The sequence below is a fragment of the Mustela lutreola genome, chromosome 6 (assembly GCF_030435805.1).
Source record: "Mustela lutreola isolate mMusLut2 chromosome 6, mMusLut2.pri, whole genome shotgun sequence".
Lineage (NCBI taxonomy): Eukaryota > Metazoa > Chordata > Mammalia > Carnivora > Mustelidae > Mustela > Mustela lutreola.
In genome coordinates, this window is record NC_081295.1 from 35266400 (window position 1) to 35410578 (window position 144179).

Sequence of the window (144179 nt, forward strand, 5' to 3'; positions counted from 1 at the left end):
ATTTCTTAATATTATTGTAGTTCTGTGAAAAATGCTGTTGTCATTTTGATAGAGATTTCATTGATCTGTAGATTGCTTTGGGTAGTATGGACATTTTAGCAATATTATTCCAATCCAGGAGTATGGGATATATTTCCATTTGTTTGTGTTATCTTCAATTTCTCTCATCAGTGTTTTAGTTTTCAGAATACAGATCTTTCATCTCTTTAGTTTATTCCAAGGTATTTTTTTAATATGGTTTAAATGGATTATTTTAATTTCTCTCTTGTCATTAACATATAGAAAGATGACAGATTTCTATATAAGTTTGTATCCTGCACCTTTACTGAATTCACATATTTCTAGTAGTTTTTTAGGGGAGCCTGTAGGCTTTCTGTGTTTTGTATCATGTCACCTGTAAATAGTTTTTCTTTCTTAATCAATTTAGATGCCTTTTATTTCTTGTTGATTGTTGTGGCTAGACTCATTTGAATAAATGTGGGAAGAGTGGACATCCTTAAGACAGCCATACTTTTCTTGAGAAATTTGTATCTTTCTCTGAGTATGGCACAATATGTAGATGATTAGATTTTATTTTTCATATTGCCTACTCAAAAGCTTAAATTTGTGGTCACCAGTATAGCAGTGTATTTACCATAATATTGTTTTCCTGTTAATGCTGGGTTCAATGTGTATTCCTATTCTTGTTCCACTTCAACTGAGACTTTTTTGTCACGTTATATATTCTAACAGATCACTAATATCCTCTTTGAAACAAAACAGAATCGAAAGGCAGGCAAGTTGAGAGTAAGAAAGAAAGGTTGAATAACAGGCATCAAAAAGGCAGAAAATAGGTTACAAAAATGGGGACTATAATTAAAGGCAATTATGGTGTTTTCTACTTACTTTCCAGGCTCCAAACATGGATCTATATCGAATAGCAAAAGAATGAAAGCATTGGTCCTTCTCGGTAAATAAAATTAATTCAAATCAGCCATTCAAAAAGCCAAATTAGAATAAATAATAAATGAAGTTTGGTCTTGGCATATTGGTCCTGGCTAAGAGACATGCACCTCATTGTTGGGGTGCTTTATTTCTGATCTCCTGTAAGATCAGGGAAAAGTTATCATACAATCAAAACCTTCATGGATTCACTTTCATTGAGTTTCATTATATACTTAGAACTTGTCCAATAATCATCACAATAACTAGTCATATGAAATCCTCTTGAGTGTAATGTTATGAAAAATGTTTTCAATAATTTTATATTCTATCAGAGGTCACAAATTAGTGATCCCACCAAGCAAATATTTTAAAAGTCTTTTCTAGTATTTGCCAACATGTTATAATTAGAAAAAATTTACACTCATATGGGCATACATACTTCCTCATTTTAGTTTCCCATACTTACAAAATGAATTGAGAGCTGATTAGCAACTACTCCTTTTAGTTGAGAGTGGTCCACAGTTCCTAGGACTCTCTATGGTCTTAAACCTGATGCATTTATTTATAGTACATTACCTGACAGGTTCCTATAGGTTTTCACATTATTTATTTATTTATTTTTAAATTTTATTTTATTATTTTTTTAAGATTTTATTTATTTGACAGAGAGAGATCACAAATAGGTGGAGAGGCAAGGAGAGAGAGAGAGAGAGAGAGGAGGAAGCAGGCTCCCTGCCGAGCAGAAAGCCTGATGTGGGACTCGATCCCAGGACCCTGAGATCATGACCTGAGCTGAAGGCAGAGGCTTAACCCACTGAGCCACCCAGGTGCCCCTACATTATTTTTTTTAAACCATAGGTATAATGCCAATTGGGAAAATTTTTTAGTTTTTTTTATATAGTTGATACATGTTACATTATTTTGAGGTGTACAATATAGTGACTCAACAACTCTATATGTTATGTTGTGCTCACCATAAGTATAGCTACCATCTGTTCAGCATACAGCATTATACACAGTACCACTGACTATATTCCCTATGCTTTACCTTTTATTTTAAATTGTGATGACAACATAGAGTTTACCTTGTAAAGGAGATGCTCCTTTCCTGGTCAAAAAACCAAAACCATATAACATCTTGTATTAACTACTCAGAAGCTCAATATCAAATATGCAGTCAGCTATAAATGCTAGCATGTATATAGATGTATATTCTTCCTAAATTCCCATCTTTCATTGTTCATATACTTTAAAATTCTTTTTATGGAAAAAATACTTTAAATCCTGTTTTCAAAATGAGTACACATTTTAAAAAGAGAAAGCACTACCTACACTCTATGTAAGAATGATTAAAATAAAAAGAAAACAATGAAATATTATACATTAAAAGAATATTTTATTGGGGGATTATATTAAGTCTTTAGCTAAGAATACATAATACTCATGAGGAAAAACAGAATTTAAGCTCAGCTACTATTCATAAAATGAATGTCAACATTTTTTTTTTACAAGACAGCTAAAAAGTCAAGAGCATAATTTCCAGTAATGTACTTTAATATAACACCAAATTTTCAAGTAAGAATTTAGCAGCCTTGCAGTTAGCTTTTTACATGAAACCAGAGATTAGACTGAGCTATTTTAATATGAATGGCTTAATAGACTGCCACATGGCTAAAGAATCTAAGTAATTAAAAACAATACATAGAATGGCAGCATTAGTAAATACAAACTTACTACATCCAAAAAACTTTCTGACATACTACCCTTAGGTGACTGTGTTTAAATATATAAATTTCTAAATTTTATTGCATTTATTACAAGTGAATTTCTTCTAGTTTTCTCTTTTGTATTTGTTTCAAAATCAGGGTAAAGATCATATTACACTAGACATTACCAAATTAATAGTGTTTTCATAATGGCTTTTGTAAAACTGACTCATACTTTTATGCATAAACATAAATATAATTCATGTATTTTAAATGTAATTAGCTAAAGTGTCACTTTATTTCATGTTTACAACAATCTTTGCTCAGATTAACCAATTCTTTCAAAAAATCAAAAACAAGGCATGATGATACAAATCATATACCATAGTACACCATTTCCTTATGTCATAAAATATTCATTTCATGGGGTCTTTTCTAAAAGGCTCTTTAACTTTGATTGAATTTATGGTTAATTTTATGTAAATTGAGAAACTTAAAATATGTAAGATGCTTTTAAATGAAGTCTAGAACATCCAAAATAGTGCTACTATGTTTTAACTTCACTAAATTTTAGATCTGTGACCATATACTTCTTTCTTTTTATATCATAAATTATGTAACAATAACAACAAAAACTAACCACATTGAAAAAATGTTCCCCTCGTCATTGATGAAATATAATAGGACTACTATTAAGTTCTTTGGACTACAATGAACCTCTAAAGTAATTAAGCAATGTAGCACTTGAATTCTCAAGAATGGTAATCTTAAAGGAAGCGTACAATAACATTTAGACTTTATGTGGATATATAGCAAAGTCAGTAAAGAATTTTACCTGAATGAATAAACTTTTTTGCTTGTGGTTAGGTCCATTTTTCATTTGGAAATTATAGATATTTATAAAAAAATAACTGCAATTTTGTTGATCATAAATAAAGTATTGCTTCTATACTGTGGGGCATGAGGGTGTTCTACCTTGATTCAAAATTTAGATATAGACTTTTAAGAGCTGTTTCTGAAGACACTATAGAATTCAGGAACCCTCATCTTTAACTGGTCAGTATGAAAAAGTGCATGGTTATAAACTTGATAGATTCTCTGGTGGTTTGTTAGGGTAAGATTTCCCAAAAGAGTTAGAGCTAACATAGCATCATGCCCAAAGAATAAAAAATAACACCTCTACCCGCTACCCCCAAAACATTTTGTGTGTGTTATATACATTTTAAAATGTATATACAGTTAAAGATACAGACTTTGTAAGTGCTGCATATCTCAAATAGAGAAAATATATTCTTATGAATGAATACTACTTTTCATCTGCTAATCAGAAATTAAATATTTCATAAATAGAAAGGGATACATTTTTATACCTAAGATACACTAATTCATGTATGCTTTTATTAAATGAAAGTTAATTACTCCATATAACAAAAGTCTTTTACTTTTAAAACAGAAAAAAGTTAACATACAACTTAAACATTAATAACAGCAGTTTTTGACAATATTAGTCCTTAAGGAGAACAATAAAACAAAGATTATGTTCTATACAGTCAAAATAGACTGATTAAACCATAAAAGAATTGTGATTCATGCATATATTACACTGTTTAAAAGTTATTTTAGTTTAATGAAGTCACACCTAGATAGTTTAAATTAGGCAATCAGTTCTTTGCTTTTATTTGTGATCATAATGATTTAAACTGTGTTATAAGTCAAATGATAAAGGCAGCTGTAATGAGTACCTGAGGAAGACTTATGAAATTAGAGATAATTCCTCCCGTTTTTTAAAACAGGCAAAAAGACACAGGGTTTTCATATAATTATAAATTCTTAAACTCTTTTAAGGTCAGATTCCAAACATTCTTCCCTTGAGAAAAAAATCTGTTTTACTTTGAAATCTGATCCTCACTGGCTGGTTGGAGTAATGTGTTAGGAACCACAACAAAGCCCAGAGGTAAAGAGTGCTGCAGTAGATGATCTAGGTCTGCAGTGGAAGCAAGACAGAAAGTGGTAGTATTCACACTGAGTATTTGTTGACCTTGTTTTTATAAGCTTTCTGTTAATCTTGAACTATTTCATAAAATTTTCTGTCACAGCAGGTTCAAATATACAGTATAAGCAATGACAAAATTCCTCTCTAGTAATTTTTCTAAATTTAATAAAATACGGTGTAAGTGATTATTAGGCATGATACATTTAGAGTTTATTCCTGTGATAACACATAGTAGCTACATGGATATAAGAAAAAAAAATCCACAGGTCATATCTGTGTGAATGTTCCTATGAAAGCCTTGGTTATATCATTATAGTGATTTATTCTTGTAATTTCCTCTAGAAAGTAAGCTACTAGTATTGCGCAGATTCCTCATGGCCTGATCATTCTCTGAGAAATGGCAAATTCTTAATTTATAAATAAGTTTAACATTAGTTATGCCTTTTTTCAAAGGAAAGATATTTTCCTTGAAAATCACTGGCTAAAATAAATTTCATCATCTAATGGGCTATGTATGATAAATTCTACAGTTACTTTATTTCCAAATATCTCTAAAACGTGGAGATTTATATATATTATTGTTCAGTATTCTCTTTAGCAAATTAAGTATCTAAGAAATAATATTCTTGTAATAGTATATATATATTTTAGAGTTCTGGTTAACTATAAGAACTGAAGGATAACGTATTAAAGAGATCCATTTTCAGCATATATGTGGATTAATTTGTCACAATAGGACAATCAACTGATCACAAGTATTGAATCTGGTAGATACCATGAAAGCATGTTTTTACATGGGGATATATTGTCTTTCAAATGAAATTACTGCCATCATTAAGTATTAAACTTACAAGTCAAACTTCAGGAATGAATTTAAGATATAAGAGAATTTTCATTTCCGTGTTCCTAAAATGCTAAGTAAATGTTCCCTATTTTGGTAAAAACAGCTTAAATATTAAGAAGGAAACCCAATGATAGTATCAACTTTTTTCTTTCTTACTAAAAGTTGGTCTCTGATTAAAAACATGAATAGAATAACAAGTTAAAGATTGACAGGTTATCCAAAACTGGTATTTTGGGCATTCTATCTTCATAATTGTGAACCAACTATGTTTTCTTAATACAGAAGCATGAAAGAACTTACCATAGCTTCTAAAATCTGGAATTTAGCATTGTAAAGCAGGCGTATTAGGCATGCAAAACACCTAGCATGCTATAAGTAATAAAAAAATCCTCAAAGGATGATGCATATTGTGCTATAGAAAGGAGGCCTTCCAAACACAATGTGATTCACAGTAAGGCTTAAGTTGTGTTTTTATTTTCCTTAAGAATTTTTATTGCAGACCTTATTGTGTTAGTGAACACTCTGGATGACTGAATCATTGGGGAAAAAGTCTAAATGAAACATGTGCACGATCTTTTAGGTCCTATTTTCTTCACTAGACATACCCAATATACACAATCTATTTCTTTGGGCCCAGAATACAAGAAGGATTTAACCGTACACTAATTATTTATGTAATACAGTTTTGTGTGAGATAAAAACTTGTAGCAAATTATGCCACAGGGAATGTTATTTGCACAGTTTTTCTCTCAGATATTTTTTCAGTGCAGCATTGTGAGGGGTGGCAATGATGATATCACAATTTTTTTTTAAAAGTGCAAATTCTTTTTATTATGGGGATAACTGCCAATCAGTACACACTTAAAACAAAAGGTACTTAATGCATTAAGAAAGAGGCAGCTTCTGATCTGATGCATAAGTTGCTCTTTCCTTACTGTATTTTTCAGACCACTTGCGAGTCAGTTCTAGATAAAGACTTGGTTTATGAGGCCGGTAATCCAAGTACACGGTATTACTCGTTCTTTTGGGAATGGCTTTTTCAATCTGAGTTCCTTCATGCCACTCATTGAAAGAGGTGATAGAAATCACACTGGGGTGAGCATGGAGTGCAGCCCCCAGAGCAGTTTCATAGTACTTCCCGCTGATTCGGTTTCGAGTGTTTTGAGCATTCCATGGGCGGATGCTGGTATCTATATATCCTGGGCCCACACTTGGGATAAACAGTAGGTTGAACTGGTCACAGAAAAATTTTAGCCTCGCCCAGTTCTCATACGATGAGCCATAAGTAAAGCCATTTGTAGCAAAATATGTGTAAATTCCATCAAAACCTCCTTGAAGAATATCATATCTATGTTTGCTTTCTACTAGAAGTGCAATAAACAGTCCATCATAAGGAGAATTGCGGATGCTCCGAGACCCTGTGATGGTTAACAAATTGGCCCATTTTTCAGGCTTTGTGATATAGGAATCATAGATATAAAACATAGGAAGAGCACTGCCAGTCTTAGTCTTGTACCTATAAAAGGCCGGATGATTTCCATATCTAGAATACAAAAATATGTAAAAGTGAAGTGAATATCTGTAACTCATTTTCCACAGACAATAACTGTTTCTATATTGAAAATGAAGGTAATCAGCACAGCATATTGTTCACTTTCTTTGGGGAATCAGTCATATTAAGGATAATCATTAAAAATGCATTTTCAATTTTGCAGATAGGTAATGTCTTGATGTATCCAGTATCTCATTTTTTCTAACAAGAAATTATCTTATATTGAGGTTTACAAATGATGACCAACACCATAAAAAGCCCATTTTCTATATGAATATGTCAACTGCTATTCCTGCTGACAAGTTTCCTTTTATGAGTATTGTATCTGTCACAGGTTCTTATCAGTAAAATCCTTGAACAAAATGAAGCTGTATTAATTTTTTCCTTATAATCAGAATAAATAAAAATGAAAATATTGGATGTGGGTCCATAGATATAAAGCAGTTAACATTTCATAATTTGAACCTTCTTTTAAAAAGATAATCTGTATTCGTGATTTATAGAATACCAATTTAAAATGTCAGACAGCAAATCATAAATAGCTTAATAAACATATAAACAGTAAATAATCTATACAGAAAGTGAATTATAAGGAATTTCAGAAATGTTCCTCAAAATGAGTATTTATTTACTACAAAATTTAATTTTAATATATGAGACCATAAGTCATTCAAATCTCAAATATAATTTAAATGTACTCGCTATCATTGGATCATAAAACAGTAATTATAAACACATAAGAAACTCACTTGTCTATAATATATTTGACATTTTTGTACATGTTTTGATCATCTCGATTGCTGTATGGTTCAATGTGAAAAGTGACCTAAAACAAAACAAAAAAAGAGATTAGAAAAAATTATCTATGATGTAAAAATAAAAATGAAAGTGTACTTCATATTTTTAATAAATTAAGATGAATACTTATTGAATATAAACATTATTAACAGGGAATTCTAGCAGAGAAAGCTCACAGTAACATTGTTACTGTGAAAAAAATATGCCTATTAGTTTATATTCTCACAACCCAACATAGTTACTAAGTGAGGCAGACTGCTGGAGGCAAAATAAGCAATCAGAATTCAGAACTCAAAAGTTTGAAGGCCATGCAATACTTCTTCCTGTATGTTTATTTTTTATAAAATAGGGATATATTCTACATCCAGACATGTTTCTGTGAAAAGAACATGGTCCAGAAAAATCTGGATTCTTTTCCCAGGTGTGACCAATCACAATTTTTTTAAAAAGATTTATTTAAGAGAGAATGAGCATGTACCAGTGTGGGGAGGGGCAGAGAAAGAGAATCTCAAGCAGACTCCTTGCCAAACCAGGAGGATGCTTGGGGGCTAGATCCCACCAACCATGATCATGAGATCATGACCTGAGCAGAAACTGAGAGTCGGATAGCAAAGTCCTCTACCATTAAAACACCAGTTCACAAAATAATCTATGTTTAATGTGTACTATTACTCGAAGAATTTATCACAAAATTACTGGAAAAATATCCACTAGTACTATGAATGCTTGTTATTGATATGGTTTATACATCTCTACCATGATTGCAGAAAGCAGTAACCAAAGTATTTACTAACTACTGTGCAAAGAAGATTCATTTTTAGTTTAAAAAAAAGTTATCTATAAATCAAGAAAAACTATTTATGGCTAGTAAAACCATTTTGTATGATACTAACTAATAGTGTAGATTGTCAGATGTGTAAATCAAATAGGAGATTTTTCACTTTTATTACTAACTTTAACTGAATTACCAGTAGTTATTAAACGTCTTTATGACAATCTAATAAACAACTTGATGTTACTCTAATTTTAGGGTTTAGTCTCTCTGAAACATGTACGGAATTAAAAACTTCTATGCTACTGCAATATAAAATGCCTTTGTTTTGGGGCCACTGGGTGGCACAGCTGACTCGACTGAACATCCCACTCGTGGTTTTAGCTCAGTTGTGATCTCAACACGGTGGCATCAGGCTTGGGCTGCTGCTCAGCACAGTCTGCTTGGGATTCTCTCTCGCTCTCCCTGTGCCCCTCCCTCTCATGCTCTCTTTCTAAAACAAATCAATCTTTGAAATGCTTTTGTTGTCAATTACCCAATTAAAGTAAAATGAATAAATAACAAGAATACTATGAATAATGAATAATAAAATGGATTTTACTAGCCACAGAATTTTAAAGTTAGAGAGCATTTAGTGAAAATATTCCCTACTTGGTATATTATTGAAATCTCATTTTATTTTTTTTAAAGATTTTATTTATTTATTTGACAGAGAGGTAAATCACAAGTAGGCAGAGACGCAGACAGAGAGGGGGAAGCAGGCTCCCTGCTGAGCAGAGAGCTGATGCAATGCGGGGCTCAATCCCAAGACTCTGAGATCATGACCTGAGCAGAGGCTTTAACCACCCAGGTGCCCCGAAATCTCATTTTTTTAAAAGGAAGTTTTATCAGTAACAAAATAAGGTCAAATTCAATACTGTATATTTAAGATTGTTAGGACAGTCACAGTTTTCAGTAACTCTAGTATTTGCTTCTTAACATCAAGTGAAAGCAGAATGGCAAGGGTATAGGTATTTTCATGCTCTTATATAATGTTACCTTGGGTAATTCTCCCTTTAGAGGGGATGTTATATTTTCTAAGCTTCCATTTTATATATATAAAGGGTGTTGTATGTCAAAATATAAATGGCATCCTTTCCTTCTTTTGTAAAGTACAGATAAGAAAAAGCCATTTTTTTTTTTTTATTTGTTTATTTGACAGAGAGATCACAAGTAGGCAGAGACGTAGGCAGAGAGAGAGGGAGAAGCAGGCTCTCCGCCAAGGAGAGAGCCCGATGTGGGGCTTGATCCCAGGATCCTGGGATCATGACCTGGGCCGAAGGCAGAGGCTTAACCCACTGAGCCACCCAGGCACCCCAAGAAAAAGCCATTATTGATAAATATACAATATCTTCATTTTCTCTCCTATTTCAAACTTCTTATTTATATATTTTGTAAGTTTAATTATGATATAGTCTAGTTAATGTTTCTCTTAGACCCACATTAAAGTAACTTCATAAGAGTCATAAATGTTCCCCCATTTCATACTTCTACACTTTTGACCTTTCCAGCTCTTCTCCATCCTGAGTATACTTTCTAAAATGAACATCTGATGATCCTGGAGAGTGGGTTCAGCAACATGCTGGCATAAAATGTTCCTTCTTTAATCCACTCCCAAAATCAAAAGATTAGACATTTAAACATGAACAAAACCATCCCCATGGATGTTTTTAGACCTATCACCTTAATCCAGGGAAATTGGCAGGAGTCTCACCCACCAGAGCAGCCACTAAGGGACCTTGAATGGCCTGGGCAACCAGAGGAACCAGCCAAAATGCCTGTACCTCTCTTAAACAAAAAGGGTGAGTAGAGACTGGAATAGCATTAGAGAGAGAAACTTCCTGAGTCTAGCCTTCCCTAAAGCAGACTCCAGCTTACCACTGTAATGGGAAAAAAATAGGAGTTTGGCCGCCTAAGAGATTGTAAGATAAATTTACCTGGCACTACCCATCTGCGAAATGAAACACTGAAGAGCTCGGATTTATCTGGAACCATGACCATGGTTGGCCAATGGCCATGACCTCTCCTAGGAGCACAGGAAAAGGAAAGCAGTGAGTGCCTAGTTATGGCAACTGAAGAAAACCTTTCTCTCCCTCAGCACGTAGAGTACTGTGGTGGGAGATCTATAACTGGAGGTTGGGAGGATACTGGGAAAGCAAGGGGTAAGAATTTCAAACGGTGGAAAAGGAATTGTGCTTAGCAGGGGGTACTACTCCCAGGATCATCCTACTGGGTCTGTGAGCGCACCCACAGTGCTAAACCCATACCTTCCCTCATGCTGTTAGTTCCTTGCGCAGGATGCCATGTGCCACTGTGAGAGCAGTCTCTGGTGGACAGAGAGCATGCTCAGAAACCACGCCATGCTAAAAAACAAAAGAAAGGCTTCTGACTTGGTAAATTATAAGAACCAGAGGAGACACAAAAGCTTTAAAAAACAAAACTACCCCAAAGAAGGGACAAGACTAGAGTAGATGCACCTTCATAAACACAGAGGAAAAGGTAACAATACTATGGGACATAATACCCTATCTGCTGAAGCAATAAGCAGAATAAAGAGGTATGTACTACTTCCAAAGTACTGGTAAATATCTATAAAGGTTATGAAATATCAAGGAAATATGGCTTCACTAAAAAAGAATTTAAAACAGCTATAATGAGGAAACTCAGTAAGTTACAAGAAAATTCAGAAAGTTCAATCAAATCAGGAATTTAAAATACAAACAAAATGAGTTCTTTCCAAATTCTGGGGCTGAAATTCAGTAAATGAGATCAAGAATATAACAGAGAACATATAAAGACCACATAAAAGAAAGAATAATTGACATGGAGGATAAGAACTTTGACATAACATGGTAGAAGAAACTTAGAATTTAAATAATGAAGAAAGCCTACATGAGTGGTGATTATCCATAAAGAAACCCAAATATCAGAATAATCAGGATTTCAGAAGAAGAGAGATAGAAAAGGGGGCAGAGAGTTTATTTTAAAAAGAATAAAACCGGGGCGCCTGGGTGGCTCAGTGGGTTAAAGCCTCTGCTTTCGGCTCTGGTCATGATCCCAGGGTCCTGGGATGGAGTCCCACATCGGGCTCTCTGCTCAGCAGGGAGCCTGCTTCCCCCTCTCTCTCTGCCTGCCTCTCTGCCCTACTTGTGATCTCTCTCTGTCAAATAAATAAATAAAATCTTAAAAAAAAAAAAAAGAATAAAACCAAAAACAAGGCTGAGAATTTCCCTAACCAGAGGAAAGACCTGTCTACTGAACTCATAGAGTACCCGTTGGAAAAAAATAAATAAATAAAATAGGGGTGCCTAATTAAGCATTTGCCTGACTCAGGTCATGATCTCAGGATCCTGGGATCAAGCCCCTGATCAGGATCCCTGCTCAGATAGAAGCCTGCTTCTTCCTCTCCTACTCCCTCTGTATTTCCTCTCTCACTATGTCTCTCTGTGTCAAATAAATAAATACAGAAAGAATCTTTAAAAAAAAAAAAATTATTAAAGAAAGAGGTGGGGGGCTGGGTGGCTCAGTGGGTTAGGCCTCTGCCTTTGGCTCAGGTCATGGTCTCAGGGTCCTGTGATCAAGCCCCAAATCAGGCTCTCTGCTCAGCAGGGAGCCTGCTTCCCCCCTGTCCCTATGCCTACCTCTCTGCCTACTTGTGATCTGTCTCTTTGCATCAAATAAATAATAAATAAAATCTTTAAAAAATTATTTATTAAAGCACAAGTAGAGAGAGAGCAGGAGAGGGAGAAGCAGGCTCCCAGTTGTGCAAGAAGCCCAACATGGGACTATCCTAGGACCCTGGGATCATGACCTGAGCTGAAGGCAGATGCTTAACCAGCTGGGCCACCCAAGCACCCCATAGATTACCCTTTTATCTCAAAACAAAATGACCTTTTTAAGACATAAATTGTCATAAATCCATAATAAAAAGTTTTAAAGGCATCCAGGTTAAAAAAGAAAAAAAAAATGTAACCTCCCCAGAAATTCCCATTACACTATCAGACTACAAGACAAAAACCTACAGCAGATTGACCAAGAAGGGGGAAACAGAGCATACCACCAGGAAGAATAACAATTTACAAAGTCTCCTGCCTAGAAAGTGAGGGGAAAAAGAAATAATGGAAATACAAAACGAGAAAGCAATTAAGATGGCATTATTAAGTCTTTACATTATTAGTAACTACTCTAAATGGAAGTGGAATGAATTCTCCAATCAAAAGGCATACCGCCTGGCTGGGCAAAAAGAAAGACCCAACTACTGGGTGCCAATGGGAGATATACTTCAGTTTTAAAGCTACATATGAGACCTGCAGTGATGGGAAAGATACTCTATGCAAGTGGAAACTGCAATAAGACATCAAATTTCAGAATATAAATTCAAAGAGGGCTGAAAAATTAAGTATTCAAATGAAAATCTTTAATTTTTATGGGAATGTTTTCATATGCTGTGGCAATGATGCAGTATTTCAGTGTTTCTTCTGGTAATAGTTTCCCCCCAAATATCACCAGATGTAATTTTCAATTAATGCTAAACTTCCTCTCTACAAAATTGTGACTCTGTGTAAATATTTTTCTTTGTAGTCTTACTTGATAATTTTGTTGAAATAAATATAACTCTAATATAAAACAAAAGACAAAAATCAAAAACCAACCAACCAAACAAACAAACAAACAAAGAAACAGTTCCAATTCAAAATAGTGACAGAAGAAGATCCTTCAACTTACCTCACATAGCACACTGAATCTATACCTATCTATGGAACGATTTCCTCCAGAAAAAAACCCCTAAAACTTGGCAGAGTGAGCTCTTCACGTCTGGTAAACAAGAGGCAAAGCAGATCAAAGTGGGTAGGAAAGACTGAGACAATCTCACCACAAACCCCCACCAAAGACCCATAATCAGAGGGGGAGTCAGCAGTTGGAGTCTCTCCCTGAGAAACAAATTGTTTGATCCCACACTGGGCACCCTAACATTTAAGACTGGCACCTGAAAGATTAGACCCCAGAACATTTGGCTTTGAAGACCTACAGGGTTTACACCTATTAGATTGACTGGGGATATAGGAAACTGAAAAATGACTCTTAAAAGGCTCATGTGCAGACTCATGTGCATGGAAGCCATCCATTGCAGGTGCCAGGTTTCATGTGAAAGAGACTTACTTGCTAATGTTAGAGCATTGGTCTGAAAGGCAGGGGCCTAGAGGAAGAGTCTCTGGGGAAGAAAGCAGGTGGGTACCATCTTCCTAATCTCTCTTGGTTATGCTCTAGAGCACCAGTATCTCCTAGAGAAGAGATTTTATCTATACCTGGTGTCCCGGTTTTTGTGCCAAGTGACCCAGTTTTTGTAGCTGCCTTTCAGAAAACATCCTTGATTAGCTGGCTCTCTCTAGAGAATGAGAGCTTGTGTTCCTGGGTCTCACAGAACTGGAACAATCAAAGAGGTAGTTTGACAGACTAACACTACTATGGCAGAGTACAGCTTGCAGACCAAAACCCACTCCCAATCTAAGAGAGAGGCCTATTTTCTTGTCCAGGGGCTCCGACCTGAGGCTTCTAGTTTGGCACATTTATAGATATCCACAGAATTGCTCTCACTGAACAGAAGCCAGTGGATGCAATATTTTACATTCTCCATCTCCCTTGCTGGAGCTTGCCATTATCCTAAGAAAGGAACTTATTATATTCTTGGCTGATGCCTTGATTTTTCATAGCTGCTTCTGGAGGATACCTCTATATCACTTGGCTCTGGTGTCCAGTGGAGTTTATGCTCATAAATCCCAAAGGTCTGTAACCAACAGAGAAAGAGTTCTTAAATAGCTACCAAGCTACCACCCCTAGGGCACAACAAGAGGTAAAGTGAACTAGGAGCTCAGTCTTTTGTGAAAGAGGCCTATTGGTTTATATGAGAGCTGCATTCTGAGGCAGGCTTCTAATTAAATACACATTTGAGATGCTTGGGTGGCTCAGTCAGTTATGCATCTGCCTTTGGCTCAGGCATGATTCCAGAGTCCTGGGATTGAGTCCTGTGTCAGGCTCCTTGCTCAGCAGGGAGCGTGCTTCTCCATCTACCTGCCACTCTCCCTGCTTATGCTCTAACAAATAAATAAAATCTAAAACAAAATAAAACAAAAAATAGTAACCAACCAAACTGGTGCCCTAATTTTCATAACTGCCATGCAGACAACACCTCTGGCTCTCATGGCCAGTGAGTCTTATCTACAGTCTGGTGGGACCACAAACATATCTGCATTCTTAAAGTTACTGCCCAAGGGTCTGGCCTCTAATCAGCCTGAATCTAGGTGCTGATTGAGACCCTCTCCCAGTGTGGGTAACTAACTAGTTATTGGAACACACCAACTACAGGGATCTGTTAGAAATAATATAGGATGCTTGGAAAAACACAAAAATCGAGAGATGACCAAAAGCTAGGACAGGGTTGAATGTTAATGTTCTTCTCCTGCACAAAGCTAGCCATTGAAGACTGGTTAGCCACTAAAGACTGGGAGAGGTGGTTGTTGCATCTAATGCGTAGAAACCAATACAGAATCAAGTGACATAGTTAACAGAGATTGTAACTTACCTGATAAGAAGTTGAAAGTAATGATCATGACTATGTCCCTCAAACTCTGAAGAATGGATTTAAAGAGTGAGAACTTCAACAAAGGGGTAGGAAATATAAGAAAGTGCCAAACAGAAGTCAGTAGTAAAGAATAAAATAGCTGAACTGGAAAATACATTAGATGGGTTTGATAGAAAGAAAAGAGAGGCTCAAACACAGGTCATACCAATCAGAGCAGCAAAAACCAAACCAAACAAACAAACAAAAAAATACCCAAACAAAGAAACCAGGAATAAACAGTAAAGCTAGAGTAAGAGACTTATAGAATAACATTAAGCAAACTAACATTTGCATGGTATAGGTCCCAGAAGGAAAAGAGAGAGAGAAGGGGGCAGAAAACTCACCTGAAGAAATAATAACTGAAAATTACCCTAACCTGAGGGAGGAAAACACCTCCAGATCCAGGAAACTCAGAGAATTCCTAAAAAGATGAACCCAGAAAGACTCACAATTAGAGATTATTAAATGTATTAAAATGTAATTAAAGTGTCAAAAGTTAAGGATGGGGAGAGAATCTTAAAAACAGCAAGAGAAAAACACTTGTTTTTCTCCATACAAGGGAACACCATACAAGGGAACCTCCATAAGACTAACAGCAAATTTTTCAGCAAAAACTAAGCTAACCAGAAGAAAGTGTCACTAGCAAGAACACTGATCCTGGGCAAAGTTATTCAGAATTCAGAAGAGATAAAGAGTTTTCCACACAAGCAAAAGCCAAAGGAGTTCATCACCACAAACTGCCTTACAAGAAATGTTAAAGGGGCTGTTTTAATTAGGAAAGAAAGGGTGCTTAATAACAACTTGTAAAAGTAAAAATTTCACTGGTAAATAGGGTAGTGAATTAATCACAAAGCTAGCATGAAGGTTAACAAATAAAAAAGTAAAAATAACTACAATAATTAAAGTATATATACAACAAAAAGATGTAAATTGTGACACCAAAAACATAAAAGAGGTGTAAGGAAAGTAAAATTGTATAGCTTTAGAATGCATTCAAACTTAACGACTTAAAACATACTATTACAAATATAACTTGTTAAATGTAAACGTCATGGTAATCACAAAGCAAAAACCTACAGTGGATAAGTGCACACACAAAATAATGAGAAATGAACCTAGGTACACCACTAGAAAGCCATCAAATCAAAAAGGAAGAGAACAAAAGAAGACCTAAGAAACAGGAACCCCCAAACAGCCAGAAAACAATAAAACAGCAAGAAATATGTAACTATTAAATTACTTTAAATGTAAATGGACTAAATTCTCTAATCAAAAGGCAGACTAAATGGATTAAAATAAACAAAAACAAGACCCATCCATATGGTACCTATACAAGAGTATTCAGATATAAGAACATGGGTATTAAGGAGGGCATGTATTGCATGCAGTACTGGGTGTGATGCATAAACAATGAATCTTGGAACACTAAAAAAGTAAAATAAAGTTAAGGAAAAACTATAGATTCTAAAAAAAAAAAATGCAGTCTGAAAGTTAAGGGATGGAAAAAGTTATTCCATACAAATGCAAATAGAAATCAAGAGAAAGCTGGGGTAGCTATATGTATGTCCCACAAAATAGGCCTTGAAAACAAAGATTATCAAAGATAAAAAAGGGGGTTATATAATGATAAAAGGGTCAATCCAATAAGAAAATATAGCATTTGTAAATATTTATGCACTTAAAACTGGAGCATCTAAATATATAAAGCAAATGTTAAAACACCTAAAGGGAGGAAAAGCAATACAATAATAGTAGAGGATTTAAATACCCACATAAGTCAATGGATAAATCATTCAGAGAGTAAAAGGAATTATAGGCCTTAACATGTCAGAACAGATGAACTTAACAGATATTTACAGGAAATTTCATTCAAAGCAACAAACTGCACTTTTTTTTTTTTTAAGGGTTTTATTTATTCATTTGAGACAGAAACAGAGAGAGAGTATAAGCATGGCGAAAGGCAGAGGCAGAGGGAGAAGCAGACACCCCAGTGAGCAAGAAGCCTGACGTGAGGCTCAATCCCAGGACCTGGAGATTATGACCTGAGCTGAAGGCAGAGGCTCAACCATCTGAGGTACCCAGGCATCCTTCTTAAAGTGCACAGTCATTCTCCACGATAGGTCATAGATTAGGCCACAAAACAAGTCTTAACAAATATAGTTAGATTAAAATCATATACCATGTCAGAAAAGATGCTTGGATGAAACCAGAATATAATTATAAGAAAACTGGGAAATTTATGAACATGAGGAGATTAAACAACATGATACTGAACAACCAATATATCAAAGAAGAAATTAAAAGAGAAATTTAAAAATTTCTCAGCCACAGCAACTTCTTTCAAGTCACATCTCCAAAGGCAAGGGAAACAAAAACAGAAATGAACTTTTGGGACTTCATCAGATAAAAAGCTTCTGTACAACAAAGGGAAGTCAACAAAACTAAGAGGGAACCCATGGCATGGGCAAAGATATTTGCAAATGACATTACAAATAAAGGGCTGATATTTGTAAATCAAGTATCTATAGCAGTCTGAGAAATCCAAAATCTATAAAGAACTTCTCAAAGTCAACACCCAAAAAACAAATAATCAAGGGGTGCCAGGGTGGCTCTGTGGGTTAAACCTCTGCCTTCAGCTCATGTAATGATCTCAGGGTCCTGGGATCGAACCCCCCATCAGGTGCTCTGCTCAGCAGGGAGCTGCTTCCCTCCTGCCCTCTGCCTGCTTCTCTTCCTACTTGTGATCTCTGTCAAATAAATAAATACAATCTTAAAAAAAGAAAATACAGAACAGAACAAAATAATCAACTCAAAAAATGGCCAGAAGACATGAACAGACACTTGTCCAAAGAAGACATACAAATGGCTAACAGACACATAAAAAAATGTTCAACATCACTACCATTAGGAAAATACATATCAAAATCACAATGAAATACCACCTCCCATCAGTCAGAATAGCTAAAATGAACAAAACAGGAACAACAATGTAGGCAACGATGTGGGAACCCTCTTACATGTTGGTGGGAATGCAAGCTGGTATAGCCACTCTGGAAAACAGTATGGAGGTTCCTCAAGATGTTAAAAATAGAGCTACCCTATGACCCAGCAATTGTACTATTAGGTATTTACCCTAACGATACAGATGTAGTGAAAAGAAGAGGTCATTCACCCCAATGTTCATAACAGCAACGTCCACAATAGGCAAACTGTGGAAAGAGTTGAGATGCCTTTCAACAGACAGATGTATAAATAAGATGTGGTCCACATATACAATGGAATATTACACAGACATCAGAAAGGATGAATACCCATTATTTGCACTGATATTGATGGAACTGGATGGGGATTATGTTAAGTGAAGTAAGTCAAGCAGAGAAAAACAATTATCATATGGTTTCACTCATATGTGGAACACAAGCAATAGCATGGAGGACCATAGGGAAGGGAGGGAAATCTGAAGTGGGTGCAATCAGAGAGGGACACGAACCATGACAGACTATGGAGAAACAAACCAAGGGTTTCAGAGGGGAGGGTGGTGGAGGGATGTGGTAACAGGGTGATGGGTATTAAGGAGGGCAAATATTGTAATGAGTACTGGGAGTTACATGAACCTAATGAGTCACTGAACACTATATCAAAAACTAATAATATATATTATACAGTGGCTAACTGAACATAAAAAAAATGAGACAATGAAAATAGAAATAAAAAATACAAAAACTTAAGAGAGGAGTTCATAGTAATAAATGCCTACCTTCAGAAATAAGAACAACCTAACTTTATGTGTAAAGGAACTAGGGGGGAAAAGTTCAGAGCTATAAATGAAAATATATATATAACAAAGTTTGGAGTTTTATATAGGAAATAGAGATTAAAATGACAATAGAAAAAAATAGAAAAAGTGACAATAGAAAAGCAAACAATAGCTGTTTCTTTGAAAATATAAACAAAATTGAGAAACCTTTAAACCTTTAGATTCCCCAAGGGGGGAAAAAAAATCAGAAATGAAAGAGATGTTACAAATAAACCACAGAAATAAAAAGGATCATAAAAACTACAATGAACAATTATATGCTGACAAACTGAACAACCTAGAAAAATGGATAAGTTTCTAGAAACATACAACCTCCTCAGACTGCATCATGATGAAAGAGAGAATCTGAACAAATCAGTAACTGGAATGAGATTGAGTCAGTAATCGAAAACTTCCAATAAACAAAGTCCAGGACAGAATGCGTCATTGGTGAATTCCACCAAGTATCCAAGGAATTTACAGAAATTTCTACTCTTCCAAAATATAGAAGAAGGGAGAACTCTTCCAAACTAATTTTACAAGGTTAGCATTACCCTGATATCCAAACCAGACAAGGATGCCACAAGAAAAGAAAATTACAGGCCAACATCCATGATGAACACAGATGCAAAAATCATCAACAAAAGATTACTAAGCTGCATTATTTACAAAAGTCAAGATAACAGAACAATCTAAATGTCCAGTGAAGGATGAATAAGTAAAGAAGTAGCAGTATGTAAGTGTGTACACACACACACACACACACACACAAAACGGAATATTATTCAGCCATAATAAAAGAATTAAGAAGTAAAACTTTGCTATTTGTGACAACATGGATAAACCTTCAGGTAATTATGCTAAGTAAAATAAGTCAGAAAAAGAAAGGCTGTTTGATCTCAAATGTGGAGCAAACCAAGCTCACAGATACAAAGGCAAAGGGTGGGAGTTGAGGGATATAAGCAAAGGTATTCAAAATGTACAAATTTCCAATTATAAAAAAATGTCAGTCATGGAGATGTAATGTACAACATGGTGACTACAGTTCCTAATACTATACTGTACATCTGAAATTTGCTAAGAGAGTAGTTCTTTAAAGTTTTTAATCACAAGAAAACTTTATTATTACATATGGTGGCAGATGTTAACTAAACTTATTGTGGTAATCATTCCACAATATATATAAATTTAAAATCTTTATATTATGCATCTGAAACTAATGCAATGTCACATGTCAATTACACCCAATTTAAAAAAAAAGGAAATCAAAGAATATCTCAAATGAAAATGGAAACACACCATATAAAAACCAATAGAGGGGGGCACCTGGGTGGCTCAGTGGGTTATGCCTCTGCCTTTGGCTCAGATCATGATCTCAGGGTCCTGGGATCAAGTCCCGCATTGGGCTCTCTGCTCGGCAGGGAGCCTGGCTTCCTCCTCTCTCTCTCTCTGACTACTTGTGATCTCTCTGTCAAAAAAATAAATAAATAAAATCTAAAAAAAAAAAAAAAAAAAAAAAACCAACGGAGGGGTACCTGGGTGCTCAGTAGGTTAAGCCTCTGCCTTCAGCTCAGGTCATGATCTCAAGGTCTTGGGATCGAGCCCTGCATCAGGCTCTCTGTTCAGCGGGGAGCCTGCTTCCCGCCCCCCCTGCCTGCCTCTCTGCCAACTTGTGATCTCTCTCTGTCAAATAAATAAATAAAATATTAAAAAACAACACAAAACAAAACAAACAAAAACCAATGGAATGCTCCAAAACTAGTTCTGAGACAAAAGTTTATAGTGATGAATGCACATATTAAGAAATAAGAAAATCATAAACAGCCATAACTTTATACCTCAAGGAACTAGAAAAAGAACAAACTAAGCCCAGAATTAGCATAAGGAGGGAAAGAATAAAGATCAGAGCAAAGGTAAATGGAAACCAGAAAAGCAATAGAAAAGATCAATGAAATTAAGATCCTGCTTTTTTTTTTAAAGATTAACAAAATTTACAACTCTTAAGTGGGACAGAGTATGAGACAGAAAATTCAAAATGAAATTACAACAGACACTACCAAAATAAATAGGATCATAAGATACTACTATGAATAATTAAATGCTAACAAATTAGATAACCTAAAAGAAATGGATAATTTCCTAGAGATATAGAAATAGGAAGTCTGAACAGTAACAAGTAAGGTGATTTGAATCATTATCAAAAACTTCCTGACAACTGAAACCCCATGACCACAGAGGTTTCATTTAACTGGGCAATTCTGTCAAATATTTAAAGAAGAATTAGTACGAGTACTTTCCAATTTTTCCTAAAAACAACAAGAGGAGGGAACACTTCTAAACTAATTCTATGAGGCCAGAATTATTCTGATGCCAAAGCTAGATAATGATGCTATAGAGATGAATGGAAAACTATAGATCCTATGAAAAGAGAGGCAAAAGAACATATCTAATGATAATAAAGGCAAAATACAACAGAGCCATAGCTAACATTATACTCAGGGAAACAGGAACAAGACAAGTATGCTCATCTTACCACTCTTATTCAAAATAGCCATGCAAGTCTTAGCTAGAGCAGTCAGGCAAAACAAACATATATAAAGTATCCAAATAGGAGAGAAATAAGTAAAATTGTCATTATTTGCAGATGATGGGACCTTATATAATGCTAATCCCAAAGACTCAAAGTATAGGATCTAATCAGTGAATTCAGTAAAGTGCACAAATTAAAACCAATACACAGAAATCAGTTGCATTCTATACACTAACATACATCTGAAAAGGAAAAACAAACAAACAACAAAAAAAACCTGTCTCATTCACAAATGTACCAAAACAATACTAAATACAGAGGAATAAACTTAACCAAGGGAGTAAAAGATCTGTATAATAAAAACTACAAAATTTTGCTAAAAGAAATTGAAGACAACATAACCAAATGGAAAAACATCTTCTGTTCATAGCTGCAAGAAATAATATTGTTAAAATGTTCATGCTACCCAAAGAAGTCTGTAGATTCAATGCAACCCCTCTCCAAATCGAATATAATTTTTCACAGAAACAGAAAAAACAATCCTCAAATTTGTTTGGAACCACGGAAGATCCCTAATAGATAAAACAACATGGGAAAGGACAATAAAACTAGAGGTATCACACTTCCTAATTTCAAACTATACTACAAAGCTATGGTAATTAAACTTCGGTACTGACATAAGATGGACATATGGACCCATGGGACAAATAAAGAGCCCAGAAATAAGCCCCTGTATATAAGGTCAACTAGTATTTGATAAGGGGGTCAGGAACAACCCGTGAGGAAAGGATAGTCTCTTCCAACAAATCATGCTGGGAAAACTGTATAACCACATGTAGAAAAAGAAAATTGGACCACTAACTTATACAGCTTACAAAAATTGCCTTGTGAGAGACGTGAAGACTTAAACCTAAGAGCTGAAATGGCAAAACTCTTAGGAAAAAAACATGGGTAAGAACCTCCTTGACACTGGTCTGACATGATATTTTGTATATGACACCAAAAGTACAAATGACAAAAGAAAAAAAAAATCAGTAAGTGGGACTAAGTAAAACTTAAAATCTCCTACACTGAAAAAGATAAAAAATAAATGAAAAGAAAGCTATGGAATGGTAGGAAATACTTGCAAACCATGTATTGGATAAGGATTTAATATGCAAAATTTATAAAGAATTCATACAAGTCAATTAAAAAATATGATTAAAAAATGTAGAGAGGAAGAATAGACATTTTTTCCAAATAAGATATCCAAATGGCTAACAGGTACATGAAAAGGTGTTCAGTATCATTAATCATCAGGGAAATGCAAATAAATATTACATACTATATATGGTATAGTATATATGTAATATATCCTGGTTCCCTGAATATTGAAAGATATTCTTCAGAATTTAACAGTGGATATCTCTATATAGTGGAAACTCCAATGACTTTTACATTATTTTTCATACTTTTCTAAATTTTTTGAAGTTTTTACAAGCGTGTACTACTATTATAATAAAAGAAGAAAATGAAAAAAAATAAGATAGCCATGATAACAGATGTGAAGTGCTAGCATCAAAAAAAAAAGTGTTGATTAGGCTATGGAGAAAAAGAAACCTTCTTATGTACTGTTAGTGGGAATGTAAACTGATGCAGCTACTGTAGAAAGCAGTATGAAGGTTTTCAAACAATTCAAGATAGCAGTATTATAATACAGAACTCTCACTTCAGAGTATTTATACAAAGGAAATGAACTCATTATCCCCAGAAGATACCTTCACTGTCCTGTTCCTTCTAGCATTATTTACAATAGACTATATATGGAAACAATGTAAGTGTCCAATGGGATGAATGGATAAGGAAAATGTGGTATATATACACAATGGAATTCTATTCAGCTATGAGAATAAAAGAAATCCTGCTGTGTGAAAACATGGGTGGACCTTGAGGTCATTAAGATAAGTGAGATAGGTCAGAAACAGACAATTTAGGATATCTCTTATATGTAGAATCTAAAAGAAAATGAGTGCAAAAACAAGACAAAACAGAACAAAACCTGTGATTTTTAGTTGTAACAACCTGAGAATTCAGAATAAATAGTGTCTAAGTGAAAAGATACTCTGATTCCCATTTTCATTAAGATTTGTTAACACACTACCTTAAAAAACAGGAATAAACGTGAAGAAAAGTGCACAGTATAAGAGTTATTAGACATGAAAATTTTTGCTTAAGGACAAGAACAGTAGAACAGATAATGCAAAAAGCTAAATCAGTATCATAAAGACAAGGTTATTAATAAACATTCCTTTTACACTTCATTCTAAATGATTCCTGAATTATATAATCGAATCTCATATAAAGTGCTTTATTTTGGGGCTATTATGTTTCATTGATCTCTTTCTGTATACTAATGGTAATACCATACTCTTAATACCTGACATTTGACAGTACATTCATTATTTGGAAAAACAAGTTTTCCCTTCATTAATTAACATTTTTAAAGCCTTTTTTTTTTTAAGATTTTGTTTTAAATAAATAAAATCTTTAAAAAAAATTTTTAAAAGGGCGCCTGGGTGGCTCAGTTGGTTAAGATTCTGTCTTCTGCTCAGGTCATGGTCCTGAGGTCCTGGGATCAGGTCCCATATCAAGCCCCTGCTCAGCAAGGAGTCTGTATATCCCTCTCTCTCTGCTACTCTCTCTCTAAGAAAATATTTTTTTAAAAAAAGTGTTTTTTAGAGAGAGAGTGCCTTGTGGTCAAGCACGAGCAGGGGAGGGGCAAAGGGACAGGAAGAGGGAACGGCAGACTCCTGCTGAGCCCAGAGTCCAACTGGGGGCTAATCTCAGGATGACCCTGAGATCATGACCTGAGCTGAAGTCAGATGCTTAATGGACTGAGCGACACAGGCACCCCAAAGTTTTATTTTTTTTTTTCAATTTATTTATAAACTTTAGAATTAGGTGGTTAAATTCTGTATTTAAAATCCCATCAGAATTTTTCATTAGGATTACATTAGATTTATAAATTATATTAAAATATAAAATACAGGGGAAGCCTAGGACTCAGTTGGTTAAACATCTGCTTTCAGTTCAGGTCATGATCTTGCGAGGGAGCCCTAAATCGGGCTTCCTGCTCAGGGGGAGCCTGCTTCTCCCTCTCCCTTTGCCACTCCCCACCACTCATGCGCCTATGCACACTCTCTTTCAAATGAGTGGATAAATAGCAGGAAAAAAAATATATATATATATATATTTTTTAATACAAATGAACAAAAGAATGGCTACTTGGCAATTCTGAATCTTCACGTTAAATTCATGTTTCTCTGTTTATGCAAGTCCTTTATATCCTTTCATAAAATGCCAAATATTTTTTCATAAGTCCTATTTTCAGTGTATATTTTTTCCATTTTTTCCCCCTGTTAATATAGGAATCCTATTGACTCATATATTCTTTGATTTCAACCACCTTACTGGACTCATTACAAACAAGTTTTTAGATACTTTTCATGAGTTTGATAGGTATTTTCCATTTGCAAAGAATAGTAATTTTACTTAGAACATTTTCTCTTTTTGTATTTTTTAGTTAAAATGATTTGTTCAGAAACTCTGAAACAGGAGTACCTGAGTGGCTCAGTCAGTTAAGAGTCTGCCTTTGGCTGGGGTCATGATCCTGGGACCCTTTGGGGATCCAGCCCGGCACTGGGCTCCTTGCTCAGTGGGGAGTCTGCTTCTACCCCTGCCTTTCTCCCTGCTTGTGCTCTCTCTGTCAAATAAATATATAAAATTAAAAAAAAAAAAAAATCTCTGTAACAGTATTAAGTAATACTGATGACAGAAGACATTCTTTACTGATTTTGGTTTAATGAGCATGATACCACTGTTTTTCCATTAAGGATGGTGTTTGAGGGGCACCTGGGTGACTCAGTGGGTTTAGCATCTGCCTTTGGCTCAGGTCATGATCTCAGGGTCCTGGGATCTAGCCAGAGGGCTCCCTGATCAGCTTCTCCCTCTGCAACCACTGCCCTGCTTATACTCTCTCTCTCTCGAATAAATAAATCTAAAAAAAAAAAAAAAAAAAAAAAAAAAAAAAAGATAGTGTTTGATATAGGTTAGTAAAAGACCTCATCTATCAAGTTAAAGAACTCAAAACAGATTTATTAATGAGTTTTTATTTCCTTGAAATTTCAGTACCTGTTATCTCCAGCAAATAATTAAATTTAATTTACTTAACAATATAGTGCTAACTGTGTGCCAGACACTGAGTACTTTTCATGTATTACCTCATATAATGTTTATAAACACTTTGTAAAGTATATTTTCTTACTTCTTCCACTTGAGAAATGAGAAAACTGAGGCACAAGAGTCACAAAGTTCTAATAAGTGGTTAAGCCAGGACTGAATACAGAGATTTGTATTCAGATTTTATATTCTTGAAACCATTCTTAGGTTCTTATGAATGAACATTTATCTAAGTTTACTTTAGAAATTTTGTACATATTTTCATTAGTAAGATCAGTCTATAATTTTTTTTTAAAGGATTATTTACTTATTTGAGAGAGAGGGAGTGTGCACAAGTGGGGGATAAGGGTAGACATACCCCCCGCCCCCGGAACAGGGAGCCTGACTTGGGGCTTGATCCCAGGACTCAGAGATCATGAACCGTGCTGACAGCAGATGCTTAACCGACTGAGCCACCCAGGTGCCCAGTCTATAAATCTTCCTCATGCTATACTTGTTTGATTGGTTTATCCAATAGGTAAAACAAGAGAATATGGCAAAAGTGATAGTCACATCTAAGATTAGGTCAAGAAAACACTGCAGCGTCTCCACTGGACTCTCTCGAATCATTCACTATGGGGAAAGTAGCTGCCATGTCTTAAGGAGACTCAGGTAGCTCTATGCAGAGGCTTAAAAGAACCAAAACTCCCATTCCAATAGCTGAAAGGAACTGAGGGCCTATGAACTGGTACATGAGTAAGCTTGGAAGGATCCTACAGCCTTTAGATAACTGTAGTTCCAGTAAACAGATTTGACTATAACCTCTTGGGAAAGTCTGACCAGACCCACCAGGTTAAGACACTTTCAGACAATGGATGAGATAATACAGGTTTGTTGCTTTAAACTGCAGAATTTTAGGATAATTTGTTATACAACAATAAATAATGCATAAACTTGCCATTGTATTTCAGTACCATAAGAATCTGCTGTTTCTTCAAAGGTTGACTAGAAGTGCCAGGTGAAATTTGATGCTCTGGAAAGACATGTTCAATAAACTTAAAAATTTTTTTTCTAGGATACAAGTCAATTCAGATTATTTAAACTTCTTTCTGTTCATATATTTATTTTTTTGTATTTTTTTGTATTTTCTAAGAAAATGGCCCATTTCTTATAGATTTTAAATATGGTGATATAAAATCTAAACTCTCTTCTGCATGGTATATATCTATTTTTTTTTCTTTTTTAATCTCACCAATGACTTTGCTATTTTGTAAGTGAAAAAATGATAGATTTACACAGGCTATTGATTTGAAGGTTTTGTATTCTATTTAATAGCTTACTTCATCCTTATTAATTTCTCCTTCCCCTTTTAGCTTATTATCACTATCCCACTATAGTATTAATAATGCAGTAATTTTGTCAGTGATTTTTTTTTTAAAGATTTTATTTATTTATTTGACAGAGAGAGATCACAAGTAGGCAGAGAGGCAGACAGAGAGAGAGAGAGGGAAGCAGGCTCCCTGCTGAGCAGAGAGCCCGATGTGGGACTCGATCCCAGGACCCTGAGATCATGACCTGAGCTGAAGGCAGCGGCTTAACCCACTGAGCCACCCAGGCTCCCTATTTTTTATCATCTTAAATTTCACTCTTGATTTTTCTTTTTAAGTGTTATTTTAATTAGAATCCTACAATTTTTAAAAAATTTTTTAAAATTTTATGTCTTTTAGATGTTTCATATGGCCTTAAATATTTAGTTATACTGAATATGGCCAAGGAATGCAGAATCTATGGTTATATTATAGTTCTTGTGAATTTATTATGATTAATGTTGCTACCCTCTACATAACCAGTTTTTGAAAAGTGTGAATAAAAACAATGCTTATTCTCTTGCTATTTAGTATAAAATTTTCCTTGGGAGTGCCACTGCAATCCTTTTAATCATCATTTCTATTTGTTTCCATGATCCATTAATTTCCAAAAGAAATAAAATCTTACTGTGAAAATATTTCCCCCATTTGTAACACATTTTAATATATGGGTAGAATATAGTTGGTCTGGGACACCTGGGTGGCGCAGTCAGTTAAGCATCTGCTCAGGTCATGATGCCAGGGTCCTGGGATTAAGTTCTTATATCAGGCTCCTTCCTCAGCAGGAAGCCTACTTCTCCCTCTGCCTGCTGCTCCCCCTGCTTGCATACTCTCTCCCTTTACCTGACAAATAAAGAAAATTTAAATAAATAAATAAATAAATAAATAAATAAATAAATAAAAGGATATACTTGGTCTTACAGATGTTTTCAGAATTTCACCAGTATCTTTCTTTTATGTACATAAATAGATGTGTATACGTGTATGTGTTGGGGCGGAGGTGTATGTGTTAAATACAGCTTGAGTAAATATCAGATTTTGACAAATTTTTAGAGTGGCAGTTTCTTTTTCAATTACTTTATAGATACTTAAATTCACACGGTTAACAACTCTTGTTTTCAATACATACTTGATATCTAAGATATTTAAAAATCTAATCACTATATATCTTCATAAAAGAACACTTCAATTATTTTCCACTAAGCAAACAATAAGTAAATGAGTGTAATATATGTATATAAAATAGTAAGAGATCTTTAATAAATTATAATGCACACAAGTTTGGAATTCATGACAGAAATTTTTTATGGAAAAATAGAGTATTAGAAAAGATTCTCATTCACATTTGCAAATATTTTAATAAAAGTATCTATTCCAAAAACTAATATCCTCATGTCCAAAAGAATTAACTTATAAGTAGCTTGATAATGAAATTAAATATCTTCAGAGGGTCCAGTTCAAGATGGTGACATAGGAGTATCCTTAACTCACCTCCTCCCATGGATATATCGAATCTACAACTATGTGCAAAACAATTTCCTCTGTAAGAAATCCAAAAAGTAGCTGAATTACTTCTGTACTTTAGGCTAACAAGGAAAAGAAAAAAAAAAAAGTTGAAATGGATAGGACAGGCTGAGACACAATCTAACCATAAACCCCACTATCAATGCAGCAGTCCACAATCATGATGGACACAGAAGCAAAAACCTTCAACAAAATATTAATAAACTGAATTCAATACATTAAAAAGATCATACACCATGATTAAATGGGATTTATTCCAGGAACACAAGAATGGTTTAACATCAGCAAATCAGTCAATGTGAAACACAACATTAAGAATAAAAAGCATATCATCTCAATAGATTAAAAAAAAGCATTCAACAAGATTCAATATCCATTTATGATAAAATTATCAACAAAGTGGGTCTGGAGTAAATGTATCTCAAAATAGTAAAGGCTATATATAACAAGCCTCCAGCTAACATCACAGCCAAAGGAGAAATACTGAATGTATTTTCCTGTAAGATCACAAACAAGACAAGGATGCCTATTCTCACCACTTTTTTTTAGCATACTGTTCAAATTCCCAGCCAGAGCAACAACACAAGGAAAAGAAACAAAAGGAATGCAAATTAGAAAGGAAGAAACAAAACTGTCATTATTTGCAGATGATATAAAAAGTCTAAAACTTCATCAAAAAGCCATTAGAATATAGAATTTACTATTTATACAATACAAATGCAAAATTTAGTAAAGTCGCAGAATACAACAAAACCAGTATATAAAAATGTTGGTATTTCTATTCACTAATAATGAGCTAAAAGAGAAATTAAGAAAACCCCACTTATAACTGCATCAAAAACAATAAAATACCAAAGAATAAATTTTACTAAGAAGGGACAGATCTTGGGGCGCCTGGGTGGTTCAGTGGGTTAAGCCTCTACCTTTGGCTCAGGTCATGATCCCAGAGTTCTGGGATGGAGCCCTGCATTGGGCTCTCTGCTCAGCGGGAAGCCTGCTTCCCCAACCTCTCTCTGCCTGCCTCTCTGCCTACTTGTGATCTCTCTCTCTCTCTACTTGTGATCTCTCTCTCTGTCAAATAAATAAAATTGGAAAAAAAAAAAAAAAAAGGAACAAATCTTGACACTGACAAGTATAAGACATTAATGAAAACAAAGTGAAGAAAACACAAATGGAAAGATACTCCATACTCATAAACTAAAAGAACTAATATTGTTAAAATATCCATACTACACAAAGCAACATACAGATTCAATACAATCCCTATGACTATTCCAGTGACATTTTCAACAGAAATGGAAAAAATGTTCCTAAAACTTGTATGGAACCATGAGAACCAAAGCAATCTTTTTTTTTTTTTTTTTTAAAGATTTTATTTATTTATTTGTCAGAGAGAGAGGGGGGCAGAGAGCAAGCACAGGCAGACAGAGTGGAAGGAAGAGTCAGAGGGAGAAGCAGGCTCCCTGCGGAGCAAGGAGCCCGATGTGGGACTCGATCCCTGGACGCTGGGATCATGACCTGAGCCGAAGGCAGCTGCTTAACCAACTGAGCCACCCAGGCGTCCCGAACCAAAGCAATCTTGAGAAAGAAAAAAGAAACCTGGAAGTATCAAGGTCCCTAACTTCAAATTGTATAACAAAGGTACAGTAATCAAAACAGTATGGTACTTGCAAAAACACAAAAAAACAAAACCAGAACCAGATCAATGGAACATACAGAATAGAAAGCCTCACTGCCCCCAACCAAAAAAACAAAACAAAACAAAACAAAAAACAACTCCTGCAGATATCAATTAATCCTCAACGACAGAGCCAAGAATATACACAATGGGGAAAGGCCAGTCTCTTCAACAAATTGTGTTTCGAAAACTGGACAGCTACATGCAAAAAAATGAAACTGAACCACTAAATTATACCATATAGAAAATTAACTTAAATGGATTAAAATCTTAAACATAAGTCTAGAAATTATAAAACTTTTGGAATACAACATTGGTGATAAACTCCTTGACAAATGTATTAGTGATGATTTTTTGGATTTGACACCAAAAGGCAAAGTCTACAAAAGCAAAAATAAACAAGTGGGACTATGTCAAACTAAAATGCTTCTGCACAACAATGTGAAAGGCAACCTAGGAAATAGGAGAAAATATCTGCATATCATATATCTGATACGGAGTTAATATCCAAAATCAATTTTAAAAAGCATACGATCTAATTTAAAAAGGGGCAGAAGTTCAGAATATTTTTTCTAAGAAGATATCTGGATGGTCAACAGGTACTTGAAGATGTGCTCATCCTCACTGATTATCAGGGAAATGCAAATCAAACCACAATGAGATACACCTCACACCTACTAGTAAAGCTATTATCAAAAAGACAAGAAATAACCAGTATTGGGAGCAACCGGGTTGCTCAATCAGTTGCACATCCAGCTCTTAGTTTCTGTCCAGTCATGATTTCAGGATCAGGGGATCAAGTCCCCCAAAAGGATCTATGCTCCACGTGGAGTTGAGATGCTCCTTCTCGATCTCTGACCCTAGCCCCACCCATGGACACACAGGCCCTCCCTTTCTCCCCCAAATAAAACAATCCTTAAGAAATAACAAGTGTTGGAGAGGATGGGGAGAAAAGAGAACCCTTGTGCACTGTTGGTGGGAATATAAATTGATGCAGCCACTATGGAAAACACTATGGAAGTACTTTAAAGAACTAAAAATAAAACTACATAGGGGGAGACAAACAATGAGACTGTGGACTCTGAGAAACAAACTGAAGGTTTTGGAGGAGACAGGCGTGGGGGTTTGGGTGAGCCTCGTGGTGGGTATTACAGAGGGCATGTATTGCATGGATCACTGGGTGTGGTGCATAAGCAATGATTTTTGGAACACTGAAAAACAAAACAAAACAAAAACAAACAAAAAACTACAAATGATCCAGCAGTTCCCCTTTGGTTATTTAACCAAAGGAAATAAAACAAGTTAAAAAAAATACTGATGTTTACTTCACAATTACAAGCGTACCTCAGACATTACAGGTTCGGTTCCAGACCACACAATAAAGTGAATATTGCAAAAAAGTGAGTCAAATGAATTTTTTGGCTTCCCAGTGCATAACAAAGTTCATCTTACACTATGCTATAGTCTGTTAAGTTTGTAATAGCATTATGTCTAAAACACTATGTATCGTAATTAAAAGACACTTTATTTCTAAAAAATGCTAGCCATCATTGATCTTTCAGCAAGTCATAATCACTCATCACAGATCGCCTTAACATACATAACGAAAATGTTTGAAATATTTTAAGAATTACTAAAATGTGACACAGAACATGAAGCAAATGCTGTTGGAAAAATGCTGGTATATTTGCTATATGAAGGTTTGTCACAAAACTTCAATTTTTTAAAAATGTAGTATCTGCAAAGCACAAAATCTAAATGCAACAAAATGAGGTGTGCCTCATTCACAATAGCCAAGAACTGGAAATAACCTAAAATGTCCATTAATGGATGGAAAAATAAAATGGGGCCTATACACAAGGCAAATATTATTGTGCCACAAAAAGAAGGAAATCTCGCCATTTGCTACAACATAGATGGACCTTGAGGACCATCTATGGTCCTATACTATGTGAAATAAGCCAGGCAAAGACAAATATCCTATGACCTCACTTACATGTGGGATTGAAAAAAAAAAATACAAAACCTCATGGTTGTCTGAGGTAGGAGTGGGGAGGGGGTGAAATGCGTGAAGATGGTTAAAAGGTACAACTTCCAGTCATAAAATTAAAAAATAAAAACCAAAAACTAGGTATATAATGTACAGCATAGTAACTATAGTTAATATTGTATGATGCATTTGAAAGCCACTAAGAGAACAGATCTTAAAAATTCTTAACATAGGAAAAAATTTGTAATTGTATAATGAATATTAACTAGACTTATTGTATGATCACTTCACAAAATAAACACACCAAATCATTATGTTGAACACCTGAAACTAATGTAATATGTCTATGATATCTCAAAAAAATAAAATGAAATACCTTCAAATTATATTTATGAGCTTTATCCAAAATAGTTGGTACCAAGTCATCAGTATTTTCTCCATTCTCATCATTTGTACCAGGTGGGTACCAAGACAGGGCTAGTACACCTAAAAGAAAACACCAAAAAGAAAAATAAATACAGAAGTGGGAGTAATTGGAGATATTCTTTAAAAAAGAAAAAAAAAAAAAAAGAAAAAATTAAGGAGGCAGAATAAAGACCAAATTGTTAACAGCAAAAAAGAAAGACATCCTCATAAGTTGTTGTTTTGTTACTTTACTAGATAGGATCTATGGTTATTTGATTACTTTATATTGTTATATTTATGAATTCTTTATCAAGTATGAATATATTTAAGTCAATAGATTTTACTTTCCAGATTAGGTTTATAGAAAAATTGCACAGAAAGTACAGTTTCCATATATGCTCCTCTTACATACCTGCTCCCCACATACAGTTCTTGTTATTAATATCTTGCATTTATACAAGATACACACACACACACACATAATTTGTTACATGTGATGAACAAATACTGGCACATCAATATTATGTATATACATATATGCATACATATATATATACATTTATACATATATATATATATGTATTTGTTACATGTGATGAACCAATATTGATGCATCATTATTAACCAAAGCCCACAATTTAGATGAGGGCTTACTCTTTCTGATGTACAGCTCTATGGCTTCTGACAAAAGCATATGTGCCCACCATTAAGTATCATGCAGAATAGTTTTACAGACCTCAGAACCCACTGAAATCCACCTATTTATCCCTCCTCTCTTACTCCTCCCTCAACCCCCTGGATAATAATTGATCTTTTCAGTATCTCTATTGTTTTGTCTTTTCCACAATGCTACATAGGTGGAATCCTACCACTAACTTTTTCAGACTGGCTTGTTACACTTAGCAATACATAATAAAGGTTCATTTATATCTTTTTGTATATTTATAGATCATTCTTTTTACGCTGCATGAGAACTCATTGCATAGATGTATGACAATTTATCCATTCACTTACTGGAACATACCATGGATGCTCCTAATTTGGGGCAATTATGAAGATTCAAGAAAAAAAAAATAGTTTCTCCTTGTAGTACTTACTTTTGAAATGATACATCACAAAATAAGTTTTAGAAACATAAGCCCACAGGGGGGGAAAAATTACTTTGAAGGAATATTTGAAATCAACCATCAAAGCCTCACTTATATATGAAGAAATGAGAGACCATTAGAAAAAGCTGCTTATTTCTATATCAACCAACACACTTTTTAAGGCATGGACAAAATACAATGGTACAAAAACAGAAGCATGTGGAAATATAGGAACTGCAAGGTTAGAAACTGGCAGAGAACTAAATTATAATATTTAAACTTTATAGTCAACCTGCCATATACAGAATAGCCCAATCTAGAGAAACAAAGCAGAACTTTCATTAAAGTTTACAGGAAAAAAGATGTCCATGTCCTCTATCCACTCTGAAAATAAGATAGCAATAAGAACATAAGAAGTAGAAAAATCATCTATAATACATAAAGTGCTTTAGAGAAGCTTATGATTAGCCATGAAGGGAGTCTATTATATAGAGAAAAATGCCGGTAAGAAAAGTGGAAACAGTTGATCAAACATCTAAGCTGCCTAAGAGTCTAGCTTGTAAAAAGAACAGTACCAATGGAGAGTCACAGTAAAAAACAAACAAACAAAAAAAACAAAACAAAACAAAAAACCCCTCAATATAACTTATGTAAAAATCCTACAAAAAAATAAATTGAGACAAAATAGTAAAGAAAGGACATATAAAAGAAAGATTATGCCATGAAGCCTAGTAAAATTGTAAGCATAGCATTCTTCCATGAAATTCAAAACAAAAGATTCCTGTTCCTAGCAATAGATTAGGTTACACACACCAACATTTCCATGAAAAAAAAAAATTAAATAAAATATGGGTTACAAAAAACTTCTTAGCCAAAGAGCTGAAAAGTAAGGGATTACCTGTCCAAACTGAGGCAAAAACATGAAATGAGCAAGGAATTCAGTCTTCCCAAAACATAATTGGCAGAAGTAAACCAAATATCAAAACCAGTGGATAAAGCCCCAGGTTAACAGCACTTGGGAAATTCTCTGGCTTTAAAGTGAGTAGTGTTTTCTACTGTATTGAACAACACAGATAAAGAACATTTTCATTATCACACTAAGTTCTACTGGACAGTATTGCTAAACTGCTGATTCTCATAATACCCTAATCATTTCATTTTTATCTACTGATTTTCTTCCTCCTTATTCTCACTGAAGTTATACTCTAAGCCTTGAGGAAAATGCTCTTTGTTCTTCATTATTACTTTCAGCTTTTTATTATATCAAATTATCATTTCCAAATGTCTAATTCTATCTCCATACTGTGCTCCACAATCTAATTTTTCCTTGTACAGTATCTTTTGGACTATATCACTCTTGAGTTCTGAATAAGTAATGGTCTGGGAAATAAGTCAGTGATGGTCCTCCTCAGGAAGAGGACTGGACCACTTACAATGGTTATGAATCATCACAACAACCAGAGGTTTCTCTAACACAAACTAAGTATCATTTATAAATAAGATTACTGCATATTGCTACTATCTCACTTGTGTAGTGAAAAGGGATATTCTTTGAGGTCTTTTCTCAGAATATTAGCATTTCATTTTATTATTTTTAAAAATATTTATTTATTTACTTTAGAGAGCACAAGACAGTGTGCAAAAGTTAGAGGGAAGGGCAGAGGGAGTGAATCTTCAAGCAGACTCCTCACTAAGCTCAGAGCCCAACAAGGGACTCGATCTCATGACTCATGAGAGTACTACCTGAACTGAAACCAAGATCAAGCATGTAAATGACTGAGCCATCTAGGCATCCCTAACATTTTATTAAATGCAGATGTCGCATCAATCATGTTGTTTCTCCACAGCACACATCATAGGGCCTTCAATATAAGTGATACTCACTTTTGTGTGTGTGTGTGTGTGTGTGTGTGTGTGTGTGGTTACATGATAAATCTAAACAGGACAATAGTTAAGAACATAAGATATGAAATCAGACAGACCTAGAGACTCAAGTTTCCATTTTATTATTTGATAGTTGGTTATCTTTAATTTAAATTTCCATTTGTAAATTGGGGATAAGTTCAGTTCATTCCCTAAAAGTGTGTTTTAAAAAGTATAGAGAATGACTTACATAGAATAAGACCCCCAAAAGTAATTACAAAGATGATAATAAAAAGATAATGGCAAATAAATTAGGATACATTTAACTCCACAGAACTTATGATAGCTTCCCCTATATTCAGGTATGTAACTTACTGTTTCCTTTAAACATACCAAACATTACTTCAAACTAAAGATTTAGCAGAAAGGCAAGCCCAGTTCCAGATATAAACAATATTATCACTACACAAGATAACCCATGTTCAACAAAAAATATAAGGCATATAAAAAAGCAAGAAAAAAAGTAAAAAAACTGTCAAGAGGCAAAACAGGCAACAGAAGCAGACTCTGATATGAATCAGATGCTGAAATAATTAGACAAGGAATATAAAATCACTGTGCTTAAAACACTAAAGGATCTAATGGTAAAAGATAGCCATTATATGTCAATCATCAGGTGGGATGTTTCAGCAGAGATGAAAACTCTAAGAATCAAAGAGTTCAGGGAAGATAAAGTAGGGTGACCACAAGCTCACCTCCTCTCATGGACACACCTGTGAGATAATAGCTACATTTATGTAACTAGCTCTGAAAATGATCTGAAGACTGACAGAAAAGACCTTCTGCAGTTAATCATACCCAGGGAGTCACATCAAAAAGGTAGGAGTGGTGGAATCACAGTTGGGAATCAAAACACTGGGTGAGATTAACCACAACCAGTACTCAGACTAGCAAAGAGAAGGAGAGGATTAAACCTCACACCAGGCAAACAGAACACTGGGAAATGCCCTGGGAAGATGAGTCGCCATAACATCTGGCCTTGAAAATCAATGGGGCTTAACTTCAGGAGCTTTTAGTATCAGCAAAAATTAACTCCACTTATTTTGAAAATCAGCTAGGCTTAACTTCAGGAGAGTCAGACAATGATAGGAAACAGTCCTGCCTTTAAAAAGACAGAATAATAAAAAAAACTCAACCAGAACCGAAGCATAATAGTAGCAGTTTGAAAAGTGCCTGGGGTATACATTAAGGAGAGTTACTTAATAATCTCAGAACATATGTTTGAGGGGTAGGCATCATCAAAAGTACTGGTGGGTGCCATTTCTCTTCCCCTCCCCAGTGCTAGATAGCCAGACACTTGCAGGAGCCAGCAAAACACTACCTATCTTGCTATCACTATTTACCTGTAGACCTACTGATCCAACCCTCCTGCATTGGAAAGCATCCCACCAAAGTGGTTCCTACCCCCCCACCAAGAACCTGCAAGTAGCTCCACTAGGAACTAGCACCACTCAAAAATGGTGCCTACCCTGGGGAGGGGGAAGATAATCCCATACACCAGAATGCCCACAGTTCCTGCATCAAAGACTCTTCACTGGCTGAGCAAAAAGTAAGGTTTGCTATTTGGTATACCACAGCTATGGCAGGCTAAGTTCAGAGAGCCTGACTGCTGATTCCACCCACCTATGAGACTGCTGAGGCCTCAAACAGACTTCTCAATTGTACAAATTCTGCCTTGTTTGCCCAAAGTAGGCAAAGCAGGTCACTGCAGTTGGCTGGGCTGAAGGCAAACGCAGTTCAGTCACAACATTAGGGCACACGTAGCATGCAGAGGAGACACCCCAGGAGTACCTGTTTCTGGTGACCAAGGGGGTACTGACAGGGTACCACAGGGCTTCTACAGAAAGCACAATTTTAAAGACCAAGAGACATAGCTGACCTCCCTAATATATGGACACAGAGAGTTAGACAAAACGAGAAGATGGAGAAATATGTTCCAAGTGAAAGAACAAGACAAATCACATCAAAAGAGCTCAATGAAACTAAGATAAGCAAATATGCCTGACAGAGAATTCAATTCAAAGTAATGGGCATAAGGATAATAACTGGATTTTACAATAGAGTAGATGAACTCAGAACTTCCAACAAAGAAATGTGTAAAAAAGAACCAGTAAGGGATGTTAGCTGAGCATCTGCCTTTGGCTCAGGTCAGGATCACAGGGTCCTAGGATTGAGTCCCACATCAGGCTTCTTGCTTCGTGCGGAGCCTGCTTCTTCCTCTCCCACTCTCTCTACTTGTGTGCACTCTTTCTCTGTCAAGTAAGTAAGTAAATAAATAAAATCTTAAAAAAAAAAAAAAAAACAGATAAAGAACTCAACAGCGGAGATTAAAAAAAATACATTAGAGGGAATCAACAGATTAGAGGATGCAGAATAGATCAGTAATCTGGAAGACAGGACAATGGAAAGCAAACTAAGCTGAACAAAAAAGAGAAAAGAGATTAATAAAACAGTAAGAATAGGTTAAGGAAACTCATTACCAAGTGAAATAACATTCCCTTTGTAGAAGTAATAGTAACAGGAAAGAGAGAAGGGAGGAGAATATTTGAGAAAAATAAAGCTGAACACTTCCATAATGTGGGGAAGGAAACAGATACCACATCCAAAAAGTCCACACAGCCCCCAACAAGATAAACCCAAGGTCCACACCAAGACACATAAGTAAAAGGCAAAGAGTAATGACAGATAATTTTAACATCAACAAAAGAAAACAGTTACATACAAAGGAAACTCCATAAGGCTATCAGTTGATTGCTCAGCAGAAACTGTGCTGGCCAGAAACAAGTGGCATGATATATTTAAATGGATGAAAGGGAAAAACATACTCGCAACCAAGAAGATCCAAAAAGGTTATTCAGAATAGAACAAGAGGTAGTTTTCCAAACGAAAGTTAAAGGAGTGCATCACCACTAAACCAGGCTTAAATGATAAATAGAATTATTCAAATCAGAAGAAGAGAAAATAATTTCAGGTAGGATAATTATAAAGAAAAACATTTTACAGGTAAAAGCACACATACAGTAAAGGTATTAGATGGGGACGCCTGGGTGGCTCAGTGGGTTAAGCCTCTATCTTCGGCTCAGGTCATGATCTCAGGGTCCTGGCCATGCATCGGGCTCTCTGCTCAGTGGGGAGCCTGCTTTTCCCTCTCTCTCTGCCTGCCTCTCTGCCTACTTGTAATCTCTGTCAAATAAATAAATAAAATCTTAAAAAAAAAAAAAAAAGGTAATAGATGGATCACTTATAAAGCCAGTATGGAGGTTAAGACACAGAAGCAGGGGCACCTGGGTGGCTCAGTTGGTTAAGCGACTGCCTTCGGCTCAGGTCATGATCCCGGAGTCCCAGGATCGAGTCCCGCATAGGGCTCCCAGCTCCATGGGGAGTCTGCTTGTCCCTCTGACCTTCTCCCCTCTCATGTTCGCTCTCTCTCTCACTCTCTCTCTCAAATAAATAAATAAAAATCTTTAAAAAATATAAAAAAAAAAGACACAGAAGCAGTAAAGTCAATGATATTTATAAAAATCATTCAATACATATACAAAATAAAAATATATATGACAAAATATATATAAAACAAAGGGGGAGTAAAACTTTAGTGCTTTCAGAATGTGTTTGAATTTAACCAACCATTAATATAGACTGATATGCATGTTATATACAAACTAATGGAAACCAAATCAAAAACCTGTAACATACACACACACACAATCCAAGACTAACACTATGAAAGGCCATCAAACTAAATTAAGAAAGGATACAGAGAAAAACTAAAACAACAACAAAATATTAACAAAATGGTAATAAGTATATGCCTATCAATAATTTAAATGTCAACTGGACTAAATAAAAAACAGGGCTACTGAATGGATAACAGAACAAGACCCATCAATATTCTGCCCACAACAGATTCACTTCAGACCTAAATATATGCACACACTGAAAGTGAAGGAGAGCTGGAAAAACATACATCATGAAAAAAAAAAAAAAGAGAGAGAGAGAGAGAGAGAGAAGAATAAAAGAAAGCTGTGGTAGCAATATTACTGTAAGACAAAAAATCCTTAAAACAAAGACTGTAGCAAGAGACAAAGAAGGGAATTACATAATGATAAAGAGATCAACTTAACAAGAAGATATAATGACTATAAATATCTATGCATCCAAAATAGAAGCACCTAAATATATAAGGCAAACATTAATAGACAGAAATGGAGAAACTGACAGCCTTACAATAATAGTAGAGATCTTTAACATTTCACTTATATCAATGGATAGATAATCAAGACAGAAAATCAATGAGGAAAAAGTAGCTCTGGATGACACATTATAGCAGATGGGAATTAACAGATATATAAAGAACATGCATTCTATACAAAACAAGAATATGTTCTTTTCAAATGCACATGAAACATTCTCCAAGACATATCACACAAAACAAGTCTCAATAAATTTAAAACATTAAAATCACATACAGCATCTTTTGATCATAATAGTATGAAACTAGAAATCAATTACCAGAGAAAAATCTGGAAAAAACATAAACACATGGAAGCTAAACAACATGCTACAAAACAGTGAATGAGTCAACAATGAAATCAAAGGGGAAATCAAAAAGTACACAGAGAAAAGTGAAAATGAAAATATACCAGTACAAAATATTTGGGATACAACAAAAGCAGTTCTGAGAAGTTTATGGCAATACAGGCCTATCTCAAGAAACAAACAAAAAAATCTCAAATAAATAACCAAACACACACCTAACAGAGCTAGAAAAAGAACAAACATAGGCAAAAAAACAGCAGAAGGAAGGAAATTATAAGTTTAGAGCAGAAATAGGTAAAATAGAGACTAAAAGAAAAACTGAAAAAAGATCAAAGAAACCAGAAACTTGTTCTTTTAACAGACAAACAAAATTGATAAACTTTTAGCCAGACTCACCAAGAAAGAGAGGACTCAAAGAAATGAAATCAGAAATGAGGGAGAAATAACCACCAACCCCACAGAGCTGTGAAGATTTATAAGAGAATATAATGGAAAATTACATACCAACAAACTGGGACAAGGAGTGCATAGGTGGCTCAGTCAGTTAAGCACCCAACTTGATTTTGGCAGAAGTCATGATCTCAGGATCAAGAGATCAAACCTACATTGGGTTCTTCTCTGGGCATGGAGCCTGCTTAACCTTCTTCCTCTATCTCTGCCCCTCCCACCATTAGCACTCTACTTAAAAAAAAAAAAAAAAAAAAAAAAAAAATGTCCATACCCAATGGATTCACATGTGAATTCTACCAGACATTTAAAGAAGAGTTAATATTTATTTTTCTCAAAGTATTCCCCAAAACAGAAGATGTAAAACTTCCAGATTCATTCTATGAGGCCAGCATTATCTTGATACCAAAACTGGAAAAAGACAATACACAGAAATAAAACTGGAGGCCAATATCTCTAATGACCATAGATGCAAAATCCTCAACAAAATACCAGCAAACAGAATTCAGCAATGTATTAAAAGGATCATTCACCACAATCAAGTAGGATTTATTCTAGGGATGCAAGGGTGTTTCAATATGCACAAAACAATCAATGTGATACATCACACTAAGAGAAAGGATTAAAATCATATGGTCAGCTCAATGCATGCAGAAATAGCAACTGACAATAATATACTCATTCACGATAAACTCTCAACAAAGTGGGTTTAGAGGTAATATAACCTAATAATGGCTACATATTAAAACCCGCAGTTAATATCCCACTCAATGGTGAAAAACTGAAGTCTTTCCTCTATCAAGAATGAAATAGGGGGCGCCTGGGTGGCTCAGTGGGTTAAGCCGCTGCTTTCAGCTCAGGTCATGATCTCAGGGTCCTGGGATCGAGTCCCGCATCGGGCTCTCTGCTCAGCAGAGAGCCTGCTTCCTCCTCTCTCTGCCTGCCTCTCTCCCTACTTGTGATCTCTCTCTGTCAAATAAATAAATAAAATCTTTAAAAAAAAAAGAATGAAATAGGGACGCCTGGGTGGCTCAGTTGGTTAAGCGGCTGCCTTCAGCTCAGGTCATGATCCCAGAGTCCTGGGATCGAGTCCCACATCGGGCTCTTTGCTCGGAAGGGAGTCTGCTTCTCCCTCTGCCTCTAGCCTGCCACTCTGTCTGCCTGTGCTTGCACTCTGTATCTCTCTCTCTCTCTCTAACAAAAAAGAATGAAATAAAGATGTCCACCCTCACAATTTTTATTCAGAATACTACTGAAGTCCTAGGTGCAATAACCAGAGAAGAAATAAAAGGTATTAAAATTGACAAGGAAGAAGTAAAACAGTCACTATTTGCATATGATGCAAAAATATGCATAAATAAAATATGAATTTGCATATGATTATATGATGTGATTACTAAGAATAAATAATTCAGTAAAGTTGCAAGATAGAAGAATAATATATAGAAACCCGTTGCATTATCTATATATTGATGACAATGTAGCAGAAAGAAATTAAGAAAATAATTTTGTTTCCAATAACACCAAAAATAATTTAAAAATCTAAGAATAAACTTAACTAAGGAGGTGAAAAACCTGTACTCTGAAACTATAAAATACGGATGAAAAAAATTAAAGAGGACACAAAAAAATGGACAGGTATTCCATATTCATGGTTTGGAAGAATTAATATTGTTGAAATGTCCAGGATCATCTAGGTGGCTCAGTCAGTTAAGTGTCTGTCTTCAGCTTGGGTCATGATCTCAGGGTCCTGGGATCGAGCCATGCATCAGGCTCCCTATTCAGTGGGGAGCCTGCTTCTCCCTCTCCCCTCCCTTGCTTGTGTTTTCTCTTTTGCTGCATCTCTCTCTGTCAAATAAATAAAATCTTTTAAAAAAAAGAAAAAGAAAGTGAAAAGTCCATATTAACTAAAGCAATCTACAGACTTAATGCAAACTCTATCAAAATACCAACAGCATTTTCACAGAACTGAACCAAGTAATCCTAAAATTTGTATAGAACCATAAGGCCTCAAAAGAGCCAAAGCAATCTTGTGAAAGTAGAATTAAGCTGAAGGTATCACAATCCCAGATTTCAAAGTATACTACACAAAGCTGTGGTAATCGAAACAGTATGGTATTGGCCAAAAATGGACACATAAATCAATGGAATTGAATAGAGAGCCCAGAACTAAACCCCTGTTTATATGGTCAATTAGTCTATAACAAAGGTGGCAAGGACATATAATTGTAAAAATAAAGACTCTTCAATAAATGGTGCTGGTAAAGCTAGACAGCTACATGTAAAGTAATGAAATTGGACACTTTCTCACATTATACAAAATTAAACTCAAAAGGATTAAAGACCTATATGTGAGACCTGCAACTATATCTCTCCCTAAAAGAAAATAGCAATCTCTTTGACATTGTCCCTAGCAAAATTTTTCTAGTAACGTTTCCCTTTGCAAGGGAAACAAAAGCAAAAATAAACTACTGGGACTATATCAAAATAAAAAGCTTTTGCACAGCCTAGGAAACCATAAAAAAAACGAAAAGGCAACCTACTGAACAGAAGGTATCTGTAAATCACAAACACAACACCAGCACCACCAAAAACAAAACAAAACCTGAAAAAATATTTTTTTTTAAAACTGCACAGAAGACTTGAATATTTTTTCCAAAGAAGACACACAGATGACCATTAGACACATGAAAAGATGTTCAACTCACTAAGCATCAGGGAAATGCCAGTCAAGACACCTTACATCTGACAGTATGGCTAGAATCAAAACAACAAGATATAAGTCTTGGCAAGGATGTGGGAAAAAAGGAACCCTTGTGCACACTGATGAGACTGTAAATTGGTACAGACACTGTGGAAAAAAGTATGGAGGTTCCTTAAAAAATTAAAAATAGAGATACGATATGGTCAGGGTGCCTGGGTGGTTCAGTCTGTTAAGCCTCTGCCTTCAGCTCAGGTCACAATCTCAGGGTCCTTGGACTGAGCCCCACATTAGCTCCCTACTCAGTCAGGAGTCTGTTCTTCCTTCTAAATCTTAAAAAATATCCAGAAATGACCCAGAAATCCTACTACTGGGTATTTATGCACAGAAAACAAAAACACTAATTTAAGAAGATATATGCACCCCTATGTTTATTGCAGCATTATTTACAATAGCCAAAATACAGAGGCAGACCAAGTGTCCATGAGCAGATAAACTGCTAAAAAGATATGGTGTGTGTATATATGTATAACACAAAATGGAATATTACCCAGTCATAAAAAGAATGAGATCTCATCATTTGCAACCATATGGATGGACCTAGAGCATATAAAGTAAAATAAGTCAGGCAGTCAAATACCATGGGACTTCAGTTATATGTGGAACCTAAAAAAATAAAAGAACAACAAACAAAGCAGAAACAGACCCATAAATACAGGTCGTTGCCTGATGGGAGGAAGGTGGGGGAATAGGTGAAATGGATGAGAGGTATTAAGAAGTGCAAACTTAAAGGAGTAAGTCATAGAGATAGAAGATATAGCATAGGGAATGTCAATAATATTCTAATAACATTTCATAGTGACAGATGGTGACCACACTTATGCTAGCACTAAGTAATATATAGGATACACTGAACCAATATTTTGTACATCTTAAACAAATACAACACTGTATATTAATTATACTTCAATACAAAGAATCAAGTAGAAATACTGGAAATGAAAAATGTTAAAAGATGAAGAATACCTTCAACAGACTCATGAACAGACTGAACAGAACTGAGGAAAAGCGGTATCTTCAAGCAAGTCACAAAAAATTACAAAAATTAAAATAGAATAAGATTAAAACAAAGTATCCAACATCCAACAGCTCTAGGATAAACATCAATATTCTATCATACATGTAATTAAAAACTCAGAAGAGATAGAAGGAATATGTGTCAAAATAATTGCAGGAGGGAGGAGTCAAGATGGCAGAGAAGTAGCAGGCTGAGACAACATCAGGTAGCAGGAGATCCGCTAGACAGCTTATCAAACCATTCCAAACACCTACAAATCCAACAGGAGATCAAAGAGAAGAAGAGCAACAATTCTAGAAACAGAAAATCAACCACTTTCTGAAAGGTAGGACTGGCAGAGAAGTGAATCCAAAGTGACAGGAAGATAGATGTCAGGGGAGGGGCCGGCTCCCGGCAAGCAGCAGAGAAACGGAGCACAAAATCAGGACTTTTAAAAGTCTGCTCTACTGAGGGACAACGCTCGAGAGGCTAAACCAGGGGGACGCGCAGGCGAGAACAATGTGGCCCCTGGTACTGTGGGTTCACAGGAGGATTGGGGGTATCTGAGTGTCACAGAGCTCGCAGGTATTAGATCAGAGAAGCCAGCTACAGAGACAGAGCCAAGGAGTGAGCTCTCAAGTCGGGGTTACCTTGAACCCTAATCCATGGCACAGGACACTGCTCTGTGAGGGGAGTCCCCACAATGAGGGGAGACCCTCCCTGTAAGAGCTCAGGCATCTGCAGGGTTTGGAGACTCTAGGCATAGCTGTGTGCCAGAGACAGAGATGCTTGGTCACAGGCTGGGTGAGCTCGGAGTACAGCCAGAGGCCAGGGAGATGGAGTGATTGAGCACTTTTCTCTGAGCACGGCCAGGGTCAGGGAGACAAGAGTGACAGAATGCTTTTCTCTGAGGATGAACTGAGGAGTGTGGCCCCGAGCTCTCGGCTCCTCTGGGCCAGAGACTGACTGGGAGGCTGCCATTTTCATTCCCGTCCTCCAGAACTCTACGGAAAGTATTCAGGCAACAAAAGCTCCTGAAAGCAAACCTGAGCAGATTACTTAGCCTGGTGCCTGGTAAGGGCAATGCAATTCCACCTGGGGCAAAGACACTTGAGATTCACTACAACAGGCTCCTTCCCCAGAAGATCAACAAGAAATCCAGCCAAGACCAAGTTCACTTACGAAGGAGAACAGTGAAATTCCAGAGGAGGAGAAAGCAAAGCATGGAATTCATGGCTTTCTCCACATGAATCATTAGTCTTGCAAAGTAAATTAATTTTTTTTTATTTATTTATTTTCTTCTGCTAATTTTTTTAACTTCTACCCTTTCCTCTTTTAGTATTTTTTAACTAGTTTATCTTAATACCTTTCATTAAAAAAATCTTTTTTGAACTTTCATTATTATAGTCACATTTTATCATTCATTGTATCTAGCTTTATTTTTGTATACACATAGGGTGTTTTCCTATAAAAAAATTTGGGGTACAACTTCTTCTAATAGATCAAAATACACCCTAAATCTAGCACCAGGCTTGTTCAAGTCTCCAGCCTGGGCAAATTCTCTCTACTTCCTTTTTCTTTATTCTCCCAACCAACTTACTTTATCAACTCCTTTTTTAGAAATTTAAAACAAAACAAACAAAAAACACTTTTCATCTTTATACTGATATTCCATCCCTCCATTGTGTTTACCCTTATATATGTTTTTCATTCTTTAAAAATTTGGGAGGTAGTTTCTCCTAAGAGACGAAAATACTCCCCAAATTAAGTGGGTGACCCTGTTCTAGTCACCAGTCTGATATATATATTTTTTGTATTTTTTCTTTATTTTGTTTTCTTTTTAAGATTTTTTTTCCTGAAATTTTAACCCCTATCTCCCCACCCCACGATTTGGGATCTCTTCTGATTTGGTTAAACCACATTTCTCTGGGGTCTTTGCCATCCTTTTAGTATTTTATTTGCTCCTTCATATATTCTTAGCTGGACAAAATGACGAGGCAGAAAAATTTGCCACAAAAAAAAGAACAAGAGGAAGTACCGAAGGCTAAAGACCTAATCAATATAGACATTGGTAATATGTCAGATATAGAGTTGAGAATAACGATTCTCAAGGTTCTAGCCAGGCTCGAAAAAGCATGGAAGAAACTAGAGAAACCTTGCTCAGAGAAATAAAAGCCCTTTCTGGAGAAATAAAATAACTAAAATCTAACCAAGTTGAAATAAAAAAAGCTATTAATGAATTGCAATAAAAAATGGAGATTCTTACTGCTGGAATAAATGAGGCAGATGAAAGAATTAGTGATAGGGAATACCAAATGATAGAGAATAAAGAAGGTGAGCAAAAGAGAGACAAACAACTACTGCACCACGAGGGGATAATCTGAGAGATAAGTGATACCATAAGATGAAACAACATTAGAATAATTGGGATTCCAGAAAAAGAAGAAAGAGAGAGGGGAGCAAAAGGTATATTGGAGCAAATTATTGTAGAGAATTTCCCTAATATGGCAAAGGGAACAAGCATCAAAATCCAGGAGGGGCAGAGTACCCCCCCTCATAATCAATAGGAATAGTTCCATACCCCGACATCTAATAGTAAAATTTACAAGTCTTAGCAACAAAGAGAAAATCCTGAAAGCAGCCCAGGACAAAAAGTCTATAACATACAATGGTAAAAATATTAGATGGGCAGCAGACTTATCTACAGAGACCTGGCAGGCCAGAAAGAACGGGCATGATATATTCAGAGCACTGAACGAGAGAACATGCAGCCAAGAATACTATATCCAGCCAGGCTATCACTGAAAATAGAAGGAGAGATTAAAAGCTTCCAGGACAAACAAAACCTGAAAGAATTTGCAAACACCAAACGAGCTCTACAGGACATATTGAAAGGGGTCCTCCAAGCAAAGAGAGAGCCTAAAAGTAGTAGATCAGAACAGAGGCAATATACAGTAACAGTCACCTTACAGGCAATACAATGGCACTAAATTAATATCTCTCAATAGTTACCCTGATGCAAATGGGCTAAATACCCCAATCAAAAGACACAGGGTATCAGAATGGATGAAAAAAACAAAACCCATCAATATACTGCCAGTAAGAAACTCATTTTAGACCCAAAGACACCTCCAGTTTTAAGTGAGGGGGTGGAAAACAATTTACCATACTAATGGACATCAAAAGAAAGCTGGGATGGCAATCCTTATATCAGATCAATTAGATTTTTAGCCAAAGACTATAATAAGAGATGAGAAAGGACACTATATCATACTCAAAGAATCTGCCCAACAAGAAGATCTAACAATTTTAAATGTCTATGCCCCTAACATGGGAGCAGCCAACTATATAAACCAATTAATAACAAAATCAAAGAAACACATCAACAATAATACAATAATAGTAGGGGACTTTAACACTCCCCTCACTGAGATGGACATATCATCCAAGCAAAAGATCAACAAGGAAATAAAGGCCTTAAATGACACACTGGACCAGATGGACATCACAGATATATTCAGAACACTCCATCCCAAAGCAACAGAATAAACATTCTTCTCTAGTGCACATGGAACATTCTCCAGAATAGATCACATCCTGCGTCCTAAATGAGGTCTCAACCGGTATCAAAAGACTAGGTCCATTCCCTGCATATTTTCAGACCACAATGCTCTGAAGCTAGACTCAATCACAAGAGGAAATTTGGAAAGAACCCAAATACATGGAGACTAAACAGCAGCCTTTTCAAGAATGAATGGGTCAACCAGGACATTAGAGAAGAATTAAAAAAATTGATGGAAGCAAATGATAATGAAAACACAATGGTTCAAAATCTGTGGGACAAAGCAAAGGCAGTCCGAAAGGAAAATATATAGCAATACAAGCCTTTCTCAAGAAACAAGAAAGGTCTCAAATACACAACCTAACCCTACACCTAAAGGAGTTGCAGAAAGAACGACAAAGAAAGCCTAAGCCCAGCAGAAGAAGAAAAATCATAAAGATCAGAGCAGAAATCAATGAAATAGAAGCCAAAGAAACAATAGAACAAATCAACGAAATTAGGAGATGGTTCTTTGAAAGAATTAATAAGATTGATAAATCCCTGGCCAGACTTATCAAAAAGAAAAGAGAAAGGACCCAAATAAATAAAGTCATGAATGAAAGAAGAGAGACCACAAGCAACACCAAAGAAATACAAACAATTATAAGAACATTTTATGAGCATCTCTATGACAACAAATTTGACAATCTGAAAGAAATGGATGCATTCCTAGAGACATGTAAACTACCACAACTGAACCAGGAAGAAATAGAAAAGACCCATAGCCAGTAAGGAGATTGAAACAGTCATCAAAAATCTCCAAACAAACAAAAGCCCAGGGCCAGACAGCTTCCCAGGAGAATTCTACCAAACATTTAAAGAAGAACTAATTCCTATTCTCCTGAAACTGTTCCAAAAAATAAAAATAGAAGGAAAACTTCCAAACTCATTTTATGAGGCTAGCATTACTTGATCCCAAAACCAGACAAGGATCCCATCAAAAAAGAGAATTACAGACCAATATCCTTGACGAACACAGATGCAAAATTTCTCACCAAAATACTAGCCAATAGGATCCAAAAGGATTATTCACCATGACCAAGTGGGATTTATTCCAGGGCTGCAAGGTTGGTTCAACATCCACAAATCAATCAATGTGATACAATACATTAATAAAAGAAAAAACAAGAACCATATGATACTCTCAATAGATGCTGAAAAAGCATTTGACAAAGTACAGCATCCTTTCTTGATCAAAACTCTTCAAAGTATAGGGACAGAGCATACATACCTCAATATTATCAAAACCACCTATGAAAAACCCCCTGCAAATATCATTCTCAATGGAGAGAAACTGAAATCTTTCCCGCTAAGGTCGGGAACACGGCATGGATGTCCATTATCACCACTGCTATTCAACATAGTACTAGAAGTCCTAGCCTCAGCAATCAGACAACAAAAAGAAATTAAAGGCATCTAAATTGGCAAAGAAGAAGTCAAACTATCACTCTTGGCAGATGATATAATACTATATGTGGAAAACCCAAAAGACACCACTCCAAATCTGCTAGAACTTGTAGAGAAAACCAGTAAAATGTCAGGATATAAAATCAATGCAAAAAAATCAGTTGCATTTCTTTACACCAACAACAAGACAGAAGAAAGAGAAATTAAGGAGTCAATCCCATTTATAATTGCACCCCAAACCATAAGATACCCAGGAATAAACCTAACCAAAGAGGCAAAGAATCAATACTCAGAAAACTATAAAGTAGTCATGAAAGAAATTGAGGAAGACATAAAGAAATGGAAAAATGGGGGCACCTGGGTAACTCAGTGGGTTAAAGCCTCTGCCTCCTCTCAGGTCAGGATCCCAGAATCCTGGGATCGAGGTCCGCATAGGGCTCTCTGCTAAGCAGGGAGCCTGCTTTCCCTTCTCTCTCTGCCTGCCTCTCTATCTGTCAAAATAAATAAATAACATCTTTAAAAAAAATAAAAAATAAAAGGAAATGGAAAAATGTTCCATGCTCATGGCTTGCAAGAACAAATACTATGAAAATGTCTATGCTACCTAGAGCAATCTACACATTTAATGCAATCCTTATCAAAATTCCATTCATTTTTTTCAAAGAAATGGAACAAATAATCCTAAAATTTATATGGAACCAGAAAAGACCTTGGATAGCCATAGGAATATTGAAAAAGAAAGCCAAAGTTGGTGGTATCATAATTCTGGACTTTAAGCTCTATTACAAAGCTGTCATCATCAAGACAGCAGGTACTGGCACAAAAACAGACACATAGATCAATGGAACAGAATAGAGAGCCCAGAAATAGACCCTCAACTCTATGATCAACTAATCTTCGACCAAGCAGGAAAGAATGTCCAATGGAAAAAAGACAGCCTCTTCAACAAATGGTGTTGGGAAAATTGGACAGCCACATGCAGAAAAATGAAATTGGACCATTTCCTTACACCACACACGAAAATAGACTCAAAATGGATGAAGGACCTCAATGTGAGAAAGGAATCCATCAAAATCCTTGAGGAGAACACCTCTTCGACCTTAGCTGCAGTAACTTCTTCCTAGGAACATGGCCAAAGACAAGGGAAGCAAGGGCAAAATTGATGCACAAACCAAAAGACAACTGACAGAATGGGAGAAGATATTTGCAAATGACACATTAGATAAAGGGCTAGTATCCAAAATCTATAAAGAACTTATCAAACTCAACACCCAAAGGACAAATAATCCAATCAAGAAAAGGGCAGAGGACATGAACAGACATTTCTGCAAAGAAGACATCCAGGTGGCCAACAGACACATGAAAATGTGCTCCACATCACTCGGCATCAGGGAAATACAAATCAAAACCACAATGAGATACCACCCTACACCAGTCAGAATGGCTAAAATTAACAAGTCAGGAAATGACAGATGCTGGCGAGGATGTGGAGAAAGGGGAACCCTCCTACACTGTTGGTGGGAATGCAAGCTTGTGCAACTACTCTGGAAAACAGCATGGAGGTTCCTCAAAAAGTTGAAAATAGAGCTACCCTATGGTGCAGCAATTGCACTACTGGGTGTTTACCCTAAAGATACAAACGTAGTGATCTGAAGGGGCATGTGCACCTGAATTTTTATAGCAGCAATGTCCACAATAGCCAAAAGATGAAAAGAGCCTAGATATCCATCAACAGATGAATGGATAAAGAAGATGTGGTATATATATACCATGGAATACTATTCAGCCTTCAAAAGAAATGAAATCTTGCCATTTGTGATGCCATGGATGGAACTAGAGGGTATTATGCTTAGTGAAATAAGTCAATTGGAGAAAGACAACTATCATATGATCTCCCTGATATGAGGAAGTGGAGATGCAATGTGGGGAGTTTGGGGGGTAGGAAAAGAATAAATGAAACAAGATATGATTGGGAGGGAGACAAACCATAAGAGACTCTCAATCTCACAAAAAACCTGAGGGGGGCCAGAGGGAGGGGAGGAAGGGAGAGGGTGGTGTGGTTATGGTCATTGGGGAGAGTATGCGCTATCGTGAGTGCTGTTAAGTGTGTAAACCTGGCGATTCACAGACCTGTACCCCTGGGGCTAATAATACATTATATGTTAAAAAAATTTTTTTTCTAAGAATTATCTAAAGTTGATGACAGACACAAAACAACAAATTCAAGAAGCTCAGAGCATTCCAAGAAAGATAAATACCAAAATTAACACATACACATGTTTAAACTGATAAAAATCAAAAACAGAGAAAACAGTTTAAAATCAGTGCAAAATGACAGAAACATACAGGAAAGTAAAGTTATGGGGTGCCTGGGTGGCTCAGTGGGTTAAATCCTCTGCCTTCGGCTCAGGTCATGATCCCAGGGTCCTGGGATCAAGTCCCGCATTGGGATCTCTGCTCAGCAGGGAGCCTGCTTCCTCCTCTCTCTCTGCCTGCCTCTTTGCCTACTTGTGATCTCTGTCTGTAAAATAAATAAATAAATAAAATCTTTAAAAAAAAAAAAGTAAAGTTATGAAAAGATTTGTAAAAGTTACCGTACACTTCTCATCATAAACCATGATAGAAGATAATGGGGTAACATTTTTAAATTCCCAAAAGGAAACTAAAACCTCCAAAATCTGCCCACTGAGAATTCTACTATAGCAGAGGAAGCATCTTTTAAAACAAAGAATATAAACTATATTTGAAAGAATTCATTGCAAGCAGACCAGCATTACGGAACATTGAAAATGTAATAAAAAGAAAATTAATTTTTGTCTTTTCAATACTTTATAAGATGAATGATTGTTTAAAGCTGTCATCAACAAACTATGGCCCATAAGTCAAAACTTTCCTTTTATGTCTTCTATACATTTGCTTATATATAGCTACTTTTACACTATAATGGCACATTTGAGTGGTTGCAGAGTCCATGTGGTCCATAAAACCAAAAATATTGCTGGTTCTTTAAAGACAATGTTAGCCAACCTCTGATCTACAAGAAAAAGAATAGTAATAATGTACAGGATCTTTTGCGACAATTATAACAACAGCAAAAGATATAGTAGGGAAAAATTGGGAATATATTGTGGTAAGGTCTTTATATTACATACAAAGTATGTATTATTTGCAAGTGGACTGACGATAAAAAGGAATATTTGGTAAGTCTTATGTAAGCAATTAAAAAAAGAAAAAAAAATAAGTGAATAGTGGAGAGCAAATGAATCACAAAAATTATTCAATTAATCCAAAAGAACACAGGGGGGCGGAAAAAGGAACAAAGAAATGGAATAAATAGCAAGTGGCTAAAAAAGACAGATTTCAATCAATATAAACATATTACTAGTTACACAGAGTACAAACAGTCTAAGCATATCATTTTAAGGACAGAATTTTCAAAATGGATTTTTATAAAAGCAATACCTGACCACAGAATGATTTCCTTGAACACGACTTAAGTATGAAGACAGGTCAAAAAGAATGGGAAAAGATTTACCAAACACTAATAAAAAAAATTCTGGAATTGTTATATTAATGTCAAACAAAGTAGACTTTAGAAAATGAATATTCCCAGCACTAAAAAAGGAGTATTTCATAATAATAAAGGACTCTATACAAATGATATAACAGTCCTAAATGCTTATGTACTTAACAAAAGGCCTTTAAAATACAGAAAAATGGCAGACCTGAAAGGGGAAATAGATAAATCCAAAATTATACATCAACATTGCTTTATCAATAAGTGATAGACAAGATAATTGGCAAGCATACAGAAGACCTGAACAATACTATCAAGAACTTTAACTCACATTTATAAGATAATCCCAGAGCAGCATAAAAAACCACCTTTTTCCAGATTATGAAACCAAGTGTTGATTTCTTGAAAGGGTAAAAAATTTTAATTAAATATATTGACCAAGAAAAAAAAATCTATCATAAAAAGAAACTATCAAAAGCATGGATAAAGAGGTAAAACATACAGAATATACAGACCCAATTTCTTTCAAAGCTTAATAAAGGGATAACACAAACAACTCTTCATACATAAAACTGAAAAATATGATATTGATCAGTTCTTTAAAAAATAGAAAAGGACCAAACTCATTCAAGAAGAAATAGATAACCTAAATAGTCCTATTAATGAGCTTGAATTTATAATTAAACAATGAAAGCACCAGGCCAAGATGGTTTAAATGGTGATTTCTATCAAATGCATGATAGGTAATACTACCATCTCTACCAAACCTTTTCCAGAAAAAAAGTAGTAAGTTTTCTTAGCTAGTTTTATGAGGACAAACAGCCCCACTTTATTTTTATATTTTTATTTTTTAAGATTTTATTTATTTATTAGGAGAAGAGAGAAAAGAGAGCAGTTGTACACATGAGCAAGGAAAAGGGCCTTGATAAATGGAGAATCTCAAGCAGACTCTGCACTAACCATGGACCCTACTGTGGGGCTTGACCTCACAACCCCATGATGAGGACCTGAACTGAAATCAAGAGTTGAATGCCTAACTGACTGAGTTACCTACTGCCCTGCCACACTACTTTAATAACAGAAAAACAAATATATTTCACGGAAAAAAACACTATAGAATGATGCACCAGCTGAACATGAACACAATCTTTTTAAAAAATTAGCAAACAGGATTTTATACTATATAAACAACAAGTCAGCAACAAATGGAGTTTATTCCAAGAATGAATAAAATTCAACACTTGAAAATAAATCCTCCTAAGTCACTATATTAAGGCCAAAAGGATTAAATAACCAATAGATTAAAGAAGAAATCATAAGCTAAGTGTTTTCTAAATGCTTAGAAATGAATAAAACAAAAACATGACATATAAAATCTGGGATATGAACAAGATGGTGCTATAGGGATAAACTGACAGCTATAAATACTTACATTTAAAAGATGAGAATGGGGCTCCTGGGTGGCTCAGTGGTTAAGCCTCTACATCGGCTAGGGTCATGATCTCAGGGTCCTGGGATCGAGTCCCACATCAGACTCTGCTCCGTGAGGAGCCTGCTTCCCCCTTCTCTCTGCCTGCCTCTCTGCCTACTTGTGATCCCTCTCTTTCTGTCAAATAAATAAATAAAATCTTAAAAAATAAATAAATAAAAGATGAGAATGATCTCAAAACCACCACATACCTTTACAACTTAAAGAACTAGAATTATAAACAAAACAAAACAAAAACCAAAAACCAAAACCCAAAAAACTAATCCTAAGACTTGTAGAAGGAAGGAAACAAAGATTAGAGGTGAGATAAATGAAGGAGGAAATTAAAAAACAGAAAAGCAGTGTAAACAAAAGTTGGTTCTTTGATGAAATCATCAAAATAAACAAACCTTTAGCAAGATGAGCTGAGAAAACAGGAGAAAAGATACAAATTACTAAAATCAGAAACAAAAATCTAAAAACAGAAATAACAATTATCAATGAGTACTATGAACAAATATATGGCAAAAAAAATTGGATAGCCACATTACAATGTACAAATTTCTAGAAGCCCAAAAGCTACCAAGACTCAACCATCAAGAAATAAACAGCATACACTTATATCTTATACTTATATATATTAGTAAGGAAAGTGAATCAATAATCAAAAATCTCCCAACAAAGAAAAAAGCCCTGGACCCAGTGGCTTCATAGGTGAATTCTATGAAATACCTAAAGAAGAAGTAAATTCCTCTCAAACTATTCCAAAAAATTAAAGAGGAGGGAGTACTTTCTAATTCATTTTATGAGGTCAGCATTACCTTACTACAAAAGCAAAGACAAAAGAAAACTAGACTACTATCCCAAATGAACACTGATGAAAAATTCCTCAACAAAATACAGATGCCAGATGTAATATGGTTCAACTTGAGATTTTTCAACTTTATGACAGTGTGAAAGTGACAGGCATTCAGTAGAAACCATATTTTGTATTTTTATCTTTTCCTGGCCTAGCAATCCATGGTACAATGCGTCCTCTTGATGATGGGCAGCAGCAGGAAACACAGCTCCTGGTCAACCATGAGATCATGAAGGTGAACAACCAAAACACTTAGAATCATTTTGTACCCATACAACTACTTTGTTTTTCACTTTCAATATAGTATTCAGTAAATTACATGAGGTTTTTAACACTTAAATATAAAAGAGGCTTCATTTTAGATGGTTTTACCCAGCTGCTGGCAGTAGGGTCCTAAACAGGCTAGATAAAGCTATGATATCTGTTAAGTTAGGCACATCAAATGTATTTTTGACTTCTGATATTTTTAACTAACTATGGGTTAGTCAGGACACCAACCCATAACATAAGAAAGAACTGTTATTACTAAAACAAATTCAGCAGTATAATAAAAGGATTACACCAGGAATGCAAGGATTCATTGCATTTCACAATATGTGGAAATCAATAAATGTAATGTAACACATTAAAAGCATGAAGGGGGAAAAATTGTCTCAATTGATGCAGAAAAAGCATATGACAAAATTCAACTCTTCCATGATAAAAATACTCAAACACAAAGAATAGAAGGGCACTACCACAACAAAAGCTATATATTAAAAACACCACCATCACCACCACCAACAAAAAACCACAGTGAATAGCCAACAACAACAACAACAAAACCCACAGTGAATAGCCAACAGTGAGATTCAAAGTTTTTCCTAGAGAATCAAGACCAAGACAGGATGGCTACTTTTACCACTTCCATTTAACATAGCACTGAAACTACTGAGCTATCAAAAAAAGGGGGAGGAGGGGGAACCTTGCCATTTGCAATGATGTAGATGAAGCTAGACTGTATTAAGCTAAGTGAAATAAATGTGTCAGAAAAAGACAAATACCATATAATTTCACTCCCATGTGGAATTTCAAGAAACGAAACAGATGAACATATGGGAAGGGGGGGAAAACTTAATTTTAGAGAATTATAGAGATTCATTTTTTTTTTTTAAGATTTTATTTATTTATCAGAGAGAGAGGGAGAGAGAGCGAGCACAGGCAGACAGAATGGCAGGCAGAGGCAGAGGGAGAAGCAGGCTCCCCGCCGAGCAAGGAGCCCGATGCGGGACTCGATCCCAGGACGCTGGGATCATGACCTGAGCTGAAGGCAGCTGCTTAACCAACTGAGCCACCCAGGCGTCCCTAGAGATTCTTAATTATAGAGAAAAAATAGGGTTGATGGAGGAAGCGAGGCAGGGGATGGACTAAATGGTTGATATGTATTAAGGTCATCACATGTTGTGATGAACATGGGATGTTGTATTTAAGTGATAAATTGCAAAATTCTTCTCCTGAATCCAATATTACAGTATATGTCAAATAACTAGAACTTAAACAAAAATTTGGAGGAAAAGAAAAGCATAACATAAAAACAAAAACAAAAAACAAAACACATAGTGCTGAAGGATCTAGCCAGAACAATAAGGAAGGGAAAAGACACCCAAGGTGTAAAGAAAGTAGTAAAATTATCTGTGTGCAAGTGAAATGATTTTATATATGGAAGACTCTCAAGCCCCCCTCAAAATAAATAAATAAATAAATAGATAAATAAATAAAATGAATAAATAACTTCAGTAAAGTAGCAGGATACAAAGAGAACATGGAAAAATCAGTTGCATTTCTATACTACCAATGAATGTTCTGAAAAGGATATTGCAAAAATAATTCCAATATGATAGCATCAAAAGGAGTAAAATACTTGGGAATTAACCAAGGATTTGACAGGCTTGTACAATGGAAAGTACAAAACACTGCTAAAAGAAATTAAGGTCAACAAGAAAAGACACAGAAAAAAAAAATAATGTAACCTACAATAGAAAAACCATTAGGGTATCAGTGGATTTCTTTGAAGAATTCTACATGCCAGTGGAGTGGAATGACATATTCAAAGAACTGAAGGACAAAAATGGCCAGCTAAGAATACTTTATCCAAGAGTTAACCCTCAGATATGAAGGACAAGTAAAAGCCTTCTCAAACACACAAAATGTGAAAGAGCTCACTATTACTAGATCTGTCTTGCAAGAAATACTGAAAGAAGTTCTTTAAGCTGAAATGAAAACAGGCTTATCAGACTCATAAAAACATATGAAAGTACACAACACAGTGGTAAAAGTGAAAATAATACAGTCACACATAGAAAACTCTAACTCTATATTAGTAATGATGTATTTATTAACTAAACTATAGTACAAAGGTTAACAGAAAGTTGGGAAAATAACTACAGCTATTATAAATTATACAACAAAATGTAGATAAACTCTAATGTCAGTTGTATAAAAAGAGGAAGTAAAATGGTGAAGACTTTATAGGCAATCAAAGATAAGCTGTTCTCAGCCTAAAATGGATGTTTTTATACAGTGTTTTACGTAAGCCCAATAGTAGCCACAAGACCAAAACCTAGAGCAGATCTACAAAAGACCAAAAAAAAAAAAAAAAAAAAAAAAAAGGTGGGGTGGGGGGGGGGTTGCTGACTGACATACCATCATGGAAAATAACAAATTTATAAAGGTTGCAGAAACAGGGTAAAATAAAACCAGAAAGCAATTAATAAGATGACATTAGTAAGTCCTTACATATTAATAATTGCCCTAAATATAAATGAATTGAATTCACCAATCAAAAAACACACAGTGGCAAAGTGAATAAAGAACAAGATCCAGCTATGTGGTACCAATAAAAGATCAATTTCAGGTTTAAGAATGCACAGAACACTCAAAGTGAAGGAATAAAAACAAAATATATGCAAATAGAAACCAAAAGGAAGTAGGGATAGCTATCCTTACATCAAAAAAATAGCTAGAAAATCTACAAATACATAACTCTTTAACAACCAATAAGTGAAACAACAGATTAAAAAGGGAATCAGTATCTTCAAATGAAAACGGAAACACAACATACCAAAACAAATGGGATGCTACACAACATTTCTAGAAGTTTATAGCAATAAATGCATATATTAAGAAATGAGAAAGACTGCAAATAAACATAACTTTAAACATAATTTATACCTCAAAGAAGTAAAAGAACAAAGAAAGCTCAGAGTTAGCAGGAGGGAAATAATAAATATCAGAGTTGGGGGAAAAAAATGTGTAAGAGACCAGAAAAACAATAGAAAAAGTCAACGCAAAGTTGTTTTTTTTGAAAGATAAATTTGATAACACTTTATCAAGAGTACTAAGTAAGAGAGAAAACTCAAACAAATAAAATCAAATGGATGAGAGGAAATTATAATTGGCTATAGAAATAGGCTAAGAGACTACTATAAACAAGTATATGTGAGCAAATTACAGAACATAGAAGAAATGAATAATTTCCTACAATCCTATAATCTTCTGAGACTGAACCAAGAATAAATACAGAATCTGAACAAAATGATAACATGTAAAGAGAATAAGTCAATAATCAAAAACCTCCCATCACTGAAGTATGCAGACCAGATCCCTTCCCTGGTGAAGTATATCAATGTTAAAGGAAGAATTACAGCCAATTATCAAATTTTTCCAAAAAGATGGAGAGAAGGAAACACTTCCAAAGTTTCTATATGAAGTAAGCAATACTCTGCTACCAAAACAAGATAACGACCCTACAAGAATAGAAACCTAGAGACCAATATCCTTGATGGATACAGATGTAATAATTCTAAACAAAACATTAGCAAACCAAATTCAAGAATTCACTGAAAGAGGGCGCCTGGGTGGCTCAGTGGGTTGGGCCGCTGCCTTCGGCTCAGGTCATGATCTCAGGGTCCTGGGATCGAGTCCCGCATCGGGCTCTCTGCTCAGCAGGGAGCCTGCTTCCTCCTCTCTCTGCCTGCCTCTCTGCTTACTTGTAATTTCTCTCTGTCAAATAAATAAATAAAATCTTTAAAAAAAAAAAAAAAAAAAAAAAAAAAAAAGAATTCACTGAAAGAATTATACACCAAGTGGGACTTATTCCTATTCCTAGGGTTCAAGGATGGTTCAACATATATAAATCAATAATTGTGATACGCCAGCTTAGTAGAAGGAAAAATAAAAAATGTATCATCTCAAAAGATGTTAAAAAAAAAGACATTTGATAAAATACATTCTTTCATGATAAAATCCCTCGACAGATTGAGTATAGAAAGAACATACCTCAACATAATGAAAGTAATATACAACAAACCCACAGTAACATCATATTCAATGAAGAGAAACAGAAAGCTCTTCCTCTAAGATCAAATATAATACAAAGGTGCCCACTGTCACCAGTCTTATTCAACATAGTACTGGAAGTCCTAGCTAATACAATCAGGCAGGACAAAGAAAAATCAACCAAATAGGAAAGGAAGAATTAAAACTGTTGTTCTTTACAGATGATATGTTCTTCTATGTTGAAAATCCCAAAGACTGAAATAAAAAACTATTGGGTCTAGTCAATGAATACAATAAAGTTGCAGGGTATAAAATTAAAACACAGAAATCAGTTGTTTTCTATACATTAACCATAAAGCATCTGGAAAAAAAAAAAAAAAAACTAAAGAAAACTACCATTCACAATAGCATCAAAAATAATAAGATACCTAATAATAAATTTAACCAAGTTAAAGACCTATGAAAACTACAAGACTCTGCTAAAAGAAACTGAAGATGACATAAATAAATGGAAAGACATCCCATGTCAAGGATGTGAAGAGTTAATATTGTTAAAATGTCCATGTTATCAGAGTGCTTGGTGGCTCAGTTAGTAAAGCATCTGCCTTCATCTCAGGTCATGATCTCAGGGTCCTGGGGTCGAGCCCTGAGTCAGGCTCCCCACTCAGGAGGGAGTCTGCTTCTCCCTCTCCCCTCTTGTTCTCACTCTCTCTCATATAAAATTTTTAAATGTCCATGTTATCAAAGCCATTTATATATTCAACACAATCAGTATGAAAATTCCTATAGCAGATGGTGGGGAACTAGGGAAGACAGCAAAGGAGTAGGGGACCCTCATTTCATCTGGTCCCTGGAATTCAGCTAGAGAGCTATCAAATCATTCTGAACACTGGCAAATTCAACCGGAGGCCCAAGAAAAGAATTGCTGCAATTCTACAAATAGAAATGTGTTCAATTTTGGCAAGGTAGGAGGTGTGGAGAAGTGACTCTTGAGGCGATATGTTGGAAGATAAACCATGGGAGAGGGACACTCTGAAAGCCGACTACCAGAAAGTGATATAGCAGCAGAGTGTAAAACTGGAACTTTCAGAAGTCTTCTGAAAGTGAGGAACATCCCTGCCTGAAAGGCGGTTAGGTGGCAAAGCAGACAGAATCCTAGCTGGGATAGTATGGTCTCAGAATCTCCAAGGTCACAGAAAGAAGGAGTGTGCATGAATGTATGAATGTAGCAGAGCTCACAGGCATTTGAGCAGGGATGCCAGCTGCAATCAGTGAGCCCAGGAGTGGGCTTTCAGCTAGGTGTTCCCATAAGCCACAGCACAGTTGATAAGGCAACCACTCTCCAATCAAGGCCCAGCAAGTGGCAGAAGCAAGACCCTTTTGCATCCCCTGGGAGAAGCAGCACAGGTGCAAACTGTACTGCAGGGTTTGGAGACTCCACACCAGGAGGCAGGTGTGCCTGAGATCAAAGCACTTGGTTACAGGCTGGGCGAGCAGAGTGCTGAGAGAAAACAGTGAGATCAAAGTGACTAACTGCTTTTTCCAGAGAATGCACTGAGGAGTGGGGGTCCAGGATCTTTCAACTCCAGAGATCAGGACACTGCCACTTCTATTTTTATCCTCTAAAGGCAGAAAGCCTTCAGGGAACAAAAGCTACATAGAGAAATCCAAAGCCACCTACAGTGAGCCCAGCCCCCTGGCAACAGCAATGCAGTTACACCAGGGGCAAAGACACCTGAGAATCAGTGTAAGAGGCCCCTCCCCCAGAAGATCAGCAAGAATATCTGGCTAAGAGCAAGTTTACTGATCACGCAGAAATGCAAAATTCCAACACTAGGAGAAAATAGTATGTAAAATTTGGGGTATTTTTCTCATGATTCTTTAGTCTTTCAATTTTAATTCATTTTCCTTTTCAATAATTTCTTTTATCAAGTCTTTTAAGTCTTTTTTAAATTTTTGTTTTTAGTTCCATTTTATTCTTTCAAGTCTTTTAAGTCTTTTTTAAATTTTTGTTTTTAGTTCCATTTTATTCTTTCATTATATTTTGTTTTTGTATGTATGTTTTTCTTGCTCTACAATTTTGAGATGTAATTTCTTCTAAAAAAGAGACCAAAATACACCCAGAATCAAGTGTATTGCTCTGTTCTGTTCACCTGATTATATTTTTAACTCTCTTTTAATTTTTATTTTTGCAGTTACATTCTATCTTTCCAATAATATTCATTTTTGTATATATACATAGGTTTTTCTTTCTATACAGTTTTGGTACCTAGTTTTCTAAAAGACCAAAATACAATCAGGATTTAGTGTATCTAGAGTATTGCTTGGTTTTGTTCAAGTGTCTGATTACATATATATATATTTTTTTCCTTGTTGGTTTCTGGTCTCTGAGTTTAGTATAATTCTCTGAGGTCATTGTTGCTTTTTTATGATTTTGTTCTCTCACCTATTCTTCTCTGGACAAAATGACAGGATGGAAAAACCCCTGAAAAAAGAGAATAAGAGGCAATACTGACTTCCAAGGACCTAATCAGTTTGGATGTAAATGATGGAATTATCAGAATCATTATTCTGATTATAAAGATACAATATGGACTTTAAAAAGCATAGGAAACACTAGAGAATCCCTTTCTGGAGAAATAAAAGAAATAAAATCTAATGAGGTTGAAATTTAAAAAAAAAGGCTACTAATGAGATATGATTAAAAAAAAAAAAAAATGAGACTGCATGCCTGGGTGGCTCAGTTGGTTAATTATCTGCCTTCAGCTCAGGTCATGATCCCAGTGTCCTAGGATCGAGTGCTGCATGTGGCTCCCTGATCAGTAGGGAGCCTGATTCTCATTCTCCCTCTGCCCCTCCCCATGCTTGTGTTTTCTCTCTCAAATAAATAAAATCTTCAGAAAAAAAATTGAGGCTCTAACTTCTGGGAGAAATGAGGAAGAAGAGAAAATTAGTGATATAGAACACCAAATGATGGAAAATAAAGAAGCTGAGAAAAAGATAAACTACCAGATCATGAAGGGGAGAATTCAAGATAGAAGTGATACCATAAGACAAAACACTTAGAATAATTGGGATTCCAGAAGAAGAGGAAAGAGGGAGGGGTGGAAGAAGGAAATTATAGCTGAGAACATCCCTAATCTGAGGAAGGAAACAGGCATTCAAGTCTAGGAGGCACAGAGGAGTCCCCCATCCCCCCCCCGCCAAAAAAAAATAGGTCAACACCCTGACATATAATAGTGAAACTTGTACAACTCAGAGACAAAGAGAAAATGCTGAAAGCAGCTCAGGACAAGAGGTCAGTAATGTTCGAGGATAGAAACATTAGACAGGCAGCAGACCTACCCACATAAACCTGGAAGGCAAGAAAGGTATGGTGTAATACTATTAAGGGTGCTAAATGAGAAAAAAAAAAAATACAGTCAAGAATACTTTATCCAGAAAGGTTGTCATTCAGAATAGGAGGAGACATAAAGAGCTTCCAGGACAAACAGAAACAGAGTTTGTGATCACTAAACCAGCCCTGCAGGAAATATTAAAGGGGATCCTTAAGCAAACAGAGAACTCAAAGGTAACACAGACCAGAAAGAAACAGAGATTATACACAAAACTGAATTCACAGGTACTACGATGGCATTAAATTCATATCTTTCAATAGTTACTCTGAATTAAAATGACCTAAATACCCCAATCAAAAGACACTGGGCATCAGACTGGATAAAAAAGCAAGACCCATCAATATGCTGTCTGCAAATGACTCATTTTGAACCCAAAGACAATACCAGATTGAAATAAAGGGGGTGAAAAATCATTTATTGTGCTAATGGATATCAAAATAAAGGTGGGGTGGCAATCCTTATAGCACACAAATTAGATTTTAAGCTAAACACTCTAATAAGAGATGAGGAAGAATACTATATCATGATTAAAGGGTCTATTCAACAAGATCTAACAAATGTAAATATTTATGCCCCTAACTGGGGAACAGCCAATTACATAAACAAATAACAACAATAACAACAACAAAAAACCCAACTAATAACAAAATTACATAAATGAATTAGTAACAAAAACAAAAATGACAAGAGATGTCTTTAACACCCCACTCAATGCAATGGACAGATCACCTAAGCAGAAGATCAACAAGGAAACAAGGGTTTTGAATGACACACGGGACAAGATAGACTTCACAGATGTATTCGGAATATTCCACCTTAAAGGAACAGAATACATATTTTTCACAAATGTATATGGAACATTCTCCAGAATAGATCACATACTAGGCCACATATCAGGTCTCAACTGGTACTAAATTACTGGGATCATTAACTGCATATTCTCAGATTACAATGCTTTCAAAGTTGATGTCAAATTACAAGAGGAAATTTGGAAAGAGCTCAAATACATGGAGGGCTAAAGAGCATCCTACTAAAGAATGAATGGGTCAACCAGAAAATTAAAGTAGTTAAAAAAAAAAAAAAATCATGGATACAAATGAGAATAAAAACACAACTGTTCAAAATCTTTGGGATGCAGCAAAACCGGTCCTAAGAGCGAAGTACATAGCAATATAAGCCTTTCAACTACACAACCTAACCTTACACCTGAAGGAACTGGAGAAAGAGCAGCAAATAAAGCCTAAACCCAGTAGAAGTGAATTAAGAGTAGAGCAGAAATCAATGAAATAAAAAACAAAAGAACAGTACAGATCGACAAAACTAGGAGCTGGTTTTTTTTTAAGAATAAGATTGATAAATCCCTGGCCAGACTTATCAAAAAGAAAAGAGAAAAGACCCAAATAAATAAAGGATCCAAATAAAAATCATGAATGAAAGAAAAGAGGATCACAACCAACATCAAAGAAATACTAGGAATTATAAAAACATTCTGGGCAACTATACACAAACGAATTAGGCAATCTGAAAGAAACGGATGCATGCCTAGAGACATACAAACTACCAAAACTGAACCAAGAAGAAACAGAAAACCTGAGCAGACCCATAACCAGCAAGGAAATTGAAGCAGTAATCAAAAATCTCCCAATAAAAAGAGCCCAGGGCCAGATGGCTTTCCTAGGGAATTCTACCAAACATTTAAAGAATAACTATAATTCTGAAAATGTTTCAAAAAACAGAAATGGAAGGCAACTTTCCAATCTCATTCTATGAGGCTAGCATTATCTTGATCCCAAAACCAGACAAAGACCCCATCAAAAAAAGAGAATTACAGACCAATAACCCTAATGAACATGTATGCAAAAATTCTCAAGAAGATACTAGCCAATAGGATCCAACAGTACATTAAAAAGAGTATTCACCACAACCAAGTGGGATTTATTTCTGAGCAGCAAAGGTGGTTCAACATCCTCAAATCAACGAATAAAGTGCATTAATAAAAGGCCAAGAACCACATGATCCCCTCAATAGATGCAGAAGAAGCATTGGACAAAGTACAGCTTTTTTTTTTTTTTTTTTTTTTTTTAAGATTTTATTTGAAAGAGAGAAGAGGGAGAACAAGCAGGGGCAGAGGGAAAGGGAGAAGCATACTCCCTGCTAGGCAGAGAGTGACACCAGGCTTAATTCTAGGAATGTGAGATCATGAACTGAGCCCCAGGCAGATGCTTAACTGACTGAACCACATAGGTGCCCCAGCATCCTTTTTTGATTAAAACTCTTTGTAGTGTATAGATAGGGGTAATATACCTCAATATCATAAAAGCAGTATACAAAAAGCCCACTGTAAATATTCTCAATGGGGAAAAACTGTGAGGTTCTCCCCAAAGTCAGGAACACAACAGGTATGCACTCTCACCACTGTTGCCCAACATAGTACCAGACAGACAACAATCAGACAACAAAAAGAAATAAAAGGCATCCACACTAGCAAAGAAGTCAAACTCTCACTCTTCTCAGATGACATGATACTCTATGTGGCAAGCCCAAGAGACTGTGTCCCAAAATTGTTAGAACACATACAAGAATTCCGTAAAGTGGCAGACATAAAATCAATGCACCGAAATCAGTTGCGTTTTTATACACCAAAAGCAAGACAGAAGAAACAGAAATTAAAGAACTGATCCCATTTACAATTGCACCCAAAACCATAAGATACCTAGAAATGAGCCGAACCAAAGAGGCAAAGGATCTGTACTCAGAACACTATAGAACAGAACACTATATATAAACAAAACCGAGGAAGACATAAATGGAAAAACGTTCATGCTCCTGGATTGGAAGAACAAATATTGTTAAAAAAGTCTACGCTACCTAGAGCAATCTGCACATTTAATGCAATCCCTATCAAAATACCATCAACTTTTTTTCAGAGAGCTGGAACAAATAATCCTAAAATTTGTATGGAAACAGAAAAGCCAAAGGAATGTTCAAAAAGGAAACCAAAGCTGGTGGCATCACAATTCCAGGCTTCAAGTTCTATTACAAAACTGTAATCATCAAGTTGATAGGGTACTGGCACAAAAACAGACACATAGATCCATGGAACAACAGAACACGGAAACCAGAAATGGACCATCAACTTTATGATCAACTAATCTTCAACAAAGCAGGAAATAATTTCCAAAGGAAAAAAGACAGTCTTTTCAACAAATGGTGTTGGGAAAATTGGACAGCTACATGGAAGAATGAAATTGGACCATTTCCTTATCTCGTTCACAAAAACAGACTCAAAATAGATGAAAGACCTCAATGTGAGAGGAATCCATCAACATCCTAGAAGAGAACACAGGAACCAACCACTCTGACCTTGGCCACAGCAACTTCTTGCCAGATGCATCTCCAAAGTCAAGGGAAACAGGCAAAAATGAACTATTGGGACTTCACCTAAATAAAAAGCTTTTGCACAGCAAAGGAAACAGTCAACAAAGCCAAAAGACAACTGACAGAAAAGATATTTGCAAATGCCTTATGAAAGGGTTAGTATCCAAAATCTATAAAGAACTTCTCAATCTCAACACCCAAAGAATAATTAATCCAATCAAGAAATGGGCAGAAGACATGAACAGACATTTCTGCAAAGAAGACATCCAAATGGCCACAGACACGTGGAAAAATGCTCAACATCACTTGGCAACAGGGAAATACAAATCAAGACCACAATGGTGTGAAGTGAGATACCACCTCACACCACTCAGAATGACTAAAATTAACATGTCAGGAAATGACAGGCATTGGCAAGGATATGGAGAAAGGGGATCCCTTGCATACTTTTGGTGAAAATACAAGCTGCTATAGTCATTCTGGAAAACAGTATGGAGGTTCCTCAAAAAGTTGAAAATAGAGCTACCGTATGGACCCATCAATTGCACTACTAGGTATTTACCCCAACAATACAAATGTATTGATCCAAAGGGACACCCACACCCCACAGTTTATAGCAGCAATATCCACAACAGGCAAACTGTAGAACGAGGTGAGATGTCCATAGACAGATGAATGGATAAAGATAGTGAGTGTGTGTGTGTGTATTTTAAGGTTTTGTTTATTTGACAGAGAGAAACACAGCGGTAGAGGGAACATAGCAGGAGGGAGTGGGAGAAAAAGAAGGAGGCCTCCCACCAAGCAGGGTGCCTGATGCGGGGCTCGATCCCAGGACCCTGGGATCATGATCTGAGCCGAAGGCAGATGCTTAACGACTAAGCCACCCAGGTGTCCCAGGAAGATTGGTATATATTTTTATACAATGGAATATTAGTCATCAGAAAGGATGAATACTTATCATTTACATCGACATGGATGGAACTGGAGGGTATTATGCTGAGTGAAATAAGTGAATCAGAGAAAGACAATTACTATATGATTTCACTCATATGTGGTATTTAAAAAAGCAAAATAGAGGAACATAAGTGAAGGAAGGGTAAAATAAAACAAGATGATATCACAGAGCGTGGGATACCTGGGTGGCTCAGTTGGTTCAGTGTCTTCCTTTGGCTTAGGTCATGATTCTAGAGTCCTGGGATCAAAGCCCATGTCAGGCTGCATGCTCAGTGAGAAGCCTGCTTCTCCGCCTGCTGCTCCCCCTGCTTGTGCGTGTGCTCGCTGACAAATAAATAAAATGAAAGAGAGAAAGAGAGAAAGAAAGAAAGAAAGAAAGAAAGGAAGAAAGAACTCCACAGAGCAAGGTAATCTATAAGAGACTCTTAATCATAGGAGAAAAACTGAAGATTGCTGGAGGGGAGAGGGCTGGGGGGATGGGGTAACTCAGTGATGGACATTAAGGAGGTGACAGGATGTAATGAACACCAGGTGCTATATAAGATTCATGAATCACTGAACTCCACCTCTGAAACTAATAATACCCTATGTTAATTAATTGAATGAAAATAAAAATATATTTTTAAAACCCTCCATTATTTAAGCCAAAAAAAAAAAAAAAGAAAGAAATTCCTATAGCATTTTTCATAGTAATATAAAGAAAAAAATCCTCAAATTTGTATGGAGCCACAAAAAAACCCTGTATAGACAAAGCAATGATAACAAAGAAAAACAAAACTGGAGCCATATTTACTGATTTCAAATTATACTATGATGCCATACTAATTATACAGTAGTATGAAAATAGGTATAAAATAGGCATTTAGATCAACAGAATAAAATAGAGTACTTAGAATTAAACCCCCACATATATAGTCAACTAATAAAGAATAAGGAAGCAAAGAATATTAATATTCAATGGAGAAAGAATATCTCTTCAACAAATGATGCCAGAAACACAGGATAACCAAATGCAGGAAAAGAAAATTGGACTATCTTACACCACACACAAAAATCACCTAGAAATGGATCAGACTTAAACATTTAGATAGGACAGCCAAAGCCCAAGTAAGAAAAAATTAACAAGTGGGACTACATCAAACTTGAAAGCTTATACAATGAGAAAGGAACAATTAAGAAACTAAAAGGCAAATAAATTATTTGTAAATCATTTAACAGATAATGGGTTAATACCCAAAATATACATAGAATTCCTGTAACTCAATAATGAACAAATCCCCACAAATTATCCACTTAAAAAATGAGCAGAAGAACTTAAGAGGCACTTTTCCAAAGACTTGCCACTGTTGGCATGAAAGGTGTTCAACATCATTAGCCACCAAGGAAATACAAATCAAAACTATAGTGAAATAGCCCTTCATACATGTTATAACAGATATTATCAAGAAAACAAGATAGTAAGTGTTGGCAAGGATGTATAGAAAAGGTAACTCTTGTGCACTGTTGGTGGGAATGTAAATTGGTTCAGCCACTATGGAGAAGAGTATAGAGGTCCCCCCCGCAAATTAAAAATAGAACTACTTTATAATCTGGCAGTTGCAACTCTGGGTATAAATCCAAAAGAAATTAACACTTTATCAAAGAGATATGTGGATGCCTGTGTAACTGCAGCATTACACGACAGCCAAAATGTGTCCATCAATGAGTAAATGGATGAAGACATGGTGATAAAAACAGATAGATGGACAAAGATAGATGCATACGTGCACATGTGTGCACACACACGCACATATATATATAAATGTGTATAAAGTGTGAACATATACATATATAAAATGGAATACTCTTCGACCAGAAAAAGTAGTGAAATCCTGCCAGTTGCAACAACATGGATGTATCTTGAGAACATTATGCTAATTTAGACATAGACAAATACTGTCCGATAGCTTGTATGAAATGCAAACAAAACAAAGAGTGAAATGGTGGTTACCACAGGCTCAGTAGTGGGGATATGGGAGAGAGGTTGTTTAAGGTACACATATGATACTAATACATAAATAAGATGTGGAAATCTCATACATAGTACAGTGATTATAGACAACAAAACTGTATTAAAAACATTCACTTGCTAGGAGACTAGATCTTCATTTTTTCCACCACTATTAGAAAATAATAATTAGGAGATGTGATAGAAGGACTCACTAATGGCTACAATGGTAATCAAATGGAACAATATATATCAAATTACTACACTATATACCTTTAACTTACAGAATGTTAAATGTCAATATTTCAATAAAAATTAGTATAATTCAATACTTCACTGATAAGGAAATAACATACAGATTGATTAAAATGTCACTTTTATTTCTATCAAAGGGTTTATTTTTCCCATGACACCTACCAAAAGAAATATTTGATCAATAGTGAAACAGTCAACATTTAAAATTAAAATAATTATGTTGTTGACAATGTTTTCAAATAATTCATGTTCACACATATTATGTCATAGTAAAATAATATAAGGGGAAAAGGTCTTCATAAACATAAGATAGGCATAAAACTACATATGAACTGGAAGTTTTCTTCCTAATCACAAATAATAACATACCAAAGATGTCATTTTCATATTATTTCTTCAGATAAACCATACCTGGGGGCCAGGGGGTTGGGGTGGGGTGAATACTCATTGCATAAAGCTCAGTTTGCTTTAAAAAAAAAAAATCTGAAACTACCATGGATATCCATTTTTTGTCAAGCACAGCAGTCACAAACAAGCCAACCTTGTAATAAAAAAGCCTTAAATGTGATAGAAATTCTTTGTACAAAATAGTAAAGTCATTTGAAAGGTCCTCTACCCAAAAGTAAATTGTAAACTGAGACTGTAGTCAATGCTCTCTGAATTTAGCAATCCTATTTCATGTCATATTTTATATCATAGAACATAGAAACTGGAGCTATAAGTATATACTATAAATTAAATTTTCTTAAATAATTGGAAAAAATAATTACAGAAGAAAAACAAGTCATCTTGCATACCTGATGTAGATTCACAGAATTCTACATTGTTTTGTTCATGAAATGCCTTGCATACCTCTATATACCTATCAGCTCAATAATGAGTTTGGCCCTTTTTACAGCTATAAAAATATGGGAACACCCAATTTATTTTTGTGGCCCTAGTATTAGGGACACTAATAAGAGAGGAAACACAGCAGAGACATTTTTTATTTTAAAGCGTAGGTTAATTTGAAGAATTCTCAGGCACCCAATTATATATTTTTTTATTAATTACCTGTGGGATAATGTATGTAAATCTATGTTAATGTGTGCAGCTGGAGTGCCAGAAGTTAGAGAGAAGACAAAGTTGAGAGAAAAAGGGAACAAAAATAACCAGAGATTTGTGACCAGTTAAGTTAAAGTGCATACTGTAAAGTTTAGAGCAATCATAAAATAAAATAAAATAAAAGTCAGAAGAAAAAAAATGGGATAAACATATCCTATAAAAAAAGGCAGAAAAGAAGAAAAGAGAATAGGATAGTATAAATAGAAAACAGCAAACAAAACATTTAAAATAAACCATATCATTATTCTATTACATATAAATAAGCATAGATTTAAAAAGCAGAGATTAGACAAGTTTTAAAAAACAGAAAAACAAGACCAAATGATATACTACATGCCAAAAATTTGAAACAGTCCAAATATTCATCAGATGAATGCGGAAACAAATGGCTATAATCATACAATGGGGGATTACTACCCAGCAATAATTATAACTCAATTACTGACATAGTTAACAACATGGGTAAACTTAAGAATGATGTGCCGAGCAAAAGCCCCCCCCTGCCCACCTACACACACACTAGATGATTCTACTTTCACACAGTATTAGAACATTAACAGCTATTCTACTACAGTGAGAGAAATTAGATTCACAGTTTCCTGGGGAAGAATATGAAGGTGCAAGAGGGAAGCACGACGAAAGTTTCTGGGCTATAGAATATTTTACTTCATGTTGGGCTAATGATTAAACAGGTGTATACTTTACAGAAACATCACTGAGCTGTATACTTGAAGTGGGAGAATCCAATGTATCTTATGTAGGTGACAATTCAATTCTAAGTCTATTTCTATTTCAATTCTACTCTAATTGAATTTCTAATTCCATTCTATTTCTAATTTCTAATTCAATTCTTAAATTTCTAATATTAAATTAGAAATCAATAAAAATATATCTAGAAATGTTCCAAAAATTATAAATTATACAATGCATTTTAAAGTACTATTAAAAAGTGATTTCCTGGATGTTTAAGAACATACATGCAGCTTAATTTAGAGTTTATAAATTTAAGATTATAATTAATAACAATGTGAAGAGTAATTAGTAACTTAAATGTTCTACATTTACACACAGACACACACACACAGATCACATATCTAAACACACACACATAAAAATAATTACCAATTGAAGCTGAGTACATTTGTTTCATGTGAGTTTCAATGACAGAAGGATCCCGAGAGCTGTAAATTCCCAACTCAGGGTAAAAGCTGGAGCCAATGTCATCCGGGGGACTGTGCTTCCCTTGTGGATAATTCTTGGTTAATCTAGGGTCCCAATGCTTCAGGACTGGATGGTTCCAATGTATATATTTACCATCAAATTGTGGATTTCCATACCAACTGTAATAAAATACATGTAAATAATAATTCAGAGGTTGCAGCTCTTCCAGGTAAGGTTCAGAGGCTTTGGAAGGTTTCATAGTGATTTCAACACTTTTTAAATTCTTGTTACTTGTTTCACGGTTGATTTTGTCATTGTTTTGGGAATCGAAGCTTTTCCCTAAGCGAGTTTGTTGATGAAGTAGTGGAAGAAGTTCAAGTCCAAAAGGATCTCCAAAAGTAGCTTTATTTGGTCTCAGCATTTTTAAACCCATCATCAGGGAGAAAATAAATAGAATAAAAAGTGACAAAATGATGCAAGTCCTTCTTCGAAACTTTGCCATGATGACATACTTTAAACTCCAAAATGGTAAATATTTAGCTGTAATTTATTGAAAAATGGTAATTAGTAAATGGTATTGACAATGTTTCCCAATGTATTTGAATGAAAACTAAAATCCCTAAAGTTCATTACATTGAAAAGTTTTAAAAGCGCAATACATTAGTTGTATCATCAAATACTGATGTCTACAAATCTATACACGGCTAGACTAAATGGTGGTATTTATTTGGAAGTATCACAATTATATTTTGTCAGATAAACATCTTAGAAATTTTATTTAAGAAAGTATTTTGCATCACTTGAACAGATTTTGTGTATGTTGAATATAGGGAAGAATATTCTATGCAAGTGGACTAAAATTTTCCAAATATAAAATTAAAGGCTCATAGTTTAAAAAAGGAAATACTTATGAATAGATTAAAAGCCTAGTCATTAAATGGATTTTCAACAAACTTTTAACTAAAATAATGACTGCACAAGAAGAGAGTAATCACATTTTATGACATTTCTGAAATGAAAAGAAAGATAAAGACTGATCACAAGTAAGGGATTCCTAATTTAAAAATACACTGCTTTGGGCACCTGAGTGGCTCAGTGGGTTAAGCTGCTGCCTTCGGCTCAGGTCATGATCTCCTGGGATCCAGTCCCGCATCAGGCTAGCTGCTCAGCAGGGGGCCTGCTTCCCTTCCCCTCTCTCTGCCTGCCTCTCTCTGCCTACTTGTGACCTCTGTCAAATAAATAAATAAAATCTTTTCAAAATAAATAAATAAATAAATAATAAAAATGCACTGCTTTATAACTATGAACACCTTACTGATCAAAAGTATAAACATGGACTTAAAACTTTTAAAATGGTATGGTGTTTGTATTTCTATGTTTCAATAACTATATATACACATGTGTGTGTAATGTGTGTATATGTACATAGGTATATACATATAAAAATGTCTTTATGTACAAATTTCTTACTAGAAAAGTATTTGGGGAAAAACTGACATTAACTTTATTTATAAAATATGACTTTTTATAATAAACCATGCTGTTGTTATTCTAGAGAATTGTTACAATAAACTAGTCCTAATAGAAAAGACAGAAAAATACTTAATCTAACCCGTAAGTAATTCTGTCTCACACTCACACACACACACACACACACACACACACAGACTTTCTACAAATTGCTACATCATTATGCATACAAGCAAGAAATACTAAGATGAGCAAGCATATTTCTTTTTAAGACTAAAATTATAGATTCCTCTCAAAGTTAACCGTGTTTAATTGCAAAAGACATTACACCTAAAGATTAATATGAAAGACATGTCTAGGTTGAAACACATAAATATTCAAAAAGGAAATTGCCAGAGTAAATGCCCATTTCCATCTCTTGTGCCCCTTGCCAATCACCAGCCCTGTCCCTTTACCTTAAGGAGAACTTGACTTTTGTATTTACCATCCTCTTACCTTTCTTCATAGTTTTCCAAAACATAAACAATCTAACCAATTTTAATTTTGTTTTACCAGCTTCAACATTTTATTTAAATAGATATGGTACATCCATATAAACATACATATATATATATGCATAGGTACACACACATTATTAAAATGCATATTAGCCTTCTACATGATTATATAAGTTTTACATATAGATATGCTATAAATATGTATAATTAGATATAATTAGATATACATAAAATATATAAAAATATTGTGGAACAACATTAAACCTTCTCTGACACTTACTTGATGTCTCACCTCTTTCCCAAACCTGCATTCCAAAACATCAGTTCTTTCACTCTCATTAAAAAAACCATGAAAATGGAAAGGGATAGGTATATAGGTCTGGAGAATTTTGTCTTAAAACTGTATTAATCCACTGATTTGATGAAAATGTTTTCATGCCAAGTATTCTCCTTACGCTTTGGAAATACAAAGTGACCCTTTCTCTATTGCTCCTAAGACTCTAGTTTAGGGAGTCCCTCCAAAAGTTATTATATTTTATTATTAAATGGATACATTGTGACCACACCAACAAACTAAATTCATTTAAGTATCTCATGCAACCAATCAATACCATTACACATAAACTAAAGCAAGCATTATGAAAATAGACATAGCTGACTCTAAGATGAGAAACAGTTAAGTCCTTACTGTTGTTTTTGAACAAAAATTTCATTTGGTTGAAATATCAACAAAAGTCTAGAAAACTAAAAAGATGTATAACTCAACTTAACTGAGAAACTCAACTGTGGAAAAACTAGTATGCTAAGCGCCACATGAAACAGACTGATTAGATAGATTTAGTTAGACATAGTTCTTATGTTCAAGGTGCTTAGAGTCCATAAGGAAAGCAAAAGACACATGCAAGTAACTGTAATTCAAAGAAAGGTGCCAGCAGAGAAGTGAAAGGCATATATAAAGCAATAAAATGCCTTACATAAGTTGAAGAAGATGCTTTAGGAAAAAAATAGTAAGATCTTAAAAGAATGAGTATAATATGCAAAAGGCTGATGGAAAAGGAAAGGAAAAAGATGGCCATAGTGTTAGAGAAAGTGTGCCCAAAGATATATTTACTGGACGTGAAAGACACATCATGAAACAAAAAAAAAACCTCTCTAGGCTGCAGCTAAGAAAACAAGATGAGGAGGAAAAATAAAGCTATCATGCCGTGCTAGAATCATCCTATACCAGAGAAAGAGGAGTTTTCTGCTAAATAGGAGACCACTGAAGACTTGTTACAAAATACTGCCATAAGAGCACTTATAAAAAATATTCAAGACATCAAACTTTACCATTTTCTCAATCTAATAATCTTCTATTCATAATATTTTTAACATACTCTCTTCCTACATCACTATTTCTAATGACTCTACAAACATGGATGATCCATACAGCAGTTTAGCCTCCCAATTCTTTGCCTCATTTCTAGAGATTGTTCTTCCACCCCCACTTCACCAACTCAGGTATCATACTCCTCTCTGGATCCAGTGTTTTATACCACTCCAAAATCTTTACTTCTCCCCCCCCCATTTTCCAAACATAACCTTTTGTGCTTTGAACCCCTCTAGTTTAATAGAATCCATTCTGGCAACTTCTTGACCTTATTGAGATGTCTTATCCACTGAGTCCACTGTTTCTGCTATTTCTCCTGTTCTTCATGTTTTGTCTCTAGTGACACAGTTTATCATCCAACATTTTAATTCCTCACTTCTCTCCTTTCTTGATACATACCTGGTAAAACTTCAAATAAATACGTGTGTCTTGACTTTGATTCAGAACTACAGAACTATATATTGGACAAAAACATGCAACCATGCTAACTTTTCACACTGAATTCATGACCACAAATTTCAAGTAAACACTCAAGACCACTTAACTTCCTGTTACCATACTCTAATATGTTCACTTTTCTAACCTCAGAATTTCATTTTCATTTTTCATCATACCCACTGAATTTCCTTTATTATCTTCAAATAGCTGGGTCTTACACAGTTGACCCTTCAACAATGTGGGTTTGAACCATGCAGATTCATTTATATGTGGATTTTTTTTTCCTGATAAACATGATACAGTACTAAAAATGTATTTTCTCTTTCTTATTATTTTAATACCATTTCTTTTCTTTATGTATGTAGGACATACAAAGCATATGTTAATGAACTATTTGTTACCAGTAAGGCTTCCAGTCAACAGTGGGTAATTGATTGTTAAATTTTTCCAGAGTCAAAAGTTATATGCAGATTTCTAACTGCACAGGAGTCAGCACCCCTAACCTCCAGCACTCAAGAGTCAATAGTACTTCATAGAGAAAAAAGAAACAATCATACAGGAACTCCCTTATGTTCCCAATAAGAAATTAACTAACCTACTGGCATCAACTTTAGTTAGCAAATGTTTGCAATTATAATATTTGTTCTGTTTCACTCCTTTTTCTTCTATAGAAAATCTTAATTTTTTGAATTTTGCTCAATTTTTTAAACTGCATTTTCTAAGTTTCTTTACCCTCTTATAAGGCCTGATCTGTTGTGTTTATCTTGTAGTCATTTATGAAATAATTAGCTCATTTCTGATCTTTCTTAGTTGTAATGTGCTTATTCATATCTTATAACTATTTTATTTCTATCTAAATACTAGTTTACAGTTGTCATATTTTATAAACATGCCTCTCTGGCACGCCTTCAGTGTTTACAAGTATGTTCAAACTTTTTGCCTATAAGGACTTTGTATGAGATTTGACTGATCTTTTTCTGTTACTGAATATTACATGAAATAATTTTCTCTCAATTTTTAGGAGTGTTTTATCATGGTAGTTTTCCCAACCCAACGCTCTAGAGAACTTATACTGTTTTTGTGAAATTTTTCTATGGCCTTGAGTTTTATCTGAGATCAGCTGGGTTTTCTTCCATTCCCACATTTTTCTGGATTTTTTTTTTCTTGGCTTCTATTTTGTTATTCTGCTCAATTTGAAAGTTATTTCAGGAAGTTACTCTTGCATGTGGGGGTTTTGTCCTGAATACCAAGATGCTCTAGCCTCTTTAGATAGAAGATTTCAAAGTTCCCCTCCCCCACTTGCAGCTATTATTCAGACTGGGCTATTGTCCTTTCAAATTAATATCTATATTATATTTAATATCCCCCTTGCAGCTTTTATTCTCAGACTGGGCTATCCTCCTTTCAAATTAATATCTATATATTTAATATATTCCATAAATAGAACATCTGTATCCGTGTTATCAATTGAAGCAGATGCACTATTGCTTTCTTCTCCTTCTTCCAGCACAAACCGAGTTAGAAGTCTTATAGCTGTGAGTGAGCTGTCCCCTTCTACTCTTACCTTGGGGTCTATGGGGATAATCTGTTATTTCAGTTTTGTTACAGGTATTTGTTTTGGTTTTACTATTTAATGGTCTGTTTAAGGATCTCAGAATGATTCAAACACTATACCACTGCTGTTGCCATCGCATCTTTAGCAGTATCTTTTGAGTTTTGTACCCTGTATTTTTATGACCACTTAGCTCAAAATATATTGAAATTTCCATTATTGTTCATCTCATGACTATAAGTGTGTTATATCTGTGAGACTTTCTAGATTTTTTTCTTGCTGATTTATAGTGTGAATCCACTGAAAACATCCCCTATATGATTTCAGTCCTTTGAAATGTGTTGAGACTTGCTTTAAGGCTTAATCAATGACTACTTCTATTAAGTGTCCCATATACACTTCAAAAGGATACATATTCCATAGATAGTGGTTACAGGCATCTACTTGTGTCTACCAAACCAAATATGCTAACCATTTTTTTTTAAGATTTAAGAGAGATAGAGAGAGATCACAAGTAGGCAGAGAGGCAGGCAGAGAGGCAGGCAGAGAGAGAGAAGGGGAAGCAGGCTCCCTGCTGAGCAGAGAGCCTGATGTGGGTCTCCATCCTAGAACCCTGAGATCATGACCTGAGCTGAAGGCAGAGGCTTAACCCACTGAGCCACCCAGGCACCCCAAATATGCTAACTGTTTTGTTTGTATTTTTTATATCCTCACTCATCTTCTGTGTTAAAAATCCCCCATGACTGTATTTATATCTATAGTTTACATAATTTTAATGTCATGTAGATACAAATTTGCAGACTGTTTTCCTAAAGTACTGAATCTTATTTTACAATGAAATGTCCTTTCCTTCTCCACTGATGGGTTTTGTCTTACATTCGACTCCAATATTAATTTAGCTACAATGGATTTCATTTGGTTCATGCTGGACCAGAGTATCATTTTCATCATTTTTTGTCACCTTAGTTAGCTTTTTTTCAAATAGGACATCACTTTATTATTGTTGCTGTTTTTAATCTAACCTGACAGACTCTGTCCAGTAATTGTAGTATGCAGTACATTTACAATTCTGCAAATACAGATATTTAAATCTACTTCTTACACCCTTGCTTTTCCTTTTGGCCTCCTTTCAAGTTCCATTTTTTCTCTTACCTTTTTATTTCTCCCTATTTGCTAATTTTACATTTACATTCTTTGCTTTTATTTTTATCTTTGATTACAGCATACATTCTCGTCAAAATCCAGGATGAATTAGAACTCTACTATGCCTCAACAATAAAAGCGCACTTAGAAGACTTTATTTCCTTTATCCCTCCCCCAATTTTGTGCTCCTGTTTGGTGTACTTTACTTTTCACACACATCTTAAACCCCACCAGATGGAATATTGTTTTACACAGTCAACGTTCATTACATTTACTCTTCCCTTTGCTCTTCACTTCCTCCTGCATCCCCCTACTTCCATTCAAAACAATCTTATCATGAAGAAATTACTCACTTTAATAAGGCTTTTAGTATCAGCCCGCTGCTAATAAATTCCATGTTAATTTGTTTAAAAATATATTTTGCCTTCACTGTAATATGGATCTATAGACTTCTATATTGGCAATTTTCTTTCAGCACAACCCATTATCTTCTGCCTTTGTTTCTGTTGAAAACAACTATTGTTTTCTGGTTCTTTCCCTTAATTTTTTAAAGACTTTAAGGATAATTTCTTTTTCACTGGCTCCTTTTATTATTTTTCTCATTTTTGGCTTTTAGCAGGTTCGCTATGGAATATGGTTTTCTTAGTATTTATCCTGCTTATGGGCCCAACATGCTTCTTCAATCTGTGGGTTGATATCTTTCCTTAGCTTTGTAAAATTCTTGACCACAATCTCTTCAAATACTGCTTTTGCCCATTATTGCTTTCTAATTCATTTCTCATGTTGGAATACATTACTCCTGTTAGAATGTTACAGTTTTTTAAACATTTTAAAATTTCCCTCATCTCTCCATGTCTCAGTCTGAGTACTTCTGAACTCTTCCAGTTTCCTAATTCTCTTTAGCTGTGATCTAATGTTATTTTACTCTTAGAATTTTCATTTAACTCTTTTAAAGCCATCGGTTATCTGCTAAAATTTTCCAATTTCTAATTCTCTGAACATGTTAATTCCACTTATTTAAAGTCCACCTCTATTAACCTGAACTGGATTCTGCTTCTATTGCCTGTTTTTGTTCTCTCTCAACATCTGGTCACTTTTTTTGCAAGCTGGGCATTTTTTTTAATTGAATGTCAGCCATTGTAATGAAAATTTTTAGAGACAATTTTTCTCCAGAGAAAACCTGTGTTTGCTTCTTGAGGACTGTTAGGGTAGAGGAAGATTATCTTAATCCAATCAGTAAAATCTTCAAACCTGGTTTTAGGTCCTTGTAAATATCTGAACTATTTCTGATTAATCTTAACTCACTTACATGCATGGATACTGAATTTAAAGTCATGAGTTTTAACAAGATCCTGCCACTTTCTATTTTCTACTTATGTTCTTAGCTTCTCTGCTCCTTTTAAATCAGGAGTTTGTTTTTTTTTTTTCTTTTAAAAAGATTTTATTTATTTATTTGTCAGAGAGAGAGAGAGAGAGCGAGCACACAAGCAGGCATTGTGGTAGGCAGAGGCAGAGAGAGAAGCAGGCTCCCCCCTGAGCAAGGAGCCCGATGTGGGACTCGATCCCAGGACCCTGGGATCATGACCTGAGCTGAGGCAGTGGCTTAACCAACTGAGCCACCCAGGCGTCCCTAAATCAGGAGTTTTAAACAATCCTCCCCTATTTCCTCCACAGTCTCCCAAAAAATAATGCATGTTGTAGGGCTCAAAGCCATTGAAATGACTAAGAAATTCCATCTGAATTCCCTTATAACCTGAGTTTAATGGAAGACTATAACAATGACTCAAAATTCATATGCAATAAAGGAAAAGGCAAATTAATTACATAAATTTAAAGATAGGCATATCTGAAAACACTATTAACAAAACATTATTAACAGTGAAAATACTGGCAAGTTCTTCTACCTCACTCAGAATTTTTAAAAACGCAAATTAAAGCTGTTCCTGGGTGGCTCAGTCAGCTAAGTATTCAACTCTTGATTTTGGCTCCAGTGGACAGCCTCAGGGTTGTGAGATGGAGCTTATTTGAGATTCTCTCTGCCCCTTCCCCCTCTAAAATAAATCTTTAAAATAATGCAGAATAAAACTACATAAAGATATCATTCCTTATCCAGGAGACTAAGAAAACAAAAACAAAAATACATCTTGTTGGTAAGAAGACGAGAAAAAAAGCACTTCCAAACTAGCTGAATGTAAATTGGTGTAGTCTTTTTGTGAATCTGGCAATAGCTAACAAAATTACACATCCATTTATCTTTGGACTCAGAAGTCCTACTTCATGGAAATTACCTTAAAAATAAAAAGCACATAAATAGCACATAAATCCATATATAGCACTTTAATTATAAAATACTGGGATGTTAAGCTAAATAAAAGGAGGAACAGCTCTTTGAAATGACATAAATTGATTTTCTGGATATACTGATATGTGATGTGAAAGAAGGCAAGTGCAAATAAAATATACATTGTCTCAAAAAAATATTTTCTCAAGTGCACAAAAGAAACACAGGAAGAATAAACAAGAATCTTAAGGAGGTTGATTATGTATGGGGGTAAAAACAAAGAGGACAGAGAATGTAGGAGGAGAAGTATGGGTAGAAGGGTTGGAGAATAGAAGGGAGTCTACTTTTTTGTACAGCTTTGGCTTTTTGAGCCATGTCATATTTCACATACTCAAAAAACAAGCATTAAATGCTAAATTCCAGTCAGTAAACTGTTTTTGCAATGGTACATGTTAGCAGATTTTTTTAAGATTTTATTTGTCAGAGAGAGAGAGCACAAGCAGGGAGAGTGGCTGGCTGAAGGAGAAGCAGACTCGCCGCTGAGCAAGGAGACCAATGTGGGACTAGATCACAGGACCCTAGGATCATGACCTGGGCCAAAGGCAAATGACGCTTAACTGACTGAGCCACCCAGGAGTCCTGTAATTCTTTAATGTGTATTCTACACGTAAGCAAATGTATGCTGGAAACTGGGGCTCATGATTTTCACAGACAAAAAGCTATGTAAAAAGTGGGAGGTTAGAATGAAACTCGTGTTGTCAGATTGTTAATTAGTATCTGCATGAATGTGTGGCTTTTATTAGTAAAAAGGGGTGTGTTTGTGTGTATACACATTAATATATTCATATTATTTCCTAGTTCTGTACACTAAGAGTATAGAATCAAAGAAACTAAGAGTATAGAATCAAAGGAACACATCTGGTCCAAGATGCTGTTTTTTAAATATCCTTTGCTGCTTAGAAGAACCAAGTTCCTTGGAGAAATGTTGATTCCCAGACTGTGACTGGGAAAGTACAAAATGAGCCTTGATTATCTTATCAGAAAGTAAGAAGTTTTCAGAAAGTGTCAGGGACATGTCTACTGGATATAAGAGCCAGGCTGAAGGGGCAACCACTGGCTAAATCCTGAACAATTTCAGCAATAACATAAGGAGTCATAAATAACAGGTATTAAAATAAGAATTAATGAATCCATACAGTTATTTTTTCATACTTTTTTTTAATGCAAAAATAAAAGGAATAAAGAAGACTCATATTAGAATGCCAACTAATAAATTTAGATGGACTAATGGAATATCACTATTCGGAAACTACCATAACAACCATAGTAGGCAAAAATCATCTACGGATATTAAATGAGGAAGTAAAAGTTTGATGAGAAACAGGATACCCATATATTACCAAACAATCTCCCCAAAAGACACCTAATTAATACAAAGGAAACAATAGTAACTCAGTGCAAAACCTAGCAGACAACACTTTAAACAAGTGATCAAAATGAACTTTGAAGATAACCCAAGAAGGAAACAGAATCACTGCTATAGTATGTCAAAATTTAACTTGGATCTAAACATGAGGAAACATCAGACAATGTATTAGACACTCACACATATGCACATACATATTACATGTAATGTATATAACTATATATAATGTAAAAGGTGTGTACATGTATACAATGATAAAGCAAATATAGTAAAATATTACCATTTGGTGAATATACAAGAAAAATAAACAGTAACTGAGTTGTTTGCACTGTTTTTGGAACATTTCTAGAAGTACCAATTTGAAAACTTAAGAAAGAAAGAAAGAAAAAATCCCAATCCCACCAGCAAATTGGAGGACATAAACTGGTAACCTAATGCTCATTTCCGGGAAGCGCCAATTAATACCATCCTTCAAGCTCTGCAATACAGGACTGCAGGGAGTAAAATTCTAAGAGTGTGGCAGCCCTACAGAGAAGAAAAGAGATGATACAACAATTTTGGCCTGCCTCTATCATTTCTAGTCCTGAAAATTCCAAAATATCAAGATATCAAGATGAAAACAAATCCTTCCCTTAAGGACTGTAAGAAATTTGACAAGCCATGAAGTTAAAAAAAAAAAAAAAAGGAATCCTGGATATAACAAGATCTCAACTACATTAAAAATACACAAAGAAAAGCACTAAGACATGTAAAATGATTACCTCTGGGTGATAAAATATAGTGATTATTTTCCTACTTTACCTTCTAAAATTAGAACATAACATTTCATAAGGAAAGATTAGGAAATAACAGTAATGAACATTTGCAAGACAGAGAACAGGAGCAATGATTATAGGATATAAAAAGTAGAAAGACCTTGCTTTTTGAGAGCCTGAGTGCTAAAATGTGTGGAAGAGTCAGATTGGCCTTGCAATCTAAAAACCAAAGTCCCAAATCAGCCATGTCTACCTCTTTAAAAAACAAAACAAAACAAAAGAACATATTACCTACTGTGTTTTCTGACAAAGCTGTTCTGTGAATCATGCAAGATAATGTACATGAAAGTGTAAAAGGATAGTATTTTAATCATACGGTAAATATCAATTAGATTTAAAAATAAAGGTGAAGAAATATAAAAGACAAATAGCTCTGAAACTTTTTTATATTTTTTAGATTCATTTCTCAGATCTACACAAGAACACAAAATGTCCATTTAAGGAAGAAGCTGCCTTGCCCCGCCACCCCACCTTTGCTTTTTTTTTTTTTTTTTCTTTAAAGATTTTAATTTATTTGAGAGAGGGACAGTAAGAGAGAGCATGAGAGGGGGGAAGGTCAGAGGGAGAAGCAGACTCCCCGTGGGGCTAGGAGCCTGATAAGGGACTCATCCAAAATCCCAGGATCATGACCTGAGCCAAAGGCAGTTGCTTAACCAATTGAGTCACCCAAGTGCCCCACCACCCTACTCTTACCTATAAATGTAGTTTAAGTTGGTCCTTCTTTTTTAATTACTTAATTCACTCACTTAGAATGTTCATTTATTACATCATTATAGATGATTCACTGGTTCTATCCCAACCTCCACATCTCTATTAACAGTAAGTCACAGCAACTTAAAGCCTGAGCACTGTGGTTAAAGGCGGATAACCTCCACCTGTGCCTTTTAAAGCTATTTTGCCTATTCAAATGACCTCATCTTTCTCTGCTTTTCTCATCTATACAATGAGTTATTACCGGATTCACAGATATTTGAGCATAAATTATAATAAAACTTTTAGAATCATTTCCTGTTTAGAGTAACACTGAGTATTATGATGATTATTAAAGATGGGCATTTGGCAAGCAATTAATAACATAGTTAATTCTACCTAAAAATCTATTCTCTACATGGCTAACTTTTAAAATGCTACTCATCCCTCAAGACAAAGCTGGAATGTTGCTTCTTTTTGATAACCTTCCCTAATGTTCCAGGGTGAAAAGTACTCATTTTCTCATACATTCTATTGTTACAGCTTTGCCTACTTACTAAAGTGGCATTTCTTTACATACTGCATTATGCTATTTAATTACATGCATTAGATCCACTACTGGATTGCTCCTTGGGGTCAAAAAATGGGAGTTCTCGTATCTACACTGCAGAAGTGCTCCACACATCTTATACATAGTGGCCATTACGTGTTCGGCTTGAACAATTTAATTTCAGGCCCTTTTGTTTTTGACATTAGTATATATTTGGGCAGTATGTGTATGTATAGATTCTACTGACTATACAGATGGTTGACCTTTTTACAATCTATACTGAACATATTATATAGCAAGAGACATCCAATAATTTTAAAAATTCATTTTAATAAAAATTATCTTCAAGATAGCAAAACCATAATGATTGTTGAGAAGCTAGCAATTCTAATGATCTAAGAAGAAAGGAATGGAGGAACTATTTGTCTTCGACAAAAGATGATTCAGAAATTACCTGAGAAAATAAAATTACAAGTTAACTGCAGATGTATGGATTCCCAAAATAGGAATCGACTCAAGGTATTGGCTATTGAAGACCTGTTTTCTTCAAAGGGCAGCTGACATTACATAATACACAGAAGTTATACCTAATAGGTTCTCTTGAAACTCTATGGTTTCTACTTTTGTGTTTTATGCTTTTAATCTTCGAAATGCTAGTTTTTGACTTAAGAGGTCTGAAAGATCCAGAGCATTGTGACATCAACTTATTTCAGAAAGTATCTGCTGTCAATCCAGTTAGAAACATCAAAAGATTTAACCTTTTAAAGACCTATTGTGACCTATTGCTAAATTATACAGACTTGCAGTGTTTTTTAGTATTGTTCTCTAATTTTATTTCCTAAGAAGCCATTTTAGATAAACAACTCTTAATAGAAGATACACCTGGAACTTTCAAAATCAGTTTCTATACCAAGGTTTCCTTGCCCAGGTGGTTTTAGTGTAAACATGTACACGCTCTGGCTAATGGAAATTCAGTTCCCATAATCTTATCCGACCGTTTTAGTCTTCATAACAACTTAATAAGTAAAACTTCTTTTTAACACCATTTTACAGATGACAGATGTAACAGAGGTACAGTTTTCAGAGGGCTTAGTGAAAGGCTAAGTAACACTCTGAGGTTAAGCACCAGCAAGAAGCAAATCAAGTTTGGCTCTAAAACTCAAGCTCTTGCTTTCTATTCCACCATCTTACAACCTACCACACAAATTAGGTTTAGAGACTTTTTTTTTTAAGCAGATGAACACTGCTAACAGGTGTCATGTTTTCATTTAAATAGAATGGACTTAGAAAACAATCTGTTACCTACTCATAAGCTGCAACTTAACTTTACTCTGGGGACAGTTTGTTTTCTGATCTTACACATAGTATTTAATCATATGACTAGCAGAAATGAATCTGTTTATGTTTTATGCACAGAGCCTGAAAGTCTACAAGAGTGACTGCGTCCCATTGTTTTTTCTAAGTTTACACATATCCCCAAAATTAGAAAAATCACACATTGTCATGAAAATACTCTGTAATGCGACAGTATTAACCAACCTGGATTTTATTTTCTATTTTTCTCTCAAACTACTATAGAAAATTCTTTAACATAAACAACTCATTCCAGTCCTATTTGTCTTTTTTGAAGTCCTATATCATCCTCCCTTGTTTTACTCCTCTTTAAATAGTTCCACGTTTTCTCTTAACATTCATCCATAGGGTCTTAACAATACATAAAACGAAAACCATCACGAATGCCTGAATTTCAGTCTGCTCCGGTGGCATGGGAAAAAGAAATTCGTCCGGCACAGCTGCATCCTGAAACTTAGCAAAAGATAAATGTCGATGCTGATAGAGCCAAACACGTTGACAAATGAATGGGAAAAACCACCTCTGGGGTGGCTTCGCCAACCCTACTCTCCTCGCCGGAGGCCCAAAGGCGCCAGGAGGCAGGCGGCCGCGACTCTCCTGCGACAACCCAAGCGCGGGCGGCCTCGATCCTCCCGCCTCTCCCCGCAGAGGAGAGGCATATAACCAACAAGAGAGAAGTACTTAAACTTTAAAAATATATAAAGATTACCTATAAATTAATATCCAAAAACAACAAAGCCTATAAGAGAGAGCTAACAGTGACGGGGGTGGGGGCGGGGGTATCCCGGGTCCCCAAAACGCAGCTCGCCGCCTCTCGCCCGCCTAAGGGGCGCGGGGTCAAAGGCCATCTGCAGAAGCTGCAAGCACATTGGCTAGGGGACGGGCGCGCAGGCGCTGGGAGGTGGGTCCCGAATTCGCCGCGGCCGCGTCTGCGGTGCCCTGACTTCTCCGGCTACTCACCAGGGTCTGGGAATCCGGCCACAGGCGGACGCTTCAGCCAGAGCCGTGGGGGTTGAAAGCAGAGGGAGAGCGGAAGCCGACACCCTGCGGCCTCACCGCGGCGAACCCATCCAGCCCCGCCTCCCAAAAGGCGCGCGCAGAGCGTTCCGGCAGCCCCCCGGTGGGCGGGGCCTGACGCCGGGCTCTGGAAGGGGGCAGGGCGCTGGCTTTACGGGCACGGGCTCCCCTTCTCTGCGAGCGTGAAGAGGGGCGTGAATGAAGGAGGGGAGAGCTTTTCCGGGTGTCCCGCGCAGAGAAAAGGAGCGGAGCCGACTCTGGCGGGACTCCCAGGCTCGCTCTCCGATTAGAGGTGACCCACCCCTCTCTTAAAAACTGTTCTGAAGTTGCTCTGGGAAGCTCTTACTAAAAAGGACCCCTGGTTTTGATGGGAGGCTTTCCAAAGTTGCTTTAACTCGAGTACGCAGGTTGTTTACAAACTAAGGGCGAGTTTTATCGTTTTTGAAAAAACTGGAACTTTTTGTGAAGGCCCTAATAGATAAAGATGACGTTGAATTAGCAAATCTATAAAATCACCTTTGTAGTGGATTATAGAAATAATTGAGAACAATGAGACAGGTATAAAGAACAAGAACTTTCGAAATAGAGGTTTCGGCTGAAGGGTTCCATTTTACATCAGCGGGAGAAGCCAAGAGAATTCTCTGTTTTGTTTGGTTACATAGTAACAAGGAAATCCTGGCTCACAGTCTAGAACTTGCTGACGTGAACAATTTGGTAAAGGCGTCCTTAAAATCACACTAGATTTTTAGTAGAAATTTTAGTTGTGAAATATGCATATATGAATGTATCCTGTATGTGCACATTTTAAAGAATAATAAAAAGAATACCCTCGTACTCACTACGGAGCTGAGCTGAAGATGCAGAATACCAGTATTTTTGAAGCCTTCTCAAAAGTTTTCTCCATCCCCCCTCCCAGACAGAAATAACCATTATGCTAAATTTTGTATTACTTATTTTGCATTTTGAACATAGTTATATATGTATGATTCCCTAAAAATATGTTATCCTTATTTTTTTATAATGAATCACACAGCATTTTCCCCTCCAATTTCTTTTTTTCACTACACATTTGTGTTTTGAGATTCATCTATACACGGATACATTTCACATAGGCTGGCACATCACCATAACACCTGTTATTGTTAGATTTTAAAATTTTTGTCTGCCAATAGCATCTCTTAATTTGCGCCTTTAATTTACATTAATCCCCTTGCCAATGAGCTTGTGTATATTTATAAATGCTTCGTGGCTATTTGGTTTTCTGTGCAATGCCTGTTCTCAATTTTAACTCACTTTTTATAGGCTTGTTGCTTTTGGTAATTAATTTGTAGATGATCTTTATATATTTTTAAAGCTTAAATACTTCTCTTCTTGTTGGTTATGTGTTTCAAATAGCTTTTCTCAGTTTATGGATTGTCCTTTAACTTTCTATGGTATCTTTTGATAACCAAAAGCTGTATATTTTAAGTACTGCTAGTTGTAACAAATTTTTACATTATAATTTCATCCATTTTGCTTTCTTATTTGTAACAGTCTTCAAACGTGAAACTATAGGATATTCTCGTTTATTTTCTAAAAGTTTTAAAGTTTAATTATGAAATATTTTTAGACATAGAAAAGTATAAATAAAATAATGAGTATGTTATAGGCTTTGTTGTTTTTGGATATTAATTTATAGGTAATCTTTATATATTTTTAAAGTTTAAGTACTTCTCTCTTGTTGGTTATATGCACTCAACTCTGCATATTGAAAAATTCAGCAAGACCTTCTTTCTTATGATTCTTTTTTTTTTTTAAGATTTTATTTATTTATTTGACAGAGAGTGAGATCACAAGTAGGCAGAGAGGCAGGCAGAGAGAGAGGGGGAAGCAGGCTCCCTGCTGACCAGAGAGCCCAGTTCGGGACTCGATCCCAGGACCCTGAGATCATGACCTGAGCCAAAGGCAGAGGCTTAACCTACTGAGCCACCCAGGCGCCCCTCTTCTGATTCTTCTCTAAAATTACCTTAATTAGAGGCGCCTGGGTGGCTCAGTGGGTTAAAGCTTCTGCCTTTCCGCTGGGATCAAGCCCCAAATAGGGCTCTCTGCTCAGCGTGAAGCCTGCTTCCCCCTCTTTCTCCCTGCCTGCCTCTCTGCCTACTTGTGATCTCTGTCTGTCAAATAAACAAATAAAAATCTTTATTTAAAAAATTGCCTTAATTAGTCCTGGCTGTTTGTTCTTTCATATAAACTTTAGGATGATTCAGCCAAGATCCATAAAAAATCCTATTTGGATATTGAGTGGAATGAGTTTGACTTTATTGATTATTTTACCCACAGGCCTGGGAAATAAGGAGAAGGATCTTTATTGCTAATGCCAAAAAAGAAGTGGAAACTGTTTTGCTAGTAGCAAGACAAAATCAACCCCAAGGATCTTGTGGGGTAGAGACTATTATAATAATAATAAGTAATTAGGAGAAGACAAAGGCACCTATTAGTTTAATACATTAGAACAGTTCTCAACAAGAATTCGATGAACAAAATTTTTATTTTTTCCCTGTTTGGATATTTTTTTCTCTCCCCTTTGGGAGCTCAGTGACCACCCTGATGTAACATATTTGAAATGTCCATTTACTACATAAAATCAATTTATATGCAGCTCCCACTTTTTTCCTTCTGGGAATCCCTCTATTGGATGAATGGCATATTCCTTCAATGCTAGTTTTTAGTTGAAATACATGTAAAAAATAGCCAATTGAATTTGCCACAAATTATAGCCATCCTATATTTGAAAAAATTGTCAGGATTTAGTATGTAAAAATATTTGTGATCATTACAACAAAACATTGTTCCCATACCTCCCAATAATCAAGAAATCCACACGAAAACACTTTGAACAATGATGACATTGTCTCTATTAGTGATATTTCAACATTTTTTGCCATTAGGAAGGGACCAACAGAACAGTCAGAGTTTTAGGATGGGGCATTAGATGCAATCCCAATCCAATTTATAAATACCATTTTGCATTGAATCTGATGGTTAGAAAAAAATCATTCAATGAGAATCTATTTACCCTAATTTATTTATGCTGTCAGGCATAATCAAACAGTTTGTAAGAAGTAGGCATACACTGATATAAAATAAAACATGCTTTCTTTCATTCAACATCAGAATATTTATTAATATAATAACTTCCATAAACATATTAGAGTCAGGAATAATGATTATTTCAAAAAATGCAGGAAAAAAACTAGGCCCTCAGGACTGGTACTCTTTTACTTTGATTTATTAGGATTCTATACTACTGAAATCTTACTTTAGAATTTCTATTTCTGTCAATTTTAAAATTGGTAAATTGGTGACAATAATTGTCACGAGAGAGAAAGTTATCTAAATGTTTAAATTAAAGCAAAAAAGGAATTTGCATCCTGAAATTCCCTACTGCACTGTAAAAGATTAGTGTCTCCTTGATGGCATGGATTTTGCCCTTTTTATATGTTCAGAGTCAGCAAAAGTTGTTGACATAACAAGAATGCAACAAATAATTTATTCAGGGGATAAAAGAATTAAAGACTAAGAGGTTACTTACTCATTATTATTTAATCCTACTTTCTGATATGTATTGTTTGCTCTAGTCCTAGAACTGTCCTCACTGTCATCTGAATACTTCGTGTTTTCTTCCATCCAGTCCCTGCAGTTTCATTAGAATCTTCTAGACATATTATGTCATCTCATATCTTTGTTCATCACTCCACTTACCTGACATGTCTTCTCACTTCCTGTCTATTTCCTCTCCATTCAAGTTAGAGTTCTTTTTTGCAAGATATAGAAACTGAGTTTGGCACATGAAGCATAAATAGAACTTATGTGAAAGGTTACAGAGAAGAGCAGAAAGGTGAAGTCTAGTAAATAAATCAATGGGCGGGAACACAGAAGGGCAGGACAACTGGGATGACAGCTTCCTGCAATGGTACAGATTAAGACACTGATAATTTCAAGTGTGCACTGAGCTCTCAATGTTTGTGACACCACCATGAAGAATCTCTCCATTCTGCCTGTATTGTTTGCCTTAGTTCTTCAAGATTCAAATCTTTGGTTGGAAAAATTTGATGAGCTAAGCCTAAGTTATATGTCTGTATCTCCTTAGCATCCTTAAAATGGAAGTCAGTCCTTTTGGCTTCCTTAATGAGAAGTCATGTACAAGACACACACTATGGTTTTCCTCTAAAACCAGGATTTTTGGATTCTAGAGCCAACAAACAAACAAATACAGTAAATCTCAAAAGTTCAATTATCTACTACATTATGCTTCAATGTCCATATCAAGTCTGCCTTCTTTAATGCTATTGTACTATGTACAATGTAATTATTACTACATACCTACATTAATAACTATTACATTATAGGCAGTATTATAGAACAGCAATAATTTCTTCATTAATTAAATTGTCATACCATTCTTTATATTTTCCTATATAATGATGTAACTAGGCTATCTCTTGACATCACTTGGGATGCAAAGACTATAACTCCCAAGAAATCCCCTGAATATAACGCCAAAGCCTCTACCAGCTGATAGCAGCAGATAATTCAGAAATACAAACTCTTACCCATCACCCTACTGCTCTAATTTTTCACCATGTGTACCCAGCGTTCTTGAGTATCTACCAGTCTTGACAACAAAGAATCCAGTCTAACTCTACCTTACATAAATTCATGACTTGTGATATGAGTCAAAGAAGAAACTGGTGTTGGCAGTTCATGTCTCTAACTTAGAGCTGTGTAAATTCTCTGACCTTGTAGTGACCATAGGGGCTAAGGTGCCTTCTTTACTAATTAGTAGAGACTGATTTAGGATTTACTCACACCCTAGTATTAAACTCAATGTAGGTAATTCTCAACTGCTACAGTCTCAATGTTTGCATCCCTTCAAAATATGTTGAAATAAAACTACTCGGGTGATGGTACCAGGAGGTGGAGACTTTTAGAGGTGGGGACTTTTGAGGTGATTAGGTCATGAAAGCAGAACCCTCATGAATGGTATAGTGCCTTTAGAAAAGAGGTGCCAGAGAGACCCTGTTTCTCTTCTAACATCTGAGGATAAAATAAGAAACCTATGACCCAAAAGAGGGCTTTCACCTGACCATGCTAGCACCCTAATCTTGAACTTCCAGCCTTCAGAACTGGGAGAAATAAATGCTTCATGTTTATAAATCATCTGGTTAACATATTTTGTTAAAATATTTTGTTATAGTCCTTAAGCAGACTGAGAAACCAACTAAACAGGCCAAGTCCCTTTGACCAAAGCTCTTTTCATTTCTGATTGAAGCACTGGGCCAGGTCATGGCACTGCAAGTGATGGAGAGGGGGGAGAACTCCAGTGTCATTACTGTTCCACATAGAGGTGGCAGAGCATTAAACTCTGGCTGATTGGTGCTGGTAGACTAAATGCACTGTTGACTGGATATGGGCCATCTCTCCTGGCAAGACCCTGTTCCATGGGGCCATGAGACAGACGCTTGTCTTTAATTGAAACCTGGGCCAGCAGAAAGATATGGCACTTCCTGCGTGGGGCAACTACTCCACAGGTTGATACATAGCCTATCAGTGTTTTGAGGGAAGGAAGTTTCATGTACTAGGATCAAGTACATTAATTTTATGCCGAATTAGCCAACCCCCAAATTTTGTACTACCTGAAGTCCAGATTTTATAGTTATCTTCTAAGGCATTGGGTTTTGTTTTATTTTGTTTTTTCCTTTCCTGAACGAAACATAGATTCCTTAACCAAACTGACCTAACCTTTCTTCTGCCACAAAACCATCATCTCCTAACATTAAAAAAAAAAAAAAGAGCAGTTTGCAAAGTTACTAAAAAAACAAAAACAAAAAAAGTCTGTTATTGCTTAAGATAGATGAGCCTACTCATCCTCTATTTATGTAAGACAGAACACAAGTAATTTTTCTCAACAGCGTGCTGCAAGGTGATTTTCTGTGCCTGCTTATTCTAAGAAGTAGCTGGCAATTTCTCTTGCTAAAAGTGTAAAGGAAAGAACATGTACTTATTCTCTGATAAAATATCCCTCTATTAGAGAACCCAATTAAAAAGGAGGTCTGTGCCTTGTACATCTTTTTTACCTCACATAATGTCAAGATCCATGAGCACAGACACAAAGATGTCTAATTCACTGCTGGGTCTCCTATATCCAGCATGAAGTAGGTGCATGTGGTAGGATGAGCGATGGTCCCCTAAGAGAACTCCAAATCTTCTGAAAATGTGAATGTTACTTTACATGGCAAAAGAGACTTTGCAGATATGATTAAGTATCTTGAGATGAAGACTGTCTGCATGGGCCCTAACTATCATCACAAATGTCCTGATCAAAGGCAGGGAAAGGGAAATTTGAAGAGAAGGAAACGTGGCAGCTGAAGCAAAATGATATGTTGCCAACTTTAAAGATTGGGGAAGGGGCTGCAAGAAAAGGAAGGAAAGGAATGCAGCTCTAGAAGCTAGAAAAGGCAAAACAACAGATTCTCCCTTAAGCCTCAAAAGGGAGAGCTACCAACAAAGCTAACACCTTGATTTCAGCCCAGTGAAATTAACTTCAGCCTTCGGAATTCCGGAACTGCAAGAAAATAAATGAATGCTTTTTTAACCAACCAAGTCTATACTAATTGCTTCCAGCAACTAAAGGAAACTAACATGGCGCTCAAAAAATGTGTTGAATAAATAAAGCAATGAACAGCAGGGCTTCAGTAAATGTTACATTAATTACGAGACAGCAGGTTGGTCTAAAAATAGTGTGTGGAAAGAAAAACGGTAGATGTACCATTTACTCTTCTTTTTATTGTGGACATTAAAATGTTTTTTTTGGATGTGAGAGAATCATCACTAATTGTCACTAACCTGAACTGGGGTTTTCATTCATCAAATATTATTCTGGTTGTTTTGGAAGTTTTGTTTTGTTGAGATTGCTCAATACGTTAATTTTATAATTGGTTTTGATTATGCATTTATAAACAATTTTGGGGGGCTGCCTACTGTCAGAATACATCAGCTCAGAAGAAACATCTGCCTTCTAGGAGCTTGGTATCTAGAAAATACAGAGACACACGTTGTGTGGTTTATATTAATTATCCATTTACCACTGAATGGGCTACTTCAATTATATTTGTAGATGTCTATATTTTCAAGAGTTTGTGTTCCCGTAAGATGGGCTTTCCTTCATTCATCCTTATATTTTTATAGCACCTGGCCCAATGACTTTCGCATAGCAAGTCTTCAAATATGTTTCTTTAACTGAATGTGTTTAATGGCCAGAAATTCATTCTTTATTGACTAAATAAGGAATAAAGTACTATGCATCTATGTGTGTATGCATGTTCACTCCTGTATGTGATACTTGGTGGTAATATTTTTATGTTCCTGCTTCTTTCAAAATAAATCTTTGAGTAGGATGCTTAATCATCTTTTAGAATAACAAAATGCAACAATAAAAGCAGAACTTACCAAATTACCATTTTTTATTTTATAGCAAAGAAACACACATATATTTTCTAAATACTCTCTTAATATTTTATGATTCATTAGAAAAATATAATGTGCTCCCAGAAAGATTAGAAATAGTTTTATGCATATATTTTAACTGCTTTTATATATTTAGAACTTGTTCTAGGTATGAAATATCTTTATTTTGCAATATTAATTTTTCTATTTTATACAACGTGTTCAGGAAAAGTATAAAAGAAAATATCAAAAGAATGAGAAAATATTGACTTTAAAAAATATTTTCCAGGTGAGTGTCAATGATACTTAGTCCATTTAAGAAAACAAGATAAGGAGATTTTAGATTGGGTTTACCAAGAAACAGAATATATTGTCCTCTCCCAAATTTTTCTCCAACATTTCTGGTTCAATTTTGATTCTCTCCTATATGTGTCCAAGCTCCCTAGATGATTGTTATCTTCCTCATTCTCCCTGGGGGTATTTTTGTCTCCAAGTCTGAGATTTCTTTTCCCTTGAGCTCTTACTGTAGGCAGGTTTGTAGTTCTGAAAATTCTGACTGGAGGTACCTGTTTGGGTTCATTGGCTCCCCTTAGATTAATTCAGGCTTGCATCTACTGGGGCTTTGTTGGAGTTATGGCAACTCATAGAATTTTAGAGTGTGACAGGATATTAATGTTCAGCAGGACAGCATTTCTCTTTGTAGAACAATCTCTTCTACAACACTCCAAACACATGGTTACTATAGTTTGCTTGGCAACAACCAAAAATAGGCAACTGATGCCCACAAAGTCAGAATAACTTGCTGCAAAGTTTCCCTCAAACTAAGCCAAAACTAAGCTTATCCCTTCCATACATTGATCCTAGCTCTTAGGAGCTACAGAAAATACTACAATCCTTCTTCTACAAGAAAGCCCTAAAAATATACAAATATACTTCTAATTTTCTTTGCAAGTTTTTTTAGAGAGAAGTATTTGACTTCTTTAAAAATTCTCTGTGACTTTGTAGCCAGTGCAGAATATACTCTATTTAGTCTGAGAAGTCCGTATCAAGAGGAAAAGGAAAGCTCTAATTTCTCATATGAGCTTACTTTAAATATCAAGTTTCTGATGAACACAATACTGGGTAAACCAACCAATGTTCATAGCCCCCTTCCCAAATACATAAAAATGCTGAGCAAAATGTAATTCTGAACTATTTGGTTTTAATATATAACAGAGTAGAGAAAGAGAGAGAGAGAGAGAATACTTTCAAGTGTCTAAAACAGAATTTGAAGCCAAACAACAAAGGCAACAATACAATTAATAATAGCAACAACCCATTAGACACAGGCAGTTTTAGAAGAACCACTGAAAACTGTTCAAAGAAACAAGAAGATTTTTACAACCTTCTTGAGGATAGTTGCTGGATATGTGCTGAGCAACCTGAACCAGTTCAAGATGTAGAGCAGTTGTAATGTGCCACAAGCTTTCAGAAAAAGTGAAATGAACAAAAGTGCTTAGTTGAGTTAATGACACAACCATTGTGGGTACTGAGTTTCATGACCATATGTTTATGGTAAACATTTTGTACTTTTTTAGTACTGTGCATTATACAAAAGTGAGTTTATATAGTCATTTAAAATGTTAAATAAAGTTGAAACACTTCAAAACACAACAAAAATCTAAGGAGAACTCCACACTTAATTTTGGGGCACCTGGGTGGCTCAATCGATTAAGCATCTGCCTTTGGCTCAGGTCATGATCCCAGAGTCCCAGGATCCAGCCCTCTGTGGCTAGGCTCCCTGCTCAGCCAGGAGTCTGCTTCTGCCCCTCCCCCTGCCCTCTCTCTTTCTTCCTCACTCACTCTCTCAAATAAATAAACAAAATCTTAAAAAATAATAATACAAGGAGAATCTTGGAGGAGTCTGGGGAAACTTGGTAAGCAGCTGAAGCAGGTGTAATTTTGGCTTTTTAGATATTTTATTATTTTTTATTTTAAAATCTATTATAGTTAATAGTGTTATATTAGTTTCAGATGTACAATATAGTAAGTCAACAATTCTATACATTACTCAGCACTCATCATGATAAATATACTCTTAATCTACACCTTAAATATATATATATATTTATTATTTGATATATATATATATATATCTTAAAATATACTCTTAATTTATACTCTTAATTATACCTTCACCTAGTTTACCCATCCCTACTCTGGTAACCATCAGTTCTGTAGTTAAGTCTGTCTCCTGATTTCTCTTCTTTTATTCTCTTTTGCTCATTTGTTTCTTAAATCCCACATATTAGTGAAATTATGTGGTATATGTTTCTCTCTAACTTATTTCACTTAGCATTACACTCTTTAGCTCCAAGTATGTTGTTGCAGGTGGCAAGATTTCATTTTTTATGACTGAATAATATTCTATTGTACACACACACACACACACACACACACACACACACACTTTCTTTATCCATCCCTCTATCAATGAACACTTGGGCTGCTTCCATCAGTTAAATGGGATTGTTTTCTTAATTTCTTCCTGCTGATCCATAATCAATATACTGAAATGTGATAGATTTCTGCACATTATTTTTATATCCTGAAACATTACTGAATTCATTTATTAGTTGCAGTAGTCTTTTGGTGTTTAGGGCTTTCTATACATAGTAAATTGTCATGTGCAGATAGTTACAGTTTTACTACTACCTTACTAATTTGAATGCCTTTTTATTTCTTTTTGTCTGAATGCTGTGGCTTGGACTTCCAGTACTATGTTAAATAAAAGTTGTAAGAGTGAGCATCCTTGCCTTGTTCCCACCTTAGGGGAAAACTGCAAGTTGGGAAAAGCTGAGGATATCCACTGAGGATAATGCTAGCTATGGGTTTTTCGTATATGGCCTTTATTATTTGAGATATGTTCCCTGTAAACCTACTTTGTTGAGGGTTTTTTGTCAAATGCTTTTTCCGCATCTATTGAAATAATGATATGGTTTTTATCCTTTTTCCTATTGATGTGACACATTATATTGATTGATTTATGAAGATTAAATCACCTTTGCATCACAGGAATAAATCCCACTTGATTGTAGTGAATGATTTTTTTAAATGTATTGTTGGATTTTTCTGCTAGTCTTCTATTGAGGATTTTCACATCTATGTTTATCAAACATATTGGCATGTATTTCTCTCTCTCTCTTTTTTTTTTTTTTTTTTTTTTTTTTGGTGGTGTCTTTAACTGGCTTTGTTATCAGGGTAATACTGACCTCAAAGAATGAATTTGGAAGTTTTCTTTTTATTTTCTTACAGTAGTATGAGAAGAATAGGTAGTAACTCTTTAAATGTTTGGTAGAATTCACCTGTGAAGTCCTCTGGCCCTGGACTTTTGTTTGTTGGGAGTTTTTTGATTATTGATTCAATTTCATTGCTGTTAATCGTTCTTTTCAAATTTTCTATTTCTTCAGTTTTGGTATATGATATGCTAGGAATTTTGGTAGATGATATGCTAGATATTTATGCATTTCTTCTAGGTTGTCCAATTTGTTGGCATATAGTTTTTTACAATATTCTCTTACAATTGTTTGTATTTCTGTGGTGGAGTAGTCATTTCTCCTCTTTCATTTGTGACTTTGTTTGAATCCTGTCTCTCTCTCTCTCTCTCTCTCTGTCTCATGTGTCTGGCTAGACGTTTATCAATTTTGTTGATCTTTTTAAAGAACAAGCTCCTGGTTTCATTGATCTGTTCTTTTTGTTTGTTTGTTTCTATATCGTTTATTTCTGCTTTAATCTTTATTATCTCCTCCCTTTTGCTGCATTTTGGTTTGTTTGCTCTTTTTCTAGCTCCTACAGGTGTAAGGTTAGGTTTTTTATTTGAGATTTTTCTTGCTTTCTGAGGTAGGCCTACATTGCTATAAACTCTCCTCTTACAAATGCTTTTGTAATTTCAAAGATTTTGGATTGTTGTGTTTTCATTTTCATTTGTTTCCATGTATTTTATTTTATTTCTTCTTTGATTTCTTGTTTGACCCATTCATTGTTTGATAGCATGTTATTTAACCTCCTTATATTTATGCTCTTTCCAGATTTTTCTCTCGGTGGATGATGTCTAGTTTCATGTCACCGTGGTCAAAAAAGATGTATGGCATGAGTTATATCTTTCTTAATTTGTTGAGACTTGTTTTGTGGCCTAATATGTTGTCTATTCTGGAGAATGCACCATGTGCAGTTGAAAAGAACGTGTATTCTACTGTTTAAGGATGGAATGTTCTGAATATATACCTGTTAAGTGTATCTGATCCAGTATGTCATTCAAAGTCACCGATACTTTGTTGATCTTCTGTTTGGATGATTTTTCCATTGATATTATTTGGGTGTTAAAGTCCCCTACTATTATTGTATTACTATAGATTACCCCCTTTATATTTGTTATTAACCATTTTATGTATTTGGTGCTTCCATGTTGGGTGCATAAATATTTGCAGTTGTTATAACCTCTTGTTGCATTGTCCCCTGAATGACTAGTGTACTTCTTTGTCTCTAATTACAAACTTTGTTTTAAAGTCTATTTTCCCTGATATAAGTATTGCCACTCTAGCTTTCTTTTGCAATTCATTTGCATGATAAATGTCTCTCTATTCCCTCATTTTCAATCTGCACACGGTTTTAGGTCTGAAATGAATCTCTTGTAGGCAACATATAGATGAGTCTTGTTTTTTTATTCACTCTGTCACCCTATGATTTTTGATTGGCGCATTTAGTCCATTTATATTCATAGTAATTATTGATAAATACGTATTTATTGCCATTTTTTACTTGTTTTATGGTTGTTTTTAGTTTTCCTCTGATTCTTTCTTCTCTTTCTCTCTTTCATGGTTTGTTGGCTTTCTTTAGTGGTAGGCCTGAATACTTTTCTCTTTATTCTTTGCGTATGTGTTACTGGTTTTTGTTTTGAGGTTACAATTAGGTTTGTATATAACATCTTCTAAATATAGCAGTCTATATGAAGTTGATGGTCACTTAAATTTGAATTCATTCTTAACTCCTCCACCTCCCACGTTTTAGGTACATGGTGTCATATTTTACATTTTTTAAAGAATTTTCTGAATCCCTTGACTAATTTTTACAGATACACTTACTTTTACTGATTTTGTGCTTCCAAATTTTTATACTCTCACTTATGATCTTTCCTTTCCACTTAAAGAGTCCCCTTTAACATTTCTTGTAGGGCTACATTAGTGGTCATGAACTCCTTTTGTTTTTGTTTGAAAAACTGTTTCTCTTTTTATTTTAAATAATACTCTTGATGTATAGATGTATTGAAAAACTCTTTGTTTCTCTTTTTATTTTAAATAATACTCTTGATGTATAGAGTATTCTTGGATACAGTTTTTTTCCTTTCAGCACTTCAATCATATCATACCATTCTCTTCTTGCCTGTAAAGTTCCTGCCAAAACTCTCTGATAGCTTTATGGGATTTTCTTATATATAACTATCTTCTTTTCTCTTGTTGCTTTATAGGTTTTTTTTTTTTCCTTTATCACTACTTTTTGCCATTTTAATTACTATGTGTTTTGGTGTGGATCTCCTGGGGTTGATTGTGTTGGTGGATTTCTCTGCCTCCTGAATCTTGATGTCTGTTTCCTTTTCTAGATTAGGGAATTTTTCAGCTATTTTTCTTTAAATAAATTATCCCCTTTTTTCTCTTTTCATCTTCATGGATCCCTATAATGCAAATGTAATTATGCTTGGTGGAATTGCTGAGTTCTGTAAGTCCATTCTCATTTTGCATAATTCTTTCTTCTCCTTATGCTCAGCTTGATTACTTCCCATTATTCTGTCTTCCAGGTCACAAATCCATTCTTCTGCTTCTTCTTACCTATTTATTCTATGAAGTGTATTTCTAAATTAATTTATTTTGTCTCATCTCTGATTGGCTCTTTTTTTTTTATCTCATTGTTAAGGGTCTCATTGAGGTCTTCCACTCTTTTCTCAAGCCGAGTGAGTATCCTCATGATCATAACTTTAAATTCTCTATCTGGCATATTACTTATCTCTGTTTCCTGTAGGTCTCTTCCTGTGGTTGTTTCTGTTCTTTCATTTGCAAGACATTCCTCTTTCTCCTCATTTTGTCTAACTCTATGTATCTGTTTATGCATGTTAGGAAACTCAATTACATCTCCTGCTCTTAAAAATAATAACCTTATGAAGAAGAGTTCCCCTAGTGCCCTGAAGCACAGTGTCGCCTGTTCACCAGAGCCTGTGCTTCCAGAAGTGTCTCCTCCATATGTTACATGTGCCCTACTATTGAGTTCTGGCCACTTTTTCCTTCAGTCCGATTGTCCAATTGTCTGCAGAGGCTGTCTCTGCCTGTTATGGGCAGTGCTTGGTCCCTGGCTGGGTAGGGTGCATTTTAAGAAGGTGTACACTGGCCAGCTTACAAAATGAGACCTGCCCTGCTGCCTCTACTGTTACTGGAACTGAGGTCCCATGAACGGCACAGGTTGGGAGGTGAGGTATTGGTGAGGGTGCACCAGTCTTCTAGGGAAGGGGGAACCATATCGCCACAATTGAGGCAAGCATGGCTTGGAAGGATGGACCCCCTGAAGCAAGATTTGGGTGGGGGTTAGTATAAGCAAGTTATGTAAAAAGTGTGGAATCTACACTGGTTCTCGCAGGTAGCTATGTATTCATGATGGGTGGCTGGGGTAGGAAAAGACATCTGCCAGCTCCTTTGTTCCTGCAAGGTCTTCCCATGATCCCTGCCTCTCTAGGCCAAGCTCTAGGATGGGTACTTCCCTCCCCTCTGGCCCTGGCATTTTTCCAAATGCTGTTTCCAGGCTATATCCCTGCAGGCTATTTGTCATGCTGTCTCTTTAAAGTTGAGGACTCCGCTTTTTAAAAAAATTAATTAACTTTCATTTTTTAGATTTAAATTCAATTAGCCAAGGTATAGTACATCATTAGTTTTTGATATAATGTTCAATGATTTATAAGTTGAGTATAACACCTAATGCTTATCATTCTAATACCCTTGGGACTTTCTCAGAGCCAGAACCCCTGATTTTTTAAATTCTAGACTTTAAGTCCCATTAGTTGTAAGAACTCACAAGATTAGGTCCCCTCGCTTTCAAAGCCAAATATTATAGGGATTTGTTTTCCCTATGTGGACTCCTGAGTATGATAGTCTGTTTTCCTGCTCTTCTCCTAATCCTTTGGGGTAGCTCCCTACCCTTCACAGACAGCCATGGTTCTTTTTACTCCCAAACAGTGTCTGCAACGTTCCTATTTTCTCTGATATGGCTTCTTCTCTTCCTTCAGTTGTATAGTTTGTTCTGCCATTGTTGGATCAATTTCTGATTACTTACACTGATGTGAGAGTTATCTAGTTGTATCCATGGGACAAGGTGAACTTAGGGTCCTCCTACTCTGTCATCTTCCCAACCTCCCAAAGCAAGTATAATTTGAAATAGGTTTCTTATGAAACTCTTCTCTGATAAAGCATGTCTACTCTTTGTCTGAGCTATTCTATTTTCTTATGAATCCCCACTGATTAAATATTTACCTTAATATCACTGCATATAAGCTGTTGTGCCTTCAGAAAATATCCCAAGACACCTCCTATGTTTATATTTAAGTTATTTAGGAACTAATACTCTCAGAAGTTGGGGTGAAAAGGGTTGTGGTGGTAAGAAGAGATTGGAGAGTGACATTGGAATCTGGGAAGTGCTGATAACATCATGAACTGAGGTACAAAAAGTATCTGATTGAATGTAGACAGTTAGGTACCTTTCAGTTAAGTCCAAACACAAAGCTTTGGGAGTCAGGGGGTATAGACATTTTATTCAAAGTTGCCTAAATATTTTCTGAGTTAATAATGAATTTTATCCTGCTAATCCCTCATAGACACTAAGAAAATATATTAGGTGAAGAGGCTAGTCTTATAAAATCATGTGTGGCCTTCTAATATGTCACACTAGAATCCATGTGAGATTCAGACAAAGAAAAAATAATAGCACTCAATGGTCACAAAAGCAATTTTCATTTCTGCAAAGGACAAAGGACATGGCATTAAAATGACTGATAATATCCAGTTCAGGCAAGGACATAGAATATGGACACTCTTAAATATTATTGGTGAAAATATTAGTTGAGAGAAGCTTTCCAAAAGACAATTTGGGTACACCTGGTAAAGATTATTCTTTGTGTGAGCTATTTGTAGCAGTCTCTCCTACAAATTACACCTATATTGGGCGAGCTATACATGTAAGTAAATGACAGGAAAGATATCCACGTATATTTTTTAAGAAAAATGATGTTGCCAAGCTATGTAGATGGCTATAGAAATAACATTTATGTCTGTATAGTTTTCTATCACTATCCTATGAAATTACCACAAATTAGTGGTTTAAACAACACAGCATTATTATTTCACAGTTCTTTAGGTGAGAAGTCAGACTTGGGTCTCCTTAGGGTAAAGTGAAGGTGTCAGCAAGGCTGCCTTCCTTACTGAAGGTTCTAGGGGTGATTTCATTTCCTTGCTTATTCAATCGTTGGCAGAATACAGTGTCTCACCATTAAATGAGTTGAGGTCTGCAGTTTTCTGCTGGCTGTAAACTGAAGACAGATTCTGGTTTCTCATTCCATTGCATTTTTTGGCTCGACCCCTTTCCTTCATTTTCAAAGCCAGCAAAGACATGTCAAGTCCTTCTCATGTCATAGTCATCTGACTCACTCTTCTGCTTTTCTCCTCCACTTTAAGGACTCATGAGATTGTTGTAGGCCCAAGTTAAGAATCAGGATAATCTCCCCACCTCAAGATCCTTAACCTTAATCACATATACACTTTTGTCACAAAAGGTAACATAGTCATAATATGCATATATATATATATATATGTATATATATATATATATATATATACACACACACACACACACACACATACACACACATATACATACACACACACACACACACACAGAGGTGAGGAAAGGGAGAGACAGAAGGAGAACAACATTGACAAAAACAAAAAATAAATATGTATTCATATAGAACAAGTTTCTAGAAATAAATATACCAAACACTTTTAACTGGTTATTTCTGGGAATTGGGTTTTCAGTTTCTATATATACATTTTTTAAATTTTTTAAAAAATTTCAGTGTTCCAGAATTCTTTGTTTATGCACCACACCCAGTGCTCCATGCCCTCCATAATGTGCCCTCCATAATACCCACTACCAGGCTCAAAAGTAGTTTGTTTATATACAAAAAGCATACATTAATTTTTGCACTGAAAAAAGTAAAAAAGTAATAAATTGACCAATTGGCCTCAAGACCCTTGATATAAATCACTTACTACATCTCCTAATATAAACACCTAGGGAAAGAAACAGTCTCTAAGTAAAATCAATGCTCCTTGAATTATTCATCAAAGTAAATTGGCAGACACTTCACCACAGGTGTTATAAGCTCTGAACTGAAGAAATTAACCTTTAAACTAGTAATTGGCTGATTTGTGGCATATCTAAATATGCTTAGTATAAAATGACTATATTAGTATTACTACTAATAACACTAAATACTCCTGCAATGGTAATTACAAGGAAAATATTAAATTGTTTTATATTATAGTGACTTATAAAGCTATATAGTTTCAAATACTTTTAAAATTCAGAAAACTATTTTATAATGTGAAGTAGGGAGAACAGATAATATTATCATCATTTTTTGGCAGGGAAAATATTCATAAGGCCTAGGTAAAACTTCATGAAGTTCTAATAACTCAAAATTATGCAGAACAAAAATAAGTTCTTGGGTGTTCTATTTTGGGAACTATGTATAATGTAAAAATAAATACAATTTCTTCCTTAATGAAATTAACAGTGTAGAAAGGTGTTAAGACATGCATGTGGGTGGTCACACAATGCAGAAAGTTATTAGCATTATAAAAAGTATCAGTGAAGTATTAGAAGAGTTCGAGATAAGTAGATTGCTTGAGTATGAGATCATTAGGGAAATGTAATCAAACAAGCAATATTTGGATTGGGCCTGAAGTAATACATATTGTGTGATTTTCCATAAACAGGAACTGAAGCAGGGTGTGAGAATATAAGCCAAGGACTGAACGAGAATGGTCCTATTAAAAGCAATGACAAGGAGAAGCAAGAAAGAAGCAAGAGTCATTATGTTTAGAATTAACAACAGAAGACACATGAGAGAAAAGAATCCAAGATGACTCCAATTTTCTATTCTGGATACATAGAATAGTGGAACTGTTAGCAATACTCACTGGAAACATTTCCTCTCCTTCCATTACTTCCTGAACCTTCTGTGAGATGGTTACTACTCCAAACACTCCTTAGGAATTGCTTTTTCGAGGTCTCTAGTGATCTTGCACCTCCAGTGATCTCCTTGCACTAAATATAATAAAAAAAAAAAAGTCACTATCATATTTGATTTCTTGGCCGCATTCAGCTCTAGAGTCACCTCCATCTGTCTTGAACACTTTCTTCTTCCTTCTTAACTCCACAGTCTGCAGCTTTACAAAAGACAATTCATGCAAAGGGCACCGCCCTTAACACTCATGCACACATGTGCTCAAAATATATTAGCTTAGTCCTGTGATTATTCCTATTACTTAAAAAAAAAAAAATACTTTATTTATTTGACAGAGAGAAATCACAACTAGCAGAAAGGCAGGAGGAAGTAGGCTCCCCGCAGAGCAGAGAGCCTGACGCAGGGCTTGATCCTGGGACCCTGGGATCACGACCTGAGCTGAAGGCAGAGGCCCCAACCCAGTGAGCCACCCAGGCGCCCCTCCTATTACTTTTTTTATGACCCCACAATCTCCTTTGTATGCTTCTTTTTCTTGGTTGTGCCCTTAAGTAGACTCTCTTCTGCCTGGGTCTTCTCTCTTCTCATGCGATGTACTCACTGTTGGCAACCTCCATTTAGTTTCCTGGCTCTCATAATCATCAGTATCCTAAGAATCCCAAAGTCAGCTTTCTAGTTCAGATTTTTCTTCTAAACTCCAGACCCATTAACTTCTTTTTGACTATTTATGCTTATAAATACTTTGGGAAGCTCAAATGTAAGATGTTCAAGATTGAACAAGTTTTCCTGCTTAACTTGCTCCTCTCTTTCTGCTTCATTTCTCCATAGAAGTTTACAGTATAATAAAAAAAAAAAAATTGGTATTTATTCCCAGATCCCAGCATACATCTCCCAGAACCTTAGAAATTGTCTCAGTGATAAGAGTTATAAGAGCACCATTTGTTCTATGAGATAACTTGGATGAGACCCCCATAAAAACCTCTAATCCCCTGTTTGGGAGCTACTGGGTTGAGGTGCTGAGAGGAAGGTCCACTCAAAGAGGGCATGGCAGCTCTATGTCCCCTCCTCTATCCCTTGTTTTATGCATCTCTTCCATTTGCTGTTCTGAGTTGTATCCATTATAATAAAACAGTAATAGCAAGTAAGGTATTTTTCTGAGCCTTGTGAGTTATTCTAATTATCAGAAGTGAACAATGGTGGGGGTGGGGATTGTAGGAACACTACCAGCTTAGCAGGACTTTTTAGCTTAGTGGAACTGAACTGAAGATAACCTTGTGATTCCAAACTTGCAACTGGCATCTGAAATGACAGAAGTCTTGTCAACTGAGAGCCTTTAAAACTGGAAGCTGATGCTACCTGCAGGGTAGTTAGTGTCAGCATTTAACTGAATTATAGGACACCCTATTAGTGTCAGAATTAATTAGTGTCATGACAAAAAAGAAAAAATTACCTGTAAAGATATCTTTATCCAACCTATTACTCAAACCAGAAATCTTTGTCTTTTTTTTTTTCCCCCCTCTTGGTCCCAAATAAATAAATCACCAAGTCTTTCAAAATATATTTTAAACTTCTCAGCTTTCTTCAACTCTAATGTCACTACTTTAATCAAAAATTTCATCACCTTTCATTTGATTCTAATTGATCTTTCCCCTGGTTTTGACCTTTCAATGCACCTCCACACTGTAGTCAAAATGTTCTTTCTAAAACTCAAATTTGATCATGTAACTCCCTTCCTTATAAACTTCAATATTTTCTTTGTTTCTCAAGAAATAACACAGCTTAAAGGGCCCTAAAGAATTTGGCTGTTGATTGCCTTTCCTGTCTCAAAACTTACTACTCTATACCACCTGTACTCTAACTATAATAAATTATTTTCTATTCCTAGGCTTGATGTGTGTCATGACCTTTCTTATTTTCATACTTACTGTTATTTCTACCTGTAATATTCTCTTCTTCTCCCCTTTACAGGGATAAATTGCTACTCAAGCTCTAGCATTCAGCTTAGATGTTATTTCCTTTAAAAAAGCTTTTTCTGATACCAAGTCAAGATTAGGTGACCTCTTTGTTTGTTTTTTTTTTTTTTCATCTTATCACAAGCTCATCATAACTTGGCACTTATCATGCCATCTCATACTTTTCTGCTAACTTGTGTGCATGCATGTCCCTTAATTCTGTGTAAACATCCTCATAGAAGAGACCTTATCTACCATCTTCTTCAATATACACTCAGCAATAGAACCTGAAAAGAAAATATTCAATAAGTACAATGATGAACGTATATAAATAAGCAGATGAATGAACAGGTAGTAAAACAGATTTGGGAGGTAGAAAATGATGCACTCAGATTTGGACATGTTGCTTTGACTTGAAGTCATCATCATAATATCTAAGGCCTTTATCATCTGCATGGTTAAACCAGAGTTTACATAAAATGCAAATGTAGGTAGTAAGATCTGGGAGTGATCCACAAAGTAGAGATCACTAAAGCCACAAAACTTGACGGAATTGTATATAGAAAATATAGAGAAAAAGAAGCATTAGGAAATATCTATATTTATTTTTAGCTAAAATCTCCATACACCTGAGATCAGGTGAGTAAAAGCTCCATTAATGATTCTAGACCAACACAATTTGATGAGGATTTAAGTTTGTGAATGAGAAGCTACTGATGATGACTTCTAGACAAGTAATTGTCTTGTGAATAGGTATATCTAGCATCTTTGCCAACCCAACATTCTCAGTTACCTAGTAATCAATAACAAAATGCCCAAAGAAACATAAAAAATGGTGAAAATCCTGTATAGTCTTAGGAACCATGACTAATCAATATGCCTCAAACTGAGTTAATTTATCTGGAAACACATCAATGACTCATTGCTTCTTCTTCCTGAGATTGTAAGCCATACATTAACATTACAGAAAATAAATTTAGGAGACTCTGGCACTCATAATTTCGAGAAAAAAAAAAAGGATAAAGGCAATGTCACAACATATAATATGCAGGGAACACCTTTCTAACATCCATTCACTTGCTCTCATCAGCAGGGTTCTGAATTACCTGCAGTGGGAGACACATGAGAACGTAAGTTACTCAAGGAGGAAGCCAGTAGGTGGTGGTTTCTCCCTGATCTACTATGATTCTTCCCAATGATTGGGCAGTAACACAGGAGAGGCAACAAGATACACCACATCTGTAAATTTAAAACTGAGGCAAATGGAAAGTGAGACACAGAAAGCTGGTCCCTGGAATAGCAGGCTCATAAATTGTAGAGAGGAAATTATGCACAGATTAAATTATTTCACTCAGCTTGCCCATGTCTTAGCATCCTTCCAATTCTTTTTAGAATGCAGGATTACTAAATTTTTGCTGTCTTTCTAGTTTAAAATGGTAAAAAAATATATTCTGAAAAATACGTTAAGTGTACAATAAAGATATCAAAATGTGTCCTCCCATGTGCTACTTAGACAAATCCAGGCCATAAAAGACCTCTCTACATTAAAGAATAAGAAAACAGAGTGAAGAAAAATGGAAAATAATAGTTTGTTTTCATAAAAGGAGTAAAATCCAACACTAAAAATTATTCTTGAAAAAAAAAAAAAAAGCCTTCCCTAAGAAACAAAATTTGTTTTAAAAGTGCCTATCTCAGAAACAGATGAATGGATCAAGAAGATGTGGTATATATACACAATGGAATACTATGCAGCCATCAAAAGAAATGAAATCTTGCCATTTGCAACAACATGGATGGAACTAGAGCGTATCATGCTTAGCGAAATAAGTCAAGCAGAGAAAGACAACTATCATATGATCTCCCTGATATGAGGAAGTGGTGATGCAACATGGAGGCTTAAGTGGGTAGAAGAATAAATGAAACAAGATGGGATTGGGAGGGAGACAAACCATAAGTGACTCTTAATCTCACAAAACAAACTGAGGGTTGCCGGGGGGAGGGGGTTGGGGAGAAGGGGGTGGGATTATGGACATTGGGGAGGGTATGTGATTTGGTGAGTGCTGTGAAGTGTGTAAACCTGGTGATTCACAGACCTGGGGATAAAAATATATGTATATAAAAAATATATGTTTATAAAAAATAAAAAATAAAAAAAAAAAAAAAAAAGTGCCTATCTCAGAAAAAGATATATACCATACGATCTCACTTATATGTGGAATCTAAACAAACAAAAAATAAAAACAAAAACCAAAACACAAAACCTGAGCTTATGGAAACAGAACAAAGAGTGGTAGTTGCCTGAGGTGGGTGGGGAAAAGGGGTTCAAGGGGTCGAAAGGTACAAATTTAAGTTATAAAATGAGTAAGTCATAGGGATATAATGTAGAGCATGGTGACTATAGTTAGTAATACTGTACTGCATATTTTAAAGTAGCTAGGAGAATTGATCTTGAACAGTCTCATCACAACACAAAAATGAATAATTAAGTATGGTGATGGATGTTAACTAGACTTTCTGTGGTGATCATTTTGGAATATACACAAACATCAAACTATTATGTTGTGCACCTGACAGTAATATATGTCAATTATACTTTATATAAATAAATTACTTTTCAAAAAGAAATTAGTAGTGCATTAAGAAATAATATATCACAACACATTTAACTTATCTCCACAGTAAAATTATAGTTCAACATCTGGAAATTCACTAAAATAGCACGTCTTAATAATTGGTCAAATGATATTAAAAAAATACAAGTGTTTGTCATATACTATCGAAAGAATTCACATGGGTTCTTGAAGCAAGAAAATAAGATGAAATAATAAACAAAATACTAAGTTCAAATCTTGTAACAATCATTAATATTACTTTCAAGGAATTTGGACTGAAGATGTGTGCTGTAATTGAGGCCTCACTTCCTGCCACATGTCAATTATAAGAGACTGTTGACCTCTGACAGTTAAAGGTAGCTAGAGAAAAAAGTACCCAGAGGGAAAATTTTTGTCATGTTTTTCTATTCTGAAAGTTAGCAAGGTATTTCATTAGATGATGGATATGTAAAGCCTTGATGTGAGGGTACATATAAATTGCTTAAAATACCAAATTCTATTAACGGAGGCCTACGGGTGAAAAAGTGCAGAGAAAATATGCATCCAGTCAATAAAGACAAAGCTTTTAGAGAGGTTTTTGTTTTTGTTTTTTATCTCTTCTAAATTCATACCAGCGGTAGTTTCATATCACAGTAGAAGAACAATCTGTATTACACATTCTTGCAATAGGTGGTGGATACAGTACCTGATTTAAAAAACAAAAAAAAGAATAAAAATTCTTTAGTGATCCGAGGGTTTAGCTCTTACTCTCTTCCGGCAGCTAAATGTTTGAATATGTAATAAAACCTTATACTTTGTCAATCCCTTAAATCTAAGTTCTGTGTAGCTCTGCACCAGATCTGACCCAGCAGGTTCAGGACCTGGAGTGTCAATGGGAGTGTGAGTGTGAGCAGGGGTGAGTGTGGCAAGAGTGCAGCTTCTCCTCCATACCCAGACTGCAATGCTTCCAATAAAGCCCAGCTGGTATCCACGAAAAAAAAAAAATTAAGTTCTGTGTAAATGATCAAATGAGGCCCAGTAAGTGGAAGAAGCGTAAGAAGAATTCAACCGAATTCTTGTAGCACATCAAGTTACTTAACTGCAAATTATAAATGCTATTCTCTCTAGGCTAACAAAATATTAAAAGATATCCTTTCCTTATGTTTTCAACTGAAAGCCAGAATAGAATTCAAGGAACCTAAATCATTTAGTACACAGTGGACTTTGTTCTCTGACATACCACAGTGTAGGGGAAAAGATAGGTCATAAGAAGCAAACAGCATGGTGACCACTAGCAAAATTAATATACAAAAATAACAGCTTTTTATTTTCCTTTGAAAGGATAAAATATAAAAGCAGAATAAATAAGAATGTGTGAGACCTATATGAGGAAAGCTATATTTTACTGAGATACATGAACAAAGACAGATAAATGGAGGTTCATACCTTATTTTTAGGTGTGAAAGTTAATATTTAGAGACATCAGTTTTTCCAACTGGATCAAGCGATTCATTGTTTTGGCAATCAAAATCTCAAGAATTTTCTCAACTTGATGAAATAATTCAAAAACATAGGTTAGAAAATTAACCAGTATGTAAATCACCAGGAAAATTCTGAAGGAAGAAGAATGAATAGAATCATAAAACTATAGTAATTAAAATAGAGTAGATATGGGGAAAGATTACTCAGATCAATGAACTAAAGAATCTAGAAGAATCAAAGAATAAAGAATCTAGAAACTGGTCCTACATTCTTACTGACACATGAAAAATGTGGCATTTCTAATCACTGGGGGGAATATAGATTACAAGAAAAATGATATTAGGTCAACTGAATAACTAGTTTGGTTAAAAGAAAATGCACTTAAGATCTGATCTCGAGTAAAAATCATTATAAGATTAAATACATAAACATAATATAAAAATAAAAAAACTCATAAAACATAAGAAAAAATAGATAATGTTTTAGTAATTCCAGTATAAGGTATATAAAAAGTTTACACAAATCAATAAAAAGATATAGTAGAGTTTTTAAAACAGGGTGAAAACCACTCATAAACAAAAGTCACAAATTAAATAAAAAGGGTTAATGTGCATTTGAAAAGCTAAACCTCGGGTTAGTTTCCTGAGTGTAAAATTTTTAGAGTCAGTAGAGCCCCAAGCTTCTAAAGGCCCAATGCTCAGTGTAATACTGTGTTGTCATACTCTTGAAATTTTAGTAATTTGGAAAAAGAGCCTGGACTTTCATTTTGTATGGGATCCTGAAATTTATGTAGCCAGTCCTGATTTATCTTCACATAAAATCCATGAAATACAAATTAACACTCAATTTAAAAAATTGTTTTCAGTTTTAAAAAGATGAAAATGTTGATGATATCATATAATAGTAAGAACTTAGATAAGGGGGTGTGGGTGCCTGGATGGCTCTGTCCGTTAAGCTTCCAGCTCTTGATTTCAGCTCTGGTCATAATCTCAGGGTCCAGGGATTGAGCCCTGTGTCCAGCTCCATTTTCAACAGGGAGTCTCCTTGAGGATTCTCTTCTCTCTCTCCCTCTCTCTCTGCTCATCTTCCTGCTAATTCTCTCTCTCAAATAAATAAGTTTTTAAAAAGAAAAGGGTATAGATAATGCAGAACTCTTACACACTTTTAGTACAGCCAATTGCAAACACTCTAGAATCATATGACAAAACTTAAAGTGATCCAGCCTTTTTTTTCCTCCAGAAAAAGATCTACAGAAACTAACTGAACCAATATGTAAAAAGGATATTCATCACAGTATTGTTTATAATAGCAATCTAAATGTCCACAAAATCATTGATTATAAATTGAAAGATACATTTATATATCTGTACATTATACTTTAACCTGAAATGTTATACAATTTTTATATTCACATAAACACATCCATATGACATATAAAGACATACAGTGATATGGAAAGATATCCATGATCTACTGTCAAGTGAAAAGCAGGCTGTGTAACAAGGAGAGTGAAATGCTATAGGAACTTATAGAAAACTTTTGGTGTATATGTATAAAAAAATGTCTGAAAAGAAGAACACAAAGATATTTTTGCTTGGATTACAGAAAATTTTCATCTTGTTGTTATAGTTTTTGGTAATCTTCTTTTAAACAATGACCTTTTTATTACTATTAAAATTAAGAAAAACATTTCATTTTAAATGAATAACAATCAGCCTATTTAATTGTATCTGTGATTATTAAAATACTGAAATACAGGTCTTCCTTGACTTAAGATGGGGTTGCATTCCAATAAACACATCATAAGATGAAAGCGTCATGAATTGAAAATGCATAATATACTTAACCTACCAAACATCATTGCTTAGTCGAGCCTAATTTAACTGTTCTCAGAACATTTACATTAGTTTATAGTTGGGTAAAATCATCAAACACAGCTTGTTTTATAAAGTGTTGAATATCTCATGTAACTTACTGAATACAGTACTGAAAGGGAGAAACAGAATGGTTGTATGGGTACAAAATGGCTGTAAGTGTATTGGCTGTTTACCCTCATGATCATGTGGCTGACTGGGTTCTGTGACTTGTGGCTACCATCCAGCATCAGGAGAGAGTCATACAGCGCTAGCCTGGAAAAAGATCAAGATTCAAAATTCAAAATACAGTTTCTACTGAATGCATATCATTTTTGCACCACTGTAAATTTGAAAAATTGTAGGTTGAATCATTGTAACTTGGGGGTCGCCTGTATGTAGTTGCAAAAATAACATTAATTTGATATCAAATAGGGCATATGACATTAAAAAGTTCTGAAAGAAAAAAATCAACAATATTTAAAAGTTATGGTAAATCGTTTCAAACATGCAGATTATACGACAAAAATTGCAGATTATACGAAGGTAGAAGGACAAGTATACCGATTTCTTCACCTTAAAAGGAAGCAAATATATATGCACTAGTTCAGTTCTGACATAGACAATTAAAGAAGTATAGGTTTAATTTTGTTTTTGCAAGGCATAATTGTAGTAGAATTTATAAGGATTTTTAGAAGCATGAAAAATTATACCAGACAGCAGAGGATCATGAGGTAGAACATAAGTCAGTATATCTTGAGTTGGGGTGAAGAATAGTACTTAATGTGAAAAATAATAATGGATTTGGATTCAAATTTAATTAAAAAGAGAGGAAACCATACTGCACTTAATGAACCAAAGAAAATTTCAGTCTTTCATCTAAAAAAGAAAGCACACAGAGTATAGTTGAATCCAGATGATGTATTACAGCGATTGAGTTAATTCTCTCTGTTGATTAAAATAAATACATAATCTCCAATAAATTGCTTCCTGATATTCCTTTAAGTTGTTTTATTTGAAAGAGACTTCAAATGGAGGAAAATAGCAGACATCTAAAATAAATTCAGGACCACCTGCAGTTTGACTCTTAGAAGTCTGATGAGTAGAGATATTTTAGTCAAGTGTCTGATGTAAAACATCACATTTCTATCATCATTTTTGATTGGAAAGGGGATACTTGGAAGTAATCCAGCACAGTGTGGTAGTCAAACTGAAGGTAACATAATGCTAATTTTATCTGTATAGCTGGGCTGTTAAGACTTAATTTTAAAGAACTCAATTAATGGATGTTTAGTTTTCTTGCGAAATTCACTTAAAGTTTATTAAGTCGTTTCTCTTTTCACTTTTTTTTATATATATAATTTTTTATTTTTTATAAACATATATTTTTATCCCCAGGGGTACAGGTCTGTGAATCACCAGGTTTACACACTTCACAGCACTCACCAAAGCACATACCCTCCCCAATGTCCATAATCCCACCCCCTTCTCCAAAACCCCCTCCCCCCAGCAACCCTCAGTTTGTTTTGTGAGATTAAGAGTCACTTATGGTTTGTCTCCCTCCCAATCCCATTTTCTTTCATTTATTCTTCTCGTACCCACTTAAGCCCCATGTTGCATCACCACTTCCTCATATCAGGGAGATCATATGATAGTTGCCTTTCTCCGCTTGACTTATTTCGCTAAGCATGATACGCTTTAGTTCCATCCATGTTGTCGCAAATGGCAAGATTTCATTTCTTTTGATGGCTGCATAGTATTCCATTGTGTATATATACCACAACTTCTTGATCCATTCATCTGTTGATGGACATCTAGGTTCTTTCCATAGTTTGGCTATTGTGGACATTGCTGCTATAAACATTCGGGTACACGTGCCCCTTTGGATCACTACGTTTGTATCTTTAGGGTAAATACCCAATAGTGCAATTGCTGGGTCATAGGGCAGTTCTATTTTCAACATTTTGAGGAACCTCCATGCTGTTTTCCAGAGAGGTTGCACCAGCTTGCATTCCCACCAACAGTGTAGGAGGGTTCCCCTTTCTCCGCATCCTCGCCAGCATCTGTCATTTCCTGACTTGTTGATTTTAGCCATTCTGACTGGTGTGAGGTGATATCGCATTGTGGTTTTGATTTGTATTTCCCTGATGCCGAGTGATATGGAGCACTTTTTCATGTGTCTGTTGGCCATCTGGATGTCTTCTTTGCAGAAATGTCTGTTCATGTCCTCTGCCCATTTCTTGATTGGATTATTTGTTCTTTGGGTGTTGAGATTGCTAAGTTCTTTATAGATTCTGGACACTAGTCCTTTATCTGATATGTCATTTGCAAATATCTTCTCCCATTCTGTCAGTTGTCTTTTGATTTTGTTAACTGTTTCCTTTGCTGTGCAAAAGCTTTTGATCTTGATGAAATCCCAATAGTTCATTTTTGCCCTTGCTTCCCTTGCCTTTGGTGTTGTTCCTAGGAAGATGTTGCTGCGGCTGAGGTCGAAGAGGTTGCTGCCTGTGTTCTCCTCAAGGATTTTGATTCCTTTCTTACATTGAGGTCCTTCATCCATTTTGAGTCTATTTTTGTGTGTGGTGTAAGGAAATGGTCCAATTTCATTTTTCTGCATGTGGCTGTCCAATTTTCCCAACACCATTTCTTGAAAAGGCTGTCCTTTTTCCATTGGACATTCTTTCCTGCTTTGTCGAAGATGAGTTGACCATAGAGTTGAGGGTCTATTTCTGGGCTCTCTATTCTGTTCCATTGATCTATGTGTCTGTTTTTGTGCCAATACCATGCTGTCTTGATGATGACAGCTTTGTAATAGAGCTTGAAGTCCAGAATTATGATGCCACCAACGCTGGCTTTCTTTTTCAATATCCCTTTGGCTATTCGAGGTCTTTTCTGGTTCCATATAAATTTTAGAATTATTTGTTCCATTTCTTTGAAAAAGATGGATGGTACTTTGATAGAAATTGCATTAAATGTGTAGATTGCTTTAGGTAGCATAGACATTTTCACAATATTTATTCTTCCAATCCAGGAACATGGAACATTTTTCCATTTCTTTGTGTCTTCCTCAATTTCTTTCATGAGTACTTTACAGTTTTCTGAGTATAGATTCTGTGTTTCTTTGGTTAGGTTTATTCCTAGGTATCTTATGGTTTTGGGTGCAATTGTAAATGGGATTGACTCCTTAATTTCCCTTTCTTCTGTCTTGCTGTTGGTGTAGAGAAATGCAACTGATTTCTGTGCATTGATTTTATATCCTGACACTTTACTGAATTCCTGTATAAGTTCTAGCAGTTTTGGAGTGGAGTCTTTTGGGTTTTCCACATATAGTATCATATCATCTGCGAAGAGTGATAATTTGACTTCTTCTTTGCCGATTTGGATGCCTTTAATTTCCTTTTGTTGTCTGATTGCTGAGGCTAGGACCTCTAGTTACTATGTTGAATAGCAGTGGTGATAATGGACATCCCTGCCGTGTTCCTGACCTTAGCGGAAAAGCTTTCAGTTTTTCTCCATTGAGAATGATATTTGTGGTGGGTTTTTCATAGATGGCTTTGATGATATTGAGGTATGTGCCCTCTATCCCTACACTTTGAAGAGTTTTGATCAGGAAGGGATGCTGTACTTTGTCAAATGCATTTTCAGCATCTATTGAGAGTATCATATGGTTCTTGTTCTTTCTTTTATTGATGTGTTGTATCACATTGACTGATTTGCAGATGTTGAACCAACCTTGCAGCCCTGGAATAAATCCCACTTGGTCGTGGTGAATAATCTTTTTAATGTACTGTTGAATCCTATTGGCTAGTATTTTGTTGAGTATTTTCGCATCTGTGTTCATCAAGGATATTGGTCTATAGCTCTCTTTTTTGGTGGGATCCTTGCCTGGTTTTGGGATCAAGGTGAGGTTGGCCTCATAAAATGAGTTTGGAAGTTTTCCTTCCATTTCTATTTTTTAGAACAGTTTTAGGAGAATCGGAATTAGTTCTTCTTTAAATGTTTGGTAGAATTCCCCCGGGAAGCCGTCTGGCCCTGGGCTTTTGTTTGTTTGGAGATTTTTAATGACTGTTTCAATCTCCTTACTGGTTATGGGTCTGTTCAGGCTTTCTATTTCTTCCTGGTTCAGTTGTGGTAGTTTATATGTTTCTAGGAATGCATCCATTTCTTCCAGATTGTCAAATTCATTGCCGTAGAGTTACTCATAGTATGTTCTTATAATAGTTTGTATTTCTTTGGTGTTAGTTGTGATCTCTCCTCTTTCATTCATGATTTTATTTGGGTCCTTTCTCTTTTCTTTTTGATAAGTCGGGCCAGGGGTTTATCGATTTTATTAATTCTTTCAAAGAACCAGCTCCTACTTTCGTTGATTTGTTCTATTGTTTTTTTGGTTTCTATTTCATTGATTTCTGCTCTGATCTTTATGATTTCTCTTCTGCTGGGCTTAGGGTTTCCTTCTTGTTCTTTCTCCAGCTCCTTTAGGTGTAGGGTTAGGTTGTGTACCTGAGACGTTTCTTGTTTCTTGAGAAAGGCTTGTAGCGCTATATATTTTCCTCTCAGGACTGCCTTTGTTGTGTCCCACAGATTTTGAACCGTTGTATTTTCATTATCATTTGTTTCCATGATTTTTTTCAATTCTTCTTTAATTTCCCGGTTGACTCATTCATTCTTTAGAAGGATGCTGTTTAGTCTCCATGTATTTTGGTTCTTTTCAAACTTCCTTTTGTGGTTGAGTTCTAGCTTTAGAGCATTGTGGTCTGAAAATATTAAGGGAATGATCCCAATCTTTTGATACCAGTTGAGTCCTGATTTAGGACCGAGGACGTGATCTATTCTGGAGAATGTTCCATGTGCACTAGAGAAGAATGTGTATTCTGTAGCTTTGGGATGAAATGTTCTGAATATATCTGTGATGTCCATCTGGTCCAGTGTGTCGTTTAAGGCCTTTATTTCCTTGTTGATCTTTTGCTTGGATGATCTGTCCATTTCAGTGAGGGGAGTGTTAAAGTCCCCTACTATTATTGTATTATTGTTGATGTGTTTCTTTGATTTTGTTATTAATTGGTTTATATAGTTGGCTGCTCCCACGTTGGGGGCATAGATATTTAAAATTGTTAAATCTTCTTGTTGGACAGACCCTTTGAGTATGATATAGTGTCCTTCCTCATTTCTTATTATAGTCTTTGGCTTAAAATCTAATTGATCTGATATAAGGATTCCCACTCCTGCTTTCTTCTGATGTCCATTAGCATGGTAAATTCTTTTCCACCCCCTCACTTTAAATCTGGAGGTGTCTTCGGGCTTAAAATGTGTTTCTTGGAGGCAACATATAGATGGGTTTTGTTTTTTTATCCATTCTGATACCCTGTGTCTTTTTACAGGGGCATTTAGCCCATTAACATTCAGGGTAACTATTGAGAGATATGAATTTAGGGCCATTGTATTGCCTGTAAGGTGGCTGTTACTGTATATGGTCTCTGTTCCTTTCTGATCTACCACTTGTAGGCTCTCTCTTTGCTTAGAGGACCCCTTTCAAGATTTCCTGTAGAGCTGGTTTGGTGTTTGCAAATTCTTTCAGTTGTTGTTTGTCCTGGAAGCTTTGAATCTCTCCTTCTATTTTCAATGATAGCCTAGCTGGATATAGTATTCTTGGCTGCATGTTTTTCTCATTTAGTGCTCTGAAAATATCATGCCAGCTCTTTCTGGCCTGCCAGGTCTCTGTGGATAAGTCAGCTGCCAATCTAATATTTTTACCATTGTATGTTACAGACTTCTTTTCCCGGGCTGCTTTCAGGATTTTCTCTTTGTCATTGAGACTTGTAAATTTTACTATTAGGTGATGGGGTGTGGGCCTATTCTTATTGATTTTGAGGGGCGTTCTCTGAACCTCCTGAATTTTGATGCTCGTTCCCTTTGCCATATTGGGGAAATTCTCCCCAATAATTCTCTCTAGTATACCTTCTGCTCCCCTCTCTCTTTCTTCTTCTTCTGGAATCCCAATTATTCTAATGTTGTTTCGTCTTATGGTGTCACTTATCTCTCGAATTCTCCCCTCGTGGTCCAGTAGCTGTTTGTCCCTCTTTTGCTCAGCTTCTTTATTCTCTGTCATTTGGTCTTCTATATCACTAATTCTTTCTTCTGCCTCATTTATCCTAGCAGTGAGAGCCTCCATTTTTGATTGCACCTCATTAATAGCTTTTTTGATTTCAACTTGGTTAGATTTTAGTTCTTTTATTTCTCCAGAAAGGACTTTTATATCTCCCGAGAGGGTTTCTCTAATATCTTCCATGCCTTTTTCGAGCCCGGCTAGAACCTTGAGAATTGTCATTTGAACTCTAGATCTGACATATTACCAATGTCTGTATTGATTAGGTCCCTAGCCTTTGGTACTGCCTCTTGTTCTTTTTTTTGTGTTGAATTTTTCCGTCTTGTCATTTTGTCCAGATAAGAGTATATGAAGGGGCAAGTAAAATACTAAAAGGGTGGCAACAACCCCAGGAAAATATGCTTTAACCAAATTAGGAGAGATCCAAAATCGTGAGGGGGGAGAAAGGGGATAAAAAGAGGTTCAAAAAGGAAGAGAGAAAAAAAAAAGAAAAAAGAGAAAAAAAAAAGAAAAGAATTTTAAAAAAACGAAAACACCTAAGAAAAATATAAAAAAGAAAAAAATATATATATTAGATAAACTAGTAAAAAATCGTTAAAAAAGAAAAAGGTAACAGTCAAAAAAAAAAATTTACCCGAAGGCGAGAAAATAAAAAACAAAAAATGAGAAAGAAAAAAATTAAATTAACTGCAAGACTAAAAAAAATCACAGGGAAAAAGCCATGAGTTCCGTGCTTTGCTTTCTCCTCTTCTAGAATTCTGCTGCTCTCCTTGGTATTGAAACCAAACTCCTTGGTAGGTGAACTTGGTCTCGGCTGGATTTCTTGTTGATCTTCTGGGGGAGGGGCCTGTTGTAGTGATTCTCAAGTGTCTGCCCCAGGCAGAATTACACCGCCCTTACCCGGGGCCAGGGTGAGTAATCCACTCGGGTTTGCTTTCAGGAGCTTTTGTTCCCTGAGCGCTTTCCGTAGAGTTCCGGAGGATGGGAATACAAATGGCGGCCTCCTGGTCTCCGGCCTGGAGGAGCCGAGAGCCCAGGGCCGCAGTCCTCAGTGCGCGCTCAGCGAACCGCGCGAAGTTACTCCCATCTGCCTGACCTCCGGCCGCGCTCCGAGCTCACCCAGTCTGCGACCGGTTCAAGATCACCCCGAGCTGCGAGCTTACTGTCGGCTCTGTCTCTGTAGCCGGCTTTCCCGTTCCAATACCCGCAAGCTCTGCGACACTCAGACACCCCCGATCCTTCTGTGACCCTGCAGGACCTGAGGCCACGCTGACCCGGTGTGGGCTTTGCCCCGGGTAGCCTCTGGAGCGATGTCCCTCAGCGGAACAGACTTTTAAAGGTCCTGATTTTGTGCGCCGTTGCTCCGCCGCTTGCCGTGAGCCGGCCCCTCCCCCCCGGGGTCTATCTTCCCGTCGCTTTGGATTCACTTCTCCGCCGGTCCTACCTTTCAGAAAGTGGTTGTTTTTCTGTTTCCAGAATTGCTGTTCTTCTTCTCTTCGATCTGCCGATGGATTTTCAGGTGTTTGCAATCTTTAGATAAGCTATCTAGCTGATCTCCGGCTAGCTGAAGCAGTCTCAGCTTGCTACTTCTCCGCCATCTTGACTCCTCCCTCCTCTCTTTTCACTTTTTAAAAAAACACTGAAACCTATGCTATCAAAATGGTAGAATAAGAAAAATTACATAGATTTAAAAATTTGAATCCATATTGCCTATATTCATTATATTGAGTGCTGGATAAAATAGAAGAATTGAAGAGTTTAAGCCTTTTGAAACATTAACTAAAAAAATGCATATGTCATGAGTTGCCAAAAGTAATACTAAATTAAGGAATGCCAATTTACAAACTTCTTTTTTTTTTTTTTTTAACTTAGGCAGAAGAAATTTATTTTCTCAGAGGTATAGGATCTGGAAATATGAGATTAGAGTGCCAGCACAGAAAACACTTTTTAAATAAGTCTGACCCTACACAAAGGTTAATGCGTTAGTGGCAAAATTTGGCCACCTTAAACAACAGAATGTCTGTTCCCACTTCAGAAAATAGGTAACCAGATAAAAATCTATGAAATAGCCACTTGTTGTTTTTCAACTTATTCTCTGTAGACTATCAGCATAAAGATTATCTGCTATGCTTTTAAAGAATTCAGATACTTGGCCCTGGTTTAAAATGACTAAATCCAAATTTCTGAGATAAAACTCAGGAATATTCCTTTTTTGCCAAAATCATACTAACATAAAAACATGCTAACATACATTAATTTCTCTTAAGTCCCTGCTTATAGGGCAAATTCAAGAATCTGGAAAGGAGAAGCATGGGGAGCTGCACAAGGGCCATTGGTTGGTTCTCTGAGACCAGCTGACTTCATAGTTCTTATGTGCTGCTAAGCAAAATTCTACAGGTTCTTTGGAGTCTGCATTAGGACGACAGATGTCAGGAGAGTTACGTGCAGAGAACAGATGATTGTGGAGGGTACAGGAACCTGCTGTATCAGCAATTCTGCAGATAAAACTTAGGAATGAAAGTTAAGAAATGTGTATGAATTTTGGGAAAAAACATATATTTTTACAACTCTTTTGCCATCAGGTATAAAAAAATAAAAATAATGTATGACCCCTTCCAGCCTCAGATAAATATTTATGTGAACAATTAAATGTTTCCAAGAGCTTTGCCCTGTCCATAGAACTGGTGCTCTCTCAGCCAGGCTCACTACTTGTCACTAAATCATTTTATTCTTCCCTCTCACTGAACTATATTCCCCTCCCTCTCATCCCCTCTTTTTTTCTGTATATGAAGAAAATATTGATAGACTTCCTTGTAGACTAATATTTTAATAAAATACCTAGCATTGTCACCAGGCATATGTTAGTATGGAATAGTTAGTATTGTTGGTAAATTGCTAATGTTTAATTTTTGTTTCACATTCACTTTTTTTTTTTTTAATTCACTGATCAAATATTTTTGCATCTCTACTTGCACAAGTCACTGCTAGGTCCTATTCAAGAAGTGATATACCCACTAGACACCATTATAAAGTCCGCAGGGTAACAGAGAAAACAATATCAGACAAGTATTCAAACGAATAAAAAGTTGTTAATACTACCGACAAAAAGTATAGGGTACTCTCAGAGAAAATAATACGGTAATGAACACAGTAATTTAATTAATTAATGCAGCAATCTAATAGGGAAGTCAGTAAGTGCCTCTTGGAGGGTGTCCTATTTGAGGAGGTGCTGGGGCCTGAAAGAAAAAATTGTTAGCATTTGTTCACAAGAGTGAGGGTGAAAGGGTTTCAGACAGCAGAGAGGATAAATAGTATCTTCAAAATTCACAAACCAGTGTAGTGTGGCTAGAGCACAGTGAAAGGGGAAGGAGCTGGATAAGAAGCTAAAGGTGGAGGATGAGTCAAAGTAAAAACTTAAAAGCTTGTGTTAAAGCAATTGAAGCATTTGGAGAAAGGGAGTGACTGGATCCTCTTGGCTGCCTCCATGGAAAAGAGACGTAAATATTAAGCACGGGAAGAACAGTAGAGGCTAGTTTATTCTGGGTTAAAAGATAACAGTGACTTGTTTAAAGTCACCTAGTGAAGTTGGTGAGAATTGTCTAATTCATCCCTCACTTTGTTACAGGAGTAAGCAAACCCAGAGCATCTAAAGTACTGGCTAGGTAACCAAAAGAGGGATTTGGACTCACAGAGGAAAAGGCAGAGCTCAGTCTTCAAAACTCATATATAAGAATGAAACCAAGGCAAAATTTTCAAAACTATAGCAAGACCAGTGGCACAGGTGACAATGCTTTGTGTCAGAAGGTTGGGCTAGGAGACAATAGGCCAGGTTTGGCCTAGAACCTACAGTGCCGTGGATGAAGCTTAGGAAATTCCAGCTACGGTAGATCAGGAAACAGAGGCTGGTAGATACCACCAGGTAAAAAAATACTTTGTGTTTTAAATCACTGGATGATATTCTGCAATGCGCATAATGGAATAAATGTGACTACAGAAAGCTAAAATGTACTAAGGATGTGTGTTGCACATTTAAAGTGATGAGAACAAGCATCAGAATCACCTCGGTTATCAGTGCTTGATCAAGTCTTTCCCAACTTCCAGCTATAATATTTATTAAAAGATATTAAAACATAAACATTCATAACTCTTCAAATCAATACAGCCAATATTATGTACACAAATTACAAGTTTCTTTGCATGGAATGAAAAATTATAATTAATGTCTGATGCTGACACGTACTTTGATTTTTTGAGGAATATATTCTCCAGGGAAACAGAACCAATAGCTTAGATAGAAGCACATGGGTAAGTTATAGCTGATATATAGATATGGATTTATTGTGAGGAATTGGCCTATGTGGTGATGGAGTCTGAGAAATCTCACAATCTGCTATCTGCAAGGTGGAGACCCAGAAATGTTGGTGGTATAATTCAGTCTAAGTCTGACTGCCTGAGAGCCAGGGGGCTAATGCTATTAAATCCCAGTCCAGGAGTAGAAGAAGATGAGAAGACATGTTCCAGCTCCAGCAGTGAAGCAGAAAAAGGTGCATATTTCTCTTTCCTCTTTTTGTACCACTCAGGCCTCCAATAGATTGGATAATGCACGCTTGGGAAAGGCCATCCACTTGACTGAGTTTGCAGATTCAAATGCTAATCACATCTGGAAACAACTTGACAAACATATCCAGAAGTAATGTTGGTAACCAGAAATCTGGATATCTCCTGTTGGGTTGACACATAAAATTTACTATCATAAGAGATAACAAATGTGTAAACCTAAAGATCATCTTCACCGTTTTGCCACAGGTACTCTACTCTTGGCCTCAGAGCTCAATGTCTGGATCAATCACAGCATGAAACTTGTTTTCCACTAATATGGAGGAAAGACCTGCTTTCTAAAACATACAAGACCATGCAATCTTCCAGTTTCTCCATTTGTAGTTCTCTCTGTTCATTCTGGAAATAAAATGACTATTCTATTTTAGCCAGAGGCAGGCACGAGTGTTGGTGCTCTTCAGGGATGTGGAAATACCAGTAGGGAGGGACTGTGATGGGGAGCGATGAAGCAGTGTGTACTGTGCCTTGTTATCATCACTGTCCAGCAAAAGAAGATTGAAATAATATTTTCAATCATTAAGACACAAATGATGCTTTTCAAAAGACAGCCAGATAGCTACAAAAGATAAATGTTTTCTGAACATAAGAAATTTTGATGGAGGTTCTACACATAAACTCTGTGACTCAAAATCCATCTGAGGGAGGTTAGAATAGAGTAAGATGGCCCATGAATTCACCCACAATGTTTATGAACAATACCATGTTTGGATATACATTCTTCTTTACCATAAAAAGCAGATATAAAAGCAGGTAGGTATTTTAGCAAATCGACATAAAAGAAGTATAATGGTATATAAACTGAGAGGACATATTTTTGGGAAATGTTCACTATTAGAAATATAAAACACTTTTTCTTAAAGCATCTGCTTTAGGTCCTTAATACAATTTAAGAAAACATGGACTCAGATTTAAAAGATACAAATATGATGTGAAATGCAATAGATTGACAAGAAAAGGACATTAATTGAGGGGAAGGTAGAAATTAAAAACAAAATTGCCATAACACAGACTCTCCATGGAAAAATAAATAAATATTGTGCATAAAGGGGTACCTGGGTGGCTCAGTTTGTTAAGTGTCTGCCTTCAGCTCAGGTGATGATCCTAGGGTCCTGGGACTGAGGACCGTGTCAGGCTCACTGCCTGGAACAAAATAAAACAATTCTAGTATCCGAACTACATCAGGTAGTATCAAAGCACTATTTTATTTGTTAAACTGATTATTATAATGCATTTTTAACATGTATGTATCTATTACATTTTTAAAAAAGATATATGCTTTACAGAGCCTAGCAAAAATTATAGTAAAATCACAGTCCATGGAGAATTAGACAAGAAAAATAAAGATATATTTTTATTTTTTATTTTTTTTTTTTTTTTTTTTTTATTTATTTATCAGAGAGAGAGAGGGGGAGAGAGCGAACACAGGCAGACAGAATGGCAGGCAGAGGCAGAGGGAGAAGCAGGCTCCCTGCTGAGCAAGGAGCCCGATGTGGGACTCGATCCCAGGACGCTGGGATCATGACCTGAGCCGAAGGCAGCTGCTTAACCAACTGAGCCACCCAGGCGTCCCAAGATATATTTTTAAAAGCTCAAAATGAGAGGGCAAATAAATGAGATTTTCAGGGGTATAACAAACATGCTTATAGGAGGAGTCAAATTCTTCTACTAAAGACAAAGTCCAATCATATGTTATTCCTAAGAGACATAGCTATGGGGGGGAATATGACATAGAAAAGTGAAAAAAAAAAAAGAACTGCCAGAGATGTTGGGTAAAGCAAACAAAAGAAAGAATATAATATTAAAACCAGTTATATTAGATTTTGTGGCAAATAAGTCATCAATCAGAAAAAATGGCTCTCATTTTATAATAAAAATTAAAGATTTTAAATCTATAATTATAGGAGATATTAAAAAAAATACATTTGTATGACAAATAACATAGCTACAAAATATTTAAGGTAAATCTACCCTATGAAATTTTACAAGGAAAACTTGAAAAAGAAGAAAAATGGTAGATTTGAAGACACATCTCCCAAATTTTAAAGAGCCATGTAGAAAAAAGTAAAAATATAAAAGTTATGTAATACTTTAATTTATAATTTATTTAAAAGAGAGTCCAAATATGTTTCAAATATGCAGGACATACACTTTCTTCTAAAAGCCAGTGGATCATTTATAAAAACTGAACTTCTAATAGGCCACAAAGAAAAGCATTTTAAATTAATTACAGAAAAGCTGAAATTGTGTATGTCATGATATTAGATCAGAAAGTAATAATAGCCATTAATAACAAAAGTTGAAAATTAATTATTTGGAAATAAACAACGCATGGCTCATTAACATGGATCAAGTGAGATGGATTACTGATTGTTTATAAAGCAATACAAATGAGAATGCTTTAATAAATATTTGATAGAAATTTTGTGTCCGCAAACCCTTTGGCTTAAAATCAGAAGATGGGATGAATTAGCAACTAGGTAGATAGTGATTAATGCTAGGGCAATTCACCTATGTCTATGATCAACTACCATATATAAATATTCTTTTATCATGGAAAATAAGCCTACTTTTTTTTTTTTTTTTTAAGATTTTACTCATTTACTTGAGAAAGAGAGAGAACACACACAAGTGGAAGGGGGGTAGTGGAGGGAGAGGAAGTAGACTCTTCACTGAAAATGGAGCCCTACAAGGGGCTTGATCCCAGGACCCTATGGCTCTATTTAAGGACTCTGGGATTGGGATCTGAGTTGAAGGCAGAGGCTTAACAAGCTGAGACACCAAGGCGCTCCAAAAATAAGCAGATTTTTTAAAAAGGAAAAATATGCATGGGTGTAGTTAAAAATGTAGCAATCATCCTGCAGCCAAAACAAAGTTATTTTTAAATTATTTTAAAGTTTAAAAATGAACAGAGCCAAATTACTTTTAAAGGCTTTCAATACAAAAAAGCAAACAAACAAAACCCCAAAACCAAAACCAAAAGCCAAAAAATAAATAAATAAATAAATAAAAAGAAAAGAAATAAGAAATTAAATTGAACATAAAATCATTCAAATCAACGGCTTGTTTTAAAAGGTTGGTTTGATTATTCAGTATCATGAGCCAAACAGAAAGAGATGAGCACCATGGAAAAGATAGGCTTTTACAGTTCCCAGGATGGGGTCACGCCATGCCATACTGAACCACACAGGAAAGTACCAGGGTTGGTCAGGAAAACAAAGGTTACAAGGGAAAAACATAGGTAAGGTAAGAGACTTTTGCGTGATTTCCCCGGGAAGGAACAGACATGGCAGGATAAGCAGGTTTAGGATTGACTGGTCTGAATAATTTCAGTAGGCTATGGGGTGCAGGGGCTCTCCCAAACTGTCTAGCACCTTACTCTGGGGTGGTTAGAGCAGGGAGATAATGACCCTGAGAGTGAAAGAAGTGGGTGGGGTGGGAGGATTTGGGATTGCTTGGTTTACACAGGAAAGGTGTTCTCCTGGCCTAATTATTTACTAGCTCTAGGAACTGGCTAGGATTTGCAGGGTCAGTAAGCCTTCAAGATGTCAAAACACTGAAATTAAATAAAATAAAAAGGTGTGACTGATAAACTGTGGATCCCAGCAGGTGGTCAAAAGCAGGCTTCCTTATCTCCCTTCCGCAGCCAGGGCAGATGCTGTGATGCATTGCCTCAGTGCATTCTTAGGTAGAGAGATGAATGACTAATCCCAGCTGCTGGAAGTGCCATCAGCAAAAACCTCTCTGCCCCATCACTCTCCTTTCCTAGATGGGCTCACATCCAGTGACTGGTGCAGAACAGAGTTTCTTAACTTTGGTATTATTGGTACTTTAGACAGAATAATTCTTTGTTTTGGGGGTCTGTTCTGTTTACTGTGGAATGTTTAGTGGCATCTCTGGCCTCTACCCACTTAGATACCAGTAGTACCCGCACTCAGAATGTCCCCAGACATGGCCAAACATCCCCGAGGGAGCAAAATCACTTCCAACCGAGAACCACTGATGTAAGGGTATAAAAGCCCACCCACTTCTAATTCTGGACAGCTGTAATGTGTCATTCTTTCCTCCTCACATCCCACGGAGTTCCATATGAAGCTCATGACTCTGGTCACACTACCCACTCCTTCAGGGCTAATTCATCCATTTCAGTGCATCCATTGTCATGTATATACTGACAGCTTTTAGATCCATATTTCCAGCCCAGACCTCTTGCCTAACCATCAAATCTGTTTAATTGTCTATTGGCTGTGTCTTTTTATCAAAAGACATTATATTTTTGTGCTTAAGAACGTGAGCTCTAAAGTAAGAAGAAAGGAGAAAGAAAAAAACCAAAAAAAAGAACACAAGCTTTAGAAGCAGTTGCTCATGTAAGTACCTTGACACACCTACTGGTTTTATAACTTTAAGATACCACTGAGCCTCTCTTTGCTGCTTCTTCATCTATAAAATGGACCCAAGAATATGATGTACCTTACAGGCTTGTGGGGGAATCAAATGAGTTAACATAGAGAATTTAAAACAATTTCTGGTAAATTGTAAGTTTTTAGTAAATATTAGCTCTTACTATTAATCACTAAATTGTCTTGCCAGTATCAAAGGGAGTATGTGCAAGTCCAAACTATATCCTCCATTTCCCAGCTTGGTCTTCTGTATTTCTTCCCATACGTGACATCACCAACTATCCATTCAAGCCAGATGCTTGCTCAGTGATGTTATTATTGATTGTTCCATCTCCTGCAGTGACTACTTCAAGTTAATCACCAAATCATAGTGAACCTACATTCTTAGAATTGGTTGAATCTGAGCATTTTTTTCATCTCAATTGCCACTATCTTAGTGTAATCCCATATCTCTTATTGGAAGAGCCTAGTGAAGAAGTCATAGCTGGGTTAAAGCCCAGTTCTAGCAGTTAAACGATATTGGGTAAATTATACTTCCTCTCTCTATCCATCTTTTTCTTTGTCTGAAAAACAAAGACAATCATGCTTACCTTTAGAGGATTGTAAAAATATTACAAGGGAAGCATTGTTTGTATTACCCTCAACTTAAAATAACACAAATGACCATTAATAAAAGACTGGATTAAATAAATTATAATATTTTCATAGAATACATAGCAATAAAACTAAGGAAAGTAACATTGCACAGGACAACATGGTTAAATCTTAGAAATGTAATATTGATTTCCCTTACCCCCAAAAAAAGGCAAGACACAAAATAATACATACAGAATTTGTATAAACTTTAAAACAGGAAAATCATAACTGCATGGTTTAGTGATATATACCTAGTGGTAAGACTTGGTAAAACTGTAGCAGAACACATGGTTGTAATTACCATAAAAGTCAAACACATGAATGGGGCAAGGAAATACTGAGGAGGGTTGATTAGGGAAGTTACAGTCTAGACTGGTGGCTTTTGTGGTGGTTAGATAATGTTCATTTTCTCAACCCAGGAGGTGGTTGCTTGAATATTTATATATATATTATTTATTATATTGTGGCTTAAGATATTATGTTCTTTTTTGTATGATAGTTATATTTCACAAATTAGAAGAGGTTAAATAAAAGGAATATAATAAATGAAAATTAAGTATAAGCACAGAAATATAAAAATGTAACACCTTGACACACACATACATACATATATATGTATATGTATATATATGTATATGTACAAATATATGTGTGTATGCATATATATGTATATGTATATATAATTTTGAAAATAAAGGGTTACTATCAGGTCTGAATTTCAGACCTGTTTCAGGAAGATCTCCAGTTCTTATAACACTGTTTCCTAGGAAACAGTAAAGATAAATGAAGAATATTTTATTTGCCTCATTGGTGTGTGGAACAGTCATCTGCCTTGGGTTAGGGAGCTGTGAGCTGGCCTATGTGGTAAGTATGGTATAAAATCTTGGTATAAAAGCTTGATGTGAAATAAAGGCTGAGGGTTCCATATGTCCACATGACCCACATGCACCCAGGCTCTCATCTGTGGCAGTCATAGGTGTCTATGTAGGTGAGGTTGCAAATGAAGCCTCTCCTTTTGTGTATTTAAGTAGCTGCTGAGAAGAGATGAGGAGATGAAGATGCCTAACCTACCTCATGTATGGTTTTCTTTTCTTCTATAATGCCAAGTAAACAGAGCTTTATGTTAAATCCTGCCTATGTCTCTTGAATGTGATTGCCAATTCACACCCATTACCTCAGTCATGGGTGCCAGACATTGGTGTCAGAAATAGGCTTGGTTTTCAGACCTTTGAGTCAAAACACTATGATGCAGGAAGCAGAACTAAGTAGGGGTAGGGAGGAGACTCTGATGAGGATTTGATGCCAGGGTGGCTGGCTACATCCTATAGATTTATCTCCTGGGTTACTGATAAAACAGATAGTAAGGAAAGGCAAAGTGAGGTGGGGGTCAACTGAAGAAATAAGGAGATGGTGAATCAGTTAGATTCATTATCAGATTGCAGTTAAGACAAGAGATGAAAAAAGAAGAAATTTGATGGATTATTTCAAAAGATTTACTAGAACATTATCAGTAGTTGGAAAATCTGTTCCATATCAGGCAGAGTCTTCCCTTAATGAATCCCGTGAGACATGCTCCCTTTAACCCAGCCTGGATGAATTTAAATCCAAAGATGCTGTTAAGGAACAATAATAACAGGTGATAACTAAGGCTACTAAATGTACTTGGTACGTTGAGATAGTAGAAGCCAAAGAGGATTAACCTAAAGTTTGGAATATTTTGCCCTACCCCTTGTGGAAGCTATAAGGTCATGTGCTTTGGTTAAAGTAGAATATCCTATGGTTGGTGAAACTTTTGGGTTAAGTGGATACTGGTACATAATGCACTATAAATGTTCAGGAAGCAAGATAATATTAAGAAGCCAAAAAGGAAGCTAAAGGGAATGGAGATATGTGATAGGATGTGTCATGGTCCCAATAAAACTCTAGCTAGAAACATGATAAAGGAGGAGCTATCCAGTAGTGGTATTCCCTTTGCTTGAATATATAACTGGAAAGGATGTGATACATGAATGGAAGGTCTTGCCCTTCCTAGTCTGTAGCTGAATGTTAGGGACATCTGTGCTTTGTCAGGGCTCAACTGGATCAGCTAAGTGGGAGACCTAACAATTGACCTAAGCTTCTTCTATAGGAAAGACTAAACTGTATTACCTTCCAGGAATGCAACAGGCAATCTTAGTTCTGATTAAAGAATTCATGGAACAAGTTGTCCTTCTCAAATATCTATTCTTTCCACCTTTGCTCTGTCTGGTCTGGAAGAAAGTCCAAAGCTTCTACTGCTTCAGACATGGTAAAAACTATCAGAAAGTTCAGATGACAATGTTGATGGTATGCTGTCATAGACTCAGAATCTTGAAAATGTCAAGCACAGGAGAGACTCCATTAAAAATACTTCTACTGTTGTCCTTCAAGGTTACTCATGTTCTCCAGGATTCAGTTTACTGCCCTGTGTGTTGATTCATAAAGTTGATAACATAATGATACATCCCCTCTTGGATAGGAAGCTGGGACTGGAGGGAGGACAAATTTAAAAAGATGTAGTTGCAGTAGGACTAGCCAAGGATGCCTAGATAATGTGGCTAAGGAGTCAGGACCCAGTTCAGTCGGACCTTTTTCCAGGAATAATCTAGGCTAAGGCCAATAGAGGATTTTATGAACAACAAAGAGAAAACTGTCTCTCTTCAGGTCTTTATTAATAATATGAAGGAACAAAACCTCAAAAAGCTGTTTGGATTCTAGAGGACACCACATTCAGGAATCCTGTTAGCTCTAATATACAAAAAGACTAGAAAAAGAAATGGGTTTGAATGCAGTCCAGAGCAGAGGATAACCCAAGCTGTCCCTCTGAGATTTTATAGTTCTGACATAACCAGTGTATTTAGAGAAGTCTACTGCTAAAACACATAGACTCAGTCCCTGGCAAAAGCCTTCCAATGCTACTTATAGGCAACTGTTAGGTTTCTGGACTAAAATTTCCCTGATACTTTTTCTAAGAACAGCCCACATGAAAAACAAGTGCTGGCACATACTCTGGCTCTATTAAAAATAACATTCATACTTAAGAGTATCAGATTATATTGAGGCTTATCTATAACATCATGGGTGATATCTGAAGGAGACTCCAGTAAAGAAGAAGCTATACAAGTTCCCTGATAAAATATAAATAGTATATTTTAGAGCATGGAGATCAGCTCTGAGGGAATGCACTGTGTCCTTAAGAAGATAGCAACTCTGCCTCTATAGTGGAACTCCTGAGCTACCCATTCTTATTGCCCAAAGATCTGAAATCTGTTGAGGCAAAACATCTCCCTGATTTGCTGATGGGAGTTCTTACAGTGAATGGTGGGACTCTATGGGAAGGCTGCTGCATCATACAGTAGTCTGTAGAAAGCAATAGGTATACACAGTGAGCTAAATTGAGAACAATATATTTGGCAGTGTATGAAGAACTTGGTTCTTAGCATCAGGGAAATTACTGAATATATAGAGACTCCTTGGCTGTGTTGCATGGATAGGTAGACAAATGGTTCCTTAATGAATAGATACAGAAGAAAAGCCTGTTATGAAAGGGTAAAATTGTGGATGTTCCTACAGAAACTCCTAGGGAGAACTGCATTCATGGATATGCACTAAGAACATTTTTCTAGCTCAGAGGGACAGGGACTATCCAAGGCCATTTCCCTGGTCTGCCCCTGGGTAAAAACAGTTGGGTGTATGAGATGAGCTGGCAAAGTGATGCACAAATAATGTCATAGTGGTTGAAAGATTGGCATATACTAGTATCACTCTGAACAGCCAATAATATGGTGAAAAACTGTACTGAATGTTATCAAGAGAAAAAAATGTCCAAAAATGGCATTAAGGGAATTACATGAGGTCAAGAATCAGCATATCATAGACAAGTGGATTACATAGAAAACTGCTCATGGCTCCCGGAGTATTCCAATGGGTCTTTTCAGGAATAGACAAGTGTTTGGGGTCTCCTTTATATGGCTTGTAGGAAACATATTTCACCATAGCCAGTTCACTAAATGGGACAAAAAGCACAACCCGGAATAGACATATGTTCCTACCAGAGAGAAGGGAGGGACTTCACTGAAAATTGGAATGGGCAATTAAAACATTCATTTTTGAGTGACAGGATGCTAAGGATGATAAGTATGAGAGAGTCTGGATAGTAAGTTAAGTGCGTGTATGCTTCATTTGAATATGATCAGTATTGAGAGAAGAATAGCCTTAGGGAAGTTTTCTGTGTACCAGGAATAAGAGGGTCATAAATGATGCTGTGGCACTAATCTTTGTCTTCTGCAATTCACAAACTTTTCTTTGGGGTGTTCTGATATAATGGTTTAGATTAAGATAAAATTTGTCCTCTTTTCAGCTGAAGGGAACATTACTGCTTAAAATACTGTATTCCTTTGATGTTGACATTAATTCCTAAGGTAATCCTAGAGCAGATGGTCACTTTGAGAGAAAAATCTCCTCCTACCTTTTATCTTTGCAAACCTACCATCTATTTTTAAGAATGGAGAAAGGAGGACTTGTTGATGTTCTATTGTTACCTGAAGGGGAAAAAAAAAAGTCATTTGAGATGGTATGCCCTGCAACACCTCTGTATCTTCACCCAAGAAGGGTTCTCTATTGCAGATGATTGCTACTGTGTTTAAGAAACACAACATCCCTGGGTATTTTAGAAACCCAAGCCAGGGAGACAAGCCTATTGAAATGTTAAGAACCATCTAAATTATAGCAGAATGTCAATGGAACATGTGGCCCTTATCATCATTTTCCTTATTGCATATGTGCCAAGAATTTAAAAGGAGGTGTCATTTTTTGCTATATAGTTAGTGGGTACTGAGCAGATAAAAGACCAACAATATATTCTCTTTATAGGGTAAATGGGTTATACTCTACATTAATTGTGGGAATCAGTATCAATAAAAAGCTACTTTTTCCTAGCTGGGCATGATTAGACAAGCCAGAAGGAATCCTGATTTACTGAACATTCATTCTAGTGACTACCTCTGTCACTGAAAATACATTATAAAGGTAAGAGATGATTCTGTTGGGAAGGATGGAGAAATTACACTGTAATAAAAACAAATATTTGGTATGCTAAGTATTACTGTAATAGTTACTGTTATATGGTATAATATTAGCAAGTAATTTATATGCTAAGTATTATTTTAATGTCTCATTTACTGTTATTTGATATATTTTATAGGCTTATATATAAAAATTAAAGACAAATAAATATATACTGATGGTGACCACCCAGGATGAAAAGATATTTTGGGAAATTGGTTTAAAATCCCCACTTGTTATTAACCCCATGGAAACTGATTGTCCAGACAAAATGGTAAATTTGGTCTTAGAGAAACTAAACACAAATATAAATGTCTCTAATAATTTTTAAAATATACAAGTGATATTGAGTGAGAGGGAGACCTGAACAACTGATAAGAAAGTAAGAAAAGATTTACAAGTCAAGATGAACATGTTTTAGGAAGAGGATACCAATACTTTTTGTTAAATAGTACAAACCTTGGTGGTTGCAGGCGCATTCCCTTGTTTTTTCCTCTATATAAAATTTTAGAGATATGCTTCTCAGAAAAAATGTCACAGAACATTTAAAGAATTTGTTTCATGAAAATATTGACTCAAGGGCGCCTGGGTGGCTCAGTGGGTTAAGCCGCTGCCTTCGGCTCAGGTCATGATCTCAGGGTCCTGGGATCGAGTCCCGCATCGGGCTCTCTGCTCAGCAGGGAGTCTGCTTCCTCCTCTCTCTCTCTCTGCCTGCCTCTCTGCCTACTTGTGATCTTTCTCTGTCAAATAAATAAATAAAATCTTTAAAAAAAAAAAAAAAGAAAATATTGACTCAAGATCATGGGGGTGAAACTGTGAGAAAGAATCAGTCTGGTCCAGTTCAGCCTCTCAGAGGATGACCTTAGTTTCCCTCAGCACTTTTTCCTTGGAAGGAGTGGAGCTAAGAAAAATGAGAAATAGTGTTTCTATTTGTTGGATGAAATCAGCACTAGGTTGGGAGAGCTACAAGTTGGCAAGTTTATTTGGGGCCTATGGGCTTAAGCGGTATAAAAGATTGGTAGAAAATAGAGCTCATAGTTTTTATGTGTCAAAATGGCCCTCTCACAATTGCTCATGGAATCCTAACATCCAACCGGTGGGATAGACAAAAGAACCTATGTAATTGGGAGCTGCTGAGGGAGTGGAGGATGCTGCAGCTGTTGTGTTTACTGATTTGTATCCTGTCATAAAACTAAATGAATGTAAAACCTATTGATATCTTCAGGAAAACATCCAGACTCTTTAGTGCAGTTTCCATCCACTAGATGGCCAAGCTTCAGCCTCTCTTGTTCTCATTCATAATGTCTGCATACCTATCTTGTCATCTATATGTAGATAATTTAAAATACTTGTATTTCCAAAAAATAATTTTCTCTTATCTCTGATTATTTGCAAATTTTCTCCTTTGTTTACAATCACCAATGCAGACTGTAAACCATATCCCATTCCTACTCACTTCAGTCTCAAAGGGTATACTTTGATACAAGACAATAGTAATTATTCAGGCTTTATCATGGCATAAATGAATGACACCCCATGACCCACTACTTCTCTTAGATCTGATTTCATGGTCATGGGGAAATCTTCTAATTATCTTTGATTAAATTTTCTTTTCTTTTCTTTTTTTTTTTTTTTTCTAAGCAGCTTGATGTAATATAGGAAGAACCCAGGAAGTGGGCACTATAATGTGGTGACTAGGCTGATACTTCAGTTTCCATGTATTAACATTCCAAGTTAACCATCAGTGTTTCAGGACTTTATTAATGCCAATCAGTGCCTGAGGAATTTCTAAATATAAAAGCACGCAGAAATGTAAGGTTCTTACATCCACAAACCTAAGTACTATGCTACTGACACTGAAGCTCTTAGGCTAGAGAGACTGCCTATTTACTGGTCTCTCTGTCTCACTGTAATAATGAATCTTATGTTTAGATTAATGTATCACTCCATAATCACAATAATAGTTTTTGCTTAAATAAAATTAATAATATTTTTTATCCGGTTAACGTAGGTCAAATAGAGCTTTGCAAATAGGTATACATAACTTGATGATAAAAATAAATAATTACTCAAGAGAATGAGAAGATAAGTTACAGACGAGGAGAAAACACGTGCAAAAGACGTATCTTACAAAGGAGTATAAATTTTTAAAACTCAAGAATTTTTAAAACTCAAGAGTAAGAATACAAAAAAAGCACCATTTAAAAATGGTTCCAAAGACCTTAACATACATCTCACCAAAGAAGATACACAGATGCGAAGTAAGCAAATGAAAAGATTCTCCTCTTCACATGTCATTAGGGAAATGCAAAGTAAAACAAAAATGAGATACCATTACACATCTATTAGAGTTGTCAAACCGGAACACTGACAACTCCAAATGTTGATGAGGATGTGAAACAACAGAACTCTTATACGTTGCTGGTGAATATGAAAAATGGTACAGCTTTGGAAGATGGTTTAATAGTTTTTTACAAAACTAAAGATACTCTAACTATACAATCCAGCAATTGTGCTCCTTGGTATTTACCCAAAGGTACTAAAAATTTATGTCCACACAAAAACCCACACACAGATATTTATGTTTTCTTTATTCATAATTGCTACAACTTGGAATTAACTAGGATGTCCTTCAGGAGGGAAGGATAAATAAACCGTGGTGTACCCAGACAATGGAATATTATTCAGCATTAAAAAGAAATGAAAAGACATGGAAGAAACTTAAATACATGTTATTAAGTGAAAAAAATGCCAATTTTAAAAAGCTACATACTGTATACTGTATAATTCAACTATATGACATTCTGGAAAAGGCAAAACTATGGACACAGTAAGTCAGTGGTTGTCAGAGCCTAATGGTTGTCAGGACCTACAGGAATTATGATAATTTCATAATTCCAAGAGTGTTGTCAAAGACTTCAAGCATTTCATAAAAAAAGTAAGCAACTTAAGAGCCACTTGTCTAAGTAATAGCAGTATTCCTTCAGTTGCAGAGTCCATCATTCACGACATCTCTTGTCAAATTAAAGTAATATCTAAATCATTTCTGTGCCTCCAAAATGGCAACTCTCTAACAATTTCTCCCCACTGCTGTCAGAATGAGCTTTCCCAAATACAAGTTTGCCCATTTTGTATTCTTCCTTCAACTTCTGGTTTACCCTGTTTCTCACACAATAAAGTTAAAACTTGTTTTGGCTGTCACCGAAAACTTCTTGGCTTTTGGAACCTTTCATGTCTAAGTTATTTTCTTCCAAAACACTCCTCCGGTAAAATAGTATCCAATAGTTTAATTTCTTAAATAGGTAAGTTCCAACAACTCAATAGCAGTAAACTGCATGGTATTCCACAGATGTTGCTGTACTTCCTCCTGAAATTTAAGGTGTCCCGAGGCACTCCAGTGAATGTTCTGTGCATCATGGGATGCTCTGCTGTACAGTTTGGGTATGATTACATGATGATATATTTTTCCTCCATCTATTTATTTCTTTCTTCCCTTCCCTTCCTTTGAATGTCCAACCCATTCATAGACTCTGCTCTTCTACATCCATTTCTCAGATATGCTGGATAATTTTATATATATGAAGTCTTGTTCATTCGAATTCTTCTCCCTGCACTGCATTTTTCTGTCCTTGTTTAACTAAAAACAAAAACAAAACAAAACAAACAAACAAACAAAAACCAAAAAACTACCTCATCGTTGAAGTTCACCTCCAATATCGCCTCCTTTATTAATATTCATCATTCTCTTTCTCTGCCAAGGAGAGTTTAACTTCTCATCTTTTGTGCTTTACTGTACCTTTATTGACTTCTACCATGGCAGCTATGGTATTTTGTTTTAAATATATTTTTTTTTGGTAGGCTATTTTTTTAAAATTTTTAATTAAATTTATTTATTTTCAGCATAACAGTATTCATTATTCTTGCACCACACCCAGTGCTCCATGCAATCTGTGCCCTCTATAATACCCACCACCTGGTACCCCAACCTCCCACCCCCCCACCACTTCATTCCCCTCAGATTGTTCTTCAGAGTCCATAGTCTCTCATGGTTCACCTCCCCTTCCAATTTCCCCCAACTCCTTTCTCCTCTCCAACTCCCCATGTCCTCCATGATATTTGTTATGCTCCACAAGTAAGTGAAACCATATGATAATTGACTCTCTCTGCTTGACTTATTTCACTCAGCATAATCTTTTCCAGTCCCATCCATGTTGCTACAAAAGTTGGATATTCATCCTTTCTGATGGAGGCATAATACTCCATAGTGTATATGGACCACATTTTCCTTATCCATTCATCTGTTGAAGGGCAGAAAGATTCCCTTCTTCTTTTTTTTTTTTTTTTATAAACATATATTTTTATCCCCAGGGGTACAGGTCTGTGAATCACCAGGTTTACACACTTCACAGCACTCACCAAAGCACATGAAACAAGATGGGATGGGAGGGAGACAAACCATAAGTGACTCTTAATCTCACAAAACAAACTGAGGGTTGCTGGGGGGAGGGGGTTTGGGAGAAGGGGGTGGGATTATGGACATTGGGGAGGGTATGTTTTAAATATTTTTTATGACTTTTATTCTCATCTAGACTGTCAGACCCTTGATCAAGAGGCAAAATCACCTCAAATCTACCTTTATATTTTATGGAGGACTTAATCACTTAATAAATACCTGATAAAAGAATGAAGGAACTTATGCCATTCTGTGCCAAATCATCATCTGTTAGAAGAGTTTAGAGATGGACAGCATATGGCTATAATTCCAATTTAAGGTTTTCCATTGACAAAGATTCTCTCCTTGAAACTTTAGCCAGGCTCCTATAAGCCCACTTCTCATCTAGGCCTCAACCTTGGCCCTCAACCTTCAACAAACACTAACATAGTTTATAAAAGCTCAACATTGTATCCCTAGGATGACTCTCACGCCCCTTAAAGTGTCTGCCTGAGGAAACTCAAGGTTACCAAAAGAATTTAACTATTTTTTTTCCAGCCAGCATCTGAAGATAGGGCCCCGTCTCCCAATTTCTGTGGAGAATAGGAGCCTAACTTTGATAAATGTCAGTTTGCAAACCCAGATAGGTTTCAAATGGGCCAATCCCCCTTCCTATTTTTGGTAATTTTTCACTTACCTAAGTCTATTGAGTTTCTGTTTAGCCCCCTCTTTATTCCCTCTTTATTCCTTCTCCAGTAAGTAAAACTGGAGATTTTCTAATTTTCTAAAGATGTTTCTAAGTTTCTAAAGTTGTTTTTCTAATTTTCTAATTAAAGTTGTTCCATATCAGACAAAAAATTCATCCCTCTCAAGATAACAAAGGTAGCCCTGTAAATGTTAAGGAGACTTTTACTCAATATTAATTTGATAATTTGTATATTTTAAGACATATTTTAAAGATTTATTTATTCATTTGAGAGAGAGTGTGTGTGTGTGCTTAAGCAGGGGGGATGGCTGAGGAAGAGAGCGAATTCCAAGCAGACTCCCAGCTGAGTGCAGAGCCCCAGTGCAAGGCTTGATTCCATGACCAATGAGATCATAACCAGAGCTGAAACCAAGAATTGGACACTTAACTAATTGAGCCACCCAGGCACCCCCTATATTTTAAAACATTTATTGGTTGCCTAAGTTATCAATATATACAATATGCATGTGATGAATTAATTCGTATGTGTTAATTTCTTACTGTGGGTAAAGCTCTTTACTTTCTAAACACTATTTTTTTTTAATATATATACTTTGCTAATGTGCTGCTCTATAAAAGGACATATCTTGGCTATGTCCCTGTGAAACACTTGGCCTTTATAGATATAACCAAGAAATTAGACCATACCAAACTTCCCTTCCAGTGTTATAGATATTTCACTGAAGTGTAGCATAATAACTTCTTCTTTTTCCATAGGGGTACTGACTTTTCTCAATGATTCTTTTCAACTTAACAGGTAAATCAACTGCCATTACACAGTTTCTTCTGGCCAGCACTCTCAGGAGAGTCTTTGCTTCCAAAAGCTACTGACTCTTACAACATCACAGACTATGTATTATAAACAATTCATCACATATTTAATGACAACAGTACTTTCATCTTGTGTACTTTAAAATTATTCTTTTTTCTTCAGTAATGTTAAAAGAACCCTTGTGTGAGAGAGATGTTTTTCCTTATTTTATCTATTTAACAAATGGAAAATCTCTGGCCCAGAGGTTCAATTAAGCTCACAGAAGTCCTTGGTGCACTAAGGCATGGAATTACCAAACTGATGACTTCAAGACTCTTGCTCTAAACATTCAGTCATAAAGGATATAATTATATGTGCTTGAGCGTAAAAAGAGGGGAGAATACTGCTGTTTTCCCTCTATCAGAAAACTGTTACATTTTCGGGGTGCCTGGGTGGCTCAGTGGGTTAAGCCACTGCCTTCGGCTCAGGTCATGATCTCAGGGTCCTGGAATCGAGTCCCACCTCGGGCTCTCTGCTCAGCAAGGAGCCTGCTTCCCTCTCTCTCTCTCTCATTCTCTGCCTGCCTCTCTGTCTACTTGTGATCTCTCTCTGTCAAATAAATAAATAAAATCTTTAAAAAAAAGAAAACTGTTACATTTTCTAATCGAAGTTTTATTTACAACAGTTTATGGGTATTAAAAGAAGGGGACCAGTATCTGATGGCAGTGTTCTATGTGCTCATGACTGTGTTGGGCATTTTACAATAGCGACTTATCAGATCTAGCTAAATACAAGGTGACTATTTTTTATCTCTATTTTATAAGAAAGAGCTAAGTTATTCACTTAAAGTCACACAGCTATTAAATGTCAGATTTAGGTTACAAACAGGCTGAGCTTTGAAGCTCATTCATCCCTTATTAGTAGATACTTCCTTCTGAATATAACTATATAAGAACTGAGAAGTATATAGAATTATGAGATACATCTAATTTTAAGTAAAGTATGTGCCAAAACCTAACATTATACAGCTATAATATATTAAATATAAAATATTTTCAAATCATAACTTTAATTAAGTTGCTTAATCTGATTCACGTTACAGTCGACAAAGACAGTCTTAATGTTCCCCTCAGTTTCTCTAAACTTTAGACAGGTTTCTCTCTGACTATAAGCCCTACACTTCAATCTTCCTTAAAGAATTGACTTCATAAATTTGGCAACTGTAAACTCCTTCTTTCACTCTTAAAAGTATATAAAACTACTGGCTGCTTGTTGCCAGTGTTATTACTCAGGAATATCTTCCTCAAGGACCTAGGAGCCATTCCTTTGAAATGTAATAATCAAGGAGGAGAGTCCCTACCTTCTAGCTTCTGTGAGAGGGGAAGAAGCATAACTTCCATTAGTACCAATTACCAAACACAGATGGACTAATCCCAAAGAAAAATATTTGCAAACTCAAGAATAACTCAAAGTACTCCTTAACATATCCTATTGATCTACCCCCACTCCTCCATCTGACTGTTCACTAGTACTTTTCTCCTGGCTCACCTTAGTGCTTAAAAACCCTCCAGCCCCTTGTTTTGGGGGGACAAAGCTAGTTTTCCACATTTGACTGTGTCCTCTCTCCTATTGATGTCAATGTATTGAAATAAAATAAATTTTGGTCTGCCCACTTTGTCCATTGTGATTTTATTTTCTTTAAAAGATTAATTTCAATTACATGCAATTTTTGAGAAATTTGCCTACTGATGAAAGCTCATATTAAAAAAAATCAATTTGTATTTTGCATTTCTTCATACCTATTAAATATGTTTGTAAACAAACTATTTCCATAGAAATGGTATTAAAAAGTTTAGATGAAATAACCTTTTTAAAAAATTGTCCATATTTGGAGGAGGGGCAAGATGGCAGAGAAGTAGGAGACCCTGTCCCCTATAGTGAGCTAATTATCTACCAGAACACTCTAAACACCCATGAAATCAGCCTGAGATGTAGGATTATACACTTCTGGATCTCTATGGGGACAAATACACCAGTGGAGAGGTAAAGCAGAATAGAATGATTGGACTGATATTGGAGGATAAACAGAAGGGGGAGGGAGCCACCAGAATTGACTCACTGGAAAGTAATACCCCAAAACAAAATTGCCCTGTGATTGGGGACTAGCATTAACTTGGAGTCTGGTTAAAAACACTCAAAAAGAGCAAAAGATCTTAAGGGGCAATGGGTGGAATCAGGCAGGTATGGACACAGGCCCAAGCCCAGGGACCCAGGACAGCCATCACCAGTGACCTGTGCCAGAAAGAATGCAGCAAAGATCCAAGCAGTGGTCCCTGATCCCCCGGATTTCTGCTGCTAACACCACTGCTCAGCTAGATGTACTCCTGTCAGCACACGTGAGGGAGTCTGCTATATGAGCCAGCTGGTGCTCTCTAGAACCACAGCCATTTGCACACTGCATACACTGCATGACAGGGGTCTGAACCATGCTCCCCACCAATGCCTGAGAGAGCACCTGAGAGAGCTCCGTATGGGCACTAGCCCGTGGTCTCTAGGACCAGCTGAGAGTCTGAACACTCCAGCCCAGACTTGAAAAACTGCATGCTATCTCTGGTTCAGATCTCTCAGACAGGCAGTGACATGTGAAACCTTGAGGTATGGACCCCAGACAGTAGTCCCAGCAAAGGCAACCACTGGAGGTAGGCTCCCTGGACAAATATCGCTCACAGATTAAGTGGCACGACAGTGCAGAGACAAGCTGGAGCTTTGGGTGACCCCTGAGATGGTGGCTGGGGACATGCACTGCTTGTGGGAGGTTGCATAGCTCAGCAGAGTGTGCAGAGGTGGAGTCTATGTGTTTTGGACCATCCAGAGGGGAGCAGACCAAGGCTTCTCTCTGAGACAGAGATCTGGGTGCAGTTTACTTTACACTAAACCAGAAAAAGCCTCAAAAAGCCACCAAAGAACAAAAACCTCCAGAGAAAAAGAGCCTGAAAAATTGGTTTCCACAGAGCCCAGCCCCCGATAGGGATCAGGAGGACTCAACCCAAACAAGACTGCCTAAAAAAAAAACAAGGCAGGCCCCTCCCTCAGAAAGCCCGACAAAAGAGTGAGAGGACAGACACCACAGGATCCCCATAAAACTGTAAGACCCCAATATCAGGGGAAAACAAGATATTAAGCTCCCAGTATTACCCTAAAACCTACATATTTCACAGGTACAACTTTTGTTTTTAACTCATTCTCACTATTCTTGCTCTTTTTAATTTTTTAAACCTACTTACTATTACAACTAGAGGTTCAGTACTACATAATCCATAAGAACCTTTTAACTTGATCTTTTTTTTATACATATTCCTGTGTTTTTCTTTTACTTTTCTATTTTTTAAAATATATATATAGATATAAACTTCAAGGTAATCCTCTTTCCCTAATCATTTCCCTAATATTACCCCTATATATAAACCAGTTTAAATCTCTTTTTATCTCTGGAAAGTTGAGTCCTTTAATAAAGATATTAAGATACACCCAGGGAGAACCAAAATAACCTTCCTCACCCACATCGAGAATTTATAAGCATCCTCTCATCTTTTTCTTCTGTCAATGTTTCTGCGTATTTGTTTTCATTCTGGTATTATATAAATCTTATCCTTGGGGTTCATTTTGGCTGAGTTCTTTTGTTTTTTTGTCATTTATTTTTTTGGTCATTTTTTTGTCCATTTTTGTTTGTGTACCTTATAAATCTTACTTTTGGGGCCCGTTATGGCTGGGTCTTCTCTCTCTCTCTCTCTCTCTCTCTTTCTCTCTCTCTCTCTCTCTCTCTCTCTTTTTCTTTTTAGTGGTGTCTTGATTGCTCAGAACATTTCAGGGTGCACCTTTCCTGGATTACTGTTGATATATTCAGCTTTTACATCCCCTCAACCACCTCTCACCAAAATGATTAGGAGGAGGAACACCCAACAGAGGAAAAATTCAGAGACTGTGCCCATTCCATCAGAACTATTGGATATGGGCATAAACAGAATGTTGGAAAGGGAATTCAGAGTAACACTTATCCAGGCAATGGCTGGGTTGGAGAAAACCATTAGTGACAACATGGAATCTCTAAGGGCAGAAGTGAAAGCTGCTGAGGAAGAAGTTAAAAATGCTATCGGTGAGATCAAATCTAATCTAAATGTTCTAACAGCTAGGGTAACAGAGGCAGAAGATAGAACTAGTGATCTAGAGTACAAACTGATAGAGAAAAAGGATCAGGAGGATGCATGGAAGAAACAGCTTAGAAGCCATGAAAACAGAACTAGGGAAATAAATGATGCCAAGAAATGTTCCAATGTCAGAATTATTGGTATCCCTGAAAGGGAGGAGAAGGAAAGAAGCCTAGAAGATAGTGTTGAAAAAATTCTTTATGAAAATTTTCCCAATCTGGGGAATAGAACCATGTCCTAAAAGCAGAAAGATCAGCCCCCAAGATCAGCAAATCTAGAAAAACCTCAAGACACTTAATTGTGAGACTGATGAATCATAGTTTTAGACAAGAGCTCCTGGGGTCAGTTAGGAGGAAGAGATTCCTTACGTACAGAGGGAAGTCCATCAGAGTAACATTAGACCTGTCCAAAAAAACCTGGCAAGCCAGAAAGAGCTGGCAACATATTTTCAGGGCACTAAATGAGAAGAACATGCAGCCAAGAACATTTTATCCAGCAAGGTTGACATTCAAAATGGATGGTGCAATAAAGAGCTTTCAAGACTGGCAAGGTTTAAAAGAGTATGTGACCATAAAGCTGGCACTACAGGAAATATTAAGGGGGGTTCTATAAAGGAAAATGACCCAAGAGTGACATAGAACAGATATTTAAGAGGCAATCTATAGAAACAAGGACTTCACAGGCAACATGATGTCAATAAAAACGTATCTTTCAATAATTATTCTCAACGTGAAAGGCCTAAATGCTCCCATAAAATGACACAGGGTTGCAGATTGGATAAAATGACAGGACCCATCCATATGCCATCTACAAGACCCATTTGGAACCTAAAGATACATCCAGACTGAAAGTGAAGGGATGAAGAACCATCTTTCATGACAATGGGCCTCAAAAGAAATGAGGGTGGTGATTCTCATATCACATAAATTAGATTTTGAACTAAAGACTATAGTCAGAGATAAAGAAGAATATTATATCATCTTAAAGGGTCTATCCACAAAGAATATCTAAAGATTGTAAATATTTACACCCCC

At 35.8% G+C, this 144179-nt stretch overlaps 1 protein-coding gene across 2 annotated transcripts; it reads right to left on the reverse strand.

Annotated features, from left to right (window-relative positions):
- Positions 1–2300: 2300 nt before the first annotated feature.
- On the reverse strand, positions 2301–86697 carry MANEA (mannosidase endo-alpha). 2 transcript variants are annotated; one of them, XM_059177053.1, is made up of 5 exons: positions 86440–86697; positions 71857–72435; positions 32706–32815; positions 7769–7845; positions 2301–7010 (listed from the first exon to the last, which is right to left on the reverse strand). In XM_059177053.1, exons 2-5 carry the CDS (start codon positions 72395–72397, stop codon positions 6353–6355), a joined length of 1386 nt encoding a protein of 461 aa, XP_059033036.1. In that variant the 5' UTR covers positions 72398–72435; positions 86440–86697; the 3' UTR covers positions 2301–6352. The 2 variants fall into 2 exon arrangements, with proteins under 2 accessions (XP_059033036.1, XP_059033037.1); XM_059177054.1 differs by having other exon boundaries at positions 71857–72074; positions 86440–86693.
- Positions 86698–144179: the final 57482 nt, after the last annotated feature.

What these genes read in the sequence shown, in the direction of transcription:
- MANEA (XM_059177053.1), bottom strand. Translation starts at nt 72,397, where the DNA reads ATGGCAAAGTTTCGAAGAAGGACTTGCATCATTTTGTCACTTTTTATT. An exon ending in AATGTACTCAGCTTCAATTG is followed by an intron (nt 32,816 to 71,856) that starts GTAATTATTTTT and finishes GTTTTCTTTTAG; the next exon opens with GTGTACTAGCCCTGTCTTGG. An exon ending in GTCAAATATATTATAGACAA is followed by an intron (nt 7,011 to 7,768) that starts GTGAGTTTCTTA and finishes TTTGTATTCTAG; the next exon opens with ATATGGAAATCATCCGGCCT.